Raw genomic sequence first — 144,179 nt, forward strand, 5'->3', positions numbered from 1 at the left:
GCTCAAGAGCAAAGATCATAGAGTGGAGTGGGTCAGCGGGTGATGGATAACATCACAGCGGGCGGTGGAGCTTACTCTTGTGCTAGCGCGAACAAGGGATCAATTGAGGTTACTCGCACTGGCATATGGAGTAAGCTCCACCACCCGCTTGCCTGTTATCCATCGCCCCCTGACCCGCTCTTGAGCTGGATGATCCCCGGCCGACCCCCTCCTTCTCAACCCTCCTGCCCTCCTAGCAACTTTACCCCTGGACAGCCTACCCACAAACTCCCCCCCCCCCCTCTCAGCAGCGTTGTCCTTTTTCAGCCGCTTCCCACTTTACAGCCGCTTCCCATCAGCTGCCAGCAATGAGGGATTGACTTGGCTATACCTCAGTACAGCAACATCGTTCTTGATGTTGCTGTACTGAGGGATAACGAAGTCTATCTTTCTTGGCTAACAACCTAACCTTCAGCCTCCAAGAAGCAGGTACATTTTCTAGCAATGTTAAAAAAATTGAGATTTTAAAAATCACGTCTGCAATTTTATCTAACTCTGAAATTGAAGATTGACAAAAGCTGGAGTAGCTCAACAAGACAGGCAACGCAGCGACTCTGGAGAGAAGACCCTTCTTCAGACTGAACTGAGCTCTCGTCGGTGAGAGTACTTGTGATTGTCTGAAGGAGGGTCTCGACCAGAACCGCAACCCTCTCCCCAGAGCCCCTGCCCATCCCGCTGAGCCACCACAGACAGGGAGTTGAAGGTAGACACAGGGGGGTCCACCTTCAACTTCAGAGGCAAACAAAAAACACAGAGTGCTGGAGGAACTCAGTGGGCAAGGCAGCACCCATGGAGGGAACATATCACTTATCTGGAGCCGCCACGGGCCAGGACTCTTCTCGCCCCCCCCCCAACAGAAAGGAACCACAACTGCAGCCATCACTGCAAAACGTCTAAGAAGGAACTGTAGATGCTGAAAAATCGAAGGTAGACAAAAATGCTGGAGAAACTCAGTGGGTGAGGCAGCATCTATGGAGCAAAGGAAATAGCCGGGTCTGAAGAAGGGTTTCGACCCGAAACGTTGCATATTTCCTTTGCTCCATAGATGCTGCCTCACCCGCTAAGTTTCTCCAGCATTTTTGTATACCGCAAAACGTCAATGATTCCGGGAATGCCGAGAGAGTTAGAGAGAGAGGTGGGGAACGGGAGAGCGAGAGAGAGAGAGAGCGCACAGGAGACAGAGAGAGGGCATGGGAGAGAGAGGGAGGGAGAGAGCGAAAGACAGAGAGACACAACATAGGTCGGTTGGTAAATGGAATGACTAACCTGCTGCAGACCAAGAAGAAGTTCTCACTCATGATGGTGAGTTTTAAGAAATTCTCAATGTGTCATTAATGCATCAATCTACATTCCTCAGTAAAATGTAATTATGTTTTGAAGAAGTCTTAATGACGCCGCGTGAATTGTATTCAAAGGAACGCAGGCAGCGTCATTAATACTTCTTCTAAAACACAATTACACATTTACTGAGGAATGCGGATCGATGCATTGATGACGCATTGGATAACGACTTGTTAACTACTGGCTGTTAACGCAACTGGCTGTTAACGCAAGTACTACAGTCGTTAACACATCGTTTGTGTCTGATAGCCGTACAGCGCTTGTATTCCATGTACAAAACCATGTACGTTTTGTAAAAAAAAACGTATGCCGAATGTTTTTTTAAAATCTTTATTTAACAAAGCGAATTTGAGTTTCCATATGAAATACAGAAAATTAACGCGGGGCCCCCCTTGGGCGCGGGGCCCAATTTGGAAAAATCGGTCCAATCGGCCTAGGGCCGGCCCTGTTCATAACTGTATCCCTACTGTCTACTCTTGTTATAAAATGTTCCCACACATATTCGTTTCATACTACGGTTTTGGAGGTGGAGAATGCCCCATCTAGCTACTGCCACTACCAACTTTTGTCATGCACCTCCAGTCTTAAGTCCAGATATGGTGATATGGGTTTACAGGTGTGTTTCTGAAGTACATAGGGATTTAGGTGTTCCAGTGAAATGATCGGTGCTTCATTTCTCAGTGAAACATGATGTATTAATCATCTCTAACTTGGAGTAAATGTTTACCACTTTGTATCAGAAATATATCTGGGGTACAAACTTTAAAGTTTTTTCATTAAGGACTTATTCCCCAAATTATAAATGGGGAAGGAAATGTTGGTGCTGCACTTTTGGATGTCAAATGTAAGGGGAAAGTAATGGCAAGATCCCGAACAGCATTGATGTACAGAGGGATTTTGGATCCATAGCACCATGAAAATGACAACACAAGTAGATAGAGTGGTAAAGAAGGTGAATGGTGTGCTTGCCTTCATCAGTAAGATACAGGAAGTTATGTTGCAGCTCTATAAAACTGTTGGCAGCATTTGGTGTATTCTTGATCAGGAAGAGTGTCAAAGGTTACGGGGAGAAGGCAAGGGAATGTGGTTGAGAGGGAAAATAGATCAGCCATGACTGAATGGTGAGTAGACTGGATGGGCTGAATGGCCTAATTCTGCTCCTATGTCTTATCGTTTTATTGTGTGCACTTCTGTTCATCCTATCACAGGAAGGATGTAGAGGCTTTGGAGAGGCTGCAGAAGAAGTTTTCCAGAATGCAACCTGGATTGGATGGTTTTAGGTATAAGAAGAAAATTGACACATTTGTATTGTTTTCTCTGTGGTGTCAGAGGTTGCGAGGAGAGCTGATATAAGTATATAAATTTAAACAATGCATAGATGGGGTAGACAATAAAACCTTTTTTCCCAGCGTGGAAATGCCAAAGATGAGAGGGCATAGCTTTAAGGTCAGAAGGGAGAGGTTTAAAGGAGATGTGCCAAGCAAGTATTTTACACAGAGGGTGGAGAACGCACTGCCAGTGGGTGTAGATGGAAGCAGATATGATAGTGCGGAGTTATCAGGCTATTAGATCGACACATGGATGTGCAGCGTGATCGTGTACAGACAGAGGAGATAAGTTAAACTCGGTATCGGGCTTGTCACAGACATTGTGTGCTGACGGGATTGTTCTTGTGTTGTAATGCTCTATGTTTTATGTTGTAAAATAATAATGTGATCAGCACTCATGGCAGTAATGTGACCTGAGGAACATGACGCGGAGGAGCTGGTGTTGAGTTGAGTTGGCACAGAGCCCTTCAAACTAGTTCGCGCATTCGATAGGGACAACCTGAATTTCCTCCTTGACTGTCTCATCCACATTATCCTTGATTGCGGGAATCTAACTCATCCTGAACATGCTCAATTAGGCCATGCTCAATGCCTGAGTGTCCAACTGCAGCAGAGCACAGGTTAACAGCTATCAAAGTGAAGAATCAGATGTTCCAAATAACTCCTGAGGACCACTTACATGAAACAGATTTTATTTCACCCAGACATGATCTGATGCTAGCATTTTAAGTTAGACACAAATACAAGAATGTTTTCTTTCTTATTTCTGTAAAGATTTCTAAAACAAAATAACAAGCCAAAGTGAAAAGAGAGCAAACGAACACCGGAAAACAGGAGCAGGAGTTGGCCACGGCCCCTCAAGCCTGGCCCACCTTTCCATATGAACATGATCTGTTCATGGTTGATAACTTCAACTGATCTGTGTTGAAGTTGAAGAGCTTCAACTCCTCTTCTGTGCAAGTTCCTCATTTTCGACACACTTCCACTCTAAATAATTGCACCTCCCTTCCTTCCCCGTGTCCCTTTCTTCAAGTCGCTGATGGACTCATCTCAATATCTACCTTGTCTTGCCCCCTAATGGGTGACACAGTGGTGCAACGGTAGAGCTGCTGCCTCAGAGACCTGGGTTTGATCCTGACCTCGGGTGCTGTCTGTGCGGAGTTTGCGTGTTCTCCCTGTGACCTTGTGGGTTTCCTCCGGGTGCTGCAGTTTTCTCCCACATCCCAAGGATGTGCAGGTTTGTAGGTTAATTGGCTTCTGTAAATTGTCCCTATTGTCTAGGATAGAACTAGTGTATTGGGTAATTGCTGGTCAGCGCGGACTCGGTGGGCTGAAGGGCCTGTTTCCACATTGTATCTCTAAAGTATAATGTCTAAAGTCTAAAGGATCTTGGTGTTTCAATTCTATCACACTTCACCTTCTGTTATGTGAAGCACTTTGGGGTCAATGCAAGTTGACTAAAAATGTGCTATATAAATAAAGAAATTTAATTTTTAATTTCTAAACTCCCAATTATCTGTCTTCAGTTACCAGATTTCCTCCTCCAATAAACATTGTGATAATAAAGTACATGCTCCTCCTGTTCCAGAATTCATAGTCCTGGCCAACTTCTAATTCCATTATGTAGTTAGTAATTTGATAATTGAATTCATGTGCTTAACTAACGCCCTCAGGGGTCTGACTTCAACGATTCAACGATTCAATGGTACTTTATTTGTCACGTACTGAGCAGTGCAGTGAAATTCATGTTTGTATACAGTTCAGCACTGGTATCACTATACATAAGCACTGAGATAAATCTTAGCATTCCAGATACAGTACTAGTGTGTGGCAGTAGTACATTGAGACAGTGTACAGAGTTGCCAGATTTGGCACCAATTTTAAGTCTCAGCTGTTGTTAATTGCTTCACCTCTCCATGCAACTGCAGGCCATGTGCGGTCCACGTGTTCGGCCTTTTGGATTGGCACCTGATCCAGCCGAGCCCCAGGCTGCAGCCGGGCCTCCAGTGGCCCACTCCACCGTCGAGGTGCACTGCCCCGCCAACTGCAACCAGTCTGCTTACCGGCCCACTGTTCTGACTCCCTCTTCTCTAGTTTAGTTTAGAGATACAGCGTGGAAACATGCCCTTCAGCCCCGTACCGACCAGTGATACCCGCACATTAAAGCCCCTGTCCCACTTACGTGTCCTTGGCATGCTAATTACGCGACCGCATCATCGCATTAAGGCGTGACGGTCCCACGAGAGTCGCGAGCGTCATCATGCGCCCGCACAGCCGTCTGGAGCGCGTGATGTCATTTGAAGATGGACACAAAATGCTGAGCGGGACTGAGCGGGACCGGCAGCATCTCTGGAGAGAAGCAATGGGTGATGTTTCGGGGCGAGACCCTTCTTCAGTCTGAAAGAAGGGTCTTGACCCAAAACATCATCCATTCCTTCTCTCCAGAGATGCTGCTGGTCCCGCTGAGTTACTCCTGCATTTTGTGTCCATCTTCAATTTTCTTGGACCTGCTCTGGGAGTAGAAGTGGGGGTGGATCCGGATCCGCAACGGCCGTGAGCCCCAGGCTGAGTTCGACAATCGTTTGTCTGCTTCTGCTGCTGATGGAGGTGAGACATTGCGTCGTGCCAGGATCTTGGGCCTGTCCCACTTTGGCTGTCAGTTACGCGACAGGCCGGTGGCGCGCGAAGATTTAGTTCGGTACAAAATCCCAGAGCGCTGCGCGATACTGCGCACAATTCCATACCCCTCCGCTCGGTGGCTACCCTCTTCCTATGGGTTTCTGATTCCGGGCGGTGACCCAGGCCTGCTCCCTGGTATGGCCGTGGCACCTCAGGACGACCTTACGCGTCCTGGATCAAACACACAATTATTCCATGATTAAACTTTAGGCAGATTTGTGGAAAGAAAGGTCAGCATTTATGTCACACTTTTCATGACAGTGGGATGTCGCAAAGTGCTTAATGTCTGTTGACCTTCCTTTCAAAGTGCATTTACTGGTGCAATGTAGAAAAAGCAGCAGCCAACTTCGGAACAACAACACAAAGTGCAGTACAGCAAGCTCTCACAAAACAGAAATGTGATAAACCAGATAATCAGTTCTGAATGGCATTCAAAGAGGATAAATACTGGCTGGAATTCCGGCAAGAATTCCTGTAAGAACACAACTGGTTGTCTTCAAAATGGTTTTGTGCAGAGTTTATTTATCTATTCTCAGATTTAGATTCATCTGGGAAGATTAGGACAAGATTAAGGACAGGGACAAGGTTTTGGATTCGTTTCATCAGAAAACTGTGTGTTGTCCCAGAGAACAATGAAGTTGTGTTAATAGCACTTACTGTTATCTATACAACTAAAAGTCTCATCTTGACCACTTCCTGTCTGTGCTGGATATTGATTTTAGAAAAAATGCTACCCTATATCGCTATGATTTTTGGCTATCTTACTCACAGTTCTCCTTCGCTGAGGCAGCCCCGAGGATTTTTCCGATCGATTAAAAATAAAAAAGTTATGAGTGTTTAAAAAATCTTGAGATCAGCTAATTGGTCCTCTCGCCTGTAAATCACCACGATGAAGGTAACGCTCTTTCCGGGGGGGTGGGGGTGCAGGACTATAAAATCCTGGATGCCTGGACGTGAGTCAGTCACTCTGGAAGATCGTGATGGAGAGTCCTCGTCGAAGATGCACAGTTCGCGCACTCCATCAGCCCTACCCCCCAAACCTCGGGGGCGGAAATAGAAACCTAAAACCACCGGTAACCATGGAGGTAGGTGGGTCTGGTTCTTTTCAGAACATAGGTGAGTGGATCAGTTACAAGTTGGTGGGAGATTACACTTATTTTTGAATGAATTGCGTTGGATAACATCAGATCCGTTCATACTGCACAGTATACAAGGGTTCCAAATCGAATTCCTTCCCAATTCATTGCCACCCACACAGCATACACCAAACTGGACATTTGTTCATTCACAACAGGAAGGTTTGGATGTACAAGCTGAAATTCAAATGTTATATACAAAAAGGGTAATTGAGAAGTCGAGTCATGAACCTCACCAATTTGTTTCTAATATATTTACAAGACAAAAGAAAGATGGAGGATGCCGAATCATCCTTGATTTGACTCAACTTAACTCCTTTGTGCAGTATAGACATTTAAAAATAGAAAACCTTGTTACTGCCAAACAACTGGTTTCCAAAGGATGTTATATGGCATGCATCGATCTCAAAGATGCATACTATTCGGTACCCATTCACTGGGATCACCGGATATATTTAAAGTTTAGCTGGATGGGGCAACTGTGGCAGTTTAAAGCGTTGCCTAATGGTTAACTTCAGCCCCCAGATTATTTACTAAATTATTGAAACCAGTACTTGGGCTACTTCGAGCTCAAAATCATATTGTTATGGCATACTTGGATGATATCCTCCTAATCAGAGGAAAACTCTGAAATTAGCCAAATTAGCTATTTCAGCCACTAAACTCATGTTTGAGAGATTGGGGTTTCTCATCATCCAGTTAAATCCAAGTTGATACCATCTAGAGTTATTGATTATTTGGGATTTACCATTAACTCTATTCACATGTCTGTGACTCTGCCTTGGGGCAAGAGATTAGAATTAATAGAAGCCTGTAACAATCTTGTTGTTATGGAGCAACCTTCTATTCGACAAGTACCCAGTGTAATTGGCAAATTAGTGGCTGCTTTTCCAGCTGCACAGTTTGGGCCTTTCCATTATCAGAATTTACAACGTGCAAAGGAGCAAGCACTCAAATACCATGCATGTCACTTTAACAGACCTATGCGATTGGCAGCTGAAACCATTTCTGAGTTACAATGGTGGATGACCAATATTCGGCATTGCTCCAGTAACATTTTGGTCAGAAAACCTTCAGTTATATTACAAACTGATGCTAGTGCTCAAGGATGGGGAGCTACTAATACCATCTCTAGCTGTGCATGAGTCATCAATTCTTCAGTTACATGGTATTAACTACTTAGAGATGCTGGGAGCACTCTATGGGTTGAAGACTTATTGTGGGAATATGCATCATCTGCATGTTCAACTACAGATTGACAACACTACAGCAGTGGCATATATTAATCACATGGGTGGAATCAAGTCAGTATCCTGTGATAAATTGGCTAACCTTATTTGGCATTGATGTATTGCAAGAAACATTTGGATTTGAGTTACCTACTTGCCAGGTAGGTTTAATATGGTGGCGGACACCAGGTCACAAAAATTTAATGACTACACAGAATGGATGTTGGATCATAAAGTGTTTAACGACATTGTCGCTCGGTATGGAACACCGGCCATTGATTTGTTTGCATCTAGGCTCAATCACCAGTTACCAAAGTATGTTGCATGGGAACCAGACCTAGGGGCCGTGGCGGTAGTTGCATTCTCGCTACACGGGAGGAATGTTCTTCTATGCATTCCCTCCATTTTGCCTCATCAGTCGGTGCTTGCATAAGATCCAGCAAGACTCCGCCTCAGGCATTATGGTAGTGCCTGACTGGCCTACATGGTTCCCACTCATACTGGGAATGATAACAGAGCCTTTTATGGCTGTTCCCAAACGCAGAAATCTGCTGGTTTACCCCGTGACTGGGAAGGGCTATCGACTGCATGATCAAATCAATTTTTTGATTTGCAGACTCTGAGAAGACCTTTCCTGGGGCTCGGACAGTCAAATCGTACGGTGGACGTGATAACTGCGGCCTGGAGAGATAGTACCAAGTAGCAGTACATCTCCTATATCAAGAAATGGGAAGTGTTCTATTTACAGTCCAACATATCGTATGACATGGCACGTATAACAGATGTCTTGGAATTCCTCTCAAAACTATTTTTTGACGAGAGATTGAGTTATAGTGCCATAAATTGTGCCAGAATTGCCTTGTCGGCATACTTGTTGCTGGGATCGGGACACCACTCTGTCGGGTCTCACCCACTGATATCCAGGTTTATAAAGGGTATCTTCAACTCAAATTCCCCCAGGCCCAGGTACTCGGAGATATGGGATGTTAACATTGTGCTGACGCTGCTTCGCCGGTGGGCTCCAGCTACATCCCTGTCCTTGGTCAAACTCACTTACAAAGTGGTTATGCTCATGGCACTGGTTTCAGCGCAACGGGTCCAGTCGTTGCATAATCTGCGACTGGACAGGATGGTTACATCTGCAAATAAAATAACATTTTCATGAGTAGACCAGGGGCGTCAGGTCTCAAACTAGATTTGATGGCATACCCCATGGACCTTTGGTTGTGTGTGGTCACACATCTACAACAGTATATTAAGGTCACTAAGAGTCTTAGAGGCTCTGAACTAACAATGTTTGTTAGTTACAAAAAAACCTCATAAGAAGGTATCAGTACAGACCATCTCCAGGTGGTTAAAACGGGTTTCGGCTTGTGCAGGAATGGACACTGGTGTTTTCAAATCTCACTCCACCAGGGCTGCAACAACATCAGTAGCGAGGGTTATGGACGTTCCGCTGGACCACATCTTAGTGGCTGCAGGATGGTCAAACGAGCGAACATTTCAAACATTTTACAACAAACCCATTGCCAGGTGATTGCCAACTCAATTTTAGGTTATGTTTTATAGTTTCCTCCCGGATGTGAGGGGTCACTATTATTATCATTTGTTTATTAAAAAGCATCAGCATGTTTTAAATCTATGTCATGTCTGAATGCATTATTAATTTTCACACATCCTTGGTCAACTGATGCAGTGTGTTGCATGGACTCGTGTTCACGACATGAAATCACAGAGCTTTGAAATCTTCACGTAGTCACTCACATGACTCAGAAGTAAAATAGTAAGATTAAATGCGAACTTACCAGTCTGAAGTTTGATCTTTATTTTATGAAGAGTTACGATGAGGGATTACGTGCCCTCCGCTCCCAACCCTCTCTCATAAAGGACAGCTGGTAGTTCTAGTTTCTCGAATCTTCCTATATTCAGTTCAACAACTGTTATCTGTGATTTCACACCGCTGCTTTGAAGGTTGACGCGCATGCGGGCTGGCGGGCTTCTTCATGTAATCCCTCATCGTAACTCCTCATAAAATAAAGATTAAACTTCAAACTGGTAAATTCCCGTTTAACCTTACTATTTCTCACGATGGAAATGTCCAACACTAGAGGGCATCGCTGTAAGGTGAGAGGAGGAACATATAATGGAGATGTGCAAGGCATGTTTTTTACACAGAGGGTGGTGAGGGTCTGGAATGCATTGCCAGGAGTGGTGGTAGAGGTAAATACAATAGTGGCATTTAAGAAGCTGTTAGATAGGCACATGGATTTGCAGGAAATGGAAGGATATGAATTATTTGCAGGCAGATGAGATCAGTTCAGCTACGCATTATGTTCGGGACAAACATTGTGGGCTGAAGGGTTCCTGCGCTGTACGGTTTTATGTTCTGTGCTAAATAGCGGCCAATTAATTTACTACCCAGCAGTCTTTGGGATGCAGACCCAGAGAAGGAAAGTTTGGAGATTCATATCCATACTAATTAAAATATATCCACCGTAGTAAATAAAGGTGGGACTTGGGTGGGGAGGGTTTTGAGAAGGTGTTCCTTTCTATGGATACCAGCAGAGGGAGGTGCAGGCATGAAACTTGACCTGGGTTATGTTCCAGTATATTCCTGAGTCAGAATCTGTCAATACTTACTCTGCAGGGGATGTGTCCTCATTTGCACTGAGCTGGGGTGCCAATGTTCTTTATTGCCAAAGAAAAGGAACCACACCGACTGGAGGATGCTGCTCCATCTAGTGGCTTGGGTGAAGTTTGGAAACTTCTGACAGCAACACCAATTAAAACAGCAACATTTTATTTGGAGCAAAAAAAACACAAACTGCTGGAGAAACACAATGATTTAGGGATCATCTGATGGGGCTGAGAGGTGGTTTTCATTTTGGGTCAATTCCTTGCATCACGATTGGTGAATGCCTCAACCCAAAATGTCACTGACCCTCTGCCTATGCAGTTGTGGTCTCACTCACTGAGTTCCTCCAGCAGTTTGTTTTACGCTTCAGATCTGCAGTCTCTCGTGTCAGCATTTGATTTGAATCTTTAGAGTTAACAAACAAGGTTTCACACTAAATCGCATAAAGAAAGCTAACCAAAGAGGAACCTTTTGAGGAATGACTTAAAGGAGGATGAGAAGATGGGAGGACTAAGGGAGGAATTCTATAGTTTAGGGTCTCAACAGTGATCAGCCTCAAATGGTGTTAGTTCAGGAAATCATAGGGGTGGAGGAGATTACTGTGTGGCCAGGATGGTGTGGGCCCTTGATGATACTGCCAGCCTTTTTGAGGCAGCGACAGCGATAGATTCCCTCGATGGAAGGGAGGTCAGAGCCAATGATGGACTGGGCAGTGTTTACTACTTTTTGTAGTCTTTTCCGCTCCAGGGCGTTCAAGTTACCGAACCCAGCCACGATGCATCAGGTCAGCATGCTCTCTACTGTGCACTTGTAGAGGTTAGAGAGAGTCCTCCTTGACATACCGACTCTCCGTAATCTTCTCAGGGAGTAGAGGCGCTGATGTGCTTTCTTAATAATTGCATCAGTGTTCTCGGACCAGGAAATATCTTCAGGGATATGCACGCCCAGGAATTTGAAGCCTTTGACCCTTTCAACCATCAACCCGTTGATATAAACGGGACTGTGGGTCCCCATCCTACTCCTTCCAAAGACCACAATCAGAGGGTAGGGCTGAAGATGTGCTGGTTAGGTTGCTCCTGGGCCTGGCCAAGCTGGCCATCCGTGAGTCACGGCGCCAGACGGTGGAGGGCTCTACCCGAGCCGGCTGCCTGCCCCTTTTCCGGGGATACGTCCGTGCCCGGGTGCAGATGGAAAGGGAATACGCCCTGTCTACGGGCACCCTGAGGGAGTTCTGGGACCGCTGGGCACCGAGGGGGGTTGAATGTATCCTTGACAAGGATTGCAATATAATTGTTTAGCTCGTCTTGTATTATGGTGGTGTTTTGTTTTATTGTATTGTCAATACTATTTTAATATGTGAATAAATATTTTTGATTTAAAAAAAAAAAAAAAAAAAAGACCACAATCAGTTCCTTAGTTTTGCTGGTGTTGAGGGCCAGGTTATTGTGCTGCCACCACATGGACAGTCGCTCAATATCTCTTCTATACTCTGACTCATCCCCATCAGTGATACGTCCCACAACAGTGGTGTCGTCAGCGAACTTGATGATGGAGTTTGCACTATGACCGTCTACGCAGTCATGAGTATAGAGTGAGTACAGCAGGGGGCTGAGCACGCAGCCTTGAGGTGCTCCCGTGCTGATTGTTATCGAGGCTGACACATTTCCACCAATATAAACAGACTGTGGTCTGTGAATGAAGAAGTTGAGGATCCAATTGCAGTGGGATGTGCAGTGACATAGTTCTGCGAGTTTGGTAATCAGCTTGGAGGGGATGATTGTATTAAATGCTGAGCTGTAATCAATGAATAACAGCTTGACATATGAGTTTTTGTTGTCCAAGTGGTCCAGAGCGGAGTGGAGAGCCAGCGAGATCGCATCCACCGTTGATCTGTTGTGGTGGTAAGAGAACTGCAGTGAGTCCAGGTTTTTGTTGAAGTAGGAGTTGATTTGCGCCATGATCAACCTCTCAAAGCACTTCATCACCACAGACGTTAGTGCCACTGGTCGATAGTCATTGAGGCACGTCACCTTGCTCTTCTTGGGCACCGGTATAACTGATGCCCTTTTAAAGCAGGTGGGAACTAACTGATGCTGACTTTCCAGGTATTGCATTTAATAAATATTTTTTCTTGATAAATGCCCCTCTTTAAAACTATTATCATGCTGCATTTGTTTTATGTATTCTTTTGCAATGTTTGATGTTAATAGGCTGCAAAATGTGTGGTGAATAGCCCTCCCTATTCCCCGCTGTGTTTGCATGATCCTCCCACCTTTCCTCTCAGCAGGTCAGGCAGAGCAATTGGGAAGATAAACATTCAATGTTTCAGTATAGGGAACCCTTCGTGAGTATGATCAAAGAAGATTAATTTTTCATATTCCTTTGCTACTGTACAAGAGAAATAAATGTTGAATACTTGAGAAAGAGCAGCATGAAGGCAATCAATGAGCCTAGCGTGGAATCATTGTGTAGAGGGTGGACAGAAATGTCCTTTGTTCTTGCGTCTGCCGTCGCTGGCGCCCTTTACCCTTCTCTCCTGTTCTCCGGTCCTCGAGAGCGAGCAGGATACAGGCTCAGTGGCTCCCTCTTCAGCTGGTTCTCCTGGCTCTGCGGTGGGTGAGCGAGGCCTGCCTCGTGGTCCTTAGCCCTGCAGTCTGATGGTCCTTTATATGATATATGAGGCATTTCGACAGATATATGGATAGGAAGGGGTTAGAGGGATGTGAGCAAATGGGACCAGGCCAGAATGCCAGCTTGGTCGGCATGGACAAGTTGGGCCGAAGGGCCTATTTCTGTGCTGTTTGATGGTGGCTCTGTGTCTCTGTGACTCTCAGCAAATCTCTTGGTGCCTGTGGAACATTACCTCACAAAAAAACCCAGCTGAAACAGAAAGCAATCATGGGTCCAAGCAAATTCAATTCCACATATCTTCAAAGTCCATTCAAATAATTGCCTGTGGATGCACAGGGGATCAATGGGGTTAATCAAAGAAAAGGATTAAGCTTATTTATCCGAAGTTCTCTGCAGCTTGTGATTAATTGGAACAGATAATGTTGGCAGTGCTGTAGTTGTTTCAGACCATATTTATCATATATATCCCTTCACATTTGACCAATGTTAGTATGAATTGTCAAGCATCTAGAATGTGCCGGTAAAAGGAGAACAGGATGTACTATTAACAATGACAATGTTAGTGCAGTTTCCGACAGGATGGTTTGTGTGCACAGACTTTCTCTTGAACTTTCAAGGCTCGGACAATAAATTGGCATAATAAAGTGAGACTCACCATTCAAATCCACCCCTCTACAGGTGTTAATGAAATGGCAGGATGCTGTGAGGTGCACCATAGCAATGGTCAGCCCATTCACAACAATGCCATTTAGGAGATGGGTGGGTGTTGAGGTGGGTGGTAAAGGTGCCTCTAGAAATGTGTGAGGATCAAATTAAGTGGCTAAAGCTAACTTCAAACCTTGTGAAGCCAGAAAACCCTTGATGCTGTGAATCCACAAAATGATGATGGAAAAATTAAATGATAGAAAACCATGCACTCACCTCTCCTTCCCAACTACACTCCCTCACACTCCCGCACACATCACCTTTCCTTCCGCTACTCATCCGGTGCATTTCCCTGCTCCACCTCCTTCATCTGCTCATCATCCACTCCCTGCTACTCTGGGGTCCCCCGTTTGTTCCCCCTCCCCCTGATTCCATTCTCTCCATCATCCCTCCCTTTGGTTCTACATTTCACTGAGGATAGACACAAAATGCTGGGGTAACAAAGGGGACAGGCAGCATCTCTGGAGAGAAGAAATGGGTGATGTTTCAGACCGTTTCATTTCACTGCCCACCTATCTTCCATTTGCAGCCCTTTGTCTTCTCCACTTGTCACCTCCAGCCTCGGTTGCTATCTTCGCTCTTGTCTGGCCCACCGGACTCATCTGCCAATCTACTCATTCACCTAGGTCCACTTATCACTTATCCTCTCGCGCCCCACCCCTTCCACTCACCGCTTTCTCCCAGCTATTCCCCCTGCACTGAAGTCTTGAAGAAAGCTCCCGACCCAAAACCTCATTTGTCCATTTCCCTTCACAGTTGCCTCACCCGCTGAATCTCTACAGCAGTTTGTTTTCAGCTGATGGAAAATTGACTGGGAAAAGCATTCCCCACTGCTTCCTTCCTGCTTGTAAATTTTTGGATGCCTTTGACTTGGCTGACACAAAGGCAGGTGTGAGGTCAGGGTAAGATTCTTGATCAGGAAATTTTCTTCAGGGAGCAGTTGAGACAGAGACAATTTAATCTCTGAGGAAAAAGCGAAGGAAACAACAATATAAAGAATCAAAGGGTTTGTGGTGTTAATGTTGGATAAGTAAAAACCCAGCACTTAAACTGTCAGCTTGTGCAGGTTATTGTAGTGCATCAACTCTGGTGAATTGGTTTGGTTTGTTTTGGTTTATTATTATCATGTGTACCAAGATATAGAGAAAAATTTTGTTTTGCACGCTATCCAGTCTCTACAGGTGCACAGTAGAGAGCATGCTGACTGGTTGCATCGTGGCTTGGTTCGGCAACTGGAGCGTCTAGAAGCGGAAACGGATGCAGAAAGTTGTGACCACTGCCCAGTCCATCATCGGCTCTAATCTCCCCACCATCGAAGGGAGCTACCGCAGTCAATTAGGCAATTTATCAGGCAATATAAGCAAGACGGCAGTGAGGGAGCGGCCTTGTGAGGGAAGTGCCTTGTTAATAAAATGTGAGTCTTTGGCTTGAGAGTCTTTGGCGAGGAGGCTGAGGAGAGGAGGCTACACATAAAGCTCGAGAGGACGGAGCGTGGTCGGGGCAGATGAGACAGTGTGAGGCTTGCAGAATGTGGGAGCCCAGGGACACGGATGGAGCCTCTGACTGCTACAACATGCAGGTAGACTGGGAAAATCAGGTTGGTACTGGACCCCAAGAAAGGGACTTTGTAGAGTGCCTTCGTGATGGATTCTTTGAACAGCTTGTATTGGAGCCTACCAGGGAGAAGGCAATTCTGGATTTAGTGTTATGTAATGAACCAGATTTGATAAAGGACCTCAAGGTTAATGAGCCATTAGGAGGCAGTGACCATTATATGGTCAGGTTTAATCTACAATTGGAGAGGGAGAAGAGTAGATTGGAGGTGTCAGTGTTGCAGTTGAATAAAGGGGACTATGGGTCCATGAGGGAGGGGCTGGCCAAAGTTGACTGGAAAGATATACTAGCAGGGATGACAGTGGAACAAAAATGACAGGTGTTTCTAGGAATAATACAGAAGGTGCAGGATCAGTTCATTCCTAGGAGGAATAAAGATTCCAAGAGGAGAAAGGGCCGACCATGGCTGACAAGTGACGTCAGGGACTGTATAAAAATTAAAGCGAATAAGTACAACGTAGCAAAGATGAGCGGGAAGCAAGAGGATTGGGTAATGTTTAAAGAACAACGGAAGATAACCAAAAAGACAATACGGGGAGAAAAGATGAGGTACGAAGGTAAGCTAGCCAAGAATATAAAGGAGGATAGTAAAAGCTTCTTCAGGTATGTGAAGAGGAACAAATTAGTTAAGACCAAAGTTGGACCCTTAAAGACCGAAAAAGGTGAATTTATTATTGGGAACAAGGAAATGGCAGATGAGTTGAACAGGTACTTTGGATCTGTCTTCACTAAGGAGGACACAAACAATCTTCCTGATATAGTAGTGGCCAGAGGATCTGGGGTGACAGAGGAACTGAAGGAAATCCACATCAGGCAGGAAATAGTGTTGGATAGACTGATGGGACTGAAGGCTGATAAATCTCCAGGGCCTGGTGGTCTGCATCCCAGGGTACTTAAGGAAGTGGCTCTAGAAATCGTGGATGCATTGGTGATAATTTTCCAATGTTCTATAGACCCAGGTTCAGTTCCTGTCGATTGGAGGGTAGCCAATGTTATCCCTATTTTTAAGAAAGGCGGGAGAGAGAAAACGGGGAATTATAAACCAGTTAGCCTGACATCGGGGGTGGGAAAGATGCTGGAGTCAATTATAAAAGATGAGATAGCCGCATATTTGGATAGCAGTAACAGGATCGGTCCAAGTCAGCATGGATTTACGAAGGGGAAATCATGCTTGACTAATCTTCTGGAATTTTTTTGAAGATGTAACTAGGAAAATGGACAAGGGAGAGCCAGTGGATGTAGTGTACCTGGACTTTCAGAAAGCATTTGATAAGGTCCCACATAGGAGATTAGTGGGCAAAATTAGGGCACATGGTATTGGGGGTAGAGTGCTGACATGGATAGAGAAGTGGTTGGCAGACAGGAAACAAAGAGTAGGGATTAACGGGTCCCTATCAGAATGGCAGGCAGTGACTAGTGGGGTACGGCAAGGCTCGGTGCTGGGACCGCAGCTATTTACAATATACATCAATGATTTGGATGAAGGGATTCAAAGTAACATTAGCAAATTTGCAGATGACACAAAGCTGGGTGGCAGTGTGAACTGTGAGGAGGATGCTATGAGAATGCAGGGTGACTTGGATAGGTTGCGGGAGTGGGCAGATGCATTAATGCGGATAAATGTGAGGTTATCCACTTTGGTAGCAAAAACAGGAAGGCAGATTACTATCTAAATAGCGTCAAGTTGGGAAAAGGGGAAGTACAACGGGATCTGGGGGTCCTTGTACATCAGTCTATGAAAGTAAGCATGCAGGTACAGCAGGCAGTGAAGAAAGCGAATGGCATGTTGGCCTTTATAACACGAGGAAGGTGGAGGCAGGTTCTCTGGATGCTTTCAAGAGAGAGCTAGATAGGGCTCTTAAAAATAGCGGAGTCAGAGGATATGGGGAGAAGGCAGGAACGGGGTACCGATTGGGGATGATCAGCCATGATCACATTGAATGGCGGTGCTGGCTCAAAGGGCCAAATGGCCTACTCCTGCACCTATTGTCTATTGTCTATTGTCAGTCGCTGCCTCAAAAAGGCAGCCAACATCATCAAGGACCCACACCATCCTGGCCATGCACTCATCTCCCCACTACCATCGGGCAGAAGGTACAGGAGCCTGAAATCTGTTACATCCAGGTTCAGGAACAGCTGCTTCCCCACAGCCATCAGTCTATGAAACTCGCCAAAAAACAGACTCTGAACTGTAACAGGCTATTGCACTTTATCTAAATATTTATGTGTATATTGAACTGAACTGTTCTGTATTTTTGCTTACAATATTCTGTTGTGCTATTTCATTGTCCTATCTAGGACACATGACAATAAACTCTCTTGACTTGACTTGAAATCGTGACACTGGGATTCTGGAACCAGAGCAACACTGTTCACAAGCAATGTCTGTGTCAGAAATGGGCAACAAATGGACAGGGAGATCAATGCATCCAATCCAATGTTTGGGTAGCTGCCTCTCATGCAGGAGCTTGGACAGAAATAGTTAGCAGCATAAAGAGAACAGTCAAACCAGCTGTGTACACTGATGCTGACAGTTTAAACGGAGACGGATATTGGTCACTGCTCCACTTTATTATTTAAAGTGAAATAGTTTGACGGTGTGGGGAGTGTGTCATTGTTAAGGGGGTAAGGCAGGATAATTATTAGATAATTGAGACAATCCACGGTGCTATGGAAGGGAAATCATGTTTGACAAATGTGCAAGCAGATGGAACAAAGAGAGGGAATAACGGGAACAAGTTAATGTAGCGTGTTTGGAATTCCAGAAGGCATCCGATAAGATGTCACATGGTAAGAACAGGGAAAGGCAGAGTAAATGTGTCATGTTTGGATTGTGATTCAATAACGAATGGAGTGCCACAGGATTTGTACTAATAACTTGGATGAGTGAACTGTAATAATGTTTGCTGATGAAGCAAAGGTAAATGAGTTAACACTTTAAGGGAGACACGAGGATTAACGCAATAAGGAAGACAAAAAGAGACTGCAAAGGGACATAAATGATTCAAGTGATAGGGAAGCAGTTGACATAGGAAAATATGAGATTTTCCATTTTGTGGAAAATAATGTGGGAAAATCTGAGATTCACCATTTTGGAAGGATGAAAATGTAAACTAATATTTAAATGGAATGAGATTACAAAATATTTAAGAAGTTAAAAACAAAATAATGTTACATTTTTGTTCCTTCTTAGTTCTTTGTCATTCTTTCTCTTCCAATCCTAAGAACAACAAATAAGGTTGTTATCATTTTTCAAGTATCAGAGATTACTAAAACATTGAGGAATATCAAGCGTTTCACAGTATGTTGAGAATTGGCAATCAGCATAACAAGTGATCAGAATAACCTGTGTCCTGTGGAAATGTGCTTACTTAGCTTTAATTGGACAGATGGTGTAGCAACTGGGTTCACTCCTGACTACAGGTGCTGTCTGTATAGAGTTTGTACATTCTCTCTGTGACTGCATGGGTTTTCTATGGGAGCTCCGGTTTCCTCCCACACTCCAAAGAAATACAGGTTTGTTGGTTAATTGGTTTGGTAAAATTGTCCCTAGTATGTGTAGGATTGCGCTAGTGTGCAGGGATTGCTGGTAGGCACGGACTTGATGGGCCGAAGGGCCTGTTTCCGCGCTGTATTTCTGAACTAAACTAAACATTAAAAAAACTTGCAGTCAGAGTTCCTCCTCTTTGAATTGATGGAGATATCAGACTACATTGGAAAATACAAATGTCTCAGCTGTATCTCTGATCCCTTCGTGAAATCCCTGTCCATACATACCATGCCTTAAAGGATGGAAAACACCTCACACCATTCCTTATTTTAAATACACCCTGTCCAATTACAGGGAGACAAGTGAATAGGATGCACTTCCCCCAGACCCTTCCTGCTCTGGACATCAGCCTTGATGGATTGTTCTTTTTGCTTGTCTTCCACAAATGTATGTAAGATAGACACAAAGCGTGGTGCAACTCAGCAGGTCAGGCAGCATCACTCGAGAAAAAGGATGGATGACAACCCAAAATGTTACTGGGTTATCCGCTGAGTTACTCCAGCACTTTGTGTCCATCTTTGGTGTAAACCAGCATCTGCAGTGCTTAGTTTCTATTAGTAATACGGTTATTTAATATGGTATATTTGTCCCACATAAGGCTGTATTCTGAACAATGTTCCTGGCTACTTTATAACCCTCATAAATATGCTGATCACAAGCAGACAAACTGCAGGAATTTGGACTAGGATTATAATTGAGTATTTCAACTAGCCTAGTCAATCTATACTGAAGGTAGATTTGGTCAAATTAATTAATGTCTTACAACAATTCATCTTTTCCCTCTTCTTTTATAATCAGAGACAATGGCAGAAGATCCATCTCAGTATCCACGCAAGCATGAAAGCACACTCATAAAACTGTAAGTTTAGAGATTTTATCTTATTTCATAGAAGCTGTATTGACATGTTAGGCATGATATGGTTAAGATTATAAACAAATCCCAGAGATCCATTTGAAAATGTTCTTTTTCTCTTTCTGTGGGTTTTATTTTTTTTTCATTTGTCAAAAGATCTTTTTTTAATAAGCAAGGCGCTGATTCTTGGCAGCAAATGTTTCCACTGGATCAGTGCTATATTTTTTCCTCTCACGCACATTGCTAATCCAGTCTGCTCAATCCAGTTAACATTGCCCTGGGTGCTCAGTGCTCCGGAGTCAAAACCAGCACAACTTTCTCTTATTGCTACCAGATGCTTGCATTGAGGTTCTGGCAAAATGAGGTGCTGGTGACGGGCTCATCAAACTAACCCAAAGAATGTCACGCTATCATTCTGAGCATAAAATCTTCTGTCTGTTCAATTTATCTTCTTGGAAGAAGCACTTTGGGAATAATACTGAGATATAATACTGATATAATACTGGCATTAAACCTCAAAATACAAGGAAGTGATTTCATCTGAAACATCATGCTTGTTTGAGATTTCAAGTCGGCTTTGTCATCATGTGCACAAGTCCGGTGAGGAGCAGACCTGATGAAAAGTCCTGCTTGCATCAGCATCTCAGACAGATAGACTCAGACAAGCACTTGAAAAAATTATCAACAAAACAAGATATACATTTTCTAAAAGAAGGAAGACTGTGAGGGAAAAAAGCAAGTATATTAGCACAAAAAACAAGCCCAGGGTAGTGAAGGAGGTGTATCGTAGTGTTCCGTTGCCGAGGTAGGTTTAGGGTTGTGCACGTTCGTTCAAGAACCTGATCATTGTCATAAAGTTGTTGTTGTTCCTAAACCTGGTGCTGTGGGACTTCAGGCTTCTGTACCTCCTGCGCAAAGGTGCCAGTAATACAAGGGCAGGGGCTGGATGGTAGGAATCCTTGAAACAAAGGTGTCAGGAAACGGAGTGGAGTCTTACCTCCTGCGCCCTCAAAAACGCTCTGAGTGCCACAAGGTCGGCTGCGGAGGCTGCCCCCCCCCCCCCCGGGGCACAAAGACTAAACAGTAGCCGGATGAGGTGAGGGACGATGGTTAGCTGGTTGATGTGTCTGGATCGAGGCATCGGTGGAATGGGCCACTGGAGGCCCTGTAGCTGCCTTGGGCTCGATTGGATCGGGTGCCACTCTATGTAGCCGAGCACATGGATCAGAGGTGGCCTAAAACGACACAGAGCAGCGGTGGGGAAAACCAACAACTTCACTTGGCCAGATGACCCTGCAATGCCACCAGGGCAATGGGCCTTTATGGCCAAGTTAAGAACTCCACATTTATAACAACATAGACTTGAATCGTGAAAAATAGCACCAATATCTGGCGATTCATGTACACTGTCTCAGTATATTAATCCTATACACTCCCACTTAACTAATATTGTGCTTATTTACAATAATTCTTGTTCTGAACTGTTCTGAACATGTACTGTTACATGTAACAGTAAAGTACTATTGAACCATTAAAACTAACAATAACTGCACCAGTATTGTAAATACCACGCTTTGCTAAAGTTTCTTTTCACCTAGATAATTTTGCCACCCTTTATCTCCCCAATTTTAACTGAGGCCAGAATTTTGGCTATAAGATTTAGTTCATATCCTCAAGCACTTGCAGAAAGCAAGAATAATTCAGAAATTTCATTATGATAGCATTCCTATAAGTCCCACTCCCATTCCCCTGTAGCCCGCCAAGCCTTTCCAACGTAAACACATATCCAATTTCCTTTTGAACGTTACAAATCAAACTGCTTTCACTTCCCTTTCAGGCAGCACATTGCAGATCATAACAATTTTTCTCTGGATGAAAATTCTCCTGATTTCCCTCTGGCCCTCTTGGCAATGATTTAATTTCCCATCTCTGGTTACTGCCTAACTTGCCAATGGAAATGATTTCTCCTTATCGCTCAAAACCTCTTGACAAGTCCAAGCTTGTTGCTGTTCCGAACTTACATCTGCGTGATGAGGAGAAATCAGAGGAAAGGAATGTATAAGAAGCTGCTCCTTCTCTTCAAGGAGGTGACGAGATTCCTCCCCCCCCCCCCCCCCCACCCTTTTCCCCCCACTCCCTACTCACCCCACCAGGTTCCCTTTAGGTCTTTCTTTCCCTTCCATCCTTTTATTCAGGATTCTCCTCACCAATATCCACATCAAGAATAATAAAATGTTTGGTGGAAGTAAATAACACTGTAAAGTAACCTAGTCTTTCAGCTGGGGTGGGTGATGAGGTTTTAACTGTGAGAATTTTTGACATCCCATCCTTGTTGTACAGTCATGTGTCACGACAGTCGAACTTATCAATGATTTCAATAGACAATAGGTGCAGGAGTAGGCCATTCGGCCCTTCGAGCCAGCACCGCCATTCAATGTGATCATGACTGATCATCCCCAATCAGTACCCCGTTTATGCCTTCTCACCATATCCCCTGACTCCGCTATCTTTAAGAACCCTATCTAGCTCTCTCTTGAAAGTATCCAGAGAACCGGCCTCCACCGCTCTCTGAGGCAGAGAATTCCACAGACTCACAACTCTCTGTGAGAAAAAGTGTTTCTTCGTCTCCGTTCTAAATAGCTTACCCCTTATTCTTAAACTGTGGCCCCTGGTTCTGGACTCCCCCAACATCAGGAACATTTTTCCTGCCTCTAGCGTGTCCAAACCCTCAATAATCTTATATGTTTCAATAAGATACCCTCTCATCCTTCTACACTCCAGAGTGCACAAGCCCAGCCACTCTATTCTCTCAGCATATGACAGTTCTGCCATCCCGGGAATTAATCTTGTAAACCTACGCTGCCCTACCTCAATAGCAAGAATGTCCTTCCTCAAATTAGGGGATCAAAACTGCACACAATACTCCAGGTGTGGTCTCACTAGGACCCAATACAACTGCAGAAGGATCTCTTTGTTCCTATACTCAACTCCTCTTCTTATAAAGGCCAACATGCCATTCGCTTTCTTCACTGTCTGCTGTACCTGCATGCTTACTTTCATTGACTGATGAACAAGGACCCCCAGATCCGTTGTACTTCCCCTTTTCCCAACTTGACACCATTTAGATAGTAATCTGCCTTCCTGTTTTTGCTACCAAAGTGGATAACCTCACATTTATCCATTATCCACATCTGTCATGCATCTGCCCACTCACCCAACCTGTCCAAGTCACCCTGCATTCTCATAGCATCCTCCTCACAGTTCACACTGCCACCCAGCTTTGTGTAATCTGCAAATTTGCTAATGTTACTTTGAATCCCTTCATCTAAATAATTTCAGATGCATATTGATGAATGTTACAGCCATCGCTTGAAATCATTTGTGTTAAAGTTCACAGTGTGAGCGTTGTGCTGACTAGTGTAGCCACGTTCCTTCTCCGAGGGTCATCATCATGTTGTGTTGGAGAAGCATGCACGTGCCTGAGAGCTAAACTGTCTGGGGCTATCCTCCTGACAGGGTTACTCATTGTGGGTTCTTCGAGAAAGAGGTTCTTGACAAAGCCAAGCCCAAGAAGAATAACTCAGCAGTGAAAGATGCGGAGGATGCACTTGCAAACCCATACAAGCTCCTTGGTTTGGCCGTAAACATAATAAAAAACAAAACCTCCCACTGGCCTGATAGCTTTCCATCAGCTCCAACAAAAATGCTAACAAAACCGTCTGGATCACTTTCCATGGCATGGTAGTCATGTCTTTCCCATCAGATACACTGACAATGAAATAATTACCATGCTGTGCAAGTGGGACTTTTGCCAGCCTTAGGTGTAGAGTCTTTGAAGACCATGATCCCAAATGAAGACCATCATGGATCCGCACTCCATGAGAAAGGAGAGACTCACCACCAGAAAGGCCCAACATTCCACCATCAATGCCACTCACCATGCAATACAATACAATCAGTTTTATTCGTCCCTTGCACATAAAGTGCAAGTGAAATGAATTTGCCAGCAGCGGTACAATGAAAAAGAACACACAAAAACACAATAAAAATTTAGCACAAACATCCAGCACAGCATTCATCATTTCCGGGAAAGGCTGCACCGATTCTCGATGTTAGGCCACGAGGAAGGTGACATGGAGAAAGTCACCTCACCGTGAAGGAGGCGACCGAAACGGTTTCCCCCTTACCCCCCCACACCACCCCCCACACAAGACACACGAAACATTAAAAACATACGTTTAAACACACTAAAAAAAATTTAAAAGTTGAAAAAACTGACATGCTGCTAGCAGTGCTGCCAGCTTGCAGCGCCCCCACCGACCAATATTGCCCACACATTAATAAGGTCTGTCACTCCAGGATCCGCCTCTTCAGCCATCTCAAGACCCAGAGAAAGGACCCACCAGGAGGACAATCATAATCAACTTCCAGTGATCACCGATGTTGATGAGCCATATTGATACGTATTTGTGTCTTTCTCTCCTTTTCTACATGTAGTGTCTCCCTTATTGCATTGTTAATGTTGTGTCTGTTGGCTCTTTACCTTAATCTTCACTAAGGTAGGAAAGAGATTCCCAAAAACATTATCCAATGAAGGTGGTGAACACTCAACTGATAACAAAGTATGCCACTGGGCCAAATGTCAAGCCACACGCTACATACATTCAAAGTGCTCACATATACTAGACAGCTTGGCCTGACTAGAGTAACAAAATCACCAATTGCCAACGTATGTAAGATGATGCTACTGACATGTAAAATCGTGAAATTAACTCGTTATTTACCATGGCATATTTATTTATATCACATCTTAATGTAAAATTACCAAATGTAAAATTACTCAATTTGTTAGTCCTCTCAATCACAACGTCTACCCTATAATGAAAAAGATAATGTAACAACAATATGCATTCCACATCCCAGAAATAATTTCTCAAATAAACTTGATCCATAACGGACCTCATATTCTGTACTACAAGTATCATCTGTACTATGTGCACCCATAAATAAATATAACATAGTTTCTAATTATCAACTGGAACACTACAATTAACACAGACTATTTATGCTTGTGAATCATGACAGCAATTAGAATCACGCATTTATTTAGTACTATGTCCCCTATCCATATTCTCCAGGGATGCTGCCTGACCCTCTGAGTTATGCCCCTGTCCCACTTAGGAAACCTGAACGGAAACCTCTGGAGACTTCGCGCCCCACCCAAGGTTTCTGTGCGGTTCCTGGAGGTTGCAGGTGGTTGCCGGAGGTTGCAGGTAGTGGAAGCAGGTAGGGAGACTGACAAAAACCTCCGGGAACCGCATGGAAACCTTGGGTGGGGTGCAAAGTCTCCAGAGGTTTCCGTTCAGGTTTTCTAAGTGGGACAGGGGCATTACTCCATCACTTTGTCTGTTGACTATGTGTCGTTTTGTGTCAACCAGCACCTGCAGTTCCTTGCTTCTAGAAATTGGAATGGTTGAGTTTATGGAACATGTTTTTAAATGCACTCACACAATACACATTCAACACAAACACACACACACACGCACACACGCACACACACACATGCTTCACATCCAGGACTGTTGTACCTAGGCACTGCTAAAAAGGCTTGGTTTGTAAAATGAGCCATGCATCAAGTGCTGAGCCACAGCATGAAGAGCAGTCTTGTATCCCAAGTGAGCAGTCGGTACTCTTGTGTCTTGTTCTGTGCACCACTTATCGTAAGATTATCTCTCATATAAATCTTGATTACAAGAAAAGTTGAAAATAATCTAAGATCCTCTGGAGAAAATCTTCATTTTTAATTCTCCTATTACAAAGCGTGTTAGCTTATAACGCCTTCTTGCATTTGAGTGGCACGGTATGATAAGTTCCGAAACTGTGACATTGCCAAAAGAGTGGTTCATAAGTTTTTGCAGCAGAATTAGGCCATCTGGCCCATCAGGTTGACTCTGCCATTCAATCATGGTTGATCTACAGTATCTTTCCCTCTCAACCCCACTTTCCTGCCTTCTCCACATAACCCCTAACATCTGTACCAATCAAGATTTTATCAATCTCCGTCTTAAAAATATCCATTGACGGCCTCCACAGCCTCCTGTGGCAATAAATTCCACAGATTCACCACCCTCTGACTGAAGAAATTCCTCCTCATCTCCTTTCTAAAGGTACGTCATTCTGAGGCTATGGCCTTTGGTCTTAGACTCTCCCACTAGTGGAAACATCCTCTCCACATCCACTCTATCCAGGCATATCACTCTTCGATATGTTTCAATGATGTTTGAATAAAGTTTCCAAAGTTTACGTGCACAAATTTGGTACTGGGCTTTGTTGTCTGTATCATAATTTTGTCGTAATCCTTCAATTATAATTCTCCTGTGTATTTCCAGTGGATATCTCTGTGGTTAAAAAGGGCTGGAGCCATGTGTCATGGAATGTTTGGCCACCTGTTGAAAAGACTATCATCATCTTCAATCCAATGTCCAACCCGACCAGATCTGAAGTTAGATGCTCAGGTGAGTATAAAAGATCATGTTGTATCATCTCAAAATAGAATAGGGCAAATCAAATCTGTCCACTGTCCTATTTAATATTTATCCTGCAACTAACATCACTAAAAGAGAAATTTAATTGCTTGATCTTTACCTCTTGGGTAATCGGTCTATGCAGACTGCAACTATAATCACACTTCAATAGTTGCTGCATAACACTTGTTGTAATATTGAAATCTCAATATTTTCACATTATTTACTAATTGTGTTTCTTTTAATGAGCACAAGGGCACAAAACTTTAGGCCATAAATCGTAAAGTAAAATCTTTCAATGGATTGGGAACAATTGAGGGGGGACAGTGGTGAATTGACTAAAATATTTGCAGTTGGAGATTATAGATAAAGGGGTTGTTTGGCCATCAAATAACTGGAAATACTTCAATACTTTCAAGAAAGTCTTAAACTAAAGGCTGCCAGATTTGGCTCAGTTGCCATTCAGCTTAAGTGTACAAGTCTTTGTGTGTTATTTGAAAAATGTAAGGAAATAAATCCAGAATAATCACTGCAGCTGTGCTCGGTAACAGCTGTCCAAATGGAGGGAAATGTTCATGTTTTCTGTCAAGGAAATTCAGGTAAATCAGTCTGATTACTGATGAGTCCACTGATGAGTCTGTCGGGCTCAGCTATTGGACGGAGTCTGGGAATTTTCTCTTGTAATTTTGCATCATTTGTTATAGTCATTGAGTTATACAGCATGGAAACAGACCCTTTGACCCAACTTTCCCACGATGACCAACACACCTCATCTACAGCTATCCCACCTGCCTGCATTTGGCCCATATCCCTCCAAACCTATCATATCCATGTACAGGTACCTGTCTAAATGTTTCTTAAACATTGCAATATTACCTACCTCAACTACCTCCTCCAGCATCCCGTTCCATACACCCACCACTCTTTGTGTAAAAAAGTTACCCCTTGGTTTCCTATGAAATCTTCCCCCCCTACCTTATACCTAGGTCCTCTGGCTCTCGATTCTCCCACTGAGCAAAAGACTCTGTGCATTCACCCGATGAAAAATCAGGGACTGGGAATTGTGGAGGTTGCTGATAGCAAGAGAATTGAAAGGGAGTTGGCCCAATGTGAAGTCCTCCGAAATTTTGGGGTCATGATTTGCGCCAGTCATGGTCGCACCATTACCCTTACCCTTCCACCTTTTCCTGTCAGGGGTTGTTGTGTTCCTCCCTGTTGAGCAAGAATTAACATTGACCAACTCCATATCAATTCTCTAGCTACCAGCATCCTCCACAATTCCCTGTCCCTGATTATTGAATTCCCAGATGACCAAATTTCAACATACAACACCTCACACCCTGAGTTTGGGCTTTGCAAAAAGGCTGGGGACTGATTCTGTTGGTATTTAAACAGAAAACAAACAGCTGGGACGACACAGACATTCAGGCAACATCTGTGGAAGAAAATGGATGTGCAAATGTCCATTTCCCTCCACAGATGTCATCTGAACCGCTGAGTTGCTCCAACAGTCTGCTTTTTGCTCAAGACCAGCATCTTGCAGTCCTGCTTGTTTCTGTTGGTAATTAATGCTGTTTATCATTGGTTTGACTCCTGATGCCAAGTCAAGGAAGTCAATATTTACAGTGCACCAGTTTCTGTTGCTCATGTGCAGAAACAGTGACAGGAAGTTAAATTCAATTATATCCTGAACTATGAGAAGCCACATTCGGGATAATAATCACAAATTATAGGAAAAACCCAATGATTCCTAAAGGGCTAGAACCCTCTATGAATTGCAGCCTTGAAATAGGTAGGAATAGAGAACAACCAACACCTTGAGTTTATACAGCACCTTTAATGAAATAAGACATGTGTTCTTTCACTGAAGTTCTTGTGTTACAACAATGTGACACTGGGCATATTTTGGCAGTGAGCGAGGTAATGAGATGGCAAGATGGATGACAAAGGGTCACAATGAAAGTGGAAGGTTTTAAAGGCCATCTGGGAGAAAGAATATAGAGATACAGGAAGGGAACTTCAGTGATTGGGACCTTGGAAACTAAAGGCACATTGGTCTAGGGTGGAGCAATGAATATTATGAATACAGAACTGGAAGAGCACAGATGATTTGTAGAGCTGGAAGTGATGGCGGAGATAGGCCAAGGTGAAATGCTAGACGGAGTCATAGAGTCATGGAGCTGTGCAGCATGGAAACAGGCCCTTCCGCTCACCTTGTCCATGTGGACTTAATTGTACCGGGCTGGTCCCAGTTGCCAGCATTTGGACCATAGCCATCTAAACACCTCCTGTTTATATAAATATCCAAATGTCTTTTAAAAGCTGTACTTTTAGAAAAACTGGAAACTTAGAATTCAAGAAGAGATTACTCCAGAGTTTTGGATTAGATAGAGTCAATATGCTTTAACGAAAGGAAAATGATGCTTGAGCAATGTGTTTTATTTAGGGATAAACAAGAAGAATGGAGCGGGGAATCTATTGCATGTTGTTCATCTGGATTTTCAAAAGGCATTTGTTAAGGCATCAGATGAAAGGCATAAAACTAGGTCTCCTTCATGAGAGTGTTGGATAAACATGGGTACTGGATTAGTTAACATTTTGAAAACAAAGGAGGAATAATTGGACCTTATTCAATTGGCAGACCATTACTTGTGGGTGTTACAAGAATCAGTGCTATGTCCAGGGCTGATCGTAATTTATGTTAAAAACACAAATGAAAAGACAGCAGACGGCAAGGCCAAGTTTACCGATTTAAAAAAAAAGCTCTTTGGGAAAGTGAACTGTGAGGAAGAAGTAAAGGGAAATGGACATCTTGTGTGCATGGACAGGCAGATGGTAGTAATGGAACAGTGAGGAAAAAGTGAGATTTCCATTTGTGGAAAGAATCGAGAAATCTAGTTTAAATGAAATTGGGAGGGAACTTGATGTGCAGGTTCATGAGATGCAGCAAACAAACAAACGTACACAGTCAGTAACCATTGGGGAAAGCAAATTAGATGATGCTCTTTATTCCAAGATGGTTGGACCACTGGTCTTGCTAAAGTAGTTCATGGCTTTTGTGGGACTACAATGATTGGATTCCCCAAAGCTTTTCCTCTATCTGTAAGACATGTCAGCTGCAAGATGAAATGTTCCCCACAAGCTTGTCTGAGTGTAGTTCTAACAACTCTGAAGAAACTTATAGCCATTTAGGATAAAGCAAGCTGCTTCATTGGTATTGCATCCACTACTCATAACATTCATCGCCGCATGATCGGGGCACAGTGGCTGCTGTACACACCTCTACAAAATGCTATTACTCATCCAGGCTACTCTGACAGCACAGCCTAAACCCAAAACCTGTATCTCTAGGATGTACAAGGGCAGCAGGTGTCTGGGAGCACCGTCGTCTATTAGATTTTTCATTTAGTTTAGAGATACGGCGTGGAAACAGGCTCTTCAGCCCACCGAGTCCCCACCGACCAGTAATCACCCCCGCACACTGGTTCAAGGGGCAATTTACAGAAGCCAATTAACCTACAAGCCTGCACGTCTTTCAGATGTGGAAGGAAACCGGAGCACCCAGAGAAAACCCACTCGGTCACAGGGAGAATGTACAAACTCCATACAAACAGCAGCCGTAATCAGGATCGAACCCCCGGTCTCTGGAGCTGTGAGGCAGCAATTCTACTGCTGTACCACTGTGCCGCCCATTAGCTTAGCTTGGAGATATATCGCTGGACCATTATCATTTCTGGGAGTAAGTCCTGGAGTTTCCTACTTAAAACCACTGTGGGGGCACTGGAACAGGATTAGATTAGATTAGATTAGATTAGATAGCCTTTATTGTCATTCAGACCGAAGTCTGAACGAAATTGAAGCAGTCATACATACAATACAATACAATAAAAAACAACAATAAACACATATTAACATCCACCACAGTGAGTCCACCCAGCACCTCCTCACTGTGATGGAGGCAAAAGTCTTAGGGCTGCTGTCTCTTCCCTCCTCTTCTCCCTCTGCGCTGAGGCGATACCCCACCGGGCGATGGTAAAAACTGTCCCGCGGCTCAATCACCGCGCCCCGGGGTGGTCGAAGCTGCCGCCCACCAGTCCTGCTGACGCAGCCGCTGGCCCGCGGCCGAACCCCGGACTCAGGCCACCACCGCCAGAACACCGTCCCAGCCACCGGAGCACCGTTCCAGCCCCGAGCCGGATCGCCCTCACGTGAGTACCGTTACCGTCTCAGCCTCGCGCCAGGCCGCCCCGACATGGGCGCCGCTCCTCCCTCGGGCTGTGCCGCCCCGACATGGGCACCGTTCCTCCCTCGGGCTGGGAACGCCGTACCTCCCCGAGCTCGGCCACTCCGACGGGAGCACCGTTCCTTCCTCGGGCCGGCCGCCCTCCCGGGAGCGTCACAGACCCTCACGAAAGCACTGTTCCAGCCCCGAGCCGGGCCGTCCTCACGGGAGCGAGCTCAGGGCGAGTCCTGGCGGGCTCTGCCTCCTGAGCCTCGAGGTCATCAGCTCCGCCATTAGGCCTCAGCGCAGACGAGGCCTACAGCAGTTCAAGAAATGTCATGAGTGTTTAGTTGTTGTGTGCACTGGGAACTGAATAATGAAATTCTTACTTACAGCAGCTTTGCAGGCCAATTCACATAACAAAAAAAAATATATAATAAACAGTAAATTAATAAATTAGCCGTTATACTGGGTAACCAGACCATAACAGTGCAAGCCAAAGTATGTATCATCATGAAGTGTAACGAGAGGCTGTTGATAGCACACATTAGCTCCAGCCTCCAGGTCAGCCTTGATCCACTGCAGGTAGACACAAAATGCTGGAGTAACTCAACGGGACAGGCAGCATCTCTGGAGAGAAGGAATGGGTGACGTTCCAGACTGAAGAAGGTTCTCGAACCGAAACATCACCCATTCCTTTTCTCCAGAGTTGCTGCCTGCCCCGCTGGGTTACTCCAGCATTTTGTCTCGATCTTCAGTTTAAACCCGCATCTGCAAGTTCCTTCCTACATACTTGATCCACTGCAGTTTGCTTACCAGTGCAACAGGTCCGCAGCAGATCCCATCTCCCTGGCCCTAAACTAATCTCTGAAACATTTAGATGACATGTCACCTTGCTCTTCTTGGGCACTGGTATTATGGATGTCCTTTTAAAACAGCTGTGGTGTTCAGACCGGAGTAGTGAGAGGTTGAAGATGTTTATGAAAACTCCAGCCTGTTGGTTTGCTCAGGTTTAAGAAAGCAGCCAGGTGAACCATCAAGAACAGACGCTTTCCAAGGAGGCTGAGATGACAGTGAAGGCAGCTCATGTTCTCGTGGGAGATTAGGAAAGGACGATAAAGGCCTTGCTGCGAACAGCCAGATCACAAAAAAATGAGTAACCTTATCTTGGGCTGAGTGGAGTCGTGATTGAGTCTGATGAAAAGGGTGTTCTATGTACAAGAGAGATTGAGGAAGGTTGACCAAGATCCAAGCAGGACTAAAAAACCCGGACGCCTGGACGTGAATCAGTCACTCTGCAAGATGGCGAGGGAGAGGCCACGACTCTCATTCTAAGCTGTGAATCAACTGAACTGTGAGTCTGCAATGTACTTGCAATAAATGATTTGTTAGCCCTTAATGAAAATGAAATGAGTTGTTTGGCCTGCCCTGTGCTTGACACTGCAATGGCAATGGAAGTGAAATGAAAAGAAAATGCAATCAGCTGTTTGGCCTGTCCTGTGCCTGAAATTGCAATGGTAATGAATGGGAAATGAAAATGCAATCATCTGTTTGGCCTGCCCTGTGCTTGAAACTGCAATGGCAATGGAAGTGAAATGAAAATGCAATGAGCAGTTCGGCCTACCCTGTGCTAGAAATTGCAATGGCAATGGAACTGAAATGAAAATACAATGAGCTGTTCGGCCTGCCCTGTCCTTGAAACTGCAATGGCTATGGAAGTGAAATGAAAATGCAATCTGTTCGGCCTGCTCTGTGCTTGAAACTGCAATGGCAATGGAAATGAAATGAAAATGCAATGAACTGTTCGGTCTGCCCTGTGCTTGAAACTGCAATGGCAATGGAAATGAATTGAAAATGCAATCAGTTGTTTGGCCTGCCCTGTGCTTGAAACTGCAATAGCAATGGAAGTGAAATGAAATAAATGCGATCAGCTGGTTGGGCTGCCCTGTGCTTAAAACTGCAATGTCATTGGAAATGAAATGAAAATGCAATGAACTGTTTGGCCTGCCCTGAGCTTGAAACTGCAATGGCAATGGAAGTGAAATGAAAATGCAATGAGCTGTTCGGCCTGCCCTGTGCTTGAAACTGCAATGGCAGTGGAAGTGAAATGAAAATGCAATCAGCTGTTCGGCCTACCCTGTGCTTGAAACTGCAATGGCAATCAAAATGAAATGAAAATGCAACCAGCTGTTTGGACTGCCCTGGGCTTGAAACTGCAATGGAAATGGAAATTAAATGAAAATGCAATGAGCTGTTCGGCCTGCCCTGTGCTTGAAATTGAAATGGAAATGAAATGATGTGAGTTGTTTGGCCTGCCTGAAACCACTAATTTCAGCCCACATGGCCCCTATTAGCCGAGAAACCAGTCCCTTTTGCCCAAAATGCCCCTATTAGCCCAGGAGGAGCATTGTGGCCCAAAATGCCAGTGCCAGGCCTGGAAAAGTACAGAAAAAGTGCCTTTCACTGAGATTTCAATCAGATTTTTTTTTAAGCGCCTCTTCGGCCCATCAGGCCTGTACTAGCCCAGGAGGAGTCCTTTCGGCCCATCAGTAAGTATTCCCGCTGCAAGTATTAACCTCACCCCAGTATTTTCCTCCCTCCCTTCATTGGCTCCCTGTGAGATATGGGCCAGGATAGACTTTCCTCCTTCATTGCTGTGATCTGCAGAAAAAGATGCAAAATGTCTAAAATTGATTCTCCGCCCTCTCCCCATTCTCTCTCACAGAGTCTCTCACCTCTTTTGGGCAGAATTTCAGGCAATTTCTGAGCTGCCTGCCCTCCAGGCCTGAGTGACTGAGCTGCCAGCCCACCAGGCCTGAGTGACTGAGCTGCCAGCCCACCAGGCCTGAGTGACTGAGCTGCCAGCCCACCAGGCCTGAGTGACTGAGATGCCAGCCCAAGGATCCATTTGGCCCACAATGTCCATACCAGCCATCTGGAAACCAGTCTCTTCGGCCCACAACACCCCTATTAGAGCTCCAGAAATATTGGAATTGGTTGAGAGATGAAATATTCAGCTGGGGGACCAGCCCTCCCGTGTGAACATGGGACCCAACGGGTCCCACTTAGTCTAGTAAATATATATATTTCTCTCACTACAGTGAGCCCCGACATTTCCTCTCCCCCACCAATGTCGCACAAGCTTCTAATTTTCACCCTACAAACAGCTAACAATGGCCTGTTTCCTTTATCATCATTACTTTTTTGTATATCTTTTATTCATTGGTCTTTATCCTCTCTACATCATTGTCTATATCTCTCATTTCCCTGATCCCTAACCAGTCTGAAGAAGGGGCTCGACCCAAAACGTCACCCATTCCTTCTCTCCAGAGATGCTGCCATTCCCGCTGAGTTACTCCAGCGTTTTGTGTCTATCTTCAGTGTGAGATGGAAGGTCCAGAGGACTCAACGATATTGGGCAGCAGTGGTATAATGGCATGTGCATCTTCACAGCAGAAACATTATTGCCACAAGGTGAATGCTTCATCATCAACCACACTCAATCTCTGGAAGTCAACCATGTCAACAAAAAACCTGACATTTCAACAGCTTTTAGTGCGTGTGTTTCTACGGATCACTGGAAAGTAATCAGTTAGTGACAAAGCCTGAAGCAGTCAGCTGGAAACGATCCAGAGGAGAACAACCGGCCATTCTACTGGTGGGAGCTGAATGTTATGGTTCTCTGATGCTCTGATAAAGCAAGTTTGTCATGTGGTTTAGATCAGAAAGAAGTGCTCGGCTCAGGGCTGTGATTTACGTTGAAGGAATCCTGCTTCTGTTTATCTTTCCATCAGTTGTATAAATCTGTGGGTGTCTTTTATGAACCAGGCTCTTCTCTTTTGCCAACACCAAGCGTGAAATTAGTCACCTTTTGAAGGAACGGGGTTGAGAGTAAAAGGCATGGAGGAGATGATGAAAGTTAAAAGTTATGCAACATAAATAGCCCCAGAGAAAATGTTCTTTAAAGTTAATGACAAGCTTGCTGTTGCCTGCAGTGAGAGGAAGGTACACATCAGTACCACGGTCATTAATTTTTTATCGTTGTCCAGACGTCAGGCCAAAAACAACACCTACCTTGCAATCTCTTGCTTTGTGTAGACTTTACTTGTAATTAAGTAACTGCTGAAATGTCCAGGCTGGTTTGATGCAGCTCCCCCTGACCTTCCTCTGCTGCGGCTACCAGCTCGTTGTCCACATTAAATAATATCCCACATGTCCGGGGTGTCACTCCAACAACGAACCGTCTGCAGGGAATCAGACACCCACTCCCCAGAGCTTGAAGCAATAGACACACAAGTTCAGTATCCCAGCATCAGAGGGTGTTGGGAAAGGAGAGCTGTTAATCTGGCAGACAGTTCCCCCTTAAGGGCAAAAGGCCAGAAAGTGTTCGATGGGTGAAGTTTGGTGATGGAAGCCTTACTGTTCACAAACGTTTTGGTCTAGTTCATAAGTACATAAGTTACAGGAGCTGAATTAAGCCATTCAGCCCATCAACTCTACTCTGCCATTCAATCATGGCTGATTGATCTTTCCCTCTCAACCCTATTCTCCTGCCTTCTCCCCATAACCCCTGACCCATACTAATCAAGAATCTGCCAATCTCTCTCCTTAAAAATATCCATTGACATGGCCTCCACAGCTTTCTGTGGAAATGAATTCCACTGATTCACCACCCTCTGACTAAAAATATTCTTTTTCTCAGCTCCTTTCTGAAGGAACGTCCTTTTATTCTGAGGCTGTGGCCTCTGGCCCTGGACTCTCCCACTGGCAGAAACACCCTCTCCACATCCACTCTATCCAGGATCACTATTCTAATTGTCCAATCAACTGTTGTTTAAGGTCCCAGTTCAGAAGGTGATGCCCATTATTTTTCCGGCCATTCTTCATTCCAAAGAGCAACAATGACCATCTGTACCATAGCCTCTGTTAAAGAATGACCTTAACCCAACCGGAAGCTCTCCATCTGTGTGACATCACGGTGAAGATAGAAGCCACTGTGGTGACCGTAACCCTTCACCTCCACTCTGCCTGGGCCCCAGCAGCAACTCAGGCTGAGCCACAATGCGGAGGCTGGGCGGTTATGATGATGCGCAGAGAGTCTGCTGTGTTATTCACATGCGTGTGCTCTGCCTCTGTGCACGTAATAAGTAGGAGGCTCCACCCCCTTGGATCGCCCTGAGCAGTTTGGTATATGGTGACAAAGGATGTCCAGCAAGTCCAAACTCAGCGACCTCCCTCTCTTGCAGAAACAACAAACTGCAAATGCCGGCTTATACCAAAGACTGACACCAAAGTGCTGGAGTAACTCAATAGGTCAAGAAGCATCTCTGGAGAAAAAGGAGGGGTGATATATCGAGCTGGGACCCTTCTTCAGACTGAAAGTAGGCGGTGGGACAGTGGTGGAGGGTGAGTTGAAGCGCTGGAGGCGGGAAAAGACCAGGACCAATCATGGCCAGCCACAAATGACCTAAGATGGCATAGCCTGGCCTCTCTCTTCCTGAGGTAATGTCCCTCTCCTCATGAGGTAATGTTCCTCTCCTCATGAGGTAATGTCCCTCTCCTCATGAGGTAATGTCCCTCTCCTCATGAGGTAATGTCCCTCTCCTCATGAGGTAATGTTCCTCTCCTCATGAGGTAATGTTCCTCTCCTCTTGAGGTAATGTTCTTCTCCTCATGAGGTAATGTTCCTCTCCTCTTGAGGTAATGTTCCTCTCCTCATGAGGTAATGTTCCTCTCCTCATGAGGTAATTTCCAACAGTCGTGTGAACACAAGCTGGAAATCTTTCACAATCCCGCAGCCATTTTCCATTCAGTTATCTCACCACTGCATGCAGAGTTTGACTGCATCATTGTAGTGTCCTAGAATGTGCAAACATTATTTACTTGTTTATATTTTCCTTCTGGTTCTTTTTCCTTCTCTTCTTTTCTCTCTGTCTTCAGATCTCTCTCCCCCCTCAAAAACCTCCCCCTCCCCTCTTCAATCCCTCCCCTCCTCCTCCCTCTCCCTCCCCCTCCCCTCTCCTCTCTCCCTCTCTCTCCACCTCCCCTCTCCCCCTCTACCTCTCCCTCTCCCTCTCCCTCCCCCTCCCCTCCCCTCCTCTCCCTCTCCCCCCCTCTCCCCTCCCCTCTCCCCCCTCTCTCCCTCTCCCTCTCCCTCTCCCTCTCCCTCTCTCCCTCTCTCCCTCTCTCTCCCTCCCCCCTCCCCCCCCCCTCTCTTTCTCCTCCCTCCTCTCCCCCTCTCCCTCCCCCCCCCCCCCCCCCTCCCCCCCCCCCCCTCCCCCCCCCCCTCCTTCCCCCTCCCCTCCCTCCCCCCCTCCCCCCCCCCCCCCCCCCCCCTCCCCCTCCCCTCCTCTCCCCTCCCCCTCCCCCCTCCCCTCTCCCTCCCCTCCCCCTCCTCCTCCCCCTCCTCTCCCCACTCCCTCCCCCACATCCTCTCACTCCCTCGCTTCATTCACTTCCCACTCCCAGTTTCATACCCACCCCCTCTCACACACTGATGTTCATGGATTCCCTATTCCATTCCCACTGCAACACTGTAATGTTACAGAACACAAACAATTCATTTTACTTATTTATATTTTACTTTATGTACTTTTTCTTATCCCTGTTTTCTTCGTCCCCTTCCTCTTCTTCCTTCTGTTTCTTACTTACTTTTTCTCCCTCCCTCACGTTATTGCGATTCAGTCAGTTCCATTCTCTGTGTAATAACTGAGAATTTTCCTTAAAAACCTTGTACTCAGATCCATCCCCTTCCCGTACCCTCTCCCACTTCCTTTCCCACTGTCTTTTCCACTCCTCCTCCCACTTCCTCGCCATCTCCCACTGCCACTCCCATTCCCATTACCTCCCTTGCTCCCAGTCTGTCTCCACTCCCTCTTCCAGAGAGTGGTGAGTGTGAAATTCTCTGCCTCAGAGGGCGGTGGAGGCAGGTTCTCTGGATGCTTTCAAGAGAGAGCTAGATAGGGCTCTTAAAAATAGCCGAGTCAGGGGATATGGGGTGAAGGCAAGAACGGGGTACTGATTGGGGATGATCAGCCATGATCACATTGAATGGCGGTGCTGGCTCGAAGGGCCGAATGGCCTACTCCTGCATCTATTGTCTATTGTCTACTGTCCACTTCCACCCACTCCATCTCCCACCCCTTCCCTCCCTCTCACATGCCCTCTCTCATTGCCTCTCCCACTCCCTCTCACACTCTCACTCTCTCTCCCACATCCACTCCCTCTCCCAGAGTTCAAAATGGTCTTAGGAAGGGCTTTACTCCTGGCTGGTTGGACCCGGTAAATATTCCTGATCACATTACCAAAAACCACCGACTAGTTGGATACCACCCAAACTGGGTAAAAATCTGACCACTAATCTGTCTGAACACTGCATGACTCTCTAGATAATCCCAGGACATTGTATGGGCCATGAGAGCTGTTGTAATTCAAACTCTTTGGAAAAGTCTCTCCAAAATAGTTACTGATAAAGATTGTGGGCTTTCTAGGCTGGAGCTGTTTTCCTGATTGTAAAATCTCCCTTGTGCCTAGACAGATAGCAAATGAGGCTAGTTAACATTTTTCCATTGTTTTTTGTGCCATTTCACCTAAGTAGAGTATGTTTGCACTATGTGGGGTTGTGCCAGAAATGTGAACTTCTGGGAAACTACAATAGTTGACTGCCAGCAAAGTGAGCAGCAGTTAATCTTCCTGGAATTATTGGAAAGAACATTGAACATAGCGCAGACTGGGTGGTTTTGAACTGTAATTAAATGTGTGGAGGAATACTATTTCAGTTTTGTAATGGTTTGCAGTATATCTGACCAGATAGTCGTTGTCTCCTACGATACGATACAATAGAACTTTATTTATCCCAGGAGCGAAATTGATCTGCCTGCAGTCATAAAAACACAAAATACATGAAACATGAAATTAAAGTGACGAGTGGAAAGGATTTGGGATGTGCAAAGATTTGGGGAGGGTTGGGGGGGGTGGAGTCAGTCTCAGTCCTGCTGGAAGTGTGACCTTCTTGGCATGGCAAAGCAGCCGTTTGAAAACACTTTATGTTTGTAGAAATGATGAAACTGTAACCCCTGATTTGCTGCCATTTATTGCTTTCAGCTTAAAAGTGTTGTTGATAACCTGGAATCCTGTCTGTACTGACGTACTGATCCTTCCTGGGCGACTGTCTCCCCTCATTCGCCATCCCTTGTGTTTTTAGGAAAGCCTGTGATCCAGGTGTGTGGAGCTGTAATCTTGAACAGTTACAAGCACTGCATTGCAGTAGAAGATTCAGAACTAATCACCAACGTGTGCTTACACCACAAGTATGGTGGTGTCATTATGTTAGCTAGTTTAGTTTAGTTTATTGTCACCTGTACTGAGGTACAGCAAAATGCTTTTTTGTTGCTTGCTAACCAGTCAGCGGAAAGATTATATGTGATTACAATCAAGATTTTCACCGTGTATAGTTCCAGGATAAAGGGATCTGAGAGGAGTTTAAGAAGAGCATAGTTAGAGTTGGAAATGCTGCTATTGGAGTAGAGGTTTTGAAAGAGTGGAACCACTGTAATGAATAATTACAGATCTGCTTCTGGGACCAGTACACACAGAGTCACCTGGCTTGGGTGCCATCTTGTTACGAGGTATTGCTACCTACTCACATGACCTATTTACCTGCCAAAATACTAAGTTAGCTTTTCTACAGTCCAGTGTTTTTGCAAGCCACGTGACAGGTTGGTTGGCTTCAACCAACCAAGACTCAAATGTGGAGAATTTCTGACGTGATTAGGTGGACAGTTTGATGAGATACACTGGGAATGTGAGGAAGCGAGCCCCAGCCCTGTCATTAAGTATGTGTCAGAAGAAATTGCAGATGCTGTTTTACACCGGATAGACACAAAATGCTGGAGTAACTCAGCGGGTTAAGCAGCATCTCAGGAGAGAAAGAATAAGTGAAGTTTCAAGTCGACGTGATTGTGGGAGGTGACGTTACTGTCTGAAGAAGGGTCTTGACCTGAAACATCACCCATTCCTTTTCTCCAGCGATGCTGCCTGACCCGCTGAGTTACCCCTGTCACTAAGTGGTTCTGCAGCAACTTTTATTTTATATTGAGACAGGGGCTTCATTTAAAAAGCCTTATCTTTTTCTAGAACCTCAGACTTGTCATCACTCCCTCAGTGTGATCCTGAACTGTCCATCTGTCTCAGAGGGTTTGATTGTGGAATAAGTATGGATAGAACTTCATGCAGCTTGTGGACTATTGAAAGAGTATATTCTATTGGCTAGGGCCTTGGTCTTTTGGATTGGTTTCAGCCAGCTCATGGACATCAGGAAGTCAAAGGAAAGGCCAATGTTTGTCCATGATGAATGGGCGGATCTTACACAAAGCTGAAGGGGGGCATGGTGGCGGAGGAGTAGAGTTGCTGCCTTACAGCAACAGGGACCCGGGTTCGATCCTGACTACGGGTGCTGACTATAACTTATGAATTTATGAACTATGCATGGCATTGTTTAGAATCTTTGGTCAGTTGGTCCTGCAGTGTAAACCTGGGCCCAACTAATCACTAGGTGACAGGAAATGTATTGCACTGAAGGATATCTTTCATCATCATTCATAGTTCATTATTATTGTCAGTTTATTTGTTTGCAGTACTACTTAAAGCTAATGGTATTCGAGCATCTGTTTGGGAATCCATTGGATATGCTGAATGCGCTTTCAGGCAAAAGCCTCCACATTTGCAGTGCCAAATGCCAAATGAATTAGATTCTTTCAAATCCATTGGGAGCATTTCAGAAATTGTGCTGCCGCTGCAAAGCTGTTGGGAAAAGAATCCACCTCTGACAGTAAACAATGATCACATCATAAATTAAACATTTTTTGCTATCCTCATTGTGTTTCTGATGGAAGGATCGCTGCTTTTCTAAACCTCCTCTTTCATCTTACTGTCTGCATTGAGGTAGGACGTGCATGAATGATCGAGTTCAGAGCTCCACATTGAGACTACCAGTCAGACTTTTATTCTCCCCACCTTCCTTTCTATCATGATTCATTGGCAGACTTCACGGGGCTTGGGAACCGTGTGCCCATTCATGGGCATTACAGGAGTTCATTAATGACTTGGAAAACGGAGAGAAAAAAAACTTGTTAATCCACTTCTCTTGGATGGAGCACAGCAGAATGAAGCAAAATGTATTAACAAGCAAGGGTGCAGCTGGATGCTGTGATTTCCCCACCAGTAAGAGACAAATACAAAAGTGCAATTGAAATACTTGCCAGGGCACCATGATACTTTGATGTAATCCTAATGAATGTGGGCTTGATCCACTCAATCATTGCACATAAATCCCAGGTCACCCTGACTCTGCTGTCTACACATAATTCACACCCTGTTCCATTTTTGTATCAGTCCTGGTTACACTGCCCTACACTGGCTTAGAGAGCCTTATGTTTATATCTTCACATTAAAATTCCTCTGCAGTCCAGGGACCACTTCTTCTCTATAATCCCACCAGCCTTACCCACCTCCGAGATGTCTGCCTCTTGATCATCCCCAAATGTAATCACTCCATGGTGCAAAACATCTGATCCATGGACCATATCTAGATATTTCTTTCTTGTCTACTCTGGACATAATCCCAGCCATGAGAGGTGGTTAAATGCCAGATATTCCTCCTGTCCGAGGTCTCAAATGTAGCAATGTTACAAAATTTTGAGATTTTAAAAATCAAGTCTGTAATTTATCCCATCAGATAAAGCATAAAAATAAGTTTAATTTGACACCTAATTCACTTTCATATCTCAAGTATTAAAAAAGTTATGCCCATTTTCATACTGGGAAATGAGCATCTTGTTCCCTATTGATTTTCTATGGACATAACAAAAAAGCTGTGATCGTGAACAGTCAAAAGCCCATAACTTTCTTAAAAATTAAGAGAACTGAATGAAATTTTCAGTTATCATAGATTGAAGCATTCTGAAACAAATATAAAATAATCTTACTTGGATGACCTGAAATTAAAGCATATAATTAGTTAGTTACCTAATTATAGCTAATTTCAGACTTCAATTACTAGATCTAAACATCTATCCATTTCTTAATAAATGATTAACATTTTTAAATAGCCTAAATGTCCAAATAATATTCACAAATAATTCACAATAAAACATGATTTTTAAATCTCATTTACATTAATTTATAGGCCAAATGGAAGGAATTTAGTGTTCAATTGCTGTAAATAAATGCCCATTTAAATCAGCTTTCTAGTGGCTTCCTGTGAACGCGCTGGTTTAGAACGTTCACATTGCGGTAGATTTGTGCCTCAAATGCCCAGAAAAATACTGCGAGATATAATGGGCCCAAAATGAGCTACTCGCAATATTAAACTTTGTATAAAGGGATCTTTAGAAGCCCTTTTTAATGTAAAAATATACAGCATACCTTCAGTTATTTGCTTTATGAGACCCTGCGGTTGCTGGTGGTCGCGGGTTTAGAGATTGATTTTTAAACTACTATAACTATTATACGAGGCCTTTAAAACTAATAATAGCTTTTGCGACGGGGTCTTCCAGCGATTTTTCGTTAATAATTAACTAGGCTGAACATCTTCGATTTGAACAGCCTAGAGAAAATCGCGTTTTAAACCCGCCCCCCTCTAAACGGCGCCAAAATCGCGCACACCCGCAGCGACAGATTTTCAGCGACGCTTCAGGTAGGCTTTGCAACATACCTATCAAATGTCCAAATTATTTCATCATCATTGGCAATCACTCAATGTCAAAGCCAAAGTTAAATTTATTTGTCACATGCACCCGAAGGTACAGTGAAATGAATTTGCCAGCAGCGATACACTTAGAAAAAGTGTACACAATGCACAACAGAATTTAACACAAACATCCACCACAGCATTCTTCACTGTGGTGGAAGGCAACAAAGTTCAGTCAGTCCTCCTCCTTTGTTTATCCATGGTTGGGCCCATGAACCCTCCGTAGTCGCCGCTACGGACGGCTAGATGTACAGGCCCTCTTGTCGGGATGATCCAAACTCTGACGTCGGGACTTGGAGTGCCCGAATCGGCACTTTCCCACCAGAGTCCGTGGCTTCAGGATGTTATAGGCCACAGGCCAGTGGTCGGAACTCTTCTCCGGCAAAGGATCCGACTCCGGATGGTAATTCCACGACACGCCGCGGCTAGACGCTCCGCAGACCACAGCCCCACGATGCCAAAGTCACCAGGTCAGCGATCGGAGCACTCCTTTCTGGTGACCCCCAGCAAGGGTTCTCCCGCTCATCGATGGAAAGGTCCACGCTGCACCCGCTGCTGAAGCTCTGGGCCCGACTCCGGGAAAGACTGTTCCAATCCATGCTGTTAGGCCACGAGTGAGGCGACATGGAAAAAATTAAAAATTGCCTCTCCGTCAAGGAGGCGACCAAAAGCGGTTTCCACCTCCCTCCCCCCCCCCCCACCACCCACACAAGACACACCAAGAGACACCTAAACTAACATTTAGACACACCAAAAATAAAAAAAGTCAAAATAACGAACACGCTGCCGGCAGGGCAGTCGACTCGCAGCGCCCCCAAAGCCAATTATGATTATCCTCCCGTTGATTCCCTTCTGTGTTCCTCCAGGTGGACGTCTGTGAAGGACAACTTCTAATGTGCGGAGACTGGTGCATGAACAGTCTTTGCCTGCGACAGACTCAGGTCCATTGGCATGGACCATGACAGAAGTCTCTCCCTGCTGCAGCTTTCTTCCACCTTCTCAGCCATTGTGTTGCTTCACCTGTTGGCCAGCCACCATTCTCCGCCTGTTTCACCTTTGAGGTCTTCTTGGGCTTCGTTTTGTCAGGAAACTTCCCCTCAATGTGCTTGCATGGAACACCCTGCCTCTGCATAGCTCCAGATGTTTTAGCTCTCAGGAGCTTAGGCTCACGCAAGCCCTTCCACCACAAGGTAGCGACCTTTGGAGAAGCCAAAATATTTGTGGGTAAATTTATGGGTCGGAGCAGCCACTGTGCAGTTGGCCTACGATCCATCACCTGGAAGTTGCTCAGTTGGACTGCAATGCTTGTGAAGGAATAAGTATAAGGACAGGAATTGAGAGTTATTTTGCTTTTTATCACGTAATTTTACTGCCAAGTATAGAGAAATACTAAAGTATACTAACTCCAATGTTGAGTTTGAACTGCTCATAAGGTTAGGTAGATCACATAACTTGCAATCAGAGAGCACCTACCATGTTCAGCCAGGTAGTACCTTTATGTAGACATATACTATAAACCTGGGACATCCTGATAGACTCCAGACCAGGTGGGAGGGGTGCATGGAGGGGCTGGGTCTGCCTACTATTGGACACACACAAGATGGGATTCAACTTGTTGAGATTTCCCAATGATAAAGTGGTGAATGTGAATCTTCTTTCACATTGCTACATTTATTGGAGATTCTCTCCTAGATTAAGCCCAGGGTTAAGGTTAGGAAAGGTTTAGAGGAATATACATCAAACCGGGTCAAATGGGACTAACTTAGATTGGCATCTATATCAACCTGTGCGAGCTGGGCCACAGGGCCCGTTTTCATGCTATATGAACCATTAATATGATGGTTAAGGGGGAAATTGGAAGAGAGGTTTATTTTTGAATTATGCGTATTCTATAATGGTTTTAATTATTTTACAGTACCCTACATGTATAGTTAAGTAATCATATTTTTCTATACAAAATTCTTCCAGTTTAACATTAAATTCCTCTGAATTGGCAAAGAGATTTCAAGAACATTGACAAACTCACTGACAGCTTTGTCAGAAGGCTGAGGGGATTCGTTTCACTTGGCATCAGATTTAAGGTGTGATTGGAGAGATTTAAAAGGGATGTGAAAGACAACTTTTTCACACAGAGGGTAGTGCTTACACGGAATGTGTTACCAGGCAAAGTGGTCAAGGCAAGTACAATTATGACATTTAAAAGATACTTAAACAGGTACATGGATAGAAAAGGTTTGGAGGGATATGGGCCATGCACAGGCAAATGGGACTAGGTCAGCTAGAAATTTTGGCCAGCATGGATGAGTTGGGCCAAAGGGCTTGTTTCCTTATTGTACAACTCAATGACTCTATCCCCTACTGCTCAATGGGTGACATATACAAATTAGCTCTATCCATGGTTATTGAAGGGCCTGATGACATCCTGCCTCATCCCTCATCTAGTATTATTATGATTGAGATGATTGCATCCAATCTAGTGGAGTTAGTTTAAGACCAATTCCTACTGAGCAGCAAGATTTCACTAGTACACAAAAATGCTGGAGTGTTCACTAGTGCTCTTTCACTGCCCTCTGCTGGATAATCTTCGCTACACACTGCCCCGGAAACAGGATTGGAATAAGACCTTCAGTCTGAAATAGTGAATGTTTTTTAATGCGCAAAGTACATTTAAATGCAATGGAAACTAGAACAGATATTGCTGGCAATCATTTCCAGGTGGAATTGTGACCCTGGCACTTCCTGTGCTATCACATTTAGTTATTCAGTTATTTACCGAATGTACCTATAATATCACATGTAAGAAGAAACTGCAGATGCTGGTTTAAACCGAAGATAGACACAAAAAGCTGGAGCAACTCAGCGGGACAGGCAGCACCTCTGAATGGGTGACGTTACGGGTTGAGACCCTTCTTCAGACTGTTCAAGAAGGAACTGCAGATGCTGGAAAATCAAAATTAGACAAAATTGCTGGAGAGACTCAGCAGGTGCGGTAGCATCTATGGAGTGAAGGAAATAGGCAACGTTTCGGGTCTGAAGAACAGTTTCGGCCCAAAACGTTGCCTATTTCCTTCGCTCCATAGATGCTGCCGCACCCGCTGAGTTTCTCCAGCAACTTTGTCTACCTTCTTCAGACTGGTTAGGGATAAGGGAAACAAGATATTAGAAAGTGATGTGGAGAGATAAAGAACAATGAATGAAAGATATACAAAAAAGTAACAATGATAAAGGAAACAGGCCATTGTTAGCTGTTTGTAGGGTGAAAATAAGAAGCTTGTGCGACTTGGGTGGGGGAGAGATAGAGAAGAAATGCCGGGGCTAACTGAAGTGAGAGAAATCAATATTCATACCACTGGGCTGTAAGCTGCCCAAGTGAAATATGAGATGCTGTTCCTCCAATTTGCATTTAGCCCCACTCTGACAATGGAGGAGACCTAGGACAGAATGGTCTCTGTAGGAATGGGAAGGAGAATTAAAGTGTCCAGTAACAGGGAGATCAGGTAGGTTCAATCGGGCTGAGCAAAGGTATTTCGTGAAACGATCGCCCAGTCTGCGTTTGGTCTCGCCGATGTATAAGATTCCACGTCTTAAACAATGGAAACAGTAGATGATGTTGGAGGAGGACCAAGCGACCCTCTGCCTAACCTGAAAGGACTGTCGGGGTCCCTGGACAGAGTTGAGGGAGGAGGTATAGCAACAGGTGTTGCAGCTTCTGCGGTTGCAGGGGAAGGTACCAGGGGAGGGGGTGGTTTGGGAGGGAAGGGATGAGTTAACCAGGGAGTTGCGGAGGGAAAGGTCTCTGTGGAAGGTGGAAAGGGGCAGAGATGGGAAAATGGGGCCAGTAGTGGGATCCCATTGGAGGTGACGGAAATTTCAGAGGATTGTGTGTTGTATGTGACGGCTGATGGAGTGGAAGGCACAAACACAACTGTTCTCCTGGCAGACCCATTGTTCCTGCCTGCTCTGTCCCACAGAAATTATTTCCACATACCTCGACTCCATCCTATCCCCCCCCGGTCGAATCTCTCCCGACCTATGTCCAAGATACCTCACATGCTCTTCCTCTCTTTAATGACCTCCACAAACAAAAGGGAGGGCTCCTGACCAAAACACAAAGTCCTTGAGTAACTCAGCGGGCCAGGCAGCATCTGCGGATGGATTGAACAGCCAATATTTAAGATCGGATCCTTCTTCACTAATTGAAGTGGGGGAAGAAAGCAGGAAACGCGAGGTGGAGTTGGGACAAAGCCTGGATACAGGGAAGAGGTGTTTAATTGGCAGATGAGTGGAGTAATAGAAACATAGAAATTAGGTGCAGGAGTAGGCCATTCAGCCCTTAGTGCTAGCACTGTCATTCAATATGATCATGGCTGATCATCCAGAACCAATACCCTGTTCCTGCTTTCTCCCCATATCCCTTGATCTGTTAGCCCTAAGAGCTACATCAAACCCTCTCTCTAATACATCCAGTGAAATGGCCTCCACTGCCTTCTGTGGCAGAGAATTCCACAGATTCACAACTGTCTGGCTGAAAACGTTTTTCCTCACTCAGTCCTAAATGGCCCACCCCCTATTCTTAAACTGTGACCCCTGGTTCTGCACTCCCTCAAGATGGGGAACATTTTTCCTGCAGCTCGCCTGTCCAATCCTTTAAGAATTTTATATGTTTCTATAAAACCCCTCTCATCCTTCTAAATTCCAGTGTATGTAAGCCCCGTCGATCCATTCTTTCATCATATGTCAGCTCCATCTTCCCGGGAATTAACCTGGTGAACCTATGCTGCGCTCCCTCGATACAGGAATGTTCTTCCTCAAATTAGGAGACCAAAACTGCACACAATACTCCAGGTGCGGTCCCACCAGGACCCTGTACAACTGCAATAGGGCCTCCTTGCCTTGACACTCAAATCCCCTTGCTACGAAGGCCAACATGCTATTAGCTTTCTTCACTGCCTGCTGTACCTGCATGCTTACTTTCAGTGAAGATAATACATTATACACGAACTGTATACAAGAGTTTCCACATTTCCAATACCATTTTGTACCCTGCAAGTTTTGAGTTATTAAAAATGAGTCTTAACTTGGCCTAAAATGCCCGTTGTCCTGGCAGTGGCACTGGGTTACAGTGGAGGGGTTGGCCTGGATTAACAATGTTGTTCATTCCTCCACCATTGCTCTGCCGCTCTGTGCCACTGCAGGCCACGTGCAATCCATGCGCTTGGCTGCCATACGCTCGTGCGCCTTCCACAGCCACAGAGAACCTCAGAAATTGCAGGAGGTAAGATCGCAACCACGCCCTCCAGCACCATTCTTTTCCTCTGTCCACTGCCATTTGGAATGGCTGGCAACCAATGCTTCTGTTAATACCCTGGTTCTTCCTCTGCAGTCCGTCTGTGTTTTATTATTTTTTGTCTCGTTTTTATGTAGTTTTTGTTATTTTTTTTGTTGGGGTATGTGTGTGGGGGGGGGGGGGGGGGGTGGGGGTGGTGTGGGGGGGAGGGGGTAACTTTAAAATCTTTCCCCTGCACGGGAGACCCGACCTTTTCTTTGTCGGGTCTCCGTTGTCGTTGGGGCTGCAACATGGAGCGGCCTCCAACAGGAACGACCTGGGGTTCCAGCTGCGGAGCTGCCGACTACTCACCGTCACGGGGCTGGCCGAGTCCGGAGCGGGTGGAGCTGTGGTGGAGTGCTGCTGCCACCCGACCCCCGGAGGTTCGGAGGCTGCAACTGCGGGTTTGGTGGACGGTGGCACCGGGAGCCCGCGGGTCCCTGCTGGGAGACCGCTTTTCGGGGCTTCCTCAACGGCGACTTCTCCCGCCCGAGTTGCGGGGTTGAAGAGCACCTGAGCGGGGCCTTACAGCGCCGCCCCGCGCGGCTTGGAATGGCCGCGGGACTTTGCGAGCGCACGCCGGGGGCTCTAACACCAAGACCCGGTGCGCGACCTTGCATCACCCGGCGTGGCTTTGATGGCCGCGGGACAATCGCCATCGCCAGCCGGGGGCTTTGACTCTGACTCTGACATCGGGGGGGAGAGTGCAGTGGAGTGATAAGTTTTTTTTTGCCTTCCATCACAACGATGTGATGGATGTTTGTGTAGACTGTGTTGTGTCTCGGCTCTTTTCGTTTTGTAATGTATGGCTGCAGAAACGACATTTCGTTTGGATCTCAAGGGGTCCAAATGACAATAAATTGAATTGTATTGTATTGTATTGTATTGTATGTGCTGGCTTTGGCAAGGGTCCAGAGGAGGTTTATGAAAATGATCCCGGGGATAATTAGGCTAACATAAGATGAACGTTTGACGGCACTGGGCATGTCCTTGCTGCAGTTTAGAAGGATGATGGGAAAACTCATTGAAACTTACTGGATAGTAAAATGCCTGGATAAAGTGGATGCAGAGAGGATGTTTCCAATAGTGGAAGAGTCTCGGACCAGAGGGCATAACCTCAGAATAAGACACACCTTTAGAAAGTTGATGAGGAGGGATTTCTTTAGTCAGAGGATGCTGAATCTGTGTAATGCATTGCCACAGACGGCTGTGGAGGCCGTCATTGCGTATTTTTAAGACATTCTGCCAGTTTCACTGTTCGCATCCACACATACCTTCATTATCACCTCTTCCACAGCCAACAATGTACCATTGTGGGCTCCACCTTTCCTTGGTCAGTGGTGTCGGCTCTGATTTGTTCTGAATCTTTTCATACCACTGGTTTCCCTCTCCCCTGACTTTCAGTCTGAAGACCCAAGACATCACCTATTCCTTTCTCTGACCCACCGAGTTACTCCAGCATTTTGTGCCTACCCTCTGATGGAGAGATGCTTAACATCCTGCTAATTCATGGTTCTTGATTCGACCAAGCCGATACTTTCCACACCCCAATCCTAAACGCCAGTACCTTTCTCCACCAGTAGTGCACGTGGGCACTGCCTGATCCCAGGGAAAGCCAACCTTTAACCCGCATTGGTGTGCAGCACTTTGTTCAGATGGACCTGCTCAGTTTGTCACTGGCATAGGTCCCATTTTAATGCACGATTCGAAGCATTAATCACCATGGCACTGCTTCCTACACAGTTGTGCACAATTTTGTGAACTTCATCAAGAGATTCAATTGGGTGTTATTGTTCCATGCAGCATGTGCTCAGCGCACCAAAAAAGGGTGAAATTCAATTTCAAGGCAACATTAAATAAATGCTCTGGAGAATGAGGTAATTCACACTAATTACGTCTGGAGGCTATGGCCTCTTGGGTTTGTCAATCTGGGAATTACTTCAAAAGATCTTGTGGTTTTAAAAATAGAGGCACACACCATTCTTTCCAAGTCAGCACCTGGGAATACACTGAACGATGCTGCTTTCACGAATTCAATCAGTAATTGCAATTTTATATGATTTATGCCATGACTGTGCACAAAGACACTCTTGAATCATAATTGATCCTTTCTGGATGTATGTCTAATATCCTCTGCACCCAGCTGATGTGAAACTAATGGAAAACATAAAGATTAGCCATCTGGCGTTATTGCTAAAAATAAAAAAAATTATGGGATTGGGGGTAATATATTAGCATGGGTAGAGGATTGGCTAACAAATAGGAAGCAGAGAGTGGGGATAAATGGTTCATACTCGGGATGGCAACCGGTAACTAGCGGGGTTCCGCAAGGGTCGGTGCTGGGACCCCAGTTGTTCACAATTTATATAAATGATTTGGAGGAGGGAACCAAGTGTAATATATCAAAATTTGCGGACGATACAAAAATGGGAGGAAAAGTAGGGGATGAGGAGGATAGGAAGAGTCTGCAAAAGGATATAGATAAGCTAGGTGAGTGGGCAACAACTTGGCAGATGAAATTTAATACTAATAAATGTGAAGTCATTCACTTTGGGAAAAAAAATGATAGGGCAAGTTATTTTCTAAATGAGGAGGAGCTGCGTTGTAATGCAACGCAAAGGGATCTAGGGGTATTAGTACATGAATCACTAAAAGTTAGTATGCAGGTGCAGCAAGCAATCAGGAAGGCCAATGGAGTTTTGGCCTTTATTGCTAGGGGGATTGAGTATAAAAACACGGAGGTCTTGCTGCAGCTGTACACAGTATTAGTGAGACCACATTTGGAATACTGTGTACAGTTCTGGGGTCCATACTTAAGAAAGGATGTACTAGCCCTGGAGGCAGTGCAGCGAAGGTTTACAAGATTAATTCCTGCAATGAGGGGATTGACATATGAGGAAAGGTTAAGTAGGCTGGAACTCTACTCTTTGGAGTTTAGAAGAATGAGAGGCGATCTCATTGAAACATATAAGATCGTGAGGGGCCTTGATCGGGTGGATGCACCGAGGATGTTCCCAATGATCGGGGAAACTAGAACTAGGGGACATAGTTGCAGAATAAGGGGGGGCTCTTTTAAAACTGAGATGAGGAAGAACTTCTTCACCCAGAGGGTGGTTAATTTATGGAATTCACTGCCCCAGGGAGCAGTGGAAGCAGAAACTTTAAATATATTTAAGACTAAAATAGATGGTTTTTTAGCTGCCAAGGGGATAAGGGGCTACGGGGAGAGGGCAGGGATATGGACCTAGGTATGGTTAGTATAGTAAGACCTGAGTGATCTCCTGGACAAGTGTCGATCGCCTGGATTGGGGTCGGAGAGGAATTTCCCGGATTTTTTTCCCGAATTGGACCTGGGTTTTTATCCGGTTTTTTGCCTCCCCCAGGAGATCGCGAGGTTCTTGGGGTGGAGAGGGGTGATAGCGGTATAAAGGGGAGGGTAGTGTCTTGTGTTCTGTGTCTTGTGTCTACTGTTTGTGGGTAAGTGTGTCTGTTTAGTGTTCAGCCATGAGCGAATGGCGGTGCGGGCTCGACGGACCTGGTGGTCTACTCTCGCACCTACTTTCTATGTTTCTATGTTTCTATGTTTAAAGTGAGTTTGCAATTTCATTGAATAATTCATGTCTTCAGGAGCCATTTGACTGAGCTTTCAGAAAGCTTTGGGATTTAATAATCGATTACAAAAACAGGGAATTTCCTCAAGGGAAAAAGGGATATTGAAAGGTGATTACGGTTTAGAGAATTCTAATGGGCCAGCTATGTCGACTGTGGAAACGCATAGATGCAGAGACTTTTGGAGTGGGTGTGTGGTGAGGGATTCAGCAATTGGAACAAGCTCAACAGTCAGATAATGCGTGGAGTCATGATAGTTCTGGTCTGTTTGAGTTTTAGGGACACAGCACAGAAACAGGCCCTTCGACCCACCAAGTCAGTGCAGACCAGCAATACCCACACACTAACACTATCCTACACACACTAGGGACAATTTACAAATTTACTAAGCCAATTAGCCCACAAACCTGTACATCTTTGGAGTGTGGGAGGAAAGCGGAGGACCTGCAGGTCAAGTTCAAGTTCACATTTATTGTCACATGTACTAATTAAGGTAAAGTGATATTTGAGTTATCAAACAGCCATACAAATAAAAAGAGCATAATACATGATAGAGTTTAACATAAACATCCATCACAGTGGAATCATCATTCCTCACTAATGGAAGGCAATAAAGTCCAGTCAATCTTCCTCCTTTGTTCAGCCGTGGTCGGGGCCTTGAACCCTCCGCAGTCGTCGCTACTGACGGCCCGATCTACAAGCCCTCTCGTCGGGATGATCGAAACTCCGATGTCGGGACGGTTCAGAACACACTCTGCGGCTTGGAGTTCCCGAATCGGCTGCTTCTTCCCAGAGACCGCGGCTTCACGATGATAAAGACCACCGGCCAGCGATCAGAGCACTTCTTCTGGAGATCCTCAGCAAAGGATCCCAGGCTCGGAGATGGTCAGTCTGCACCGCGCCTGCTGCTGAATCTCTGGGCCGGTCTCCAGTCAGGAAAGGCCGCACCAAACCAGTTGTTAGGCCGCGAGGGGGGGCGAAGATGCGACAATAGACAATAGACAAAAGGTGCAGGAGTAGGCCATTTGGCCCTTCGAGCCAGCGCTGCCATTTAATGTGATCATGGCTGATCATTCCCAATCAGTACCCCATTCCTGCCTTCTCCCCATATCCCCTGACTCTGCTATCTTTAAGAGCCATATCTAGCTCTCTCTTGAAAGTATCCAGAGAACCGGCCTCCATCATACTCTGAGGCAGAGAATTCCACAGTATCACAACTCCCTGTGAGAAAATGTGTTTCCTCATCTCCGTTCTAAATGGCTTACCCCTTATTCTTAAACTGTGGCCCCTGGTTCTGGACTCCCCCAACATCGGGAACATATTTCCTGCCTCTAGCACGTCCAAACCCTTAATAATCTTATATGTTTCAATAAGATACCCTCTCATCCTTCTAAACTCCAGAGTGTACAAGCCCAGCCTCTCCATTCTCTCAGCATATGATAGGCCCGCCATCCCGGGAATTAACCTTGTAAACCTACGCTGCACTCCCTCAATAGCAAGAATGTCCTTCCTCAAATTAGGGGACAAAAACTACACACAATACTCCAGGTGTGGTCTCACTAGGGCCCTATACAACTGCAGAAGGACCTCTTTGCTCCTATACTCAACTCCCCTTGTTATAAAGGCCAACATGCCATTCGTTTTCTTCACTGCCTGCTGCACCTGCATGCTTCCTTTCATTGACTGATGAACAAGGACCCCCAGATCCCATTGTACTTCCCCTTTTCCCAACTTGACACCATTTAGATAGTATTCCTGTTTTTGCTACCAAAGTGGATAACCTCACATTTATCCACATTAAACTGCATCTGCCATGCATATGCCCACCAACCCAACCTGTCCTAGTCACCCTGCATTCTCATTGTATCCTCCTCACAGTTCACACTGCCACCCAGCTTTGTGTCATCTGCAAATTTGATAATGTTATTTTGAATTCCTTCATCTAAATCATTGATGTAAATTATAAATTGCTGCGGTCCCAGCACCGAGCCTTGTGGCACCCCACTAGTCACTGCCTGCCATTCTGAAAGGGACCCTTTAATCCCTACTCTTTGTTTCTTGTCTGTCAACCAATTTTCTATCCATGTCAGCACTCTACCCCCAATACCATGTGCCATAATTTTGCCCACTAATCTCCTATGTGGGACCTTATCAAATGCTTTCTGAAAGTCCAGGTACACTACATCCACTGGCTCTCCCTCGTCCATTTTCCCAGTTACATCCTCAAAAAATTCTAGAAGATTAGTCAAACATGATTTCCCCTTCGTAAATCCATGCTGACTCGGACCGATCCTGTTACTGCTATCCAAATGTGCCGCTATTTCATCATTTATAATCGACTCCAGCATCTTCCCCACCACCGATGTCGGGCTAACTGGTCTATAATTCCCTGTTTTCTTAAAAAGTGGGAATTGGGATAACATTAGCTACCCTCCAATCCACAGGAACTGATCCTGAGTCTATAGAACATTGGAAAATTATCACCAATGCATCCACGATTTCTAGAGCCACTTCCTTAAGTGGCTTTTTCACGGGGCGACTTGACGCAAGAGTGAACCAGAGTTTAACATCGTGGGAACCTCGTGCGATAACAGTTCGGCATTCGTGGACCACCGTGGACCACCGTGGCGCTAACGGCAGGTAATCGTGTATCTTGGTCACTCGGGAGAAAATTCAAGAAAGTTTGAATTTCTCCAAGAGTGACGTACACTTGTGGTTGAGCATTGCAACATTGTATGAATAAGTGGCCAGTGCGATATCCGTGCGATATCCGTAATAACTCTTGCGGGTACCGTGGGAACTCCTGCGAACGGTGAGTAACTGAGCAGTTTGATTGTCAGTGCTTGTTTTACCTCATTGTTAAATAAATATATTTTTTACTGTCAGATTGATGTTTCATTAACACATCACTACAAGATGAATGTTTCTAATGTTATAATCACTCTCATTCTGAAACACAAAATAGTTGAAGGGAGGTGAAATAATCACATTTTCATTCTTTTTCATTTTTGAGTGTTCAGGTACCTCACTTGCTGAGCTATTTTACTCCAGCAGTTTGTGTCCATTTTTGTCTAAAGCAGTTTCTAAGACTGTAGGAACTCCGAGGGCCAGGCAGCATCTACGGAGGGAAATGGACAGGCGACCCTTTCTTCAAGCTGCCTTGTCTCTCTCCCCCCCACCCCCTCCCCCCTACTCCCACCCACACACGCAAATGCTGGAGAAACTCAGCGGGTGCAGCAGCATCTATGGAACGAAGGAAATAGGCAACGTTGCCTACTACCCTCTGTGTAAAGAAGCTGCTCCTCAGCTTTCTATTAAATCTTGCCCTCTCACCTTAAACCCGTGTTCTCTACATTTTGATGCCCCGACCCTGAGTAAACGTCTGTGCATTTCCCCTCGGTTATACACCTCCATTAGATCACCCTTCAGCCTCCTGCACTCCAAGTAACATAATCCTCGCCTGCCCAACCTCAGCGGGAGAAACTTAGCGGGTGCAGCAGCATCTATGGAACGAAGGAAATAGGCAACGTTGCCTACTTCCTTCGCTCCATAGATGCTGCTGCACCCGCTGAGTTTCTCCAGCATTATTGTGTACCTTCGATTTTCCAGCATCTGCAGTTCCTTCTTAAACACAAATGCACCGAGTTGCTCCAGCATTTCGTGTTTTGTTCAGTATTCCAGCATTCGTTGTCTCCCGCGTCTCCAATAAAACAAAACTACTGTCAAAAGGGTGAAGAATAGGGGCAGAGATAGATACATTCCTGATTAGTGCGGCTGTCAGGAGGTTATGGGGAGAAGGCAAGAGAATGTGGTTGAGAGGGAGAGATAGATCAGCCGCGATTGAATGGCGGAGTGGACTTAATGGACCGAATGGCCTAATTTTGCTCCTATAACTAACAAAGATAGTAATTGTTAGGGAAATGTAGTTATTAAAGACGAGGGGGAGCAGAAATGGGCAGTCTGGGATGGCTCGCGAGATACTTGCATAGAGGCACAAAAGTTAAAGAAAGGGCAGATAAACAGAGAGGGGGGGGGGGACTTCCCTCAGTGCCCATCTGTTACCATTAATTGGACAGTTCGGTCTGTGAACCGCAACACGCCAACCCCGACATCCAGCCCGGTGGTCAGTCCTTTGAAGATAGACACCAGTTGCTTGGAGCAACTCAGCCGGACAGGCAGCAACTCTGGAGAGAAGGAACTGGTGGCGTTTCGGGTCGAGAGCCTTCTTCAGACTGAGGTCAATCCCCTGCATGGATAACAGGAGTCCCAGCCAACACGACAATCGCCCGCTGCAGTCTCGGAGCTTCCACTGCGAAAACGGTGCCTACATTTGAGCACTTATGTAACTGAACCATCCTAACCCCAACCACAGACCATTCCTGAACTACTACCTACCTCATTCGAGACCCTCGGACTATCTTAGATCGTATACTCACTGGCGTTATCGAGTTACAGTGTGGAAACCGGCCCTTCGGCTCAACTTGCCCATACCGGCCAAAATGTCCCATCGAATCTAGTCCCATCTGCCTGCATCTGGTCCATATCCCTCCCAACCTGTCTTATCCATGTACCTGTCTAAATGTTTCTTAAATGTATGGATGGACCCAGCCTCAACTACCTCCTCTGGCAGCTTGTTCCATACACCCACCACCCTTTGTGCGAAAATGTTACCCCTCACTCATATTCCTATTAGATCTTCCCCCCTCACCTTGAACCTATGCCCTCTGGTCCTCGAATCCCCTCTGTGGGCAAAGGACATATATTACCCTGGACTCTGTCTATTTCCCTGCCTGTTCGTCTCATGGTTTTGTACACCTCTCAGCCTCTGTCCCCAGTGTGGAGTTAAGGGCTTGTTTATGGGCGCCCTGGGCTGAGAACTCTGGAGGATGGGTTTTAGACTTTATCGGGAATCGAGATAGACCCCGTAATGCAGGAGCAAAGAATCGCAGACGCTAATCTGCATTGGAAAGACACAATATGCGGGAGTAACTCAGCGCTGAAGAAGAGTCCCGACCCGAAACATCATCTATCCATGTTGTCTAGCGATGCTGGCTGACCCGCTGAGTTGCTCCAGCGCTTTGTGTCTTTCCACTAGACCTGTAATAAGTCTCGGCTGGATGTTTACTGGGATCTCTGGTGTTTAATAGACGTCCTGATGTTGTTTTTGATCGGGTTTCAATAGACAATAGACAATAGGTGCAGGAGTAGGCCATTCGGCCCTTTGAGCCAGCACCGCCATTCAATGTGATCATGGCTGATCATCCCCAATCAGTACCCCGTTCCTGCTTTCACCCCATATCCCCTGACTCCGCTATCTTTAAGAGCCCTATCTAGCTCTCTCTTGAAAGCATCCAGAGAACCACCCTCCACCGCCCTCTGAGGCAGAGAATTCCACACTCACAACTCTCTGTGTGAAAAAGTGTTTCCTCGTCTCCGTTCTAAATGGCTTACTCCTTATTCTTAAACTGTGGCCCCTGGTTCTGGACTCCCCCAAAATCGGGAACAAGTTTCCTGCCTCTAGCGTGTCCAAGCCCTTAACAATCTTATATGTTTCAATAAGATATCCTCTCATCCTTCTAAACTCCAGAGTATACAAGCCCAGCCGCTCCATTCTCTCAGCATATGACAGTCCCGCCATCCCGGGAATTAAACTTGTAAACATATGCTGCACTCCCTCAATAGCGAGAATGTCCTTCCTCAAATCTGGGGACCAAAACTGCACACAATACTCCAGATTGTACAATCAGAGTTACCACTGGAATATTGAAACAGCGACTTAAACCTCTAGGCAAGTTTGCTGCCAGATATTTCATGGAAAGATAGAAAAAGTAGATGCAGGAGTAGGCCATTCGGCCCTTCGAGCCAGCACCGCCATTCAATGTGATCATGGCTGATCATCCCCAATCAGTACACAAAACCAGCAATCAATAAACAGAGAAAAGGTCAAAATGCTGGGGCAACTCAGCGGGACAGGCAGCATCCAGATGTGGGCTCCTATATATCGGCGAGACCAAGCGCAGGATCGACGGTCTTACTACTGACAGTATTTAATCAGATCCATATTAAATCATTTCCCCTTCACCTTAAACCTATGTAATCTGGTCCTCGATTCGCCTACTCTGGGCAAGAGATTGTGCATCTACCCGATCGATTCCTCGCATGATTTTAAATATTATCTTGCACACAGCGTTGTTCCCTTCACCATGTATACACCATTTATGGCTCGATTGTTACTATTTATTGTCTGTCTACTGACTGGTTAAACGTTTGAAAGTTTCACCTCTCAGTAGATAATAAAATAAGACAACCATCACGGTCAATGTGAGACAAAGTCTTTATTCCTATTTGACAAAATAAAAAGACGACTTCTTGCACATATTGAGAGAAGGTGCATCACACCAAACAACATTTGTCTAAAAAAAAACAGATTATTCTTCAGCTCATTAAAGAGCTCGGGTGAAATTCTGACAACGTTTGTGAATGCACTTTTATCCTCTTCGCACAGCACATTAAGCAGCTGATCATATTGTCCAAATTGAGGTCTCCGTTGAAAGATGGGCTTCACCCAGTGAGACTTCCTCTTAATTCTCTTTTCAATTAATCTCACCCTTCTGCCTTCACGCAAGCGTTGTCGATGCACATAGTGGGCTGCTGCATACAGCGCGTCAATGAAAATAACCACCATCCTGTACTCGAAAATACTTAGTATAGGCATGTCTCCAAATGAGCCAATTCAACCAAGGGAGGAATATAGTGTGTGAAAAAAACCAATATAGTGTGTGAAAACAAAGTAACATAATTTGTGCCACGATGTTCATTCAAGATTAATGGGAAAGCTCGGGAGACGGACAGGTCACTCGCACAAATAACAGAAATGCCGAGTACCGTGGGAACTCTTTATCTACCCCCCGTTATATCGTGCGAAACTCGTGCTGGACCATGACCACTTCACTCTGGTGACATCTTGCGTCAACTCGCCCCGTGAAAAAGCCCCATTAAGTACCCTGGGATGCAGAGCATTAGGCCCTGGGGATTTACCAGCCTTCAGTCCCATCAGTCTATCCAACACCATTTCCCGCCTAATGTGGATTTCCTTCAGTTCCTCCGTCACCCCAGATCCTCTGGCCATTACTATATCAGGAAGATTGTTTGTGTCCTCCTTAGTGAAGACGGATCCAAAGTATCTGTTCAACTCATCTGCCATTTCCTTGTTCCCCATAATAAATTCACCTTTTTCACTACTCAAGGGTCCAACTTTGGTCTTAACTTATTTTTTCTCTTCACATACCTAAAGAAGCTTTTACTATCCTCCTTTATATTCTCGGCTAGCTTACCTTCGTGCCTCATCTTTTCTCCCCGTACAGCCTTTTTAGTTCTCTTCTGTTGCTCTTTAAACATTACCCAATCCTCTTGCTTCCCGCGCATCTTTGCTACGTTGTACTTCTTCTTTTTTATTTTTATACTGTCCCTGACGTCCCTTGTCAGCCACGGTCGCCCCTTACTACCCTTGGAATTTTTCTTCCTCTTTGGAATGAACTGTTCCCGCACCTCCTGTATTATTCCCAGTAATAGGTGCCATTGTTATTCCACTGTCATCCCTGCTAGGTTATCTTTCCAGTCATCTTCGGCCAGCTCCTCCCTCATGGCTCCCTAGTTCCCTTTATTCAACTGGAACACTGACACCTGTGATTTTCCCGTCTCCCTCTCCAATTGTAGATTAAAACTTACCATATTATGCAGGCCCGTACGAAGCTTTTCAAAAAGGGGGGTAGCATGACAGGATTACAAAAAACTTAATGTGAAATAATGTGTGCGCTGCACACATCACGAGCGCGAAGCGTGAAGTCCCTTGATGCCGGGGTCCTGGGCCCGCTTAAGGGGTTTTAGATGCTCTCTGATGCATTCTGAGCCTTGTTTTGGAGCATTTTTGCACCAAATTTATGACCAATATTTCAGAAATTAACAGGAATCTGAGGTAGCTTTTTGACGCAAAGGGTGCTGGGTGTATGTAACGAGCTGCCAGAGGAGGTAGTGAAGACTGGGACTATCCTAATGTTTAAGAGACATTTGGACACTACAGGGATAGGACAGATTTAGATGGATATGGGCCAAACGCGTGTGAGTGGAACTAGTGTAGATGGGACATGTCGGCCGTGTGGGCAAGTTGGGCTGAAGGGCCTGTTTCCAAACTGCATCATTCTATGACTAAAAAGTGAAGAAGAAAAATGCATGTAGATAAGTAGAGCAGATTTGAAAGAGGAGTGAAATGTAAAGGCAGAGAGAGGTTTATGGGTGGAAAGGAACATAGGAAAGGAGGGGGAGAGTGGGCTTGGGCAGATGGGTGAAGGGAAAATAGTCACAAAGTGCTGGAGTAACTCAGCGGGTCAGGCAGCATCTGCAGAGAATATGAATAGGCGACGTTTCACAGAATGCTGGAGTAACTCAGCGAGTCAGGCAGCATCTGTGGAGAACATGGATAGGTGACATATCACAGAGTGCTAGAGTAACTCAGTGAGTCAGGCAGCATCTGTGGAGAACATGGATAGGTGACGTCACAGAGTGCTGGAATAACTCAGTGGGTCAGGCAGCATCTCTGGAGAAAAGGTATAGATTATAGTTCGGGTCAAGACCGTTCTTCAGTAATATTCATGATGTGCCATGCATAGACATTCCTGAATGTTACCCAAACCATCGTGAGCTACTTTGTTAGAGTGCTTGCCCTCTCCTATAACATCTCTGCTGCCTTGGGTGATGCAGGACAGGACACAAGCTTTGGGACATGGTGTGAAGCTGTTGCCGTCTGTCCCAGCCTGGTAAAAACCTGGATGGAGTGGATTTGGAGAGGATGGTTCCACTAGTGGGAGAGTCTAGGACCAGTGGCCACAGCCTCAGAATTAAAAGACATTCCTTTTGGAAGGAGATGAGCAGGAATTTCTTAAGTCAAAGGGTGGTGAACTGTGGAATTCATTGCCACAGACAGCTGTGGAGGTCAAGTCAATGGACATTTTTCAGGAGGAGATTGATAGATTCTTGATTGATAGGGGTGTCAGAGGTAATGGGGAGAAGGCAGGAGAATGGGTTTGAGAGGGAAAGATAGTCATAGAGTGATACAGTGTGGAAACAGGCCCTTCGGCCCAGCATGTCCCATCTGCACTAGTCCCACCTGCCCACGTTTGATCCATATCCCTCCAAACCTGTCCTATCCATGTACCTGTCTAACTGTTTCTTAAATGTTGCGATAGTCCCTGCCACAACTACCTCCTCTGGCAGCTTGTTCCATACACCTACCACCCTTTGTGTGAAAAACATACCCCTCAGATTCCTATTAAATCGTTTGCCCTTCACCTTAAACTTATGTTCGCTGCTCCTCGATTCACTTATTCTGGGCAAAAGACTCAACCATATCTAATCAAATCATGATTTTATACACCTCTATTAGATCATCCCTCAGCCTCCTGTGCTCCATGAAATAGAGTCCCAGCCTACTCCCTATAGCTCTGGCCCTCTAGTCCTGGCAACATCCTCATAAATCTTCATTGTACCCTTTCCAGTTTGATGACATATTTCCTATAACATGGTGCCCAGAACTGAACACAATACTCTGAATGCGGCCTCACCAACTTCTTATGCAACTGCAACATGACCTACCAACTTCTATACTCACCCGACCCGCTGAGTTACTCCAGCACTCTGAAACGTCACAGAACAGGGCAAGATTAGCAAGTTTGCTGATGATACAGAAGTGAGTGGTTTTGCAGATAGTGAAGATGGTTGTGAAAGATTGCAGCAGGATCTGGATCAATTAGCCAGGTGGGCAGAGGAATGGTTGATGGTTGCATGTTTCCTTGAAGGTCGTGTCGCAGGTATATCAGGTGGTCAAAACGTATTTTGGCACTTTGGCCCTCATCAGTCAGAGTATTGAGTATAGAAGTTGGGAGGTCATGTTGCAGTTGTATAAGACGTTGGTGAGACCGCATTTAGAATATTGTGTTCAGTTCTGGGCACCATGTTATAGGAACGATGTCAAACTGAAAAGAGTACAGAGATCCCCATCCTGGATCAGTCCAATCGGGGTTTTGTCATCCACAAACTTGAGAAGCTTGACAGAGGTGTCTGTGGAGGTGCAGTCATTGGGTGTGAAGTGGTGATTGGAGTGGAGTGGTGATTGGAGTGGGGTGGGTGTAGAAGGGCCCAGTCTTTGCAGACTGAGGTCAGGCTGTGAGTGGGTGTGAAGTGGTTGGGTGGGGTGGGAAAGGTTCCACTCTTTTCATACTGGAGTCTTCCCTTAAGTAGGTGTGAAGTGGTGAATGGGAAGGAGAGGGTGCCGGGTCCATTCTTTGCAGACTGGGGTCTGGCTGTGTTTGTTGGGGAGTGGGTTTCAGGGTTACGTTTCTGATTTTCAAGCCTGCAGTAATACTCATTCAGGTTGTTCGTCAGCTGACGATTGACCAAAGAGCGGGGGGCTTTCCTCTTATAGCTGGTGATTTCTTGCATGCCCTTCCAAACTGAAGAAGAATCACTAGCTGAGAACTTGCTCCTCAACCTCTCAGAGTATCTTTCCTTGCCAGTTCTGATTCCTCTTCTCAGCGCTTTATCGATTAGGCTATCTTTTAACTCTTTAACGATTAGGCTATCGACTTGACGCATATTTGCCCCAGCACTCCCCCCGATCTCAAAATGGAAATGTTACATCTGTATATAATGATCCCATTATGTCACAAACTATGGAATTCATATTTTTCAATATTGTTATCAAGGAAAAGAAAGCAGTTCCAATTGTTTGATATTATTTGATATTGTTTAATATTATTCATATGGAGGAGAAAATATAATACCTCTAAAACCTACCTTAATTTTGCAATCTCACTCAAGATAATTCCCCTTTCCCTCTCCCCTCCCCATCTCTCTCCTCTCCCTTCCCCTCTCTCTCTCCCCCTCCCCCCTCTCACATCCCCCCTCTTTCTTGCGGGGGGGCGAAGATGAAGGTGGCGGGGGCCCAGCGGGTGGGGGGAATGAAGGTGGCGTGGGCCCAGAGGGGGTGGTGTGTGCCCAGCGGGGGACAGCGAGGGTGGCGTGGACCCAGCGGGGGTGGCGTGGGCCCAGCAGGGGTGGCGTGAGCCCAGCGGGGATGGCGTAGACCCAGCGGGGGTCAGCGGGGGTGGCGTGGACCCAGCGAGGGTGGCGTGGGCTCAGCGGGGGTGGCATGAGCCCAGCGGGGGTAGCATGAGCCCAGCGGGGGTGGCGTGGGCCCAGTGGGGGTCAGCGGGGGTGGTGCGGGGGGAAGATGGCTTGGGCCCCGGCGGCAGGGGGAGGCGAGGGGAGCGGGCTCCGCCGCAGCGGCGACTGGTGTTGGGGTTACAGCCGTTAGGTTCAGATTCAGCCACTCCCGCCCGGGGACGAGAGAACAGAGAACTGACCGTTTCCAAAATGGAAACATTGATTTTTTTTTTTTTCTCGTTTTTTTTTTCGAATTATTTAAATTTTTTTTTGGGTGACTTTTTTCTTAAGGGAAAAAAATGGGGGTGCGGTCGCACCCAGCGCACCCCCCCTTCAGACGGCCATGTTATGGTCACTACCTCCTAATGACTCCTTAACCTCAAGTTCCCTTATCAAATCCGGTTCATTACACAACAGTAAATCCAGAATTGCCTTCTCCCTGGTAGGCTCCAATACAAGCTGCACTAAGAATCCATCATGGAGACACTCCACAAACTCCCTTTCTTGGTGTCCAGTACCAACCTGATTTTCCCAGTCTACCTGCATGTTGAAATCTCCCATAAACAACAGTAGCATTACCTTTACGACATGCCAATTTTAACTCTTGATTCAACTTGCACCCTATATCCAGGCTACTGTTTGGGGGCCTGTAGGTAAGTCCCATTAAGGTATTTTTACACTAAAATTCCTTAGTTCTATCCATACTGACTCCACATCCCCTGTTTCAATGTCACCCCTTGCAAGGGACTGAATTTCATTCCTCACCAACAGAGCTACCCCATCCCCTCTGTTCCACCTGTCTGTTTTTTCAATAGGAGGTACACCCTTGAATATCCAGTTCCCAGCCCTGGCCCTCTTGCAGCCATGTCTCTGTAATTCCCACAACATCATACTTGCCAATTTCTAACTGAGCCTCAAGCTCGTCCACTTTATTTCTTATACTTCGCACATTCATATACAACACTTTGACTTCAGTATTCACCCCCCCTCTTACACCGCTCACAATTGGCCCTGACCTTACTCTCTTATCCCTTCTCGAACTTTCCTTCCCATTAATTCGGGAGTCTTTTGTAACTTTTCCTGTACTCACTTCCCCTTTAACTCCATCTTTATACTCCCAATTTGTCAATTCCTCCCCCCCACTATTTAGTTTAAAACCACGTGTAACCCTAGCAAACCTGCCTGAAAGAACGTCAGTCCCCCTCCAATTGAGGTGTAACCCATCCCTTTTGTAGACAGGCTGCTGGCGCCACCCGATCATTAGAATGTACAAACTCTGTACAGCCAGCACCCCGTAGTCATGATCGAACCTGGGTGTCTGGTTCTGTAAGGCAGCAACTCTACCACTGTGCTACCTTGCCACTCTGTGGATTGCAGTGCACTTGAATGGATTTTGGTGGGCCACTTGTGAAGTAACTCAGTAGCTTGTAGCAGAGGTCCCTCAGTCTTGCTAAGAGTGGGTAAGCTCTCTTCAGTTGCTCAGACATATCTTGCCAGATGTGACTCATGTTTAGACCAAGATGAACACCACCAAAATCACAATGTAAGTTGGGGGTAAGCTAAGCGTGTAGCAGTTGGAAATATAGAACGCCAGGATCCCAGCAATTCTGCTCTTCTCCAACTTATAACTAGAAGCATTTCCTTTCAGTGGGCTCTTTTGTTCCATTATGTGGGCTTGGTGAGTCCATTCTTCGCCCTCTTGCTATTTTATTGAAGTCCCTATGAAGACAGATAACTGTAACCATTTAACTCAGAGACAAGAGCATTACCACAGAGTTGACCTGAAAATAAGTGGTATCACCACTTACATGGTGATAAAATTTCAGCCAGGTCTTCTGAAAATCCTGCTTAAATATTTGGAGATGTTTCATTTAAAAAATTGTATTGGAGATTACATTGCTTTTACAGTATTTCCCCCTCCTCATATAGCTGTCACACCTTTGCATTATTGACTGGTCCCCAGATAGTGCAATGTTAAAAAATTAAAGTCATGATACATTTGGCTGCACAGATCAAGTGGCAGCTTGGACCAGGTGAAATGCCGTAATGTTGCCTGGACAACGCAGCAGGAAATCTATTTTCCGATGACTGAGTTGGACTGAGGTGTTGACATTTGTGTTCCTAAAGGTGCTGACAGTCAGTGTCTCCAATAGAATTAAGGTCTTTCCTTCAGAGCTGTCAGCATTCCTCAATGGACAAAGACTTGATGGTCGCGAGGTGGGTCTGCGTTGGGGAAATGGTATTCACAACCCCGGTGCCATTGTAGTCTTGAAATACATGTATCATCGACGCAGGATAGGGTCAGAAACTGTATGCAGCAAAAAATAATTTTTCATTAAGAATTGCTTCAGAATAACTTCACTATTCCCAAAATATTATTAACATTTGGGTATTTTGGAATTCTCAAATATTTTCTTCTGCCTGCAATGTTTTTTAAGTAATTCCACTGGTGTGCATCCACACTCATCATTCAGTGTGAAGAAGGGTCTCGACCCGAAACGTCACCCATTCCTTCTCTCTGGAGATGCTGCCTAGTCCCTCTGAGTTATTCCAGCTTTTTGTTTCTATCTTCGGTTTAAACCAGCATCTGCAGATCCTTCCTACACTCTTCATAAAAGTCCTTGTTTTTCTCTGGTTGCTTGACATCAGCTTTTATCATAAGCATTCCCAATCCTGAGCAGATAATTGGGCCACTTGGATTTTTTTGCTGGGATTTCTCTGCTTTATTCAGACAACTTTTTTATAATGCATAAATTGGCCGCACGGGTTGATGTGGTGAAACATTGATTGGGATAGAACTGGAATATTGCGTTCACTTCTGGTAACTCTGCCACAGGAAGACCATATTTGTCCTGGAGAGGGTGCAGTGGAGATTCAGAGGGCTAATGCTGGGAAAGGATGTTTCAGTTATGAGCAGAGACAGGATAAGCTGGATTTGTTTTCTCTAGAGGAGGAGGCAGAGGAGGTCTGATTGATTTGTACAACATTTTGAGGTGCATAGATATGGTAGATAATACAAAACTTTATCTACCAGAATATGGTATTTATCGTCCGGAAATATTACCATCTGGTTTGGGAATTGCTCTGCCCAGGACAAGAAGGCTCTGCAGAGATTAGTGCGTTCGGCCGAACACACTATGGAAACTTCACTCGCCCCCCTACAGGATCTATACATCAGGAGGTGCAACTCCAGAGCCAATAAAATCATGGGAGACCCCTTCCACCCCTGCATCGGACTGTTCCAGCTGCTACGGTCAGGCAAACGCATCCGTTGCCATGCTGTGAGAACGGAGATGTTGAGAAGGAGTTTCTTCCCAGAGGCCATTCGGACTGTAAACTCCTATCTCACCAGGGACTAACTTTACTGAACCTTTTTCCTTCCACCCACAATATTTAATATGTAAAAGAATATGTGATTCTGTTTGTAGTTTGTTTGGTTGTTTGTTTGTTTGTCCTTTTGCACAAAGTCCGCGAGCATTGCCACTTTTCATTTCACCGCACATCTCGTATGTGTATGTGACGAATAAACTTGACTTGACTTGACTTTTCCTCCAGCAAAGATGTCTGGATTGCATAGGTCATGAGCATAGGTCTAGAGTGAGGAGTAGATTTTCTCTTCAGATAGCCCAAGTCCACCGGAAGACTATCTCCTCAGACAGGGGAATCAGTAGACTTTCTCTTCACACAGTGGGACCATCAGATCTCTCCTCATGCAGTGGGACCAACAGATGATCTACTCAGATAGTGGGACCAACAGACCATCCCTTCAGCTGGTGGGATTTGAGAACTGGAAAGCATAGGAAAAAAATGGTGGGAATTAGAGTTGGAACAAAAGGGGAATAAAATAGCAATTGATTTCAAAGGGAAAATGCGAGGTAAAGAAAGGAATCATGCCAAAATGTAATATTTGATATTCCAACAATTCACTGCCTGAAGAAACAAATCCCTATGGTTTAATTGTTCTTCATCAGTGATATTTATTGATAATCAATAACAATTACAAGATTGTTTAAAGAATACTCCCTGTTTTAATTAGAAATTTAGCTTCCAGTGTTGAATCTAATCGACAACAAATGTGCACAATTCTGAAAGTTGGTTAAGAATAATGGAGAGGCTAACACTGAGGTCATTTGTTTGAGGTAGATGACCAGATAGTGCGAAGCAAACAAGTTCTGCAACCAACATATCACCTGTCTCCTAAGTGTGTGACCAATTCTCATGAAACATTAGCATGTAGTTATTATTTCCAGCAACAAGTGGACCAAAACCTTAATTTGACTTTATTACTACAACAATCTCTGTGGATTGTCACCTTGTTGTGGTGGAGAAGCTTGTGTGGTCCTGAGATCCTGAGAGCGATGCCGTCTGGAACTATGCTCCTGGTAGGGCCACCCATGGCAGTAAGGTCGAGGGGGATGTCTCTGATAAAGAGCAATCCAACCAAGACCTCAAAGGTGGAACAGGCTGAGGATGATGGCTGACTTTAGTGGACCATCAAACGGCTGGGAAGGCGGATGAAGGCTGCAGCAGAAAAGGGTCCCCAGTTGTCTTGGATTCCATGCCACTGGATTCTGACCCAGATCTGTCAAGGACCGTGTGGTGGCTGTCTGTGCACCAGTCTCCCCATGTTAAACAAAGTCACGCACAGACGTCCTCCATGAAAGGACAGTCATACTTGTTTCAAGTGACCGCCGATGATGATGACTACAGCAGAACTAATATTGTCCAAACCAGTGACTTAGTTTAATGGGGTGCTGAACGTTCACCCCATATTTACTTAGACAAACACTGGTTGCTGTAGCAATGACTGCTTCCCGGACATATCATTTGTAAAATTAAGCAACCAAAGAGGAAATTTACTGCTTCAAGAAAGTGGATGCTTTATAGGGCAGTATTGTCGATGTGACATGCCATTTCCTTTTGTGATGCAAAAGATCTCCTTCCCAGCATCCTGCTGCACTTTTGTATTTAGCGTGGCCTCAATCACAGACTCTATCAGCATGCGTCTTTTTTCAAGAAATAGGGATTGTGTTGTTTGCTTTCTGTGAATGCCAGTTCAAAGCCTGAAATTGTTGAGTAAGTGCTGTGCACTTGGCTGGTGCTGAATACTTGATGAGTCATGGCTTTGCATCAATACACAAGAAGGAAACGGAGCTCATTGTTCTAACGAGGGTGGTCTGTAGACAGGGCCTTTGGCTTATATTAACTGGAAGAGACAATCCAAATCTGCCAGGGCAGAGGTTAGTGAGCACACAAAACCAGCAAGGAAAAGCTTTTCACTGTACATCGATACACATGACAATAAACACTCAAACTCAATGCCTTAACATTTCTTTATCCATTTACTTACAGTTAACGTGACACTACTTTTGGCCAAATTGTTGTACTGGTGTTTCTACACTCTGCCCAAGCCTCCTCTCCTCTAACCCTGTCATATGTCTCTCTATTCCCTTCTTCCTCAAGTACTTATTTTTTCCTCTTAAGTATATTGATGATTTCTGCCTCAACTACTCTTTGTGGTAACTAGTTCCGCATTCCTATAATTAATTGGGAAAGAAGTGCAAAGTGTGCTCCAAAACTGCTGTATGATTTTCAGGAATAAGTATTTGTTTTTTTTCTGGATCTAAATCTATCTAAATCTATAGCCCTCAACTCCATCGTTGTCCCTTACAGTGACCCCACTCTCGTGAGAATGCATTAGAGCAAGTAGCAGTTGCTTACCTGTGTGTCATATAAAGAAGCATGTTTAAAGCTAGGGATCAAAGATAGCTCCAGTTCTGTGAGTTCTGAGCTGGTTAGTGAAGGTAGTGTGGAAACTGCAGATTCTTCCATCCAGGTGGCAGCAAATGGCTATTGCGGTTAGTGAGTGGCTAGTTTGTTCAACCATTTTCACAAGGGCCCTGGACCTCCTGATGCATGGACCACCGGAGGTTCTCAATCCCATCCCAAATGTTCCTTCTCCGCGTTCGTTGGTCATGGCCCCGGGATTACCACGAGTCAGCAAGGAGGTATCTCTTCAAGAAGCTTTGAGCTCAGCCCTGATTCTTTTTGTATTGGCATCTGGTGATGTCTACCTGTAATGGAACTTGGAAAGGAATGTCGGCTTTGAGAGTCTGATGTTGGGACATGGTGTAATCTGCCCCCTGTATGTTTCTGAGACATGGACTACCTATAGCAGGCACCTCAAGGCAATGGAGCAATGCCGCTAGCATTGTCCACACAGAATCCTCCAAATTCACCAATGAAGCAATATCACTGTCCTCCCCCAGGCTACCATCCCCTGCATTGAGTTACACCACCAACTACCACGGGTTAGAAACCACCCAAGAGATGTTTCATCCTTGCATATTTGGTGTGATGTTCTCACTCTGTGGCTGACCGACAGTGATAGGCAATGGGACAACATTTTACAATGGTCTTTAACATACATACACTAGAGGGAAGTACTCATGAGGTGATGGTTCCAAGCCCCACTTTAGACCACGTGGTCATTGCCCATTGTGAGGGAGTACTTTGGCTGCTGCCTTACTGATGAGATGTTAAACCAACATGCTTCCTGCTGAACTCAGGTGAGTGTGTGTGAAAGATGTGTTCTGCAGAAAAAACACCAGTTATCCCTAATGACATGGCCAATATGTATCGGCTGATTTTAATAAGAGTTTCCTGTGCTCAAATTTTCTGTATTTTCTACATATCAAAACTGACTTTACCTCATAAGTATTTCATTGGCTATCAAGTGACTTGGCATTTACCATTGTGTAAATGGAAGGCTTTCATTTGTTTAACAGATTAAATCTGAAATCCGATTTACTCTATCTCAATACATTGGATACAAAATATGCAATTTCACCCACACCAGCCAATGTTCTGTTGGAGACTGCCACTGTGAAATCCTCACATGTGACCTTGCCATTCCTTCTCCCAAACCAAACCTCATTATCACCTCTCCAGTTAGACTGCACAGAATTTAGGAACAATTATCATTCAACTGGCAATTGATCCATTGGAACTGTATTGCAATGGAATGTGTTCAGATAAACATAAAACAAAAAGATTAAGAGACAAATCGACATCTGTCTGGGCTTGATGCATATCCTAACCCAAAGGTGGAAAAACGGTGGCCATAGTCAGCTTAATCCATGAGTGTAATTAATCCGGCTCTTGTTCACCTTCAAGCGGTAGAAATATATCAGCACAGCAGCTTTCATCTGGGGATCGAATGGCCACAAGGCACAAATCGCCAGTTAACGGGGGTTAAAGCGTGCGCAACATCGCCCTCACCTGATGGCCACCTTCATGTGTGGCTGCATCAGGCGAAGCGTAGAGCCAAAGCACGTGGGCACCAAGTGTTACTACCTGGTGAGGTTCTACCTGTCCCCGGTGTTGCGAAGGATGGGCCTGGCACAGGTGCCACGCAATGTGCCAGTCAGCTGGACATTGCTGCACCATCTGTCACTCATGGAAAGGTTCTTCCGGACCAACACCATTGACCACACGTCCATCGGGCAATGGTCAGCACGGAACGTCCTGCAGCAGGTACTGCAGGGAAATGACTCCATGAATCCTGTAGCGTGGTTCCCAGGGCAGACTGCCCAGCTTGTCTGGCAAAATGCCTCATCGCCAAAACTCACCAACAAGCACCAAGACCTGGCTTGGCTGGCGGTGAGTAGAGCACTCCCAGTCAGATCCTTCCTGCACCGTCCGAACCTCACTACCAGCGCACGCTGCCCTCGGGCCGGCTGCTATGGAGAGGAGACAGTTGCCCACTTCTTTGCAGAATGTGGATTTGCAAAGCTAGTCTGGAGAGGTTTGCAAGGGTCCCTGTCACGATTTATTCTGAACAGCTCCGTCACAGAGGACACTGTGATTTACGGACTGTTCCCAGAGACAGGGCCGGCCTTATCCCTATTGGACCGATTGCTCCCAATTGCGCCCCGTGAGTAAGGGGAGGAGGAGGTGGGTCGTTTGCTCATGGTAGCGCTCCCGCCCCTCCAGTCGCCGTGCTTCACGTACACAGCCCCGGCTCCACCCCTCTCTCTTCCCGGGGTGACGCGGTGAACAATACACGGAGGGCCAGGCCAGGGGGTGGAGCAACGTTTACAAACATCGGCCTCAGCTCACACCCATCCGCCAGGACCCCGGCATCCGCTCCTGCCGCCGACCCTCTTCCTCCATTCTCTCCTTCCCTTCTTCCCTCCCTCCCTTCTCTCCTTCCCTCCCTCTTTCCTCTCTAATTTCCCTTCTCTCATTAGCTCCATCCCTTCTTTCTCTCCTTCCCTCCCTCCTTTCTCTACTTCCCTCCCTCCCTTCTGTCCTTCCTCCCTTCTCTCCCTCCCTCCCTCCCTCCCTCCCTCCCTCCCTCCCCCCCTCCCTCCCTCCCTCCCTCCCTCCTCCCTTCTCTCCCTCCCTCCCTCCCTCCCTCCCTCCCTTCTCTCCTTCCCTCCCTTCCCTTCTCTCCTTCCCTTCTCTCCTTCCCTTCTCTCCTTCCCTCCCTTCCCTTCTCTCCTTCCCTCCCACACACATAACGCACATACAACTAACACACACAACGAAGTTAGGATGGGGTAGAAGCCCAAAGGGTAGGATGGTGCTGAAGCCCAAAATTTAATGCCTGGACTAGTTTTTCACCAATGGTTATCGGTTTCCCAGGATATATTTAATTAAATTACTTTTTTTTTTCATTTCAGTCACTAAAACAAGTGGTATTGTAACTATGTACCTTTCAGAGGTAATCTACACATTTTGTTTGTTACTTGTAGGCTTACATGTATGCAATTATATATTAAAATATAGCTTAGATCTGTTTGGTCCATTAAGTCGCATGCACTTTTTAAGTGCACTTTACGATTACTTTGCATTCTACCATAGAGGTATAAAGTCTATAATAGACTTTAATTATATTTCTATGAATCTACAGACCTTGGCTGGGAACCTGGGGCTCATCAAAATTGTTCCCAATTCTTAAAGTGACTGGTATCCAAACATATCCAAATCCATTACTTACTGCCTGTTCATTCCCTTCCAATCCATCTCTATGTATGCCCAATGTTCTTCAAATAAACCTCTTCTGGGGTATTTAGATTAGATTAGATAGCCTTTATTGTCATATATTATATATTACGCAATATATAACAAGTATTGCGTAATATGTTTATCATTTATTTTTGTGAGTTACAATTGCATCTGTATCCAACACCCTTTCATGCAGTGTATTCCAGTTTATAACTCACCCGCTCCTTCTCTTTTTGTGCCCTGAAGTGATTGCAAATATTATTGATTTTTTTCCTCTCTGATACATGCATTTCACAGTTGGTTTGCTATCTCACTGTTACTTCAGTTAAGCAAATCACATGCCTGTATAGCATGCAGAAAGGATGAAATAATGTGAGGGTAGACAAAAATGCTGGAGAAACTCAGCGGGTGAGGCAGCATCTATGGAGCAAAGAAAATAGGCAACGTTTCGGGTTGAGACCTTTCTTCAAACTGCTGTGAGGGTTGGGGGGGGGAAGAAGAAAGGAAGAGATGGAGCCAGTGGGCTGAGGGAGGGCTGACAAGGGGAAGGGAAAGTAGGGACTACCTGAAATTAGAGGTCAATGTTCATACCGCTGAGGTGCAAGCTGCCCAAGCGAAATATGAGGTGCTGCTCCTCCAATTTATGGTGGTCCTCACTCTGGCCATGGAGGAGGCCCAGGACAGAAAGGTCAGATTTGGAATGGGAGGGGTAGTTGAAGTGCTGAGCCACCGGGAGATCAGGTTGATTATTGCGAACCGAGTGGAGGTGTTCGGCGAAGCGATCACCAAGCCTACGCTTGGTCTCGCTGATGTAGAGCAGCTGAGATCTAGAGCAGCGGATGTCATAGATGAGGTTGGAGGAGGTGCAGGTGAACCTCTGCCGCACCTGGAAAGACTGCTTGGGTCCTTGAATGGAGTCAAGTGGGGAGGTAAAGCGACAAGTGCAGCATTTCTTGCGGTTGCAAGGGAAAGTGCCCGGAGAGGGGATAGTTCAGGTGGGAAGGGACAAATTGACCAGGGAGTTAATCAATCAATCAATCAATCAATCAATCAATCAATCAATCAATCAATCAATCAATCAATCAATCAATCAATCAAAGACTTTATTGTCATTCAAAATTACACCAATAGATGCAAGTCTGAACGAAATTTCGTTGCATCTGGCTCACCGTGCAACATAAAATAACAAAAGGATAAAATAGATAAAAAGATAAAATAGATAATAGTGGCGGCACATTACATGGAATTCAAGAGTCTGATGGCTCGGGGGAAGAAGCTGTTGCAAAACCTGGCTGTTCTGCTCCTTATACTACGATGCCTTTTCCCCAAGGGCAGCAGATTGAACAGTCCATGATGGAGATGTGTGGGGTCGTTTATAATGCTGTTGGCCATGGACAAGCAACGTTTGAACGCAATGTCCCCGATTGAAGGAAGAGAAGTCCCGATGATTTTTTCAACCGTCCTCACCACTCTCTGCACGGACTTCCAGTCGGAGGCTTTTCAGTCCCCAAACCAGACAGAGGTCAAAATGCTCTCTATGGTGCCCCTGTAGAAAGCGGTGAGGACGGGATGGGGGAGGTGAGCTCTTCTCATCCGGCGCAAAGTGCAAACGCTGCTGCTGCTCTCTTAACTAGTGATGCGATGTGTTGTGACCAGGTCAGACTGTTCGTGATCTGCACCCCCAGGAACTTAGTGCTACTGACCAACTCCAGGGAGGGAGCGGTCTCTGCGGAAAGCAGACAGGGGAGGAGATGGAAAGATGTGGCAAGTGGTGGCGAAAATGTTGGAGGATTATTTGTTGTACATGTTGGCTGGTAGGGTGGAAGGTGAGGACAAGGGGGATTCTGCCCTTGTTACGAGTGGGTGGATGGAGAGTGAGAGCACATCTGTAGTAGAAGAGGCAAACCCCCGTTACCTGAAGAATGAGGACATCTCCGATGCACTGGTGTGGAACACCTCATCCTGGATGCAGATGCGGTATAGACGGAGGAATTGGAAGTAGGGGATGGAGTCCTTACAGGAAGCAGGGTGGAAAAAGTTTAGTCCAGATAGCCATGGAGTCAGTGGGTTTATAGTGGATGTCAGTCAGTTGTCTAACATAATGTGAGGATTTTGTTAAGAAAATATTAATCTGTTCTGAAGCAGTCGGTAATACAAATACAATGCCACTTCTCATATGAGTAACCATTTTACAAGCTACCCATGTGATGTAGATTCACACTGACACGACCATTTCAAACAAATAATTTCAAATGAATAGTTTGAAAAGTATATTTTATTAAGTATAAACTAGAAACACAAGCAAAGTGAAACACATATTTTCCAAAACTGTAAGCAATGAAACTTCTCTACTGCCTCATAATATCAGCACTCAATTGCTAATTAGCTCCATTCAATGATACCAATAAAACAATACAATTAACAAATCCACTTTTGTTCCACTGCTGTTCCCAAAGGGCCTGCCCCACTTGGCGATTTTTTTCAGCGACTTCGAATGTCAGTGACTGACGCCCTAAAAACCAGTCAAGTTGTACGACACTCGCGTCACTGTCACGTCAAGCTATGACACTCCGCATCACCCGCCTTCACAACACAAGAAGGTTACACCGAAGTATAATAGTCACATTGGAAATGAACTTATCTACAATATATCTAAGGACCAATAACTTTTTAATGGATAAGTCAGCGCTTTATATACCCGCGTCACCGGCCGTCACCCGCAGGACAGCATACGTCATCGTGTGACAGGACGCATAACATGATAAGACATCCAGATGTCACCTGAAGATTTTGAACATTCCAAAATCCAGGGGCGACAGGGAGACACCGCGCGTCACTACATGTGTCCTGACCACGCCGCGTCAACCTCTTTTCAGGCTGTCGCCGAAAATGTCGCCCAAGTGGGACAGGCCTTTAAGCCATCTTTCCTGCAGCAACAGCAAAGTAAACTTCTATAAGATAGCATTCAACGATTATATTTTTACAGTGTTAGCCCAGTTGCAGGGACCTAACTAACTCAAATTACCCAAAACTGCATACACGTGGACTTCAGTTTTCAAAACGTGGACTTCACTGCTTTGGACTGATGTGTGGATATGTTTAAAGAAAGTCAAATGATTCCTTAATGGAACAGAAAGATGTGTTGATGGTGGTTCAGATGAAATTTGGAGAGTTATGTGGAAAGCATAGGCTAACATGGATCTATTGTTCAAATAGTTTGTTTTTTAAGTGCTATCAATACTGGGTAACTTATGCAAAACAGTTAATGACTACATATCTATTAATATTAATCAAATTCCTGCACATAATTGGTCTCAGTAAGTCTTTACATGTAGCATCCTGTACGCTTGATTTTGTAAATACGCTCTTCTCAAACTTACCCCCCCAGTCTAGTTCAGTCAAAAACCACTGAGTCAAGCACTGGAACAACTAATCTTTATTTTTGGATTGCACAACAATTCCCCTATACGATACCTAAACCACCGCGGGTTCGATCCTTGTATATGCCTGGCCAAGCCCTTCAGCCTTGTGCAAGCAGAAACACTCCAAAAGATCACGCAGTCCCAAGCGCTTTTCCAGAAGATTGACAAAGTACCTTGTGGGGGCTGCCTTTTATAGGTCCCCGAACCTTGAGGGGCCGAACTACATAGGGATGGTCTCTTTACAATCCAATCAAACATATTAATTGCACCAGTATATTATAGACAGTTCTCCGGACCAATAACAGGCTCTCCCATACATTGTTGCAGGAGAAGCTTCTGGAAGAAGCTAACTTAACTTGAATAATGCAACATTTACCCTGGAATCCAAACAAACCAGCCAGGGCTCAACACTTTGGCCAATCAATCAGCAGGGTAACTGTCTAGCAACATTATTTACAATATGTATAATTAGTTTGCAGTAATCCAATCAATTTCATGCAGGTCCTCTGCAGAAATCCCATTCATTCTGTCAGTTGAAGAGATTCTCATACATTTCGTACCTGCAACATTGATCTGGGCCCTAGACTTACTGGCACCATTCAGAAGCTTGTCTTATTTCTGCAGAGCACATCAGACTTGACCCAAATGGCCTAACAATACATGAGTCCTTTACTACATTTTGGTACTATTACTGCTCTGTTTTAGCCAGGATTTACATTCCTCCCTTTTATCATATATATGATAACCATCATTTATGATAACCAGATATACATTGGTGAATGTTACATTATCAAACATTTTAACAACAAGATGATGATGTATCTTCCCAGAATCTCATCAAGCTTCCCGAGTTTTCGTGGGCATAGCTTCATGATTCCCGTCTGATGAGTCTTCACCTCTCGAGTTTTCATGGGCGCAAATCCCCTCCATCCGTGTTGTCAATCCCTCTGTATTTGATCCATAGCAGACTTGAACAAAATGGCCTAACAATACGTGAGTCCTTTACTAAATTTTGGTACAATTACATACCAGGATTTTAGCCAGGATTTACAATTTCATTAGTTGCTTCCACCCATACAAAATGTTTCAATCATCATTCATGTCCTTGGCCTAGATTCTTCCTCAACTGAATAAAGTAATAGAATTATACAGCACTGAAACAGGCCCTTAAGCCCAATGTGACCATGCTGACCAAGATGCCAATCTAAGTCAGATCCATTTTCCCACATTTGACCCATATCCCTCTTAAAGTTCCCTATCTGTGTTTGTGTCCAAATATCTGAAATGTTGATATTATGCCTGCCTCAACTACTTCCTCTGGCATCTCGTTCCACTTACCCATCAGCTATAAGTTCATGTTCAAAAATTAAAGGAGCAGAATTAGGCCATTCGGCCCATCAAGTCTACTCTGCCATTCAAACATGGCTGACCTATCTTTCCCTCTCAATCCCATTCTCCTGTCCTCCCCATAACCCCTGCCATTTTGCTCCATGCTGCCCATCTACAGTGATCCCACATGTTTGCAAGAGTTCCCTATCCCGAGCTTTGTCTGTCTAAATATCTCTTAACTGTACTGATTGTATCTGACACCACCACCTACTCTGCCAGTAAGTTTTATATATCAACCACTCTCTGAGAAATATTCCCACAAAATCGCTTTACAATTTTTCTTCTCTGCTTGTTTTTTTTTTACATCGCTACCATGGGAAAAAAGTCCTGTAATCTACTCCATCTCTGCCTCTTATGTACTCTATCAAGCCATCACTGAGTCTCCTTCGCCTCTGGTAAAACAATCTCAATTAATCCAAATTTTCCTTATAACTAGTGTCCTCAATCCAGCAACATCAGCGGCTTGCTGAACCTCGCCAGCGTTGCAGGTTGTCATGCCACAAAAGAATACACGATGGAGTCCTTTCTGCCTATCGACTATGAGCTTGAAACACCAAACATCTGCAGGTATTTTTCTTAGTATACATTAGCAATGTTACAAAATTTTGAGATTTTAAAAATCAAGTCTTTAATTTATCCCATCAGATAAAGCATAAAAAGAAATTTAATTTGACACCTAATTCACTTTCATATCTTCAGTATTAAAAAGTTATGGCCATTTTCATACTCAGAAATTGGCATCTTGTTCCTTATTGCTTTTCCATTGACTTAACACAAAAGCTGTGATCGAGAACATTTTAAGGCCGATAACTTTCTTAAAATTTAAGAGAACTGAAAGAAATTTTCAGTTATTATAGATTGAAGCATTCTGAAACAAATATGAAACAATCTTACTTAGATGACTTGAAATTAAAGCATATAATTAGTTAGTTACCTAATTGTAGCTAATTACAAAATTCAATTACTAGATCTAAACATCTATCCATTTCTTAAGAATAGATTAACATTTTTAAATAGCCTAATTGTCCAAATAACATTCACACAAGAATTCAGAATATAACATAATTTAAAATCTCATTGTCATGGGTTTATAGGCCAAATAGAAGGAATTTAATGTTTAATACAGTACCTGTAAATTAATGGCCATTTAAATCAGCTTGCGAGTGGGATTTTCTGAAACGGGACCATTTAGAACGTTCAGATGCGGTGAATTTATACCCCCCATATCTGCAGCAAAAACACTGCCGGTTCTTCGGAGGAAAAAATCACCGTTTCGCAACTTAAAATGTCAATTAAATACATCTTATGAAACACTTTTATACATAAAAAATATATACTTTCTTTTACCTGGTCCTCCATAAAATCCGTCCCAGTTGTCGGCATTGACGGCTTCAGAAGCTGCTTTTAAAATCATTCCAGCGATTAACTTGTCGGGTGAATTTTTTTTAAAACACACAGAACGGCCGTAGGAACGATTCTTTAGCGAGAAAATAGAGAGAGTACAGAGGAGAGTTACTAGAATGTTGCCTGGGTTTCAACAACTAAGTTACATAGATAGGTTGAATAAGTTAGGTCTTTATTCTCTGGAGCGCAGAAGGTTAAGGGGGGACTTGATAGAGGTCTTTAAAATGATGAGAGGGATAGACAGAGTTGATGTGATCAAGCTTTTCCCTTTGAGAATAGGGAAGATTCAAACAAGAGGACATGACTTCAGAATTGAGGGACAGAAGTTTAGGGGTAACATGAGGGGGAACTTCTTTACTCAGAGAGTGGTAGCGGTGTGGAATGAGCTTCCATTGGAAGTGGTGGCAGCAGGTTCGTTGGTATCATTTAAAAATAAATTGGATAGGCATATGGATGAGAAGGGAATGGAGGGTTATGGTATGAGTGCAGGCAGGTGGGACTAAGGGGAAAATGTTGTTCGGCACGGACTTGTAGGGCCGAGATGGCCTGTTTCCGTGCTGTAATTGTTATATGGTTATATGGTTATATGGTTAAAATCTTGCACTCCAGCAAATATAATTCAGGACCAGGTCGGGAAAAAAACCCCATTTTAACTCCGCCCCCCTCCCCCCCCCCCTCAAACGCGCCAAAATCGCGCACACGGCCAGTGGCAGAATTACAGCACCGCTGAAGGTAAGTTTTGTAACATACCTATATACATGTCCATAAAGCTTTCAAAACTTTCAATATTGCCCGAAAGTGAGAAATTAGGAGATTATTGAAAGAGAGAGATCATTGTCATCAAATAAGCATTAATAGTTTAGCATATGATGGGTAATTCCTGATAAATGTATTTGTTCACTTCTCATCACTTCAAACTGGGTGAAATATGAGGATCAGCTCCCAAAAATGTGCACTCACTCATCACAGAGACAGAAAATACTCACAACACCAGGCATGGTGTGTGGAGAGGAAAATATCACAAGTTCCATGTGTAACTCCGGGCGGGATGCTTATCTATCACACCTTATGATCCTTGTTCTGCAGCATTTCACCTTTAACTGTGCAATCAAAGTAACTGAATATAAAGGACAAGAGGGCACCCATTGCTGTCTAGATATGGGTGTTCATAGAGTCCTAAAGCCATCGGGTCAGAGAGTCACAGAGTTAAAGGCCCATCAAGTCATAGTCATAAAGCCATAGAGCCATAATACCATAGAGACAAACAGGCATTGTGTTATGATCATAGAGCTCATGGAATCATAGTAACCTGGTCTCAAAGCCTCAGAGTCCCAGTTTCCCAGTCTTAGAGTTTTGGCACCATAGGCTCTAGAGCTATAGAGTCAAAAGCCCATCGAGTCATAGACATAGAGTCGTAAAGCCACGGTCTCAAAGTGTTAGAGTCTCAGAGTCCTGGAGTCCTGGAATCTCGGAGACATCCTCTCAACCTTTCCTATCCATGCACCTGTCCAAATATCTTTTAACTAATGTTATAGTACCTGCTGCAACTACCGTAGCTCATTACATATACTCACCACACTATGTGTGAAAAGGTTTCCCCTCAGGTTCCCATTAAATCTTTCCCACATCACCTACAACATATGTCCTCTGGTTCATGATTCCCCTAATCTGAGTAAAAGTCTCTCAGATTCACACACAGCACAATAGAACAACAGAGTCAGACAGTCATGAAGTCATATCAACAAGCCATGGAGACATAGAGCTCTAATCACAGTTATAGGGCCACAGGGCCATACATCCATGGAGCTGTAACGTCCTCGATTGTTGGAGCACAGAAACAGGCCTTTCTGCCCCATGTCCATTCCAACCATCTGTACTAACTATACTCAGTGAAATCTTATTGAAATGCTCCATGGATAAATTTGTATGGTATCAAGAGGCTGAAGCTTTGCACACCATGAAATTATGATGTAAAAAGGTTGACTGGAAATTATACTTGCTTGTCTCATTCATTTAACTAAAGAAGGTTTGATATTTGAAAAGGTTAAAATTAATCATATGTGAAGTGTTGTCTTAATCGGGTTGCATGACATTTTCTCCGCATTTCTGATTCTATATATAAATTGAAGCACATCTGAGTTAATGTGTGCCCAGAAGAGGTAGTTCCAGTGCTCAAATTAGGAAGAAAACGCCACGCATTCTTGTATATAATGTTACAGCTAAACTCTGGAATGATTAGCTCTGGGCAACGCAATCAAAGCAATCCGAAGTCTAATCACAATGGTTATGGACATCTCGTGGATAGCTTGTTTCAGCTGCTAAAATAGAGTACTCCTGCCCTTACAAATGTGACTCTAAACTTAAGTCTGATAGATTTTTGGGAGATGTTATCTAACTGATTCATTGTCCAGCTGCCTTTGCTTTTCCTTGGATACAGCAAGATGTCCCTCAGGGAACATTGCCTTATGACTGGCCCATTCCAGACTGCATGAGAACATGCTGAGGAATGCATTGAAGTTTGGTGCAGCCAATGCCAAGGCTCTACGGGGGAGGAACACAGTCTTGGATCTTTCTGCTGCTTGACATTGAACGTCAGAGTTGGGTGGAGTCAACCTCTCAAACAGGGGAAGGGATATCACCCCTGGGGGCCACTTGAGTGATCAGGGTTGATACAAAAAGCTGGAGTAACTCAGCGGGACAGGCAGCATCTCTGAAGAGAAGGAATGGATGACATATCGGATCGAAACCCATTCTTCAGTGGTTAGGGATTAGGGAAATGAAAGATATAGGTGATGATGTATAGAGATAAAGAACAATGAATGAAAGATGTGAAAAAAGTAACGATGGATAATGGAAACAGGCCAATGTTAGCTGTTTGTTAGGTGAAAACAAGAAGCTACTGCGGCGGGTGGGGGAGGGATAGATAGAGAAGGAATGCTGGGGCTACTTGAAGTTAGAGAAATCAATATTCATACCACTGGCTGTAAACTGCCCAAGCGAAATATGAGATGTATTCCTCCAATTTGTGTTGGCCTCATTCTGACAACAGAGGAGACCTAGGACAGAAAGGTCTGTGTGGGAATGAGGAGGAGAATTAAAGTGTTTAACAACCGGGAGATCATGTAGGTTCAGGCGGACTGAGCAAAGGTGTTCAGCGAAATGATCGCCCAGTGACCTTTGGTCTCGCAGATGAATAAGAGTCCACATCTGGAACAATGGATGCAGTAGATAGGTTTTAGGAGTTGCAAGTGAACCTCTGCCTAACCTGAAAGGACTGTCAGGGTCCCTGGACAGCGTTGAGGGGGAAGGTATAGGGACAGGTGTTTTATCTTCTGTGGTTGCAGGGGAAGGTACCTGGGGAGGGGGTGGTATAGGTGGAAAGGATGAGTTAACCAGGGAGTTGTGGAGGGAGCAGTCTCTGCGGAAGGTGGAAAGGGGTGGAGATGGGAAAATGTAGCTAGTGGTGGGATCCCATTGGAGGTGGCGGAAATTTTGGAGAATTATCTGCTGTGTGCAATGGATGATGGGGTGAAAGGTAAGGACTAGGGGACTCTGTCTCTGTGGCGACTAGGGGGAGTGGGTGCAAGGGTGGAGCTGTGGGGTACCGAGAAGAGTGAGGGCCTCATCTATGATGGGAGAGGGGAACCCCGGTCCCCTAAAGAATGAGGTGTTCCATACGAGGAGTAGATGGAGGCATTGGGAGTAGGGGATAGAATCTTTGCAGGAAGCAGGGTGGGATGAAGTGTAGACCAGAGAGTTGTGGGAGTCAGTGGGTTTATAATAGATGTCAGTCGATAGTCTATTTCCTGTGATGGAGACTGTGAGATCAAGAAATGGGATGGAGGTTTCGGAGATGGTCCAAGTAAATTTGTGTGTAAGATGGAAATTGGTTGTGAAGTTGATGAAGTCCATGAATTCTGTATGGGTGCAGGAGGTAGCACCGATGGAGTTGTCAATGTGATGGAGGTGTAGAGTGACTAGACGTCCATAGTAAAGATGAGGGAGTTCGGGCTCGCAAAGTGGAAGTCATTAATAAGACGGAGGGCATGTGAGAGGACAAAGGACAGGAGATATTGGACCGGGGGGGGGGATAGGATGGAGTCGAGGTACATGGAAATCATTTCCGTGGGACAGGAGCAGGCAGAAACAATGGGTCTGCCAGGGCAGTTGTGTTTACGGATTTTGAGGAGAAGGTAAAACTAAGTTGTGCGGGGCTGGGAAACGATAAGTTGGAGGCTGTGGAAGGCAGACAGCCAGAAGTGATGACATCAGAAATGGTGTTTGAGATTAAGGCCTGGTGCTCATCTGTGGGATCATTGTCCAAGGATAAGTATGAGGAGGTATCTGAGAGTTGTCATCTGGTCTCAGGGTGATCAGGGTATTTGGTTTTGCTTAAATATGGGGCAAAACACCACTGAGTATGACAATAATGATTATATAGATGTTGGGAATGTCTGAAATGTTTCTGCATAGATTTTGTTTTAAATGTATTTTTACTTCTGGGTGAGAAAAAAAGAAGCTCTCATAACTATTTTAGTCATGTTTTTGTTTACCAATACAAATCCATTCAGATGGGTTTGACAAAAGCTGCTTTACCAGCTGACAACACCAGAAATAAAGCCTTGAATATACAATATTTATTTGCTGACCTTGGGCATCTCCAAAGATTATGCTGTAATCTAAATAGTAGTCACTTTTGAAATGTAGGAAACTTAGCAATTAATTAATCCATGACAAGATCCCGCAAACATGCATGTTCAATGGCCCTGAAATCAGCTCTAATGATATTAGTAATTATAGTTATTCAGCATTATCGAGGAGGAGAATTTTGGTTTTCTTTGACAACATTTTTGTATCCCACATCATGTGCACAGAATTTGTAGCTACCTCACTCAACCTTATTCTTGCTGAAGTCATTAATGACTTACCACATGATGCTGACAGAAGTGTTCTCTCTCTAGTGTCTGCCCTGACCTTACTGGAACCTGTGACATGGTTGGTAACAACAACTTCCTCAAGTTCCGCTCTGCCATTTGTGAAGTGGATGTGCCCTCTAGTAATTCCCCTTTAATCGGGTTACTCACACTGAGGGCAAACCAAAACTCCCAGTGCACTGCCTGTCCAACGTCTAGTCTCCAGCAGCTGGGAAGACCAACGTCAGTGTTCCTGATCATTAACCTCAGCATCTCCAACCATGGTGTGATGGAAGATAGAAACTTCCTACCACAGGTCATCTCTCAACCTGTTGCTTTTCACCAGATCAACAATAAATAATTTTGGTTCTGCATTAGCTCAGTTGCTGACAACCACCACCATACATACCTGTGCTACACAAGACCAGAGATAAAAGGCATGCAACCCAATGAGTCCATTTCAAACTTCCTCCAGCCTCTCCTTATTTGAATCCCCTTTGCTTGTGCTGGTCTCTCTGATGTAGAGGAGACCACATCAAGAGAGGCACGATGGCACAGTGGTAGAGTTGCTGCCTTACAGCGCCAGAGACCCGGGTTGAATCATGACGACAGGGTGCTGGGAGGGGGAGTTGAAGCGCTGAGCTACCGGGAGATCAGGTTGGTTATTGCGAACCGAGTGGAGGTGTTCGGCGAAGCGATTGCCAAGCCTACGCTTGGTCTCACCGATGTAGATCAGCTGACATCTAGAGCAGTGGATGCAATAGATGAGGTTGGAGAAGGTGCAGGTGAACCTCTGTCGCACCTGGAAAGACCTCTTGGGTCCTTGAATGGAGTCAAGGGGGAGGTAAAGTGACAAGTGTAGCATTTCTTGTGGTTGCAAGGGAAACTGCCCGGAGAAGGGGTGGTTCTGGTGGGAAGGGACGAATGGACCAGGAAGTTACGGAAGGAGCGGTCTCTGCGGAAAGCAGACAGGGGAGGAGATAGGAAGATGTGGCAAGTGGTGGGGTCAAGTTGGAGATGGCGAAAATGGAAGAGGATTATTTGTTGTACGTGACGACTGGTAGGGTTGAAGGTGAGGACTAGGGGGACTCTGCCATTGTTACAAGTGGGGGGATGGGAGCAGTGTCACGGGGTATCAAAGAAACCCTGGTGAGAGCCTCATCTGTGGTAGAAGAGGGGAACCCCCGTTCCCTGAAGAATTAGGACATCTCCGATGCCCTGGTGTGGAACACCTCATCCTGGGAGCAGATATGGCGTAGACGGAGGAATTGGGAGTAGGGGATGGAGTTCTTACAGGAAGCAGGGTGGGAAGAAGTGTAGTCCAGATAGCCATGGGAGTCAGTGGGTTTATAGTGGATGTCGGTCAGAAGTCGATCACCTGCGATGGAGATAGTGAGGTCCAGAAATGGTAGGGAAATGTCGGAAATGATCCAGGTGTATTTGAGTGCCGGATGGAAGTTAGTGGTGAAATGGATGAAGTCAGTGAGTTGCGTGTGGGTGCAGGATGCAGCACCAATGCAGTCGTCGATGTAGCGGAGGTAGAGTTCGGGGATGGGGCCCTGGTACGTCTCGAACAAGGATTGTTCGACATACCCTACAAAGAGGCAGGCATAGCTGGGGCCCATGCCTTGTATTTGGAGGAAATGGGAGGAGTCAAACGAAAAATTATTAAGGGTGAGGACCAGCTCTGCTAGGCGGAGCAGAGTATCAGTAGACGGGATTGGTTAGTTCTCCAGTTGAGGAAGAAACGGAGGGCTTTGAAACCCACCTGGTGGGGGATGGAGTTGTAGAGTGATTGGATGTCCATGGTGAAGATGAGGGGATGGGGGCCGAGAGAACGCAATTCCTGGAGACGACGGAGAGCGTATGAGGTGTGCATGCTCTCCACACCCAACGAGAAACAAGCTGAACTAATATCACTGCGGACGAATGATACAGACAGAAATCTTGTGGAATACAAGACTGAATCTAGTAGTCTCCCTATCTTCACACTCGTTGAGCGCCACAATATTTGTTTACTGAGCAGCTGCGAAATGCCTTGGGACATTTTGCTCCAGTGTAGTCAGCACCATAAGTTGCTTTGGTCGGATTGTGCCTTGAGGCGGTTTACGTCACCTAAAGTAGCAGATGGGATCTCAGTTTAACTGAACACACACAGAATGCTGGAGTAACTCAGCGGACGAGGCAGCATATCTGGAGGACATGGAAAGGCAACGTTTCGGGTTCTCCAGAGATGCTGCCTGACGAGCTGAGTTACACCAGCATTTTGCGCCCTGCGCAAGATTGCAACATCTGCAGTTTATTGTGTCTCGGTTTAACCGGGCCGGTGGTGTACGTACATACACAAAACTCCTGCTTCGCCGCTTACTTAACCGATGACACAACTTCTGAAACTAGGTTTCGCTGAAGTTAAAGGAACGGGTAGTTAGTTAGCAACGCAGTTAAACAATGCAAGGAGAATTTCAACCCGTGTGAAAGTCTTGACGCCGGTATCGGCTGCCCCGGTCCAGATGGCTGCTACCCCTAGGTTGGCACAGTATTCTCCAGGGGAAATCTTCCTTCTGTCTTGCTACCTCTCCACGCTAGTGTTCGGCCATACGCCATTCTATCTCGCCAAGATTTAGCTTAGTTTACAGATACAACGCAGAAACAGGCCCTTCGGCCCACCGAGTCCGCACTGACCAGCGACCCCCGCACATTAACACTACCCTACACACAAGGGACAATTTACACTAATACCAAGCCACTACAAACCTGTACCCCTAGTATTCCATTTACAGATTCAATCTTCCTCGCCCTCTATTTCTAATTCGTCGAGAGCTGAAAGTAATTTATTTGCTTGTCGCCGATTCACAATAAATAATTAAAGTTTGTTATTTTGTAAAAATATATGAACACAAAACTCCCTATCTTGTCTCGTTATCTCACCCTGCCCGAGAAATCTCTGCAAGTTAAACCTGGTCGTCTGCAGTTATTTGCTAAACTCCTAGTGAAGCGGCCAAACCGTTATCATTTCATATCTTAAGCATTAAAACATCGCGTTGACAAAGACTCTAAACCGACTGATGCATAAACGCAGCGTTCGCAATCCGTCTGTTAATGCAGAAGATCAAATATTGAAATAGTGTTTGCGTGGAAATGTGTAAGTGCACATGTGTGTATTATATACGCGTGTATGTGCAATGTGTACGAGTACATCTGTATATGTACGTGCATGTGTATGCATCTATATGCTGGAGTAACTCAGAGTAAGATGCTGGAGTAACTCAGCGGGCCAGGCAGCATCTCTGGAGGAAAGGAATGGGTGACGTTTCGAATCGAGATCCCTCTTCAGACATAAGTACATCTGTATGTATGTGATGTGTGGATAAGGACACCTGTTTGTGGGTCCGCATATGTGTATGTATGCATATACCTGTGTGCGTTGAGTCTGAAGGGTCCCGCATCGAAATGCCGTCTGTCCATTCCCTCCACAGCCGCTGCATAGCCCTCTGCGTTTCACTTTGTTTTACTGTACGTATGTATAGATGTTAGTGTGTGTGTGCGCGAGGTAGAGAAATAAGTCAAGTCAGATGCTATTTCCTGACTCCTGGTGTATTTCGTTACAGATCTGATTCGGATTTGCTGACAAAAAAATATAGTGAGCCGCGTGACGAAAGGCTTCTGGATTTCTGTTCTTGCAGCGTGACGAGCAGGATAATACAGAAGATTGTGTTTATTGGTATTGTGCTAAGCTCCTTCTGTAAATCACCAACTGTTCGGCCGGCCGAATGATGCTGTGAATGCATCTGGCAAGATGATTAATTCGTTGATGCATTATTTACACGGACACCTCTCCTTTCAACGAGGAAACCGTGCGCGCCCGTCCTTGCCCCCGCGCAACGAGCGCTCATAACCCTGCCCACTCTTTGACACCTCATCCCGATCTCACGCCCTCCCCCGCCTTGCCTTGACAAGGTTCATCTTGCAAATGCAATCTGCCTCGGAAATCCTCTGCTGAAACTCCACGACAGCCCTTTCCCTTCCACTTTTCCGCACTCCATCTCCGGGCCGTTTGGACTCTGTCCTCAGCGACCCACTGGCGACAATCCGGCTCTCGCCACTGAATCATCACCTCTCCACGAACACAAAGTGGGATCGCAGCACAGGTAACGGAGAAGATACTTAACCGAGACTTCCTGATCTGTTAATGTATGAACATTAAATGTGTTCCATCAGTGCAGTTTGGATATACTGTTAAATTGTGTCCTGCCATTTGTAGCAATGGAAAGCGATGTCAGACCTATAAACCTGTTCGTGATATTCGGTTGTTCTGTTACGAATCTTAAGAGGACTCGCACCCTCTTTCGTTAAACATTTTAGTGCCGTCTACGCATTGATAATATGATGGTTGTGACATGTAAATTGGGTAAAAATACATCTCTGAAAAACAAACAATATTTTGTTTACCAGAACAGTTCTGTTTGGATAGTATAGATCTTTCCGTATAATCCTGGAAATGAACACAGCACGACGCTGTGAACATTGTCAGCATCTATAAACATAGAAAACAGGTGCAGGGGAAGGCCATTCGGCCCCTCGAGCCAGCACCGCCATTCAATATGATCATGGCTGATCATCCAAAATCTGTACCCCGTTCCTGCTTTCTCCCCATATCCAGGTTCTATTGGAAGATGGGTATCCAGGTTCTATCCAATTCTAGGCATAAGCTTAGGGGCGACCGGGCCTTTGCGGTTGCAGCTCCTAGACTGTGGAACAGCATCCCCCTTCCCATCAGACCTGCCCCCTCCATCGACTCCTTTAAGTCAAGACTAAAAACTTATCTATACTCCCAAGCCTTTCCCGACGTACACTGAGCAAGGGCTATATGTATATATGTATGTAGTTTGTTTGTTTATACTATTCTTATAACAAATGTAAAGCACTTTGGCCAACGAGAGTTGTTTTTTAAATGTGCTATATAAATAAATGTGAATTGACTTGACTATTGGGTATCAGTAATGAGTAATCAGTAATAATTGGGTAAATAAAAATGATGTCCGGCGAAGACAATTTTATTCACTTGTTAATTATTTATTTTCAGTCTGACTGTCTTCATAAAGTGGGGTGGAATAGTCAGGAATCGGAGGGGATGATTAGTGAATGAACTCCACTCTCAGAATTTGTAACCTTCTGCTCTTGGTTTGAGAAGGAGAGATGGAAACAATGATCCGTGCCACGCCACTGCTGCTGTTTTTCCAACTCAGTGTGGTGAACCCCACCTCCAATCCCTGGGCTGTGTGTCCCAGAGAGTGCAATTGCAGAGAAGGCCTCAAGTATGTGAACTGCACGTCGGCCACGCTCCACCAGATCCCCGCCAGCCTACCGCAGGACACGGAGCACCTGGACCTCTCCAACAACAATCTGACCGTCCTCCCGACAAAAGCATTCCACACACTGTGGAGGATGAACATTCTCCTCATTAGTTCCTGCAATGTGAAGCATGTGGAAGATGGTGCCTTCGCCTTGCTGGAGAACCTCTGGAGGTTGGATCTCCAGAGAAATGACATCAGGCAGTTGGGCAGCAGTTTTTCCACTGGCCTCTCCTTCCTCAGTGAACTCATCCTATCGGATAACAACCTGGACAGGATTAGTTCACAAATGTTCCAGTACATGGATAATGTGAAGAAACTCTACCTTGACAAAAACCGCATTGATCACATCATGAATGGAGCTTTCAGAAGTATGACAAGGCTCCGGCACCTGCACCTTCAGGATAACAGGCTTGATTTCCTAGACAACGGTGTCTTCTTTATGCTTCACAGTCTGGAGGTGTTGAATCTTCAGGGTAATCGAATCAAAGATGTGGACACCGGCGTTTTCACTTCATTGACTAGTTTGACAATCTTAAACCTTTCCAGGAATGGCTTGGAACGGATTAAGTTCAAGATGTTCTTGGGCATTCAGACTTGGGGCATTCACATCCTGCTGTCCCAGAATAACTGGACGTGTGACTGTGAGCTTCAGAGGGTTTTCGGCAAGTTGCACAATGTCCAGCGCTTGATGGTGGATGACTACGACGATGTGATCTGCTTGGAACCGCCGGCGCTGAGAGATTTGCCTTTAGCATCTGTTGATACGCAGCTGTGCATAGCAGAGACCGTCACCGTTTTGGTCATCACTTTCACGGTCTTCATCATCGTGGTAGCCGCCATTGTAATGGCGGAAAGGAGCAGGAAGAAACGGACTGGAAAGCACTGGAGTGAGGAAAGCGAAGACTTGGATTCCCAAGATTAATGCACTTAATTCAGTGGTCATGAATAAGGTTCTTTCCTTATAGGTCAGATCCTTGGGTTGTGACTCTAAGCTAACTAGAATATTAAAATCCAAGGTTCAATCGATTGCCTGGCCTTAGTTGGCCAAACTGGGTGTGATACAACTGACCTTGATGTTATCAGATGAGGAAATGGAATAAATAAGTCCTACTCCTGATTTACCACAATAATCTGGCCGAGATTTGTATTTGCTGGGACATGCTGTAGGCACCAGCATGGCTTCAAATGTTACCCAGTCCGAGTGTTCGCTGTATACACCAAAACAAAAGGTGTGGGACGATCACTTTACCTATTTCACTGTTTGTAGTGGGATGGAGAGGAGGAGGGATGTCCTTAAGAGCAGCAGACTGAATGGAGAGTGAAAATCTGCAAATAAGTGGGGGTTTCACAATACTCCACCATTACCCTGAACTGGTAGAGAATGCAAATGTAATTGTAATTATGTATGGCAAAATGGCCCAAGCAAAATTGTTAATCCATTGATGGCAAAGAAAACACAAGATTGGAATGCTCAGCTGAAAAGGACATAAAAATATTAATTGAAATTGTGTTATTTTGAATAGTTGTCATTTACAAGGACTGTAAGGGTCCCTGGACAGCGTTGAGGGAGAAGGTATAGGGACAGGTGTTTTATCTTCTGTGGTTGCAGGGGAAGGTACCTAGGGAGGGGGTGGTATAGGTGGAAGGGATGAGTTAACCAGGGAGTTGTGGAGGGAGCAGTCTCTGCGGAAGGTGGAAAGGGGTGGAGATGGGAAAATATAGCTAGTGGTGGGATCCCATTGGCGGAAATTTTGGAGAATTATCTGCTGTGTGCAATGGATGATGGGGTGAAAGGTAAGGACTAGGGGACTCTGTCTCTGTGGCGACTAGGGGGAGTGGGTGCAAGGGTGGAGCTGTGGGGTACCGAGAAGAGTGAGGGCCTCATTTATGATGGGAGAGGGGAACCCCGGTCCCGTAAAGAATGAGGTGTTCCATACGAGGAGTAGATGGAGGCATTGGGAGTAGGGAATAGAATCTTTGCAGGAAGCAGGGTGGGATGAAGTGTAGACCAGAGAGTTGTGGGAGTCAGTGGGTTTATAATAGATGTCAGTCGATAGTCTTTTTCCTGTGATGGAGACTGTGAGATCAAGAAATGGGATGGAGGTTTCTGAGATGGTCCAAGTAAATTTGTGTGTAAGATGGAAATTGGTTGTGAAGTCGATGAAGTCCATGAATTCTATATGGGTGCAGGAGGTAGCACCGATGGAGTTGTCAATGTGATGGAGGTGTAGAGTGACTAGACGTCCATAGTAAAGATGAGGGAGTTCTGGCTCGTAAAGTGGAAGTCATTAAAGAGACGGAGGGCATGTGAGAGGACATAGGACAGGAGATATTGGACCGGGGGGGATAGGATGGAGTCGAGGTACATGGAAATCATTTCCGTGGGACAGGAGCAGGCAGAAACAATGGGTCTGCCAGGGCAGTTGTGTTTACGGATTTTGAGGAGAAGGTAAAACTAAGTTGTGCGGGGCTGGGAAACGATAAGTTGGAGGCTGTGGAAGGCAGACAGCCAGAAGTGATGACATCAGAAATGGTGTTTGAGATTAAGGCCTGGTGCTCATCTGTGGGATCATTGTCCAAGGATAAGTATGAGGAGGTATCTGAGAGTTGTCATCTGGTCTCAGGGTGATCAGGGTATTTGGTTTTGCTTAAATATGGGGCAAAACACCACTGAGTATGACAATAATGATTATATAGATGTTGGGAATGTCTGAAATGTTTCTGCATAGATTTTGTTTTAAATGTATTTTTTACTTCTGGGTGAGAAAAAAAGAAGCTCTCATAACTATTTTAGTCATGTTTTTGTTTACCAATACAAATCCATTCAGATGGGTTTGACAAAAGCTGCTTTACCAGCTGACAACACCAGAAATAAAGCCTTGAATATACAATATTTATTTGCTGACCTTGGGCATCTCCAAAGATTATGCTGTAATCTAAATAGTAGTCACTTTTGAAATGTAGGAAACTTAGCAATTAAATAATCCATGACAAGATCCCGCAAACATGCATGTTCAATGGCCCTGAAATCAGCTCTAATGATATTAGTAATTATAGTTATTCAGCATTATCGAGGAGGAGAATTTTGGTTTTCTTTGACAAAATTCTTGTATCCCACATCATGTGCACAGAATTTGTAGCTACCTCACTCAACCTTATTCTTGCTGAAGTCATTAATGACTTACCACATGATGCTGACAGAAGTGTTCTCTCTCTAGTGTCTGCCCTGACCTTACTGGAACCTGTGACATGGTTGGTAACAACAACTTCCTCAAGTTCCGCTCTGCCATTTGTGAAGTGGATGTGCCCTCTAGTAATTCCCCTTTAATCGGGTTACTCACACTGAGGGCAAACCAAAACTCCCAGTGCACTGCCTGTCCAACGTCTAGTCTCCAGCAGCTGGGAAGACCAACGTCAGTGTTCCTGATCATTAACCTCAGCATCTCCAACCATGGTGTGATGGAAGATAGAAACTTCCTACCACAGGTCATCTCTCAACCTGTTGCTTTTCACCAGATCAACAATAAATAATTTTGGTTCTGCATTAGCTCAGTTGCTGACAACCACCACCATACATACCTGTGCTACACAAGACCAGAGATAAAAGGCATGCAACCCAATGAGTCCATTTCAAACTTCCTCCAGCCTCTCCTTATTTGAATCCCCTTTGCTTGTGCTTGGTCTCTCTGATGTAGAGGAGACCACATCAAGAGAGGCACGATGGCACAGTGGTAGAGTTGCTGCCTTACAGCGCCAGAGACCCGGGTTGAATCATGACGACAGGGTGCTGTCTCTAGCAAGTTTGTACGTTCTCCCTGTGACAGCATGGGTTTTCCCTGGGTGCTTCAGTTTCCTCCCACACTCCAAAGACGTGCAGGTTTGTAGGTTAGTTGGATTTGGTAAAGAAAAATTGCAAATTGTCCCTAGTGTGTAAGAAAGTGCTAGTATATGGGATGGCGCGTACTCGGTGGGCCAAAGGGCCTGTTTCCACGCATATGTCTCAAGATTAAAGACCAAATGCAATAGACAAGGTTGGATGATGCACATGTGAATCTCTGCCTCACCCAGAAGGATTGTTTAAGTCCATGGATAGACCGAGGGAAGTGTGGTTGGCACAGTTGTTTCTTGAGACTCAGTCTGAAGAAAGGTACTCGACCCGAAATGTCACCCAGCCTTTTCTCTCCAGAGATGCTGTCTGACCCACTAAGTTACATTGACTTCTCTTATTTCAGATAGTCCTTCCTTTCTCCCTCCTTCCCCTCCTCCTCCTTCCCCTCCCCCTTCCCAGCTCTCCCACAAGCAGAAAGGAAGAGGTGGAGCCAGTGGGCTGAGGGAGGGCTGAGAAGGGGAGGAGACAGTAAGGACTACCTGAAATTAGAGAAGTCAATGTTCATACCGCTGGGGTACAAACTGCCCAAGTGAAATATGAGGTGCTACTCCTTCAATTTCCAGTGGTCCTCACTCTGACCATGGAGGAGGCTGAGGACAGAAAGGTCGGTTTCGGAATGGGATGGGGAGTTGAAGCGCTGAGCTACCGGGAGATCAGGTTGGTTATTGCGAACCGAGTGGAGGTGTTCGGCGAAGCGATTGCCAAGCCTACGCTTGGTCTCACCGATGTAGATCAGCTGACATCTAGAGCAGTGGATGCAATAGATGAGGTTGGAGAAGGTGCAGGTGAACCTCTGTCGCACCTGGAAAGACCTCTTGGGTCCTTGAATGGAGTCAAGGGGGGAGGTAAAGTGACAAGTGTAGCATTTCTTGCGGTTGCAAGGGAAAGTGCCCGGAGAAGGGGTGGTTCTGGTGGGAAGGGACGAATGGACCAGGAAGTTACGGAGGGAGCGGTCTCTGCGGAAAGCAGACAGGGGAGGAGATGGGAAGATGTGGCAAGTGGTGGGGTCAAGTTGGAGATGGCAAAAATGGAAGAGGATTATTTGTTGTACGTGACGGCTGGTAGGGTTGAAGGTGAGGACTAGGGGGACTCTGCCATTGTTACAAGTGGGGGGATGGGAGCAGTGTCACGGGGTATCAAAGAAACCCTGGTGAGAGCCTCATCTGTGGTAGAAGAGGGGAACCCCCGTTCCCTGAAGAATTAGGACATCTCCGATGCCCTGGTGTGGAACACCTCATCCTGGGAGCAGATATGGCGTAGACGGAGGAATTGGGAGTAGGGGATGGAGTTCTTACAGGAAGCAGGGTGGGAAGAAGTGTAGTCCAGATAGCCATGGGAGTCAGTGGGTTTATAGTGGATGTCGGTCAGAAGTCGATCACCTGCGATGGAGATAGTGAGGTCCAGAAATGGTAGGGAAATGTCGGAAATGGTCCAGGTGTATTTGAGTGCCGGATGGAAGTTAGTGGTGAAATGGATGAAGTCAGTGAGTTGCGTGTGGGTGCAGGAGGTAGCACCAATGCAGTCGTCGATGTAGCGGAGGTAGAGTTCGGGGTTGGGGCCCTGGTACGTCTCGAACAAGGATTGTTCGACATACCCTACAAAGAGGCAGGCACAGCTGGGGCCCATGCGTGTGCCCATAGCTACGCCTAGTATTTGGAGGAAATGGGAGGAGTCAAACGAAAAATTATTAAGGGTGAGGACCAGCTCTGCTAGGCGGAGGAGAGTATCAGTAGACGGAATTGGTTAGTTCTCCAGTTGAGGAAGAAACGGAGGACTTTGAAACCCACCTGGTGGGGGATGGAGTTGTAGAGTGATTGGATGTCCATGGTGAAGATGAGGGGATGGGGGCCGAGAGAACGGAATTCCTGGAGACGACGAGAGCGTATGAGGTGTGCATGCTCTCCACACCCAACGAGAAACAAGCTGAATTAATATCACTGCGGACGAATGATACAGACAGAAATCTTGTGGAATACAAGACTGAATCTAGTAGTCTCCCTATCTTCACACTCGTTGAGCGCCACAATATTTGTTTACTGAGCAGCTGCGAAATGCCTTGGGACATTTTGCTCCAGTGTAGTCAGCACCATAAGTTGCTTTGGTCGGATTGTGCCTTGAGGCGGTTTACGTCACCTAAAGTAGCAGATGGGATCTCAGTTTAACTGAACACACACAGAATGCTGGAGTAACTCAGCGGACGAGGCAGCATATCTGGAGGACATGGAAAGGCAACGTTTCGGGTTCTCCAGAGATGCTGCCTGACCAGCTGAGTTACACCAGCATTTTGCGCCCTGCGCAAGATTGCAACATCTGCAGTTTATTGTGTCTCGGTTTAACCGGGCCGGTGGTGTACGTACATACTACAAAACTCCTGCTTCGCCGCTTACTTAACCGATTACACAACTTCTGAAACTAGGTTTCGCTGAAGTTAAAGGAACGGGTAGTTAGTTAGCAACGCAGTTAAACAATGCAAGGCGAATTTCAACCCGTGTGAAAGTCTTGACGCCGGTATCGGCTGCCCCGGTCCAGAGGGCTGCTACCCCTGGGATGGCACAGTATTCTCCAGGGGAAACCTTCCTTCTGTCTTGCTACCTCTCCACGCTAGTGTTCGGCCATACGCCATTCTATCTCGCCAAGATTTAGCTTAGTTTACAGATACAACGCAGAAACAGGCCCTTCGGCCCACCGAGTCCGCACTGACCAGCGACCCCCGCACATTAACACTATCCTACACACAAGGGACAATTTACACTAATACCAAGCCACTACAAACCTGTACCCCTAGTATTCCATTTACAGATTCAATCTTCCTCGCCCTCTATTTCTAATTCGTCGAGAGCTGAAAGTAATTTATTTGCTTGTCGCCGATTCACAATAAATAATTAAAGTTTGTTATTTTGTAAAAATATATGAACACAAAACTCCCTATCTTGTCTCGTTATCTCACCCTGCCCGAGAAATCTCTGCAAGTTAAACCTGGTCGTCTGCAGTTATTTGCTAAACTCCTAGTGAAGCGGCCAAACCGTTATCATTTCATATCTTAAGCATTAAAACATCGCGTTGACAAAGACTCTAACCGACTGATGCATAAACGCAGCGTTCGCAATCCGTCTGTTAATGCAGAAGATCAAATATTGAAATAGTGTTTGCGTGGAAATGTGTAAGTGCACATGTGTGTATTATATACGCGTGTATGTGCAATGTGTACGAGTACATCTGTATATGTACGTGCATGTGTATGCATCTATATGCTGGAGTAACTCAGAGTAAGATGCTGGAGTAACTCAGCGGGCCAGGCAGCATCTCTGGAGGAAAGGAATGGGTGACGTTTCGAATCGAGATCCCTCTTCAGACATAAGTACATCTGTATGTATGTGATGTGTGGATAAGGACACCTGTTTGTGGGTCCGCATATGTGTATGTATGCATATACCTGTGTGCGTTGAGTCTGAAGGGTCCCGCATCGAAATGCCGTCTGTCCATTCCCTCCACAGCCGCTGCATAGCCCTCTGCGTTTCACTTTGTTTTACTGTACGTATGTATAGATGTTAGTGTGTGTGTGCGCGAGGTAGAGAAATAAGTCAAGTCAGATGCTATTTCCTGACTCCTGGTGTATTTCGTTACAGATCTGATTCGGATTTGCTGACAAAAAAATATAGTGAGCCGCGTGACGAAAGGCTTCTGGATTTCTGTTCTTGCAGCGTGACGAGCAGGATAATACAGAAGATTGTGTTTATTGGTGTTGTGCTAAGCTCCTTCTGTAAATCACCAACTGTTCGGCCGGCCGAATGATGCTGTGAATGCATCTGGCAAGATGATTCATTCGTTGATGCATTATTTACACGGACATCTCTCCTTTCAGCGAGGAGACCGTGCGCGCCCGTCCTTGCCCCCGCGCAACGAGCGCTCATAACCCTGCCCACTCTTTGACACCTCATCCCGATCTCACGCCCTCCCCCGCCTTGCCTTGACAAGGTTCATCTTGCAAATGCAATCTGCCTCGGAAATCCTCTGCTGAATCTCCACGACAGCCCTTTCCCTTCCACTTTTCCGCACTCCATCTCCGGGCCGTTTGGACTCCGTCCTCAGCGACCCACTGGCGACAATCCGGCTCTCGCCACTGAATCATCACCTCTCCACGAACACAAAGTGGGATCTCAGCACAGGTAACGGAGAAGATACTTAACCGAGACTTCCTGATCTGTTAATGTATGAACATTAAATGTGTTCCATCAGTGCAGTTTGGATATGCTGTTAAATTGTGTCCTGCCATTTGTAGCAATGGAAAGCGATGTCAGACCAATAAACCTGTTCGTGATATTCGGTTGTTCTGTCACAAATCTTAAGAGGACTCGCACCCTCTTTCGTTAAACATTTTAGTGCCGTCTACGCATTGATAATATGATGGTTGTGACATGTAAATTGGGTAAAAATACATCTCTGAAAAACAAACAATATTTTGTTTACCAGAACAGTTCTGTTTGGATTAGTATAGATCTTTCCGTATAATCCTGGAAATGAACACAGCACGACGCTGTGAACATTGTCAGCAACTAGAAACATAGAAAACAGGTGCAGGGGAAGGCCATTCGGCCCCTCGAGCCAGCACCGCCATTCAATATGATCATGGCTGATCATCCAAAATCTGTACCCCGTTCCTGCTTTCTCCCCATATCCAGGTTCTATTGGAAGATGGGTATCCAGGTTCTATCCAGGTCTAGGCATAAGCTTAGGGGCGACCGGGCCTTTGCGGTTGCAGCTCCTAGACTGTGGAACAGCATCCCCCTTCCCATCAGACCTGCCCCCTCCATCGACTCCTTTAAGTCTAGACTAAAAACTTATCTATACTCCCAAGCCTTTCCCGACGTACACTGAGCAAGGGCTATATGTATATATGTATGTAGTTTGTTTGTTTATACTATTCTTATAACAAATGTAAAGCACTTTGGCCAACGAGAGTTGTTTTTTAAATGTGCTATATAAATAAATGTGAATTGACTTGACTATTGGGTATCAGTAATGAGTAATCAGTAATAATTGGGTAAATAAAAATGATGTCCAGCGAAGACTATTTTATTCACTTGTTAATTATTTATTTTCAGTCTGACTGTCTTCATAAAGTGGGATGGAATAGTCAGGAATCGGAGAGGATGATTAGTGAATGAACTCCACTCTCAGAATTTGTAACCTTCTGCTCTTGGTTTGAGAAGGAGAGATGGAAACAATGATCCGTGCCACGCCACTGCTGCTGTTTTTCCAACTCAGTGTGGTGAACCCCACCTCCAATCCCTGGGCTGTGTGTCCCAGAGGGTGCAATTGCAGAGAAGGCCTCAAGTATGTGAACTGCACGTCGGCCACGCTCCACCAGATCCCCGCCAGCCTACCGCAGGACACGGAGCACCTGGACCTCTCCAACAACAATCTGACCGTCCTCCCGACAAAAGCATTCCACACACTGTGGAGGATGAACATTCTCCTCATTAGTTCCTGCAATGTGAAGCATGTGGAAGATGGTGCCTTCGCCTTGCTGGAGAACCTCTGGAGGTTGGATCTCCAGAGAAATGACATCAGGCAGTTGGGCAGCAGTTTTTCCACTGGCCTTTCCTTCCTCAGTGAACTCATCCTATCGGATAACAACCTGGACAGGATTAGTTCACAAATGTTCCAGTACATGGATAATGTGAAGAAACTCTACCTTGACAAAAACCGCATTGATCACATCATGAATGGAGCTTTCAGAAGTATGACGAGGCTCCGGCACCTGCACCTTCAGGATAACAGGCTTGATTTCCTAGACAACGGTGTCTTCTTTATGCTTCAGAGTCTGGAGGTGTTGAATCTTCAGGGTAATCGAATCAAAGATGTGGACACCGGCGTTTTCACTTCATTGACTAGTTTGACCATCTTAAACCTTTCCAGGAATGGCTTGGAACGGATTAAGTTCAAGACGTTCTTGGGCATTCAGACTTGGGGCATTCACATCCTGCTGTCCCAGAATAACTGGACGTGTGACTGTGAGCTTCAGAGGGTTTTCGGCAAGTTGCACAATGTCCAGCGCTTGATGGTGGATGACTTACGACGAGGTGATCTGCTTGGAACCGCCGGCGCTGAGAGATTTGCCTTTAGCATCTGTTGATACGCAGCTGTGCATAGCAGAGACCGTCACCGTCTTGGTCATCACTTTCACGGTCTTCATCATCGTGGTAGCCGCCATTGTAATGGCGGAAAGGAGCAGGAAGAAACGGACTGGAAAGCACTGGAGTGAGGAAAGCGAAGACTTGAATTCCCAAGATTAATTCAGTGGTCATGAATAAGGTTCTTTCCTTATAGGTCGGATCCTTGGGTTGTGACTCTAAGCTAACAAGAATATTAAAATCCAAGGTTCAATCGATTGCCTGGCCTTAGTTGGCCAAACTGGGTGTGATACAACTGACCTTGATGTTATCAGATGAGGAAATGGAATAAATAAGCCTACTCCTGATTTACCACAATAATCTGGCCGAGATTTGTATTTGCTGGGACATGCTGTAGGCACCAGCATGGCTTCAAATGTTACCCAGTCCGAGTGTTAGCTGTATACACCAAAACAAAAGGTGTGGGACGATCACTTTACCTATTTCACTGTTTGTAGTGGGATGGAGAGGAGGAGGGATGTCCTTAAGAGCAGCAGACTGAATGGAGAGTGAAAATCTGCAAATAAGTGGGGGTTTCACAAGACTCCACCGTTACCCTGAACTGGTAGAGAATGCAAATGTAATTGTAATTATGTATGGCAAAATGGCCCAAGCAAAATTGTTAATCCATTGATGGCAAAGAAAACACAAGATTGGAATGCTCAGCTGAAAAGGACATAAAAATATTTATTGAAATTGTGTTATTTTGAACAGTTGTCATTTACAAGACTAATTAGGATGAGTTCCCAAACACTCTTAACGGGCTCGTTTGGGTTATAATGTTATCAACCCTTTCGTTGCAGCCTTGTAACACAGTTCTAGTCACTGCACATTCTCCACTATTGTTACCACTTGTCATAATGTTTCCATAACATAATATTTTCAAGAAAACTATCTTTGTGGTAGTCACTGTGGAATGATGGTCTGTAGTCAGAGCAACTGGATGCCAAACTAGAGCTAAGATATTAACAGAGAAACCGACAGAGGACATGACATTTTCTTTGACCTGGGAAACCCAGCAATAATAGAGGTCAGCTGGCTGGTCCTTGACTGTAAAAATTGAAATCATGTTTCCAGATAATATTCAGAATATTCTCAAGAAAAAGAAAACTTGAGAAATCAGGTTAGAGAATGAAAATTGTGAGCAATTATAACCATATGGTTATACTGGTAAATATGTTTCCAGTTAGAGCAAATGCATCACCCATTGTTTCACTGATAAACCATACTGGCATATTTCAGTTTATTTCCATGTCTGGTGCATACACAGGATTACAAGATTTTTTGAAGTCATGAATGATGCTCCAGAGTGAACCAATATTAGGAATGTTACAACATTTTGAGATTTTAAAAATCAAGCCTGTAATTTATCCCATCAGATAAAGCATAAAAGAACATTAAATTGATACCTAATTCACTTTCATATCTTCAGTATTAAAAATTTTATGGTCATTTCAATACTCGGAAATTAGCATCTTGTTCCCTATTGCTTTTCCATTAACTTAACACAACTGTGATTGAGGACAGTCAATTGACATAAAAGCCCATAACTTTCTTAAAAAATAAGAGAACTGAATGAAATTTTCATTTTTTATAGATTGAAGCACTCTGAAACAAATATGATACATCTTACTTGGATGACCTGAAATTAAAAGATATAATTAGTTAGTTACCTAATTGTAGATAATTACAAAATTGAGCGTTGTGACGGAAATAGTAATAAACACCCAGACTGCCTTGAAAATTCAAAAATGTGGTATTCTCAAGATCAGAACTTTAATATTGTAACGTTAAAACAAATATTAAATACCCAACAAAAAAATCATATTTATCAGTGTCATCAAATCAATTAAATTCATCTAAATCCAATTACTAGATCTAAATATCTATCCCATTCTTAAAAGGTTAAAAATATTTTTTTAAATAGCTAAATTTTTTAAATAGACAATAAGACAAAATATAGATGAATTAGATGTTCTTATGACATGATTGTGCAAAAAGATAATGAATTTGGTTATCTTGAGAGTGGATTGTGATAGATCGGAATGTGGCCGCTGCCATGATAAGCCCCGCGATATCGGCAGGATAGACACGGCCGATATCGGGGCCTAAATAACATATTTTGAATCATTAGATTATAATGAAACCACCCCAAAAAGCAAGGTAAGATGTTAAATAAACAATATAACTTTTGTTTTGTCCTCATGTGGAAGTCCTTGATGTTGATTTTGATCCGTGATGTTGAAGGCATTAGAAGTTGCGTTTAACTTCAATCCAGTGATGCAATCACCCAGCAACTTAAAAAAAAAAACGGGAACGGAAGCGCAGAACAAATTTTCTTTATCAACTTGTAAGTCCGAGCAAATGCCTCTCTGACAACCAATACAAACCTGAATTTTAATCCCCCCCCCCCCCCCCCCCCCCGGAATCGCACGCACAGGCAGTGGCGGATCCGGAGCTCCGCTGATGGTAGGTTTTGTAACAATGCTACCAATATGATTGTGTTTGGCTAATGATACTGCCTTTGCCAGGCACTTTTGGGGTAGGGGCTGTCAAGTGTGTGAGAGAGAGCTTTCTTATTATATTTATTGCAGACAGTAGTTATTTTGGCCAGAGGTGGTTGGCTTATCGCAGATGAAATACCCAAGTATTAACAATGAATCTGGACCAAGTGTCAGGAAAATTCAGCCACATTCCTGATTACAACTGATACTCTCTGTCACATAAAGTTGGGTGGAAAATTGGACTGCAAGTTGCCATGAACCAATTTTATCTCCTGTTATATCATTTTGCAGACACATTTTTGGGGAAGAGATGATGCAGTGTTCCAGGACTGGGTCAGAGACTGAACTGCTCTCCTTCTCTCACCACCCCACTTCTCTCATCATTGCCCAAAACCCCAGTCACCCTACTCTTTTCCCCACCAAGCACACATCTCTCATCCCTTTCCACCTTAGCCTTTGTCACTTACTCCACCCATTTGCCATTCACCACCCCCACCCCCTTCACTAATAACCATCTACCTCTTGTGTAGGAAGGAACTGCTGATGCTGGTTTACACTGAAGATAGACACCAAATGCTGGAGTAACTTATTGGGACAGGCAGCATCTCTGGATAGAAGGAATAGGTAGCAATGTTACAACATTTTGAGATTTAAAAAATCAAGTCTGCAATTTACCCATCAGATGAAGCATGAAAAGAAGTTTAATTTGACACCCAATTCACTTTCATATCTTCAGTATTAAAAAGGTTATGGCCATTTTCATACTCGGAAATTAGCATCTTGTTCCCTATTGCTTTTCCATTAACACAAAAGCTGTGATCGAGGACAGTCAAAAGCCCATAACTTTCTTAAAAATTAAGAGAACTGAATGAAATTTTCAGTTATTATAAATTGAAGCATTCTGAAACAAATATAAAACATCTTACTTGGATGACCCGAAATTAAAGCAAATAATTAGTTAATTACCTAATTGTAGCTAATTACAAAATTGACCGTTGTGACGAAAATAGTAATAAACACCCAGACTGCCTTGAAAATTCAAAAATGTGATATTCTCAAGATCAGAACTTTAATATTATTGTATTATATGCTGTAAGTCCGTAACAGATAGGTAAATAAATGACCATTTCTAGCAATAGACCAAGTCTTTATGGAGAAGATCAGTTGCTAGCTGGTACATTGGCATATCATAATCAGTAGCATCTTCTACTCAGATTGTAACCAATAAGCAACTCTGTACACCTTGTTTTTCCTCAACTTTTCAATTTTGACATTGTAAACTACATGTTTTTGCTCTTCAAACCACACATGACATGCCTTTCTGCCCACAACATTCCCATTAAGAATGTCCTGTAGATTCCATTTCTTAAGAAAAGGATAATTTTTAAAAATAGCCTGTATCCAAATAACAAACTAATCCCATTCACACAAGAATTCGCAATATAACATGATTTTTAAATCTCACTGTCATGAACATATGCCAGATGGAAGGATTTAATGTTTAATTCCCATAAATTAATCTAGAAACATCCACTCAATATAATCAAAATTATTATTTTTTTGCACAATACATGGGACTAAAACTGATATTTAGTATAAAAATATTGACTATGGATAGACAATAACAAAATATAGACGATTTAGATGCTGTTGTGACATGATTGTCCAAAAATGGAATGCGATCGATTGGAACGTTGCAGTTGTGGTGAATTTGAAGCCCATATTGGCAGGAAAAGCACTGTCGGTTCGTATGGGGCCCAAATCACATTTTTGCAACGTAAAATTTGATTAAAGCCATCCCAAGAAGCAAGATTATATGTAAAATAAACGACTTACCCTTTGTTTTGTTCCGTTCTTGCGATCCATCACGTTGTAGGCGTTGAGGGCGTTAGAAGTCGCTTTTTATTTTAATTCAATTATTAAATTGTCTCGCGATTAAAAAAAAAAAATCGGGAATGGAAGTCGGATCAATTTTTCTTCAGCAGCTAGCAGCCCGAGGAGGTCTGCCTCCAACAGGCAGTACAAAACTGTATTTTAATACCGCCCCCCCCCCCAAAGGTGCCAAAGTCGCGCACACAGTGGCAGAACTGCAGCGCTGCTGAAGGTAAGTTTTGTAGCATCGCTAGAATAGGTGATGGTTCAGGTCGAAACCGAAAACGTCACCCATCTCCCACTTGTCAAGCTTTCTCCCACTTCCACCTCTCCTATTTCAGCCTTCTCCTCCCTGCTCCAACAATGTGAATAACTGTGTACACCTGAAACCTTTTTTGTCCATTCATTCCACTAATGCTGCCTGACCTGCTGAGTTCCCCCAGTGCTTTTTTGATCAAGATTCCACATCTGCAGTTCCTTCTGTCCCCACTAAACTAGGAGTTAGATGGCTCTTGTCAGCAACTGTAAGCAGAGTTCCCAGCTGCTATGCCACTGCTAGATGGTCTATTGGGGAGTAGGAGAAAGAGTTGCTCTGGAGGTGGGAGAGAATGTGCGGAATGGAGGGAATAGCCACTTCTAGTGTTTGTGGCCGTCCCCTCCGCTCCCAAGTGTCCATTGGGCCCACTCCACTGGTTGCCGTGCACATGAGGTGCCAATCATGGAGATGCCTCCTTCATCAAAGGTTCACCCGGCGGTGCCTCTATATATAAACAGAGCACTGAAAAACAAACCAGCACAGGCTGGAATTAGACTTCACTGATTCTCATTAGTTTTATCTACTGCAGCTTTCACTCCTCGTATCGTGGTGCCAAAGAAACAAACATAAAAGTTTGGATCTTTACACATCGGTTCAGTCTGGTGCTCACAGGAGTGACTGTTGTACATCATGGCATTGTTCTCTGTGTGATTAACATCAGAGTTAAGATGCACCCAGGGGGATTGTGTGTGGTCCAGTTTCCTGACGGCTGCTAATAGACCGTGAAAAGATTGCTAGTCAATCCAACTTACGGGAGACTACTTTATGCTTGTGCACTTTATCGAACTGCAGGCAAAAAATGACTTCCAGACTGGAGCCAGTCACTGAGGAGCTGTACCGAGTATGAGCCATGGCCTTGAAAAGAGGAATTGTCTAATGAGGCAAAAGATGAAACTTGCCAGAAAATGCTGGAGTAACTCAGAGGGTCAGACCACCAGTTTTATTCACTCCACCAATGAAGGCCATGGCTTGAGCTGAAAAAACTCAAGAACGAGAATCTTCTTTCCACATTAACCTGAGTCAGGACGACCTCTGTCTCTTTACCTTGTTCTCCTTGAGCACATTTAAATCTACCTCTTTGACCAATCTTTTCATTATGTGATCTATCATGAAATTGTATTTGATAATCATCATTTTGCGACATTTTACTATGTTAAAAATGTATATAAATACACAACAGCATAAGATTTGCTAAATATTCTCAGCAAAATGCCTGTTCTCTTTCTGTATTTTATTTGCTTATTTTTCTAGCCAATATTTTTCACCGTTTCAAGTCAGATTTTTTTTTCCCCAGGTAAGGAACCTTTTCCATATCTACTCCCTGACCAAGCTAGCTACTTCAATAAGCATGGCCTCCGTTTCATCCAGATGTCTTCCATCTATAACTCTAGTCTCTCTCCTTTACTTTGTTATCACTCATTGGAAACATTACAGCTTACTTGTTCACACAAAGTCTGATACTCAGTTGGAGTATCCTGTATTGGATATCTTGAGAGGTTAATAATCAAGCTGCTCTTATATCTTGGTGCCATCGGCTTTCCAAAGTAAACATTGTGACATTGAAATGGGAGAAATGCTTGTACAAAGAAACGCACAATTACTCTGGCGCCAGTCACAACTGAATAAAGGTGCTTGGGTAATGAATACAGGGAGAGAGATACGGTACATGAACTGCAGTATGGAAAGATAGCAGGTTCTGAGTGTGCACTTCAAAGAGGATGCAAACAGTGTGGAAGGGTGGAGGGGAGGCAGTAGCTTTTGAGTAAACATTTGCATTTGTTTCCATGAATAACCTGACTTTAAAGGATTTGGGAACAGATCCATCATGAGATATCTGTACCTTTCATGTAAGTACAAATGGGTGAACAACAGGTTTTCGGAAAGCTCATCTATATATAACATGGATATCGCACAGCTAAAGGGAGATTGCTGCACACACTATTAGTATTGCCTGTTCCATATATTCTACCATCAAGTGCCTTGAGCTTACTTGTAACATGTTACTGTTTACAAGAAGAGGTGGTGCACTGAATCCAGTTATCAGGATTTGAGTATCACTAGCGAGGCCAAAATCTATTGTCCATCCCTATCTGCTTTTGAAAAGGTGCTGCCGCCCGCATCCCCTTCTTGGACCGATTCAGTTAGTCTGGTGTAGGTGCTCACTCAGGGATGTTAGAGACATAGTTCCAGTAGTTAGACTTAGTGATGATGAAATCATCTAGATATGTATCCAGACCAGCCTCAACAAGCAACCACGGTGGATTTTGTATATTGTACACACTGTGGCAGTGGTGGAGAAGTAAAAGCTTAGGGTGGTGAGTGGGGTGCCATTCAGGTGGGTCGCTTTGGGCTTCTTGCCAGTTGCTGGAGATGTACTCATTCAGGCACTGGAGAGTGTTCCACCTTGCACCTAACTTGAGCCTTGTGGATGTTGAAAGGCTTTGGGGGAGTTAGGGGGCCTCGTACACTACAGGATGGCCTTGTTATTATAGTTATGGGAATTATATGGTAGATTGAATTGTGGGTCTGGTCAGTGTGACCTCCCAGAATATTGACTGTAGGATTCAGCAATGGTCATGCCATTGGATATCAATGAAAGGTGATAGACTCTTGCTTGCTGGAGATGGTCAGTGCCTGGAACATTTGTACTCTTACTCGCAATGTTACTTGCCATTTATCTGCCCGTGTTTGGGTCTTTCTACATTGTGTTGATTCATAGAGGTTGGCCTCAGTTGAATTTAACAGACTCAGCCTCACAAAGTCTCACATTTAGGTTCATCATTGCTGTTCAAGGTAAGCATGTTGGTGCTAATCTTGTCTTGAAGGGTGGATTTTGAATGTTAGCTAGCAAAATAAAATGTGAGGTTTTATGTCTAACTTCTGCTGCTTTTTACAATTCATCCCAAGTCTCCAAATACTATTGAAGGATAAAATAGAATGTAGGACTCAAATGCACGCTAAAAGCCATTTCCATCCACTCTCGTCATCGACCCCCCCCCCCCCCCAACCCCACCTGCCTGAGAATCAGTCTCCCATCCTAAAGAAGCAGGCAAAATGTGTAGGAAGGAGCTGGTTTACACAGAAGATAGACACAAAATGCTGGAGTACCTCAGCGAGACAGGCAGCAACTCTGGAGAAAAGGAATGTGTGACATTTCGGGTCAAGATCCTTCTACGAATGGGTCCAAACCCGAAACGTCACCCATTCTTTCTCTCCAGAGATGCTGCCTGCTCTACTGAGTTACTTCAGCATTTTGTGTCTAAAAGAACAGACGTCTGCCAGAGTATCGATTTATTATCCACCCCTGTATCTAGTCCGTGGGACTATTTGCATTACCAAGCCTGGATTGGCCTGGAGGAGTATCAGACTACCACCTTCAGATCACTTCTCATCCAACTTCACCCACATCACATTGGGCGAGAAAGTGACCTTAAAGAGCAGAAGCTGTAACTGATTGCTGTCTTCGCTGCCAGCTAAAGGGTTCTAAGGGCGACTATTGTGTTTTCACCCTTATAATCAGTTAGCCAGGCAGACGCTGAAACTCAGGCCTTTCCAATCCTCTCAGAAATATGCTTAATGCTGGATTCCTAACCTTGTGTATAAATCCTCAAATGGCACTCTGGGAAAGAAAAAAAAATATGACCCTGTGTGCAATCTCTATGGTTCTTTATCCTTTATTCAGAGTACAACAATGGGATGCAAAGTAGAGTTCATCCACTGGCAGATTTTTCAGATTGGAGAAACATCTTGCACTACCCCGCCATTTCCCACTCCCTCTCCCGATTCACTGTCATCTTCTACGATCTTCTGCAATACAGTATTCCAGATAATTCTATCAATCCAAATTAAAATGGTTACATTTCGAATTGTAACATTAAATCATTTAGATGAAATGTTACTCCATAGCAACTTTAATAAGGCCAAGTGCAGACTCCCCCAACGCAAGATTCCACCACTCTCCCGTTCCCCCAATGCAAGACGTTCCCCAATGCAAAATTGCACCACTCACGCATAGCCCCCAAGTGCGCAGGCGGGGCTCATTTATACTCATCCCCCAGCACTCCCTACTCCTTCTCTTCACCCTTCCTCTTCAATATCTAGAGAGGGATTGGGGTAGAGAGGGAGGGTGGTAGAGGGAGGGGGAGGGGGATGGGGGTAGAGAGGGAGAGGGAGGTGGTAGAGAGGGAGGGGGAGGGGTAGAGAGGGAGGGTAGAGGTAGGGGGAGGGTGGTAGTGAGGGAGAGGGGCAAATAGGGAGGGGTTAAAGAGAGAGAGAGAGAGAGAGAGAGAGGGGGGGGTGGAAGGAGGGGGAGGGGAATAGAGTGGGGGGGGGGGAGGGAGGGTAGAGAGGGAGAGGGCGAGGGAGGGAGAAGGAGGGGAGTAGGTGTGGTGGAGAGGGAGGGTGGTAGAGAGGGTGAGAGTGAGGGTAGATAGGGAGGGGACATCTCCTCCACCCCTCCCCATCTACCTCCTCCACTCACCCCCACATCTCCCTCTACCACCCCACTCCCCACCTCATCTCCCACCTCCTCATTTCCCTCATCCTCCTCCCCTCACTCCCATTCCCTGCCCCAGGACCTACCCAGGCCGTAGAGCAGCACCAGGGCCTGGAACTCGGCCTAGTTCTCGTACCCGGCCCGGCCCTGGCTGTAGACTGCAGCTGTCAGCTCGGCCACTGCCTGGGCTCCACTGCAAGCCCCGACTTCATCTCCAGGCTCATCCCTGACACTGGACCCAGGCTTGGTTCCAGCGGCAGCTTCTTTTTCGGCTCTGGTCACGGCCCCATCCCAAGCCCCGGGGTCAGCCCTCACTCCAGCTCCAGCGCCACCCTCCCCACCGGGCGTCGGGCGCCTGCAACTGTCGCCACGTGAGCGCTGAGGTGTCCCTCTCACCCAGAGTGTCCTGTCCTGCCTTGTGTGTGCATTGTGACGTCACTCGGGTTTTTTTTCCTAAATGGATGAGTATTCAGGCTGTTTTTAAACCTTAAACAATTAAAAAGTTCGGAAATATAGGTGGGAATGTGATGGGAAGATGTTTATCGCCTCGACAGGTAAAATGTCAGTAGTATGTGTGGAAATGGGAAGGCTGTGGCCTAGCGTTTGGAAATAAATAGGAAAATAGGAAAATTAACCAGACACACACACACACACACACACACACACACACACACACACACACACACACACACACACACACACACACACACACACACACACACACACACACACACACACACACACACACACACACACACACACACACACACACACACACACACAGCCACACATGGCTGCACACGGCCACAACAAGACAAAGAGTTTTAGTATTATATAGATTGAAGTTCTCAGCTTATCCCGTGTTCTTGAATAACACGTAATTGGTGTCTTGTGACTAGCTGAAGCTTGAAACCATATCAAAATAAGGATGGAAAAACATAATGAAGCATGCAGTGCCCACTGATATGCTGGCCCTACCCTCTCTAGTTGTACAGTCATCTGGGAGAGACACAATAGAACTAAAACCTATTTGGGAAAATAACCGATAATTGCTTAAGGTTTCAAGCAAAACTTCTGAGTATGATTGTGCCACCACTTAGGTTGTTTCAATTACATTTTATTCCTTTGTTACAGAAATACGCTCCTCTTTCAGTGACTTGTTTAGCTGCATGCTCGTGCATGTTTCAGTGGCCGTGTCCCAGAGGGAGATGACTCTGAAAAACAAACATGTAACTTAACTCTTTGCTTTCTCAATTGATAATCTGAATAGGCAGAAACTCATCACTTCATGATTTAAAAATGCACATCAACATCCCCTCCAAGTCATGTTTTTATAATGAGAAAACTCGAGCTAATAGTAATGATTGCAAATGCAAGCTGCAGGTAGCATGTTAATTACAATCATCTGTTTCTTTTTCTCTTGACGTGCGTTTTACTGGATGATTTATGGGATGCAAAAATGGATATGATCGATCAAATGTAACCATGCAGTACATTATTTGTAACTCATGTCCTTTCTATTTTTGTATTCATTTGTTAATTACTGAAGTTTTCACTTCGAGCTACAGGTCATGATAAATCATAGTAACTTTAGTACCATTGAGAGTCTAGGAAAAACTATGCCAAACAATTGTCATCCTAACATATGGACAGGCATATACATTCTGGGGAACATTCCCTCTGTCTGTCTGTTTATGCATTTGTGCTCTCTGCAGCAAATTCCAATACTGGCATGTTTCATGTGATACATTGCATGATAAATAGCTCGCCATGGCCATTTTCATGGCTGTTTGCTATGTCACTTCCATTGAGCTACTAAGTCTATTGAAGCTTATACTGTAGATATTACTGAAGCAACCTGACTGGGACTCTGCGGCTCCTTGGTACCTTGTTGGCAATGTTCCAGATTGACAGTGGTTTGCCCAAGCATTGATTTAAGAGGCATTGTATACCAGCAGTTGGGACTGCTCAGACATGCATCACTAGTTTAACGAATTACTGAGGTTGGATCAGAGGAGAGAGTTATATAAGTAGGGGAGGTCTTCCAATTTTTGTTCCATTGTAGGGGTATCAAAAACTAGTGGATATAGTTTCAATGTTATAGGAACGTGTTTTTAAGGGGGATCTGAGTGATGACGTTTTTACAGAGAGAGTGATTGAATAGGCAATGCAAAAAGGATATGGTTCTAATGTGGGCAAAGAGTAGATGGGCATTATGATCGGCATGGATGTGGTGGGATTGGGCCAGTTTCTATGCTGTATGAATCTATTACTTTATCTGTTATCTGTTCTGGGTGAACAAGATTGTGCTTCTGGCAGCATAGTAATATAGCTCGTCGAGCCACTGCCTAACACCGTCAGAGATGGAGGTTTCAATCCTGACCTTGGGTGATGTCTGTGTGGAGTTTGCACGTTTTTCCTGTGACCACGGTGGTTTCCCCGGGTGCTCCAGTTTCCTGCTACATCTGAAAGACATACAAGCTGGTAGGTTAATTGGCTGCTGAAAACTGCCGAAAAAATGTGTGAGGGTGAGTGATAAAATCCAGAAATTGATGAGATTATGGAGAGAATAAAATGGGATTAGTGTAGATTGGTGTGAAAGGTCTGAAGAAGGGCCTCGACCTGTAACATCACCCATTCCTTCTCTCCAGAGATGCAGCCTGTCCCACTGAGTTACTCCAGCATTTTTTGTCAATCTTCGAATTAAACCAGCATCTGCAGTTCCTTCCTATACATTTGGCGTGAATGGTTGATGGGTCAAACTCTGTGGGTCCATTCTGGTCCAAGGCGAACATTGTAAGCTACTGTAAAATAATAAATACAAGCAACAATGTATTTTTATCACACTTTCAATCCAGAACAAATAGAGCTTGTTCCTCAGTTTTGTTCTCAAATTATGCGTTATGTTACCGCAAAATGTGTGTGCTATAAAACCAGTGTAAGGAGACCTCTTTATCAAGCAGCTAATCCAATGCATTATCTATACTATTACTAAAACTCTCATCTTGACCACTTTGTTCTGCGTTGTATTTACATTTGTGCAAATACTGTACCATATATTGCTAGGATTTTTTTGCCACCTTACTCACCGTTCTCCTCTGCTCCAAGCCACCACATTTTGTTCCGATCGGTGGAAGATTACAAAAGTTATGAAGGTTTAATAAATCGTGAGATAAGCAGATTGGTCTTTTCGCCTGTCAGTCATCATGAAGGTAATGCCCCTTCCGGGGCGAGGAGAATAAAGCCCCGGAGGCCGGACGTGAGTTCAGAAGTCGGGCGTGAACCCGGAAGCCCAGAAGCTCGGAAGCCCGGAAGCCCGGAAGCCCAGAAGCCCAGAGGCCCGGAGGCCTGGAGGCCCGGAAGCCGTGAGTGAGAGTCGGGTCCAGAAGCTGTGAGTGAGAGTCGGGTCTAGAAGCCGTGAGTGAGTGAACTGTGGCTCCAGCAGCCGTGAGTGAGCGAACTGTGGGCCCACCAGTCGTGAGTGAGTGAACTGTGAGCCCACCAGCCGTGATTGAGTGAACTGTGAGTCCACCAGCCGTGAGTGAGTGAACAGTGAGCCCACCAGCCGTGAGTGAGTGAACTGTGAGCCCACCAGCCGTGAGTGAGCTTCCAGAGTGAGTCCTCTGGAAACCAGTCCCTTTGGCCCACAAAACCCACACTAGCCCTCCAGAAAGCCCCTACCCACTGGCCACCGCCTGAAGCCGTCCCCTCCCCTGGCTGCAGGATGCTCCCCCGTGCCCCACTGGCCCCCGACAGACCTGCCTGAAGCGGTGCCCCTCCCAGGCTGAAGAATGCAACAAGAGATGCAACAAGAAAGAATGGACTGAATAAATCTCCTCTTTAACGTTTAAATTGTTGTTATATTTTCAGTGTTAATCACATTTTAAGCTTTAATAAATCCCTTTTCCACTTGCCGTGCCCGTCAGCTGCACCTGTGCAGTAATACCTGTGTGTTCTACGTCACAATAGGAACCCGATGGGAGGGAATGGCTGCGCCGCTGGAGAGCCGCTAAGAGTGGATGGGGGGGGGGGGGCAGTTTGAGGGAGGGATGGAGTGAGTGCATGGGGGGGGGGGGCAGTTTGAGGGAGGGATGGAGTGAGTGCATGGGGGGGGGGGGGGAGGGAAGGGAAAGGGGCGGAGTGGGGGGGATGAGGGGAGGAGGGGGAATCAGGGGCATCACAACGAGAAGCCATCAGCCGCGCCTGCGCAGTTGCGGGCTATGCCTGAGTGGTGGAATATTGGTAGTGGTGGAGAGGTGGAATATTGTGTTGGGAGACCAGGCCTCCCAATGGGTCCCACTTAGTCTAGTTGACTTCTAAAAACTTGGAAAAAAACCTCTTTATTCAGAGGCGATCCAATAATACCTTAATAAAATTTAATGCTTTCACTTCTGGAAGCTCAAATTATACCTCACAAGAATTACTTAAAGATTCTGGTATTAATGAGGCACCAAGATTTTTTAATTTGGGGCAGTATTATACTGGCCATATTTTGGCTCAAATTGACACTAAATTGATAATCTAATTTAAAGGTGACAAATGAGAGCAATGAAATGTACCATGACCCCACCCATTACTATTCGAATGATGGGGTTAACACATATTGGGGAAAAGTTCCTTCCACTTCTTATCCTTGTTATGACTTTGATTTAATTTTGTTGGTAGCTGTTCAAGTGGTGCATGGCAAGAATGAAAATCATTGTTGCTGGCAATGATTTCCTTCACTTTAATGTGTGTGCAATCTCATCAGAGGTAAACAATTCATTGAAACACACTCATTGCTAGTTTTGTACCCTGGAAATATATTTTGTCCTTGTGCTGATGGATTTCAATGGAGTAACAAAGCAGCTGTATCCAGGGACTAATGAATGGTGATGATTGATGGCTTGTGGGAGGAGATCAAGGACTATTTATAACCACGGTTTTATAAAGACTTCCTTCAACACATTGGTAGCAGAAGAGGACTGATGTTAAGACTCTGATGAGGGTCAGCTGCTTGGAACTTAAGATCTGCGCTGCATGTATTTCAGAGAACACCGTGCTATTTAATGAAATACATCCTATTGAAACCATTGGCTTGCAAATTTCTAAGTAAAATGATCTGGGCAGTCTAACCCCAGTTCCTATTGGGTATGGGTATAATTTGCCATTGCATTAGCGTCTCGCCAGTGGGTAGGATGGCTGGTATTGATTGGTATTGGTTTATTATTGTCATGTACTGATGTACAGCGAAAACTTTGGTAGTATTCAGTCAAATCATGTTATACATATTTGGGCAGCACAGTAGCACAGCAGTAGAGTTGCTGTCTTACAGTGCTAGAGACCTGGGTTTGATCCTGACTGTGGATGGAGTCTGTATGGTGTTTGTAAGTTCTCCCTGTGACTACATGGGTTTTCTCTGGGTGCTTTGGTTTCCTTCCACACTCCAAAGACGTACAGGTTTGTCGGTTAATTGTCTTCAGTAAAAAATGTGCCTGGTGTGTAAAATCGAACTAGTGTGTGGGTGATCGCTGGTCGACATAGAATTAGTGGGCTGAAGGGCCTGTTTCCATGCTGTACCTTTACGCAGAAAGGGGACTACCAACCAAGTCTGTTTTTGTTGTTGCCAGATATTTATTTTTTAAATTACTATTGCACCTCATGCTTGTAATAGTTCCTAAAACGTAGACCACGTCTTTTGGAATTGGCCTGCTTTGCCTGATAAGAGGAATCTCATCTCTTCCAGATGTAGTGTTTCAAACATATTTGATATCCACATTTTTATTGTTGGTGTGGGCGCATTTTTCCAGAATTTAAGTATGAGCTTTTTTCCCATTATTAGCCCGTAATTGAGTAAATTCTTCTGAAACACGTTTAGTTCAGGGTTACCTTCCGATATTCCAAAAATGATCCATTCTGGTTTTGGTACCAGTTTTATTTTGATTAATTAACCTAAACCAAATTAAACATGAGTATAATCAAGTCATATGCATGTACAACATGTAGTGCAAATAGAAAAAATAACCAGAGTGCAGAATATTGAGTTACAGCGTTACTGCTACAGAGAAAATGCAGTGCAGTGAGATAGGTTGGGAGATCGTGACTACACCCTTAGCTTATTGAGGTCTGATAATAGTGGGGAAGAAGGAGTTCCTGAATCTGGTGCTCCATGCTTCCATGTTTTTGTACCTCCTGCCCAAAGGGAGAGGGAGAAGAAAGAATGACCGGGATGTAAATGGTCCTTGATTATGTTGGCTCCTTCCCCAGGGCAGCATGACGTATAGATGGAGTATAGGTGGGAGCCAGGTCTGGGCCTTAGCATGAAGTCTCTGTATTTCTCTAATTTTTTCTCATGCCCAAAATAATTGATTCAGCTTCTTAGCCCCTGGGTGGTAAAGACTAGAGACTCGTCTCACCTTCATTTATATTGTTGTTTTTGATATACCCTTACCACGAGAAAAATAAACTGACTATCTACCTTGTCTATGCCCCTTATAATTTTATATATCTTTGTCAAGTCACACCACAATCCCTTCACTCCAGGGAAAACAAGTCCAGTTTATACAATCTCTCTGCATAACTGTAAAAGTCCACCCCAGCAATATCCTGATGTATCTCCTCGGCACTCTCTCCAGTACAACCAGATCCTCCCTATCGTGTGGTACCAGAAATGCACAACTGTGGAAAAATGTATGGTCATCCATTTTATTAGAAATGAAGTGTTTAAATGGGAGGTAGAAAGGAACCTGAGTGACCTTGTAAAAGATTTGCTGAAATTAATATACAAGTATAGTAACAAGCAATTAAAAAGAGATATGGCACGTTCGCCTTTATTGCAAGAAGATTTAAGTGCAACAGCAAAGGCCATAAGTATAGAGCTCTAATGAGATTGCCACTGGAATATTGTGCTGAGGTCTCGTCTTCCTACCTAAGGAAGGGGATACTTGAAAGTGTACACATGAAAGTGTACATTGAAGATTCCCCAGAGTGATTCCTGGGATGGAGGGTTTGTTCATGAGTGATGCAGGAAACGGGGAAAATTCTCTCACATTTAGAAAACTGAGAAATGATTTAATTGAAGTGACAATATTTTGATGGGGCTGGACAGGGGGAGAGGCAGGGGGTAATGTTTCCACTTGGCTGGTTGTAACGAATCACAGTATCAAAGTAAGGGTTCAATCATTCAGAACAGAGATTAGAAAATCTATTCAATTAGCTACCTGACAGAGCAATGATGGGACAGTCGCTCTGTCCCATCTTGAATCAGATAAATATCAGTTGATTTGGTTGTCAAGGAATATGGATTTAGTGGATTTAAGCCCCATCTTACTCCTATTCTTTGTGTGTTTGAGTCTGCTCTGCCATTTCATTATTTCAAGGTCAGCCAAAACATTAACATAATTTATCTTCTTTTGACCTGAGGCCATTAATGAACAAAAATCAATCTAAAAATCTATAGGAAGGAACTTCAAATGCTAGTTTAATCCGAAGATAGGCACAAAATACTGGAGTAACACAGCGGATCAGGCACTATTGCTGGAGAATAGGAATAGGTGACATTTTGGGTCGGAACCCTTCTTCAGAAGAACACGCTCCACTTTGAAATATCTCAAGAAGTTCAACGCCATCCATTGCATAGCAGTCCACATGATTCCCCAGAGTGAATCCACCACCCTAAGTATTAATTCTCTGTACCCAGTTACTTACCCAGAGCACATGGACAATACCTCCCAAACCAAAGAAAGAGAAGGACAGCAGGTATGTGGCGATATACACAAAATGCTGGAGTAACTCAGCGGGACAGGCAGCATCTCTGGATAGAGGGAATGGGTGAGGTTTCGGGTCGAGACCCTTCTTCAGGATATTACTGCTTGTAAATTCCCCTCCATGTCACACACTGTGTTAACATGCATTTATATTGCTGTTCCTCCATTGTCGCTGGGTCTAACTCTTGGAACTCCCTGCCCAACAACAGTTGGGAGCACCAGAAGGAATTCAAGAAGATCACTCTCCACCAAGGCAGTTGGAGATGGGCCATAGATACTGGCGTAGCCAGTAACACTCAGATCCTGAAAAACTGATAGATTTTGAATCAGAAAAAAAGCTGAGTGGATTTTGAGTGCCTGAGTTCCTTGGTGTCTTTGTGCCTCTTGCGTCTATCCTCAGCCTCCTTTCCCAGAACTAATAATCTTCAAATCTTCACCGAAGCAACATTAACCTCCTCTGCTGATGAAACATTGTCCAAGGTACTACTTCAATTAAAACATTTCTTCACAAAGAGGGAGTTTAATGATATATAACACATATAATTAAATTATAACTACTAACTAATATATAATTAAATCATGAAAAGGGCTGACGGTATCACTGATCCCAGTTTAAAATAGATGTTGACAAGCGTGCAGTGAAGTCTAAAGAAGCTGACTAAGCCTATTTCTATTTAATGGACACATACAACAGACACTCCAGTTCATTTTATTTTTGATGTTAAAGTAGCAACGTGAGTCTTCCTAAAGCTTTGTGTGAAATTTGAACAAGGTTTAAGAATATTAACTGCAAGTGATGCAACTACATGGAGAAGACATGTTGCGTTTCCTCCTTTCAATCTGCACTGAAGCTCAAGCTGGTCGGTTTCACCACCTATGGATGTGTTGTATGTGCAGGCTGTTTGTCACATTAAAGAAGCAGGCAGCTGCTAAAGAGACCTGCTTGCAGGCAGCTGCTAAAGAGACCTACCACTCTATCTATTGTAAACACAGTGGCACGTAGCTGCTGAATGAATTAATGAAAGAGGTTTGAGAGAGTGTTTCCAGGGGAGGAAGATGACCCAAACAAGCTGGTAGAGAATATAGACACGGAGGTGTGTCGTTGATACAGTGGGGCTGCAGAGACCCTCCTGAACTGCAACAGGGAGGTTGCCGGAAACAATTCTGGAACAACAATAGATTTGGGAGCTACTATCCCAATATTTCAATCCTGACCTCCAGTGCTGACTGTGTCCCCGTGGATGCTTCCATTTCCTCCCACCTCCCAAAGATTTGCTGGCTGATTAGTTAATTGGACGCATGAGTTACCCCTAATGCATGTGTGAGGATATAATTTGGGGGACTATATGTGAATATGGGGAGAATAAAATAGATTTAGTGATCAGTGGTGAAAAACTGCATGTTGATGGCCGGTGTAGACTTGATGGTCCAAGGGATCACTTTCCATGCTGTGTCTTTCTATGATTCGTTTCACTATTCACACTATTCACACTATTCACTATTCACTTGAGGTTCTCAATACAAATAGGCTCAGGGAGCAGGACCTGTTGTTCCCATAATAGTTTAGGGAAAGGGGGGGGGATGTCCAAGGAGTGTTTCTCTTGAACACAACCCACATGCACGGAGACCAAATCTTCTGACCTGCAGCTAACATGACTTTGTTAAAATGAGCAGGGATGGCAGGTTGCTATGGATCCCTTTTCTACCACTGAGCTTGGCTGAAGCATTTCTGTGTCCCAACGAAAGGGATAGCAACTCTGAGTTTTAGTAATGTGCCTTTAAATCAACAAGACTTACATCTGCAAACAAAATAGTAAGATTAAACGAGAACTTACCGGTTTGAAGTTTGATCTGTATTTTATGAGGAGTTACGATGAGGGATTACGTGAAGAACCCCGCCAGGACGCATGCGTGTCATTCTTCAAAGCAGCGGTGTGAAATCACAGATAACTGTAATGACTAAACATAGTAAGATTAGAGAAGAGATACCAGTTAAGTATATGATCAGGGTGGGAGCGGAGGGCACGTAATCCCTCATCGTAACTCCTCATAAAATACAGATCAAACTTCAAACTGGTAAGTTCTCGTTTAATCTTACTATTTTATTTCGGAGTCACATGAGTGACTACGTGAAGATTTTAAAGCTCTGTGATTTCATGACGTGGAAACGAGTCCATGCATCACGTCTGCCTTGAATGTGGGAGGAATTGTGTTAACATAATTTGGACATGAATTCGACATTGAAATCATAAAATTTGTTAACACAAATTTATAACCCCTTTTTATGGGTTTAAATTAATTTACAGAACTTAAAATTGTTTCTGCAAACGTTCCAGGTTTCATTACTGGTTTATTATAAAATAATTGGAATGTTTTCCCCTCCAGACCATCCTGCTGCCTTGAGGATTTGGTCCATTGGTACATCCAACTGTATCGCTGCCGATGTAGCTGCAGCCCTGGTGGAAAGAGATTTTAAAATATTAGTATCCACCCCAGCCTGTGTTAGCACCTGTTTCAGCCATCTTGAGATGGTCTGGACCGTCACTCATGGTGTGGTCGCTAGTGGCTGACCAAAATGTGCCTTTTCATTGCCTCTTAGGATATTCGTTTTCTCCATGTATAACGACAGATGTCTTACTATACACAGACGGTCATCTGTTGGGTATGACCTAATTGTATATTGAGGCCTGCTGATCCCTTTCTGTTCTGCTTACTAACTCATAAATATGAAACGTAATATTTTCTGTTGAGGAAGTCATGTTGTCCAGTCTAGTTTTTGCAGTGACTGTATCCTCTGTGCCGTGACCAATACCATTAGCATGACTGTTTTAATGTCAGTCTGTGTAGGGACAGAACTGTTGCTGGAGACCAATTCCTGAGCATCTTCAGGATTATTCTTACATCCCATATTTGGGAGTACCTGCTTCTTGGGGATAGTATAAAAAATTCCCCTCATAAGTTTTGTACCAGTGGGTGAGTCCCAACAGTGTAATGCTCTGTCCCCTGCCATAGGTAAGTCGATAGGGCACTTCTGGCGCAGTTGATGGCACTGTAACTGAGCCCCTCATCATAGTGGAGGCCTGCCAGATATTCCAGAACAGACGGGATGTTCATGTCTCTGATACCATGTTTGATACCACTGGGAACCATGGTGGTGTAGGCCAATCGGGTACTACCAATACCAGATGCAGAGTCTTGTTGTATTTCCTTAATACCCGACTGATGAGGCAGGAAAAGGAGGGAATACGTAAATAAACAATTCCCCCCCCCCCCTCCCAATGCAGCGAAAATGCATCTGTCGCCGCTGCCCCAGGGTCTGGATCCCATGAAACATAATTTGATAACTGGTGGTTAAGTCTGGATGCGAATAAATCGATATCTGGTGTTCCATATTTGCTGTGATATCAGCAAATACTATTTTATTCAACATCCAGTTGGTGTTTTCATTAATATTGCATGACCTGGTGTCTGCCACTGAATTTAGTCTTCCTGGTAGGTAAGTGGCTGATATCCAAATATCTCTCTGGATACACCATTGCCAAATTGTATAGCCAGATTGTCACATGATGTCGATTTGTTTCCATCCTGTGGTCAATGTATGCTACCACGGTGGTATTGGTATTGGTGGCTCCCCACCCAAGTGCACTGGCATCAGGTTGTAGTACCATGGAAGGGTTACTGACAAGGATTGGATTGGAACAAAGCCAGATGTTATCTATCCACCATTTTAGTTCCATTTTAGCTTGATTGGTAGTTTCATAGATCTGTCAAAGTGACCTGCATAATTTAGAGTGCTTGTATTTTGCTCTCTGTAAGTTTTCGTAATGTAGAGGTCCAAATTGTGTGGCTGGAAAGGCAGCCATCATTATGCCAATTACTTTTGCTACCAATCTGATGGATGGTTTGCTGATGTCAGTGAGGTTATTGCAAGCCTCTATTAAATCTCTAGCCTTTCCCTTAGGCAGAGTCACCGACATGTGAACTGAGTCAATGGTGAAACCCCAGATAGTCCATAGTAGTGGAAGGCGTTAGTTTAGATTTAAATGGATGAAAAATGAATCCCAGTTTTCCAAATAACTGTTTTGTGGCTGTTACAGTTTGTTTAGCCAATTCCAAAGTTTTGCCCACAATGAGTATGTCATCTAAATATGCCATGACCATGTGTGTACGTTTCCGTAGAAACGCTAGGGCTGGTTTCAAATTTTTTGTGAAACAGCCTGGGGCTGATGATAACCCATTTGGCAGTGCTTTATACTGTCAGAGTTGTCCCATCCAGTTGAATTTTAAGTAACATCTGTGGTCACCTCGTATAAGCACTGAATAGTAAGCATCTTTTAAATCGATGCTGACCATTGAAGTAACCTTTGGAAATTAATTGTTAAGCAGTAACAAAGGTATCTATTTTGTCAGATCTATGATGATGCGATAACCATCATCTTTTTTGTTTTTGATAAATATATTGGACACGAATTCTAATGGTCGTGTTGAGTTTTCTCAATTACACCTTTTATGTAAAGCCGCTTCAGTTCAGCTTGCGCTTTTGATTTTCCTTTATCAGAAGGCACGAACATTCGGTTCAGTATATGTTGAACTGGAGGGCTGTACTTGTGTATAAACTCTATTGTATATCCCTGGATACTGCTTTAGATGTAAGTATCGGTTGTTATCATGCTCCATGCATTCAGAAAAAAGTGTAATCTCCTCCCAATCTCCGTGCTCCCTGTATATTGTAGGGAACCAGACCCACCTACCTCCATAGTTACCAGTGGCAGGTTTACTTTTCTGCTGTTGTCGCGCTGGGTCTGGATTTTCGGTTTGGTTGGCGTTGGAGGTCCCCGCATCTTCCAAGAAGGCCGGCCTGGGCCATGGCCTCGTAGTGGGTTCCAGTAGGTTCTCTTGTTCTTGCACCCCCTGCACACTTGTCTTTCCTTCTGCGGACCCCTCTTCCAGGTCAGCCCAGAACTGACCCGCAGTGCTCCCCTCTGATGAGGTAGAAGCACTGTGCAGCCCTTCAAGAGGTACTGCTGTGGGTTTATCATAGGGCCCACAGTGACCCGACTCCATCTCCCGGAGTCTGTCATGTTGGAGCAAAGCTCCATACACCGCTCCATCCGGCTCCAGCGCTCTCGGGCGCTGGCCGCCTGCAGTTGTTCAAAGTCGGACTCCTCTGAGTCCACGACCTTGTTTGTTTTGTGTCTAGCCTTTCCGCCCGGCCGCGTGGATCTGGCTGGTGCGGAGATGACATCGGGCACAGCTGATCCCTCTATCGGTGATCCGAGTGCCGCTAGCTGCTGCTGGCTGCCCACTGCTCCGCGGTCCTCCTCTCCAGCTTTGTTCTTACTGCCCTTCCGTGGAGTGGATATGGCCGGTGTGGAGGCGACATCGGGCACAGCTGATCCCATCCAGCCCACCAGCTTTGTCGCAGCCCGTTGGTTTCTCCACCTGCAATCAGCATGGTAAAAACACAAAAAGACCGCAGCTCTTACCTGCAGGTCCAGGTTAAAATTGTCGCTACGGGTGAACGTCGTTCCACCTCGTCTGCTGCCGTCACACTGGCTGCAATTTTGGGCTCCAGGTCTTCCCCGGTTAGGTCTGGCTGGAAGAATTGGTTCACCATATCCAGCATGCCTTCTTTCACCCCAGGGCTACTGGGGGAATGTGGTTCTGTGACCCGTTCAGAGTCTACCCAGAACAGATCCTCCGTGTTCTCCTCTGACGAGGTGGATACACTATGCAGCCCCGCAAGGGGTACCGCTGTGGGGCTTATTGGGTGCTCACTGTGGCTAGCCTCCCTCTCCCGGAGTCTGCCACTTTGGAGGATCTCCTGGAGCAACCGCTCTAACCGGCCCCCGTGCTCACGGGCACTGGCCGCTCGCGGCTGCTCCTCGTCATGCAGCCGGTCAAACCGGCTCCAGTGCTCTCGGGCACTAGCCGCTCCCGGCTGCTCGTACTGCCCCGTCCGCTCGAACCGGCCCCAGTGCTCACGGGCACTGGCCGCTCGCGGCTCCTCAAAGTCCGACTCATCTGAGTCCGGCATTCGTGGGGTCTTTCTCTTCGCTTTCCCGCCCGGCCGAAAAGTGGATTTCGCCGTAGTGAAGTCGAGCACAGCTGACTCCAATTCAGAAGATTCCTGTGCCGTCGGCTGCTGCTGTTTCTGCTGGCTGTCCGCAACTCCGCGGTTCTCCCCCTCCAGCTTCTTCGCAGCCTTTCTCCTCTGTCCATCTTTCACCTAAAAATAAGTCGAAAAACGCAGAGTCCCTTACCTGCTGTTGTCGGCTTTTGAAATACTGCCGCTTGAGGGAGACGTCCTCTCCCGTGCTGACTTGTTGCATAGCGTGAGGCGATAATGACACGCATGCGTCCTGGCGGGGTTCTTCACGTAGTCACTCACGTGACTCCGAAATAAAATTTGATACTGACCTCCATAAGGAGTTACTAAAGATGCGTCCAAATGCATAGCCAAAATACAGCTCTGAAGCAAGAGCAAGGAGATGGGAGGGTTAGGGAGGGAACAGAAGAAGCTGAAGACACCAGTCTTCAGAGAACTATTAATTTACAATCGGATTGGTGATAGAGTAAAGATATCAGAAGTGTGAATAAACGTAGTCAGAGGTTAAAAAACTCAGATAAACACAAAAAGCTGGAGTAACTCAGCGGGACAGGTAGCATCTCTGGAGAGAAGGAATGGGTGACGTTTCGGGTCGAGACTCTTCTTCAGAAATGGTTCTGGAAAAAAGATGGAGTGTGTTCTTTAAACTGTTGCCATTTATGAGTTGGGTGCACCACATGGTATGACGTGCTGTTTGTTGGGAGTTCACTCTTACAATAAAGGTTGTTTTGTTGGTAGCTGTTATTGGCTTTATTTAGTAGCAGCTTGAGAGTTGGCAGAAACTGCATGGCTGGGAAGGATGGAATGAGGAGAAAGCACTAATCAAGTGGGAAGTTAGCAGAGAGTTGGGTAGTCTGGGGAATGAAACTGATTGCAGTCAGTTGCCCTGTACATTGAACAAGGAAATGTTCCTGAGGGCAAACAATATGATCAAAAGGAGACAGAACTGAAGTGGAAAGAAGGTGATAGATGTGGGTAATATTGATCCTGAGACACAGAAGATATTAGAGAGTCTATGAGTCGATACTTCAGAGATGTTTTCGACTGGAACAAATCCTCAGATATGTTCAATACATTTCATGAGTGACATAGTTGAAAATACTGAGGCTGAAACAACGCAAGCTGAGTTCGATTTTTACTTGTAATATATGTCTTTGAAAATAACTGGTCAGTAGTTAACTGTGGGCGGCATGGTGGTGCAATGGGCGGCATGGTGGCACAGCGATCGAGTTGCTGCATTACAGCGCTTGTAGTGCCAGAGACCCGGGTTCGATCCCGACTATGGGTGCTGTCAGTATGAAGTTAGTACATTCTCCCCGTGACCGCATGGGTTTTCTCCGAGATCTTTGATTTCCTCCCACACTCCAACAACGTACAGGTATGTAGGTTAATTGGGTTGGTATGTGTAAAAATTGTCGCTAGTGTGTGTAGGATAGTGTTAATGAGCGGGGATCGCTGGTCGGTGCGGACTCGATGGGCCGAAGGGTCTATTTCTGCGCTGTATCTCTTAAACTAAACTGATTGTGTAACTTTATGTATATAAATTGTCATATGAGTTTAGTTTGGTTTAGTTTAGTTTATTATTGTCAAGCGTAACGAGGCACAGTGAAATGCTTTTTTGTTACGTGCTCTCCAGTCAGCGATAGGACAACTACACATGATTACAATCAAGCCATCCACAGGATAAAAGGAATAATGTTTAGTGCAAGATAAATTACGAGGAATTATGTAACTTCACGAACTGTATTTACAATCTGATTTGGAATTTGACACAAAATTTGCCAGCTACAATTCTTAGTTGACTGCCTTCAATAAAGAATAAAGAATGTGTCGGTAACAGATGCTGGTGTATATCGAAGAGAGACACAAAGTGCTGGGCTAACTCAGCGGGTCAGGTAGCATCTCTGGAGAAAAAGGATGGGTGACGTTTTAGGTCAAGACCCTTCTTCAGACTGAAAGAAGGGGAAGGAAATGGAGGTAAGAAATGGCCAGAACAAAGCCTCGAAGAGCACCTGGCTATAATCTCGCAGGCCATTTCTGATTTTATCACTTCAGGCTGTCTGCCGTCCTCAGCCCCGTACTGTCCGGTTTTACCTTCTTCTCAAAATCCATAAACAGAACTACCCTAGCAGACCCATTGCTTCTGCATGCTCCTGTCCCACGGAATTCATTTCCACATACCTCGACCCATCCTATCCCCCTGCTCCAATCCCTCCTGACCCATGCCCAAGACAACTCACACGCCGTTCGTCTCTTCAATTACTTCCGTTTCCCAGGCCCCCACTTCCTCATCTTTAAAAAATGAGTCTGAAGAAGGGTCTTGACCTGAAATGTCACCCATTCCTTCTCACCAGAGATGCTGTCTGTCTGTCCTGCTGAGTTATTCAGCATTTTGTGTCTGTCTTGAAGAATAAACAATGTTTTGATGCTAGCTGTGACTGTTATGTCTTTTTGAACAGTGGAATCAAAGGCATCAGGCACTCTTGAGGCAGAAGCTATTGATCTGTTTGAGTTTTGAGGCTGATCAGTGGTATGTTACTTTGGTGGTCTTCAAAAAACGATCCTTGGAAAAGTAGTCTGGGATATCCTGACTAGTGATAACATATATTAATACAAGACCCTTTGTTCATTTCCTGGCTAACATTTCGCCACCAAACAGGTCAGTTCCTCAGATTGAACCACCCTGTGAATAATATTCTGCAAGTAGTTCTGCCATCATTCCTTGCATAGATATCTTCACAGTGAGCATGATTAGGAGGCACAAGATAACACAACAAAATGTAGTTGCTGCTGCATGGAACACTTGCATTTCTTCATTTCCTTGCATAAGGATAAGGGCTCTCAATAGAATTTGTTCTGGTTAACTATTTCCATTAAAAAAATAGGAGAAATGGGAAATTAAGCAAAAAGTATGCTTGGTGATTACTTTCATAGATGTATGCATTACAGAATTGGCCCTTTGGTGCATCAATATCATGCTAACCATCAAGCACTCATTTGCACCAATCCAATACAAATCCTGTTATTTATACTCTTCAATTACAATGAAAGCACCACAGATACTACCAGCACCCATATAGGGGACAATTTATAGAGGGGAATTATAGCCCTGTCCCACGGTACGAGTTCATTCCAAGAGCTCTCCCGAGTTAAAAAAAATTCAAACACGTGGTAAGCACGGAGAATGAACGTAGCGGGTACGTCGGAGCTCGAGGACGTCTCTTAAAGGCTCGTACCGCTAACGGCAGGTACTCAGGAAGACTCGCTAATGGCAGGTAAGCACGGGAAGACTCGTGAAGATTTTTCAACATGTTGAAAAATGTTCACGAGAGCCCCGAGTACTGACGAGTGGCCATTACCGTAAATCTCCGAGTTCGAATCAGGGCAAACTCGGGAGAGCTCTTGGAATGAACTTGTACCGTGGGACAGGGCTTTTAGCCTACCAATCTGTAATCTAATTATCCAGTCAAGGGTTAGAGCTGTTTGTGCCAGATGTTGAGGTCATTCTTTGAATCGAGCCTCCTGTGCAGTCATGTGTCAGATAGTGATTCATATTTGGAGCTAATATTATTTTTCAAAGACCTGCCTCATTCACTGCAGCTCCTCCAGAACATTTGTTGGAAAGTGCTGGGAGGTTCAGAACATCGTGAAAAAGCCTCTTTAATAGACAACTCCACATCCTGATGATAGGAATCAAAAGTTTCTATGGAGCTCCTCCTGCACTGATACAGAAACTTGATTATGGGCAATGAGTCTCCCAGCAATGGTTAACAGTAAAGGTTTCACCCTTTTCAGGTACCGTGCCTGTGTATATGACAATAAACTAGACTTGACAACTTGTAAATTTGTCTAGGTCTGGTTGGCATGGACTTGATGGGCTGGAGGCTTTTTTTCCATCTGACCCTATCTCTCCCTGCAGACAGCATGTGGAATTTCAAAGTAACATTAGCAAATTTCAAAGTAACATTAGCAAATTTCAAAGTAACATTAGCAAATTTCAAAGTAACATTAGCAAATTTGCAGATGACACAAAGCTGGGTGGCAGTGTGAACTGTGAGGAGGATCCTATGAGAATGCAGGGTGACTTGGACAGGTTGGGGGAGTGGGCAGATGCATGGCAGATGAAGTTTAATGCGGATAAATATGAGGTTATCCACTTTGGTAGCAAAAACAGGAAGGCAAATTACTATCTAAATGGCGTCAAGTTGGGAAAAGGGGAAGTACAACGGGATCTGGGGGTCCTTGTACATCAGTTTATGAAAGTAAGCATGCAGGTACAGCAGGCAGTGAAGAAAGCGAATGGCATGTTGGCCTTTATAACAAGAGGAATCGAATATAGGAGCAAAGAGGTCCTTCTGCAGTTGTACAGAGCCCTAGTGAGACCACACCTGGAGTATTGTGTGCAGTTTTGGTCCTCTAATTTGAGGAAGGACATTCTTGCTATTGAGGGAGTGCAGCATAGATTTACAAGGTTAATTCCCGGGATGGGGGGACTGTCATATGCTCAGAGAATGGAGCAGCTGTGCTTGTACACTCTGGAGTTTAGAAGGATGAGAGGGTATCTCATTGAAACATATAAGATTGTTAAGGGTTTGGACACGCTAGAGGCAGGAAACATGTTCCCGATGTTGGGGGAGTCCAGAACCAGGGGCCACAGTTTAAGAATAAGGAGTAAGCCATTTAGAACGGAGATGAGGAAACACTTTTTCTCACAGAGAGTGGTGAGTCTGTGGAATTCTCTGCCTCAGAGGGTGGTGGAGGCAGGTTCTCTGGATGCTTTCAAGAGAGAGCTAGATAGGGCTCTTAAAAATAGCGGAATCAGGGGATATGGGGAGAAGGCAGGAACGGGGTACTGATTGGGGATGATCAGCCATGATCATATTGAATGCCGGTGCTGGCTCGAAGGGCCGAATGGCCTACTCCTGCACCTATTGTCTATTGTCTATTGTCTATTGAATTCACTGTCGAAAAGTTATCTCGAAGAACTTGTTGCTGGTGAATTTTAAAATAACTGATTGTGATCAACGTCAGATTGATTCAAATTACGGTATACAATTGGTCCAAATCAATTGGCTCAGATCAACTCGTGATAAATATTGCTTAGAAATAGCACTCATATTTTTGGGTTGTCTCTTGATTGCAACTGACCAATAAGATAACTTAGATTAAATCATTCAAAAATATAGTTAGGAGCATGTTATCAATTAAACATAATTGCATTAGCATGGAAATTACTGTTAACCATTGCTGTATTGCTGGAAAATTACATTCATATTTTGCAAACCCTAACAAAATGGTCACCTAGCATGTGATGTAAGGAACTGCAGATGCTGGTTTAAATCGAAATGCTGGAGTAACTCAGTGGGACAGGCAGCATCTCTGGAGAGAAGGAATTGGTGACATTTTGGGTCGAGACCCTTCTTCAGACTAGCCAGGGGAAAGGGAAACAAGAGATATAGACAGTGATGTAGAGAGATATGGAACAAATGAATGAAAGATACACAACAAATTAACGATGATAAAGGAAACAGACCATTGTTAGCTGTTCGCTTAATGAGAATGAGAAGCTGGTGCGACTTAAGTGAGGGAGGGCTGGAGAGAGAGGGAATGCCGAGGTTACTTGAAGTTACGTAGATAAATCAATATTCTTACCATTGGGATGTACGTAAGCTGCCCAAGCAAAATATGAGATGCTGTTCCTCCAATTTGCATTTAGCCTCACTCTGACAATGGAGGAGGCCTAGGACAGAAAGGTCAGTGTGGGAATGGGAAAGGGATTTAAAGTGTTTGGCAACCGGGATGCCGCGAAACATCTAGTACCTGTATGTGTTTGGTTTCACTGATGTAAAGGGGGGTCACATTGCAGGCACTGAATGCAGTAGGCTAGTTAGAGGGGGTGCACATGAACCTCTACATCATCTGGAAAGTCTATTTAGGTCCCTGGATGGAGGTGGGGGAGGAGATGCACTCCCATATTGTTCCTCTACCGCGCCACCTACCCCATTTTATTGCTTCCATTTTTCCTCTTCCCCAGCAGCCCTGATGCAGGGTCTCAACCCAAAACATCCATTTACACCATTCACCTCTACAGATGCTGCTTGATCCACTGATTTCTTCCAGCGTTCTGCTTGTTTTGTTCCAGATTCCAGCATCTTCCAACCCTTTTGCCTTCATCCTTTTTAAATGCTTACCTGCACATGCTCAGTTCCTAGGATCAGACTTGTTTGTTTCTGATGTCACCTGCCAAATGGAAGGCATATAATCTCAAACAGCCTCTCGCCCTGTCACCTCTGCTGTCCTCATCACCTCTCTCATTGTCATTTCTGGTGTCTCCTATACCTCTCCCACAGTCACCTCTGGTATCCCCTGCACCTCTCTCACTGTCATCTCTGCTATCCCTAACGCATGTCCCTGTCGTGTCTGGGGTCCCTCACACCTCGCACCCCGTCAAGTCTGGTGTCCCCCACCCATCTCCCTGTCATTTGGGATTCCCCACACCTCCCACCCTGTCAACTCTGATGTTCCCCACGCCTCTCTTCCTGTCATCTCTGTTATGTCCCACACCTCTACCCTTGTCCCTCCTCCTCCTATTTTCATGTTACCACTTTACTTCATCACCCTCAAACAACGAGTGGCGTTCACGGGCAATTACACTTCCTCGTTTCTTCTCTCAGCTTCTATACTATTTGATGCTATTTGATTCTATACTATTTGATACTATTCCATGCTCTGCCAACTGTAACTTTGCTCATTTTAATTCTGGGCAGAATGAAGAAACTCTCTCTCCTCTGCCTCCACAGAATCCTTATCCCTCCATACTCTGTAGCTGCCAACCACAACTCCAAATTGGGATTAGTATTGGTGGGTCAGCATAGGCCTGGTGCAAGTTTTTACACAGAGAATGGTGGGTACCTGGAAAGCACTGTCAAGGCTGGTGGTGGATGTAGGTCTGATGGTGGTATTAAAGAGCTTTTAGATGGGCAAGGTATGGAGGGATAAGGATCATTCATGTGGAGGTAGAGGAGATTAATTTTGGGGATCATATTCGGAACAGAGATTGTAGGCCGAAGGGCCTATGACGGACAGTTCAATGTTTCATGCTCCATGTTCTATGTTCATCCCTTCCTCCAACTGTTCATTTTGCACCAGATTAAAGCACTCATAACACATGTGGTTTATTTGAGATTGGTTGTGTACCCCCCAAACAATAGTACCATGCAACGAATTACTCCCATGTATAAATTGTCATGTTGTATATGTTGAACTGGCTGGAGCCAGTATCAACCATACATTATGGAAATATTTCCTCTCTATTTCTCCCATTCCCTCTCTAGGTTCTTTTGTTTAATAAAGTCTTTAAAGTATTGAATGTCCTCAAAAACTTTGGGAATAATACTGACACATTTCATCAGAGGTGCTGGTTGGTAAAACTATGGACCTGGATCTGACTAATGCAGAGGCTGGTTATGCTTGTAGTCATAATAGAATAGAATAGAATAGAATAGAATATGTTTATTGTCATTGCACAAAACTGAGCAACGAAATTCCATTTGCTTCTCCTCCGTTAAAAGAAATACAACACAACAACCAATACACATATGTACAGTTAATAGTAAAATAATAGATACATTTTTTAAAAAGTTTAAAAGAATTTAGCGGTATTCCTCGAAGTTACTTCTTGCTTCCCAGTGTTCACTATTGGAGTTAAGCTCTTTTACCGCACATGGGTAGAAACTATTTTTAGTCTACCGGTGCAAGCCTGCAGAGACCTGAGTCGCCTCCCCGAGGGTAGCAGAGTAAAAAGGTGGTTGGCAGGGTGGGATGTGTCCTTCTTGATATTTATGGCCCTGCGCAAGCATCGGGCCTTGTATATGTCATCCAAGGAGGGCAGGTTAGCGTTTGTAATGCGCTGCGCAGTTTTTATAATTCCCTGCAGCGCCCTCCTCTCAGCCACAGTACAGCTGGCAAACCACACCAGGATTCCGTAGGTGAGGATACTTTCCACGGCGCATCGATAGAAGGACAGCAGCAGCGGCTGTGAGACGTTAGCTCTCCGTAGAGACCTCAGGAAATACAGCCGCTGATGAGACTTCTTCAAGAGAGTTCATTTGCCATTTGAGGTCCTGGGAGATGTTTATTCCCAGGAACCTAAAGTCGTTGACTCTCTCCACCATGTCTCCTTTGATGTATAAGGGAGCAGGTTCCTCTCTCCTCTTCCTCCTGAAGCCGACAACCAGTTCTTTTGTCTTTGATGGGTTTAGTACCAGGTTGTTTTTGGTACACCAGACGGTCAGTTTTTGGACTTCATCCCTGTAGGCAGACTCGTCATCGTTGTTTATCAGTCCCACCACAGTCGTGTCGTCCGCAAACTTGATGATCCTGTTTGCACTGTGTGTTGGTATACAGTCGTAAGTGTATATTGTATACAAGATGGGACTCAGCACACATCCTTGTGGCGCACCTGTGCTAAGCGTCAGGACTGGGGAGTAATTGGACCCCATCCTGACAGTCTGTGGGCGATCTGTTAAAAAGTCCTTAATCCATCCACATGTGTTTGCATTAACACCTAGATCAGACAGTTTGTCCACCATTCTGCTGGGGATGATAGTATTAAATGCAGAACTAAAATCTACAAATAACATCCGCACATATGAGCCAGGACGCTCCAGATGTGCCAGTGCAGAATGTAGAGCTGTGTTGATGGCATCTTCCGTTGACCTATTAGCTCTATACGCAAATTGATGCTGATCCAGGGTGGGTGGGAGTGAGATCTTAATGTGGGCCAGGACCAGCCGTTCAAAACATTTCATCACGGTCGAAGTGAGAGCAACAGGTCTATAGTCATTCAAGCTCGTAATGAATGTTTTTTTGGGTACAGGTACGATGGTAGCAGTCTTAAAGCATTTAGGGACAGTGCACGTTAACAGAGAGAGGTTAAAGATTTTACTAAAAACCTCCGCCAACTGGTCTGCACAGTCCTGCAATACTCTCCCTGGGATGCCATCTGGTCCAGCAGCCTTCCTGGGGTTGACCCTGCGGAATGTTCTTCTGACGTCCTCCGTACTCACAGCGAGTGGCGGGTTGTCAGTGCTGGGTGCGGCTGCAGGTGCAGGCTCTGCCTCATTCAGCTCAAACCGGGCGAAAAAATGGTTGAGCTCCTCAGCTAGCGAGTTGTTACTGCTGCAGATGATCGGCCCCCCCTTGCCCTTATAGTTTGTGAGTTGCTGAATTCCCTGCCAGACACGCCAAGGGTCCCTCTCGTTGAAATACCCATCTATCCTTCTTCCATAGGCTGTCTTTGCCTCCTTAATGGCTCTCTTTAGTTTAGATCTGGCAGTGCTGTACAATTCATCACTGCCAGATCTAAAGGCTGAGTTCCGTTCTCTCAGCAGGTTCCTGACATCCCTGGTCATCCATGGTTTATTGTTTGGGTAGCACCTGACCTCCCTGTTGACAGTGACGTTGTCAATACAGTTCTGTATATAGAACACGACTGTGGATGTATATTCATGTATGTCCTGGTTTGCAAACAAGATATAAAGAGATATAGGCAAGGAAACAAATCCTTCAGCCCATCAAGTCCATGCTGACTATTGAGCATCCAATTTTGCACTGATCCTAACTGAAGTGTCAGGGGTCATGGGGAGGCGGCAGGAGAATGGGGTTGAGAGGGAGAGATAAATCAGCCGTAATTGAATGGTGGAGTAGACCTATGGGCCAAATGGCCTAATTCAGCTCCTATCACTTATGAACTGATGAACTAGTAGGTCTTTGAACTGGAAGAATGTCACCATATTACAGGACAGTATTAACAAATTATTCGAGATTATTGTGAGATTCGCCATACAACATCAAACAGCTTGCAGAGAACACGTGTACAACATAAAGATTCAGCACAGCCTGAGCAATGAATGCATGTAGCAAGAATGCCAATCGCAAGGACAATTCAGTTCCGTTCAGTTTATTGTCACATGTAGCGAGGCACAGTGAAAAGCTTTGACAGAAGGCAGAAGAATTTCAGAAGATACTGATCTTGACATCGGATGAGATCCAATCTCACAGTGCTCGATACAGGAGGAGGTCGAGAAGACCAACACACGATGATTCAATGCAGCACCTTAGTGAGTGATTCAGACAGGATGAAAAGAATGAATGAATGAATGAATGAATGAATGAATGAATGAATGAATGAATGAATGAATGAATGAATGAATACGTTTATTGTCATTGCACAATACTGTGCAACGAAATTCCATTACATCTCCTCCGGTTAAAAACAATACAAACACGACAACCATTGACACATATGTACACTTATTAGTAAAAATAAATAGGTGTTTTAAAAGAATTTAAAAGAATTTAAAAGAATTTGGCGGCATTTCTTAGAATTACATTTTGCTTCCCCAGCATTCTCTGTTGGAATTTAGCTCTTTTATCGCACATGGGTAGAAACTATTCTTTAGTCTACCGGTGCGAGCCTTCAGAGTCCTGAATCGCCTCCCAGAGGGTAGCAGAGTAAAAAGGTGGTTGGCAGGGTGGGATGTGTCCTGCTTGATATTTGTGGCCCGGCGCAAGCATCGGGCCCTATATATGTCATCCAAGGAGGGCAGTTGGGCGTTTGTAATGATCTGCGCAGTTTTTATAATTCCCTGCAACGCCCTCCTCTCAGCCACAGTACAGCTAGCAAACCACACCAGGATTCCATAGGAGAGGATACTCTCCACGGCGCATCGGTAGAAGGACAGCAGCAGCGGCTGTGAGACGTTTGCTCTCCGCAGAGACCTCAGGAAATACAGCCGCTGATGTGACTTCTTCACGAGAGTGACGGTGTTCATTTGCCATTTAAGGTCCTGGGAGATGTTTATTCCCAGGAACTTAAAGCCAGTGACTCTCTCCACCATGTCTCCTTTGATGTATAAAGGAGCAGGTTCCTCTCTCCTCTTCCTCCTGAAGTCAACGACCAGCTCTTTCGTCTTCGATGGATTGAGTACCAGGTTGTTTTTGGTACACCAGACAGTCAGTTTTTGGACTTCATCCCTGTAGGCAGACTCGTCGTTGTTGCCTATCAGTCCCACCACAGTCGTGTCGTCCGCAAACTTAATGATCCTATTTGTACTGTGTGTTGGTATACAATCATAAGTGTATATTGTGTACAAAATGGGACTCAGCACACAACCTTGTGGCGCTCCTGTGCTGAGCGTCAGGACCGGGGAGTAACTGGACCCCATCCTGACAGTCTGTGGGCGATCTGTTAGAAAGTCCTTGATCCATCCGCATGTTATTGCATTAATACCCAGATCAGACAGTTTGTCCACCATTCTGCTGGGGATGATAGTATTAAATGCAGAACTAAAGTCTACAAATAACATCCTCACATATGAGCCAGGACGCTCCAGATGTGTCAGTGCAGAATGTAGAGCTGTGTTGATGGCATCTTCCGTTGATCTATTTGCTCTATACGCAAATTGATGCTGATCCAGGGTGGGTGGGAGTGAGGACTTGATGTGGGCCAGGACCAGCCGTTCAAAACATTTCATCACGGTCGAAGTGAGAGCAACAGGTCTATAGTCATTCAAGCTCTTAATGAATGTTGTTTTGGGTACAGGCACGATGGTAGCAGTCTTAATGAAAGCAGACAGGATGAAAAGAGAAGTCACTTGGGGTGGACCTGTCCTCTCACTATGCTTCCATGTAGTTCTCTGCAAGAACAACGTGATCAATCCCATTCACTCCTTGTACCTGATAGTGAGGGTGTGTTTCTACAGAGAGAGAAAATGTATCCACTGGCCAGGCATGAACTGGCCAATCAACGTCTAGGGAGGGAAATACATGACCTGACACCTCCCAATCTGTCATTCATATTCGTTGATTTCTCATAATTAAACAGTCCCCATCCATGCCAGTATATTAACCCCATTACCACACACTAATTATGTTTAATGATCATCGTAGGTGCCTTATCAAATGCTGTCTGAAAATGCAAATACATCACTGGTGTATGAACACTTTTACATATTTTGCTAGTTGCAACATCAAAACATTCCAATAGTTGCCATACAATTTTCTTTTCAGAAATCATACTGCGCTGCCCAATCTTATTATTTTCTAAGTGCTATTTAGCCACTTCCTTCATTACATATTCTAACATCTTCCGCACTGCTGATGCAAGGTAGACTGGTCTACCGTTCCTTATTTTGCCTTATTTTTTACTTACCATTAACTTTCCCTCTTCCCTTTCTCATAAATAAAACACAAAGGACAGGGAAATAGGAACAGGAGTAGACTCACAGCATCCCACAGTTAGCTTATTCAGCTGCTATACATCATCTCATTGTGGAGGAGAATGACAGAATAATGAAAGGGGAGGTTGGGGGTATGTAGGAGAGGGGTTATGTTGCTGGGCAACAGGGAACTGAGGGGAGAGGGAATAGGACTGACGGGATCACTGTATTTGCAGCATGCACAGATTTAGTGGGCTGAAAGTTAGTCCTCTGTGTGGTAACAAGTTGGCATCAGAAATTACTTAATTTCTCAGCATTTTCTTATCCCCTTGATATAATTTATCCTGCCCCTATCATTAATATTTCCCGTTACATACTGTCACAAGATTTTACAGTCTGCTGTAGTTCCTCATTGGACTATTCTTGTATTCAACATTCCCTTTCCTTGTTGATTCCTGTCTCCTCTTTTGCTGAATTCTGAATTTAATCCCAATCCCCAAGGTTTCTGCTTTTTTCTGGATCATTAAATGCCTTTGGCTTTGATCTCATGCTGTTCTTAACAAGTTTTGGTAGCCATAGCTGGGCTTTTCCTGAGTTTTTTTTTGCCTTAAAGGAAATATAACTCGTGAACTACAGTATGTAATAATCCTTTAAATGTTAGCCTTTCTTTGTTTCATTTTTTTTGTACATTTTCCCAATCCACCATTGGCCAATCGTTGCCACATACTGTGTGGTTTACTTTTTCGTACTTATTTCATACTTATTATAGCACAGGACGTCAATTGGACCATTCGATCAATACTGGCTCCCAGAGGAGCAATACTATCAGTCCTATTACCTCTCCTTTTTTCCCTGTATCCCACATTGATTCTCTCTTACAAAGGTGAAAAGGGTGGTGAAGGAGGTATTTGGCACCCTTGCTTTTATTGATCAGGATATTGAGTTCAGGAGTTGGGATGTCATATTACAGCCATACAAGATGTTGGTAAGGCCATACTTCAAGTAATGTGTACAGTTTTGATCATCATTAAAATGGAAATGGAGCAAAAATTATATATTACTGGAGTGCTACTGCAGTTGGAGAGTCTGGAAGGTTTAAGTTATAAGGGAGGCTGTAGAGGTTAGGATTCTTTTCCCTGGAGTGTTGGAAGCCGAAGTGTGACCTTAAAGAAGTATATTTAAAATTGTGTGTGTGTGTGTGTGTGTGTGTATAATGTGTGTGTGTGTGTGTGTGTGTGTGTGTGTGTGTGTGTGTGTGTGTGTGTGTGTGTGTGTGTGTGTGTGTGTGTGTGTGTGTGTGTGTGTGTGTGTGTGTGTGTGTGTGTGTGTGTGTGTATATGTATATAATGGCCTCACTATATGTTCACTCAGCCTCTCTTACTTTATGGCTGTTCCAAGTGTATAAGCTTCTGCAGATTGGCAGTCTCCCAGCCACCTGATGAGGTTCAGGGTAATTTCCGATAATAATTGATAATCCCTGGCCTCACACTTGGTGTGAGAGTTGATTCGGCCCTGCTGAGTACAGATGCCACCCACAATTGAAGAGTCTACTCATGCTCAATCAGTGAAGAATAAGAGATCAACCATCGTTTGTGGGGCCTTTATCAAATGAAAGCAGTGAGCGTGTGAGAAAATGCTGGGAATTATATCATTCAAACACAGTTACGTAATTAATTTACACATGAGATTTTATTTGTGAATTAGTACAAATACAATTTCTAGCGTAACCATTCAGGTGTGTTAGGAGAGATTTCTAACCCTTGCCCTGGTTGAACATTAGGTGATTTCCATCAGTTGTTTCATTGCTGCCAGGGCTCCTGTTGCCCTCAGTATCTGTAATTGAAGCCCTATGCATTAAGCAGGACAAGGAGCGTTCACGTTACTCAAGGTTAGTTTGCAAGGGGCATGCCTGCCAGGACCTGCTTGTTACTTCTGCAGTGTCCATGCCAACAGCATCTTGCCTCATGGTCTCCTTCCAGCCTCCTGTGAAAACAAAACAAATTAAACTTACCAAAAGATTTAATTAACAAAGGGGAACTACAAGATAATTTTTTTTCCTTTAAAAGACATGGGAGTGTGAACATAAAGAATCTTTCTTTTAGCTGAAACCAGTGAGCTAACCAGACATAATTGGCTGAATCATTTTTGGCTACTGAGTGCTCTTTGTCTAATGTACCCCTGAGGATGATCCATTTTCCCAGTTCCAGCCGCAGGAAACATGGGGATCTGTGGACTGACCAGGACTGATGCCCATCCCGAGCAGTGAGACCAACCTGAGGGATGGCCGCAGGACCAGGGCTCTGCGCATCTCAGTCTGCAGTCTTCTGACCTTGAAGCAAGTGTGGAACTAGCTGAGGCAATCTGCCCATCTCTCCCTGTTATCGTGGACAACCAAGTCATATGATCTCTTCGGGTGACCCTGCAAATTCTCCTCCTCTGGTGCCCTCTTGCCACTCAATATCCATTCATCTTCCCTCAGTCATCTCATAACTTTAGCATGGATAGAAGCTCATGTTGGTCATTTCACATCATCTCTGTCCTAACTTTCAACACAACATTTCACTGTTGGTCACTGGTAGTAGATTCTAATCACAAGAGCTGGCCAGCTCCTGCTTCCCATTCATCACTGGACATGTGAATGTATTTGTATTATAATTTTGTTGAATTTGAGCTTTGATCGCCGTTGAATCCTTGGAAAAGCTGAACTCAGAATTGGACCCTCATTTCCAAAAAATGTAACTTGTTTGGGCTTTGCCAGAGTCTCACATGTTTTGTACTGAGTTCTTGTGGTTACATGCTCACAGCTCTGCTAAATAAGTATCTGCAACCCACAATATTGATTTGCCTTTCCCTTTCTGAAACGGTTTGCACCTCTTCTGTGCCCCTTCTCTCACAAAAACAGTCAGTTATATTCTGTGTAAGCTCTTTCCTCCACTCTCACTCGTGTGTCAGTATGCTTTTGAGTGCACCAGCTGCATCAAATACCCAGGCAAAAATATCAAAGACTTGAGCTTATATAACGTCTCCCACAATCTTGGGATATTCTAAAATACTTGGAAGCAAAGGCAGACTTTAAATGGGTAATTCCTACTGTAATGCAGAAATTGCATCGGGCAATTTATGTACAGTAAGCTTCCAAAGTAAAGCAGCAGCACTCACTCTGGCACCCCGATTGTTACCCTATTTAACTATCTGTTTTCAGACTGGACAAAATCACTTTCAATTTAGCCAAAATTCTATCAAATTATGATTATACTTCCTTAAAGATTTTCAGTTATAATCACTCTTCAGGATGATCAGGTGTGTAGGAAGGAACTGCAGATGTTGGTGTACACTGAAGATAGACACAAAATGCTGGAGTAACTCAGCGGGTCAGGCAACATCTCTGGAGAAAAGGAATAGGTGACGATACCGGTCGAGCCCCTTCTTCAGACAGCATTTTGTGTCTATCTTTAATTATGATCGCTCCTCCTCAGAGGGGCTCAATAAATGCACGTACATGCATGTACGTGTGTACAATCTCAGGCTGCCCCAAAATACCTTAGAAGCAAAGGCAGACTTGGAATAGATAGTTCTTTTATAATGCAGGAGTTTCATCAGTCTATTTATGCACAGCAAGCATCCACAAATCAGTGTTGTGAAGAGATCTCCTGTTTTAGTGACATTGCGGTGGGATTTAAACCTGTCACCTTAAAGGCGAGACCACCTCCCTCTGAGCTACATCAGGTTAAAAGAGCATTTCACCAAATAGTTTGGGATTTGTTGGTCAATTGCAGTTGATGTCGTATGACTGGTTTTCAAACACTATTCCTTTCTGCTTCTGTGTATTTGATGAGATGTGATGTCGGTGGCAAGCACTTCATTTATATTCAACCCCAACCAGGCTGAAGCAAAATGGCTTGTCAGGCCATTTGAGAGAAGAGCTGAAAATCAACTCTGGAGGTCACACACAGACTAGAAGAACAGCACCTTGGCTTTCCCAGAGCTTAGCTTTAAGGTCTGAAGGGGAATGTTTAAAGATGATATGCAGAGTAAATCTTTTACACATAGAGTGATGAGTGCCTGGAACATGCTGCCAAGGGTGATGTGGAAACAGATGTGATCGGCCTTTTGGTGAGGACATGGATATGCAAGTAATGGAGGAATATGGATCACGTGCAGACAGAAGGAATTAGTTTGATTTAGCATCATTTTCAGCACAGATATCGTGGGCTGAAGGGCTGTACCCATGCCAGAGTGCTCTATGTCCTGTGTTCTTATTGGTTATATAATTCATCCCACAGGGTAGGGTTGAATATTGCTTTGCCCACGGAGCACAAGCACTACTGTATAAACGCCCCATGTTGTTTCCGATAGTGTTTTCTGACTAGTACCAGCCCACTGAGAGCAGTGAGTGAGTTTTGGGAGTGGCCTGTTATGATTACCGCAGTAGGAACATCAAGGGGATGGGGAGCCAGAGATACTGCCAGGTGGGAGCCAGTGCCATGGGGATGAGTGTGCATCAAAGCCTGACGTGTTGACAACAAGGGGAATGCAATGTCAGTGACCCAGGAGAGACTCTGCATTGGTCTGTTCCCTCGGCAGCTCAATCTTCCAGCTGTTGCCGAACTGAAGAGGTTGTTCAAGCAAATTGCTTACCCTGCCTGTAAATTAACTGATATTGCTCTGGTACTGGTTGTGGACGTCAATTCCTCTACCGGCTACGCATCTTTCTCAGGAACGAATAAACTGCTTGCAGGGTCATAGGACGTGTTGGAGAGATGCATACTCCTTGGTGCACCAGCTGCCAGTACTAATGAACTTCCCCAGTGTCTAAGGCAGTGATTGATTTCAAGCCTGGGTTATCCTGAATTAGACATTTGTGACATAAGGACAAGTCCCAGTCAAAGAAATGATCAAAACAAAGACTTCTGATTGATGTTACAGCAGGTTAATGCAATGCTGTGTGTTGCCTCTCTTAAGCTTTTACCTCTGCCATCCCCATTTGAATCCAGTGCTTACTGATATGATTAAACATTCTTATTTTGCTGGTTGTGTGGTTGCTAAATATAGAACTCAAGATTGGCAATGATTCAAACTCCCATGATTAGGTCTGAATGGTTAACAACTTGACCTTATGACCTAAAACCAAACATAAGGTCAGCACAGTGATAAAGCTGGAATAGCTGCTGACTCATAGCGGCAGAGACCCGGGTTTGATCCTGGCCTCAGATGCTGCCTGTGTGGAGTTTGCATCTTATCCCTGTGACCACGTGGGTTTCCTCCAGATGCTTCAGTTTCCTCCCATATCCCAAATACATAGGAATTTGCAGGTTAATTGGCTTCTATAAATTGCTCCAGTGTGTAGGGAGTGGATACAAAAGCAGGATAACATTGATCGAGTCTGAACGGGTGATCAACTGATAAATCATTGTGGACTCGGTGGTCCAATGGGCCAGATGCTTGGCTATATCTTTGAATCAATCAATGAGCTGACAGACCATCTCAGGCTGCGTTTGTGGTGTTGCCAAATGTTTCAGATTTTCTTACTTCTTTCCAACCCCTTTAATTATGAGAAAAACAACTAGAAAAGCAGCAGGGGAGATGCCTGAAAGAAAAACATTGGAAATGGGATTGTGCACAAGAGAGTTGCTAATGGTAACAAGAAGCCTTGCGCAGACACTAAACATTCCAGGCACTTCACAACCATTTGATTTCTGAACAGAAGTTTGTTCATTCCATTTGGATGTAGAGGCAACTGGCTTTATGTATAATGTCTGTCTGTTGGGCAGTGTTCTGTGGGGATGATTAATTGTAAAGTTCCCGACGAAAGGTCTCAACCCAAAATTTGGTCTGTCTGGGTTTCCCTCCATGGATGCTGCTGGACCTGCTGACTTCCTCCAGCAACTCGTTTTCTGTGTCAAAATGTCAAGTACCGAGTGGGACGTGAATGATCCTAAGGTGGGTATTATTTTTTTTAGTTAATACTATACAAAAGATGAACAATTCCGATCCTGGCCTTTGGTCAATGGGTCAGAAGTCTCTGAGCCTGAGCTTCAATCTCTGACGGAGCATATTCCCAACCTGTCCGAGTCTAACATCCTAACGGGGTGAGGGGGGAGGGCAGGTGTTAATATTGCTCTCAGTGTGGTTTTAGATGAAATGAGACATAATGACGGTATAGAACAACTAAATAAAGAAGGAAAACTCAGTCCAATGGGCAGAGCACCCATCGTTTTAACAAGGTCATGGAACAAGACTGGAAAGCAGCTATTTTAATATAAAGAGTCCAACAAGTAAGGGCAAGGAGAGGTACGTTGGTTCGCGGGTTGAGCTGGTCGAGGGCAACGGAGGAGGCCCTGCAGCAGCCTGCATTTTACCTGTGCATACTTGGATCGGGGGCACTCCAGTATATCCAGCATGTGGACCGGACTTTGGAGTTTGGACTTCTTTGTGTAAATCATGCCAAAATATGGTGACGTGCATGTGTGAGCTATGCAAAAAGAATTTCACTGTGCAGTGCATACATGACCATAAAGAACCATTGAACCATTGAAGATGACCTAAGGCATTGATTAATATGCAGGAATATGATATGTTGGTATCATGGAGATGTAGTTGAAAGAAGGGTTGGACTAGCAACTCGACTTCCCAGATAATAAAGCCTTCATGTGTGATTGGTGGTGGTGGGTGGATGTAACAGAGAAGGTGGGATTTCACTTTACTGCAAGAGGAGTACTCCATACCTCCAACTAGTGGGCAATGGAACAGCAGGTCCGTGAGCAAAGTACAGAGAAGCATTAAAATAATCAGGGAAGAGCAGAAGGAAGTTTCACTTTCCGGCATGTTAACCAGGACTGCCATGGTGTGGCAGGCTTAAATAGAGCAAGATTTGTACAGGACCATCGGGAGAGCTTTTGGTGTTCCTTTTGAGAGTTCTGCTGGACAGTGGTACTGGATCTAGTCTTTGGGAATCTTTGGGAATCTCTGAAAAGTGATGGGATTGTCAGTAGGTGAGAATTTCAGAGACAGTGATTGTACATCTATCAATTTCAGGGCTGCTGAATGGCAAGACTAGACATGACCGATGACCGTTAGACCGTTAGTGCCTATTGGTGATCAATGCTTAGACCCTTGCTGTTCATTATATTCATTAATGAGTTGGATGAGAATGTAGGAGGGATGAATAATCATTACAGGTGGCATGAAAATTGGTGATGTCTTGAACTGTAAGTTCCTTCTCTCTCCTGTGATGCGGAATACCAAATTTCTGCGACAGCAGATTTACATGGCAAATTAAATTCTCTTTATTCCACCCAGAGAATTACATCCTCAAGTACAACAGAGGTAAGATGAATATAGTTCCCTCTACATTACTGTGTCAACCCCATTGAGATCACATGAGTTAGAAGTAATAGAAAGACCCCTAAATGGTGTCCTTAAGTTTTGCTTTAAATCTGTCTTCTAACCACCATCTTTGACTGCAGAAATATGGAGGAGAGCTGAACATGGAGGGAAGCTGGAAATTAACTGTCCGTTAGGCCTGTTAACTCTGTTAGTCCGTGAGGAACTCATGAGATTCTGTGGACATGGTGTGTGTTACTCATGAACGTCCAGTTTTTGCAAACTCTGGGAACCATGCTTGATTGCTCTATTGTAATCTCACAAGCCATTATTCGTGGAAGCAATGAAGAAAGCAATATCTTACACTGTCTCCACCATGTGCTCTCCCTACTCGTCCTTCTGCACAAAGAACCCGTGGCACGCTGTGGTTACCATGCTGATGAACGCGACAAACTCTTGAAAGTCACACTCCGTGTCACCATCAGTGTCGAGACTTTCCACCAGCTTGTCCAGGGTCTCTGGGTCTTTGAGGTCCTGCAAAGATATGTTTTGTAAACAAAAGGAAATACAAGTTTCAAGGAACATTACTCGTGTGCACACAATTACAAACACACCCACAGACAGACTCACACAAATGCACAGATACAAACACACAAGCACAAAATACCTATAAATAGGACATGGTTGTTTGTGCATGTGCTGCTGGCGTGATGCTACTGTCAGAGAGTTCAGCAACGCTACAAGACAAAGCAAAGATTACCAGCTTTGACTGGGAATCTGCTTCACTGCCATCTAATGGTTGACTTATGGGACTATTCTACTCCTGTTTTTGAAGCGGAATCTTTTATGCTTAAGGACTTGATTTCCCTGTTATAACATCCTCTGAATCATTCATAAAAAAATGAGGATGCAGGAGCAGGAGTAGGCCACTCAGCCCCACAAGCCTGCCCCAACATTCAACATGATCATGGCTAATCCACCCAGGCCTCAACTTCTCTTCTGTACCATTTTTTCCAAATCTTCCATTCCCTTGATCTCTCCACCTTAAATACTTCTCATGATCCAGACTCCACAACTCTCTGAGATGGGGAATTCCAGAAATTCACCAGCCTCTATGAACATATATTTGTATGCACCTCTGTTTTATATATACAATGCCCTCCACAATCTTTGGGACAAAGACCCATCCTTTATTTATTTGCCTCTGTACTCCAAAATTTGAGATTTGTAAGAGAATAAAATCACATGTGCTTAAAGTGCACATGGTCAGATTGTGATAAAGGCCATTTTTATACATTTTGGTTTCACCATGTAGAAATTACAGCAGTGTTTATAGATAGTCCCCCCATTTTGGGGCACCATAATGTTTGGAACACAGCAATGTCATGTTTAATATTTTGTTGCATATTCTTTGCATGCAATGACTGCGATTCATGGACATCATCAGTTGCAGGGTGTCTTCTCTGGTGATGTGCTGCCAGGCCTGTATTGCAGCCGTCTTTAGCTTATGCTTAAGAAGGAACTGCAGATGCTGGAAAATCGAAGGTACACAAAAATGCTGGAGAAACTCAGCGGGTGCAGCAGCATCTATGGAGCGAAGGAAATAGGCAACGTTTCGGGCCGAAACGTTGCCTATTTCCTTCGCTCCATAGATGCTGCTGCACCCGCTGAGTTTCTCCAGCATTTTTGTGTACCTTTAGCTTATGCTTGTTTTGGGGACTAGTCCCCTTCAGTTTTCACTTCAGCATATAAAAGACATGCACAATTGGGTTCAGATCAGGTAATTGACTTGGCCACTCAAGAATTTACCATTTTTTAGCTTTGAAAAACTCCTTTGTTGCTTGAGCAGTATATTTGGGATCATTGTCTTGCTGTAGAATGAACCGCTGGCCAATGAGTTTTGAGGCATTAGCTTGAACTTGAGCAGATAGGAACACCTCCTCAGACTGAAAGGTAGAGAGGGACAGAGCTTCAGACTGAAGACGGGTTGTGATCCAAAACATCACCTATCCATGTTGCCCAGCTATGCTGCCTGACCTGCTGAGTTACTCCAACATTTTGTGTCTTTTAAACACAATGTTATTTTGATTGCTGAAAGCAGCCAGTGTTTGACAGCATATCTGAACAGTCAGCAATGTGGCTCTTAATTCATGCAGGTTCTTCACCGACACAATACCTTCCTTTGTAGCAGTCAGCAGCCCCACCCTCCACCTCCCCCAGTCACTTCGCCCAGCTGAAGAATTCCAGTGACTGCTGTCTGTTGGTAGCATCTTAAATGCATTTAGGAAAACATTCTCGATGTTTTCTGAGCTATTGTGTGAATTCTATGAACGTGGGTTTCTGATTTCAGTAAATGCAGAGAAAAGAGTGTATGTCTGCAGTGGCCAGAGGGAGTCTTGTTTCTCGTTGTTGAGTGATTCTGGGAAAAGCATCAAGATCTATATAATTAATAAAGGGCTGACAGATAACCGAGCAGGAGCTTTGAAAGCTCTGAGATGGTATTAATGGTACTTCTTCTTGGCCTCTGGGCCCTCTTTCCACAGACTACGACATTTTTGTTACTTGTTTTGCTTTCTCTCTCTCTCTCTCCCTTCTCCCCCCCCCCCCCTTCTCACCTCTTTTCCTCTCTATCTCTCTTTCACCCAGTCCCCCTCTATTTCTCTGCAAAGTTCATAACCATCTAAAACCAACAAGTTATGAAGCATTCACCACAAATTCCTTTTTCTCCAGATAAGGGGCTTACAGCACCAGACAACGGGGTTCGATCCTGACTACTGCTGCTATCTGTGCAGAGTTTGTACATTCTCCCTGTGACCACATGGCTTTTCTCTGGGTGCTCCGGTTACCTCCAACACTCCAAAGACGTACAGGTTTGTAGGTCAATTGGCTTTGGTAAAAGTAGTAAATTGTCCCTAGTGTGTAGGCTAGTGCTAGAGTACAGGGTGATCATTGGTCAGCGTGGACTGATTGGCCCGAAGGGCCTGTTTCTGCACTGTCCACACTGAAACACATGAATGAATAGAGGGAGGAAACCACAAGGCTCCTCTAAGTGGCATAATTCGATGAGGTGAAGGCTGACTTGACTACAAACTTGAATCAGATCTTGCAAAACCACAGCAACCTTTCACCCATTCACCTATCGGGACTCTATCTCTGTATTAAAGTCTTCAAAGAGTTTGAAGACCAACGTTTGAGGTTCCAAAGACCCAGGACACTGTGAAAGTAAATTTCACCTCATCTCTGTCCTTCACGCCTTTAAGTTTTTTTATTTATAAACAGTGACCCTGATCCCCCACATTCTCTCTGCATTCCCTGTGTCAAGACTTCTCAGGAGTTGAAGTATTATCCTGGCAAAGCAATGGGCGAAACAAGCAGTGCTGTGAAGCTCCAATAGTCCATCACTCTAGGGATATCAGTGAAAGCGGATTGACACAATTTCTGGATCATTGGATATTATTCCTATCAATAACCCAACACATTTTTAATTCATAATTTTAAATGTTACAGCAGTGAACTCTGAGTTTGAACGGACTATGGAAATGATTTGAGTGGAAATTCCAATCAGAAAATGGATCGTCCGAGTCTTACTGACTGCCATTTACTGATCTTGAGGAAATTATTTGAGTGACTGGGAGGATTCCACCTAAAGTT

General features: G+C 44.7%; 2 protein-coding genes across 3 annotated transcripts in view; one reads left to right on the forward strand and one right to left on the reverse strand.

Annotated features, from left to right (window-relative positions):
- The first annotated feature begins 45,541 nt into the window (after positions 1-45,541).
- Positions 45,542-98,066, forward strand: LOC116974890 (SLIT and NTRK-like protein 5). The gene is given in 8 exon segments (XM_033023501.1): positions 45,542-45,559; positions 47,343-47,510; positions 76,647-76,777; positions 86,136-86,248; positions 87,719-88,801; positions 95,802-95,936; positions 96,978-97,843; positions 97,845-98,066. Coding segments are annotated over 8 exon segments (2,736 nt in total).
- Positions 98,067-134,870: 36,804 nt separating this feature from the next.
- s100b (S100 calcium binding protein B) overlaps positions 134,871-144,179 on the reverse strand; it is a 14,795-nt gene continuing 5,486 nt past the window's right edge. For both annotated transcript variants that reach the window (XM_033024543.1, XM_033024544.1), the window contains exons 3-4: positions 140,893-141,062; positions 134,871-135,188 (exon numbers count right to left, since the gene is read on the reverse strand). In XM_033024543.1, the coding sequence (XP_032880434.1) occupies positions 140,916-141,062 (147 nt within the window). In that variant the 3' untranslated portion in view covers positions 134,871-135,188; positions 140,893-140,915. The remainder of the gene's footprint in view (positions 135,189-140,892; positions 141,063-144,179) is intronic.

This window comes from Amblyraja radiata, chromosome 7, assembly GCF_010909765.2.
Source record: "Amblyraja radiata isolate CabotCenter1 chromosome 7, sAmbRad1.1.pri, whole genome shotgun sequence".
In the NCBI taxonomy this organism is placed as follows: Eukaryota; Metazoa; Chordata; class Chondrichthyes; order Rajiformes; family Rajidae; genus Amblyraja; species Amblyraja radiata.